The 144,179-nt window shown below is 46.4% G+C and overlaps 3 protein-coding genes across 3 annotated transcripts; all 3 read right to left on the reverse strand.

The window, feature by feature from the left end:
• Positions 1 to 17,225: 17,225 nt before the first annotated feature.
• Positions 17,226 to 45,758, reverse strand: LOC138638571 (eotaxin-like). Its single transcript, XM_069727967.1, has 4 exons — positions 45,631 to 45,758; positions 44,119 to 44,236; positions 24,931 to 25,008; positions 17,226 to 19,112 (listed from the first exon to the last, which is right to left on the reverse strand). The coding sequence occupies exons 1-4, from the start codon at positions 45,698 to 45,700 to the stop codon at positions 19,007 to 19,009; spliced, it is 372 nt and encodes a 123-aa protein (XP_069584068.1). The 5' UTR covers positions 45,701 to 45,758; the 3' UTR covers positions 17,226 to 19,006.
• Positions 45,759 to 53,021: 7,263 nt separating this feature from the next.
• Positions 53,022 to 78,082, reverse strand: LOC138680915 (C-C motif chemokine 24-like). The gene is made up of 4 exons (XM_069768125.1): positions 77,956 to 78,082; positions 77,367 to 77,472; positions 75,622 to 75,699; positions 53,022 to 53,187 (listed from the first exon to the last, which is right to left on the reverse strand). Exons 1-4 carry the CDS (start codon positions 78,023 to 78,025, stop codon positions 53,160 to 53,162), a joined length of 282 nt encoding a protein of 93 aa, XP_069624226.1. The 5' UTR covers positions 78,026 to 78,082; the 3' UTR covers positions 53,022 to 53,159.
• Positions 78,083 to 122,374: 44,292 nt separating this feature from the next.
• LOC138680916 (C-C motif chemokine 24-like) lies at positions 122,375 to 126,777 on the reverse strand. Its single transcript, XM_069768126.1, has 4 exons — positions 126,647 to 126,777; positions 126,124 to 126,229; positions 124,040 to 124,117; positions 122,375 to 122,752 (listed from the first exon to the last, which is right to left on the reverse strand). Exons 1-4 carry the CDS (start codon positions 126,714 to 126,716, stop codon positions 122,722 to 122,724), a joined length of 285 nt encoding a protein of 94 aa, XP_069624227.1. The 5' UTR covers positions 126,717 to 126,777; the 3' UTR covers positions 122,375 to 122,721.
• Between the last annotated feature and the right edge of the window lie 17,402 nt (positions 126,778 to 144,179).

Genomic DNA, 144,179 nt, shown 5'->3' on the forward strand with positions numbered 1-144,179 from the left:
ACACTATCAAAGGTCTGGGATAGTTTTCTCAGAGTCTCCCAGTGCCCAGGCCCTGATGCGCGAGGTACTCTTACAAGAAAGCAAAAGTTTGAAGCTGTTGAAGCCGTACTTTGCTGACAGTACCAGCATCCTCTGTAATTCCTCTGTGCCTTACAACTATTGGGTGTCCGCGATAGTTTATGCCACGTTTCTATCTCTCTACACCTTGGAGGTCCTGGGCTGCCCAGCCGCTAGCATTTTGTCAAAGCAGGTTTTAAGTGCCGCCGGGGATATTATAAATGTTTGTTTTCTGGTCTATTGCCATGCACCCCTTCCCACCCAAACATGGGTTTACGCTTCAGTATTTAGTCTTTTTTGTGTCGATCTCCTCATCCACCACCATATTAACAAGGTGATCATGCTACCCTCGCTATAAAGGGTGTTTATAATGACCACATTCACAATTTTTAGAGGCCTACATTGAACATTGTTTTAAATATATATGTATACCCCCCCCAGGGGTAAATGTTTTTCAGCCCATGCGCTTAGGCTAGGTTCACATTTGCATATGTGTCCGCAGCGTATCATCTGCAAACACATGCAAAAATGGGTGCAAACGCATGCGTACGCAGCATTTTTTATCCGCATCAGCTTACGCATGATGGCAACAAAAAAGCTGCGTGTGCGTGCGCTTTTTTACCTGTGTTTGGTTTTTTTTATGCGCATGCATTCGATATTTCCAGGAGGGCATGTCTCAATCAGTTCCTGTACAATATAAAGTGACTAGCACACTCTGTATTACATACAGTAAATCACAAACGTTTCGGTCGATACTGGACCTTCATCAGTGTGCTAGGTATTGTATATATTGTATATAATTGTGTACTTGTATGGCCCCAAAAACAATAGAATACTCGGATTTGCATCAATCAGACATGCTGGAAAAAAAGGCAACAAGCCGGGAAGAAACAGAACCAGGCTGGTCAACTGACGGTGAGTCAGAATAATAGGTGGCGCTGAGGCTTAAAAGAGCTGTCAGTACGCTGGGACACTAGGGATAAATGCACACTGATGAAGGTCCAGTATCGACCGAAACGTTTGTGATTTACTGTATGTAATAAATCCCCACTTTTTTACATCACAACACCCTGGAGTGTGCTAGTCTCTTTATATTGTATACGTTCAGGTTTGGGCACCTATGACTGTGCACCTCCCCTATTTAGGCTGTGCTTAGCATCTTCTATATCACTCAATCAGTTCCTGGACATACAGTCTGAAGTACGCAAGAGCATCAAACGCATGTGCATATTTGACAGATTTTTGACTCTTCTAAAAATGCAACATGTTGCATTCGCCGGACCCCGCTGCACACTGATAAATGATGCATGCAGACGCATGCGAACTGATGCAAGCGCATGTCCCTGCTTATGCCATGTTAAAGATAGGTACACATGTGGATCTGTGCGGATGATACGCTGTGCACAGAGATGCAAATGTGAATCCAGCCTTAGTGCATGGGCATTACCAATCTAGGATACCCACTCCTAATTATAAGAAAAAAATGATTTCTGTGGTTCTCCATTACTTCTCTTCAAAGGGGTATTGGTTCACCTCCTTTTAATTTTTGGCATTCCTTACACTTAGGGCATATGCTTTACCAGTGAAGGAGACCCACTCCTTAGTAATGGGGAGAAAAAAAGCTTTTCTGTCGATCCATCTTATAGTTGACGGACTTTTTTAACCCCTTTCTGACATCGGACGTGCTATCCCGTCACAGACCGCCCCCGGCACATTAACCCCCGGCACACCGCGATCAAAGATGATTGCGATGTGCCGGCGGTACAGGGAAGCTTCCCGCAGGGAGGGGGCTCCCTGCGGGCTTCCCTGAGCCCCCCGCAGCAACGCGATGTGATCGCGTTGCTGCGAGGGTCTCACCTCCCTCCCTGCTCCCTCCAGCCCCGGATCCAAGATGGCCGCGGATCCGGGTCCTGCAGGGAGGGAGGTGGCTTCACAGAGCCTGCTTAGAGCAGGCACTGTGAAGGCTGCAGAGCTGCATGTCAGATCAGTGATCTGACAGAGTGCTGTGCAAACTGTCAGATCACTGATCTGTGATGTCCCCCCCTGGGACAAAGTAAAAAAGTAAAAAAAAAAAATTTCAAATGTGTAAAAAAAAATAAAAAAAAATATTCCAAAATAATGAAAAAAAAAAAAAAATATTATTCCCATAAATACATTTCTTTATCTAAATAAAAAAAAAAAAAAAAACAATAAAAGTACACATATTTAGTATCGCCGCGTCCGTAACGGCCCGACCTATAAAACTGGCCCACTAGTTAACCCCTTCAGTAAACACCGTAAGAAAAAAAAAAACAAAACGAGGCAAAAAACAACGCTTTATTATCATACCGCCGAACAAAAAGTGGAATAACACGCGATCAAAAAGACAGATATAAATAACCGTGGTACCGCTGAAAACGTCATCTTGTCCCGCAAAAAACGAGCTGCCATACAGCATAATCAGCAAAAAAATAAAAAAGTTATAGTCCTGAGAATAAAGCGATGCCAAAATAATTATTTTTTCTATAAAATAGTTTTTATCGTATAAAAGCGCCAAAACATAAAAAAATGATATAAATGAGGTGTCGCTGTAATCGTACTGACCCGAAGAATAAAACTGCTTTATCAATTTTACCAAACGCGGAACGGTATAAACGCCTCCCCCAAAAGAAAATCATGAATAGCTGGTCTTTGGTCATTCTGCCTCACAAAAACCGGAATAAAAAGCGATCAAAAAATGTCACGTGCCCGAAAATGATACCAATAAAAACGTCAACTCGTCCCACAAAAAACAAGACCTCACATGACTCTGTGGACCAAAATATAGAAAAATTATAGCTCTCAAAATGTGGTAACGCAAAAAATATTTTTTGCAATAAAAAGCGTCTTTCAGTGTGTGACGGCTGCCAATCATAAAAATCCGCTAAAAAACCCGCTATAAAAGTAAATCAAACCCCCCTTCATCACGCCCTTAGTTAGGGAAAAATTAAAAAAATGTATTTATTTCCATTTTCCCATTAGGGATAGGGTTAGAGTTAGGGCTAGGGTTAGGGCTAGGGCTAGGGCTAGGGTTAGGGCTAGGGTTAGGGCTAGGGTTAGGGCTAGGGTTAGGGTTAGGGCTAGGGCTAGGGTTAGGGCTGGGGCTAGGGTTAGGGCTGGGGCTAGGGTTAGGGCTAGGGTTAGGGCTAGGGTTAGGATTAGGGTTAAGGTTAGGGCTAGGGCTACAGTTTGGGTTGGGGCTAAAGTTACAGTTAGGGTTTAGATTACATTTACGGTTGGGAATAGGGTTGGGATTAGGGTTAGGGGTGTGTCAGGGTTAGAGGTGTGGCTAGGGTTACCGTTGGAATTAGGGTTAGGGATGTGTTTGGATTAGGGTTTCAGTTATAATTGTGGGGTTTCCACTATTTAGGCACATCAGGGGCACTCCAAATGCGACATGGCGTCCGATCTCAATTCCAGCCAATTCTGCGTTGAAAAAGTAAAACAGTACTTCTTCCCTTCCGAGCTCTCCCGTGTGCCCAAACAGGGGTTTACTCCAACATATGGGGTATCAGCGTACTCAGGACAAATAGGACAACAACTTTTGGGGTCCAATTTCTCCTGTTACCCTTGGGAAAATACAAAACTCGGGGCTAAAACATATTTTGTGTGGGAAAAAAAAAGATTTTTTATTTTCACGGCTCTGCGTTATAAACTGTAGTGAAAGACTTGGGGGTTCAAAGTTCTCAAAACACACCTAAATTAGTTCCCTGGGGGGTCTAGTTTCCAATATGGGGTCACTTGTGGGGGGTTTCTACTGTTTAGGTACATTAGGGGTTCTGCAAACGCAATGTGACGTCTGCAGACCATTCCATCTAAGTCTGCATTCCAAATGGCGCTCCTTCCCTTCCGAGCTCTCCCGTGTGCCCAAACAGGGGTTTACTCCAACATATGGGGTATCAGCGTACTCAGGACAAATAGGACAACAACTTTTGGGGTCCAATTTCTCCTGTTACCCTTGGGAAAATACAAAACTGGGGGCTAAAAAATAATTTTGGGTGGGAAAAAAAAAGATTTTTTATTTTCACGGCTCTGCGTTATAAACTGTAGTGAAACACTTGGGGGTTCAAAGTTCTCAAAACACACCTAAATTAGTTCCTTAGGGGGTCTAGTTTCCAAAATGGTGTCACTTGTGGGAGGTTTCTACTGTTTAGGTTCATTAGGGGCTCTGCAAATGCAATGTGACACCTGCAGACCATTCCATCTAAGTCCTCATTCCAAATGGAGCTCCTTCCCTTCTGAGCCCTCCCATGTGCCCAAACAGTGGTTCCCCCCACATATGGTGTATCATCGCACTCAGGACAAATTGGGCAACAAATTTTGGGGTCCAATTTCTTCTCTTACCCTTGGGAAAATAAAAAATTGGGGGCAAAAAGATAATTTTTGTGAAAAAATATGATTTTTTATTTTTACGGTTCTACATTATAAACTTCTGTGAAGCACTTGGTGGGTCAAAGTGCTCACCACACCTCTAGATAAGTTCCTTAGGGGGTCTACTTTCCAAAATGGTGTCACTTGTGGGGGGTTTCAATGTTTAGGCACATCAGTGGCTCTTCAAACGCAACATGACATCCCATCTCAATTACTGTCAATTTTGCATTGAAAAGTCAAACGGCGCTCCTTCCCTTCCGAGCTCTCCCATCCGCCCAAACAGTGGTTTACCCCCACATATGGGCTATCAGCGTACTCAGGACAAATTGTACAACAACTTTTGGGGTCCAATCTCTTCTCTTACCCTTGGGAAAATAAAAAATTGGGGGTGAAAAGATAATTTTTGTGAAAAAATATGATTTTTTATTTTTACGGTTCTACATTATAAACTTCTGTGAAGCACTTGGTGGGTCAAAGTGCTCATCACACCTTTAGATAAGTTCCTTAGGGGGTCTACTTTCCAAAATGGTGTCACTTGTGGGGGGTTTCAATGTTTAGCCACATCAGGGGCTCTCCAAACGAAACATGGCGTCCCATCTCAATTCCAGTCAATTTTGCATTGAAAAGTCAAATGGCACTCCTTCGCTTCCGAGCTCTGCCATGCGCCCAAACAGTGGTTTACCCCCACATGTGGGGTATTGGCATACTCAGGACAAATTGTACAACAATGTTTGGGGTCCATTATCTCCTGTTACCCTTGGTAAAATAAAACAAATTGGAGCTGAATTAAATTTTTTGTGAAAAAAAGTTAAATGTTCATTTTTATGTAAACATTCAAAAAATTCCTGTGAAGCACCAGAAGGGTTAATAAACTTCTTGAATATGGTTTTGAGCACCTTGAGGGGTGTAGTTTTTAGAATGGTGTCACACTTGGGTATTTTCTATCATATAGACCCCTCAAAATGACTTCAAATGAGATGTGGTCCCTAAAATAAAATGGTGTTGTAGAAATGAGAAATTGCTGGTCAACTTTTAACCCTTATAACTCCCTAACAAAAAAAAATTTTGGTTCCAAAATTGTGGTGATGTAAAGTAGACATGTGGGAAATGTTACTTATTAAGTATTTTGTGTGACATATCTCTGTGATTTAATTGCATAAAAATTCAAAGTTGGAAAATTGCGAAATTTTCATAATTTTCGCCAAATTTCCGTTTTTTTCACAAATAAACGCAGGTACTATCAAAGAATTTTTACAATTGTCATAAAGTACAATATGTCACGAGAAAACAATGTCAGAATCACCAGGATCCATTGATGCGTTCCAGAGTTATAACCTCATAAAGGGACAGTGGTCAGAATTGTAAAAATTGGCCCGGTCATTAACGTGCAAACCACCCTTGGGGGTAAAGGGGTTAAACTAAAAGAGCCGATGGTATCCTCATATGAGACTGAATAAAGGCGAAATGCTCCACTATATTCCCCAGCAGGGCTGATGAAATGGCAGTCTTTGATGCTGCTACATTAAACTAATTGCCTTTTTTCTAAATTCTAAACTTTGCTATTGCATTTTTCCATGCACTCATTGACTTATTCATGTTTTATATGGTAATCTGTACTCTGACATTCATCAAAGCTGCCAATGTTACTTGCAGTTCTCCAGACTTTGCTGCTGCCAATAAAAAATCTTTTTAGAGCTGGCGCAAATCCATCCTATATTCTACCATAATACTGCTCTTATCTGCAATTCATCTATGGTGAACTGTGGCATTAGGAATAGCATATGACAGGCATCTAAGCCTTGCTGTTGCTTTTTTACATGCACTTATTGACCGATTCATGTTTTTTACAGCAATCTGTACTCTGAAATTCATCAAAGCTGGCAGTGTTACTTGCATTCCTCCATACTTGGTTGCTGCCACATACAATAAAAAAATCTTTTCAGGGCCTGTTCAAATTCCTTCTTCAGTTTACAGTAATACTGCTCTTATCTCAATTTTGTCTATGGTGCAGTGTGGCAGTAGGAATAGCGTACGACAGGCATCTAGTCAGGGTATTATTGCCTTATAAATTCCAAGTCTTGCTGCTGTTTTTTTCCATGCATTCATTGACCAATTAATGATTTTTACGGTGATCTGTACTCAGAAATTTATCAATGCCGACATTACCTGTGTTACTGCAGACTTTGTTGCTGCCATGAGGGAAAAAATGTCCATTCACAGTTTCTCTGTAGTATCTGTATGTAAGAGGTAATGATGGGAGAGTTTACGCTACTGGAACTGGAATCACCACTTCTGAACTCTCCAGTGCTTTATTTCCATTTATTTCTGGGTGGTTGTTTAAGTATGTTTGGGGTCATTGTCTTACAGGACCTACTACAATGCAAACCCAGCTTTCTGACCCCTTGCAGTACATTGTGACCCAAAATCCTTTGGGGATCTTCACACTTCAAGGCACCCAGAGCCAGAGTCAGCAAAATACCTACAAAATATCTTTGAACCTCCACCATATTTGACTGTAATTGCTGTGTACTTTTATTTGTAGGCCTCATTCAATTTACATTAAACAATAGAATTATGTGCTTTACCAAAAAACTCAATCTTGGTCTCCTCTGTCCACCTGCTGGCCCTCTGACAATAGAAAGGCCACCTGATGGCCTCTACAAATAGTGATGGTAAGCTGATGGCCCTGCAAAAAAAAGTGACTTTCAATGTGTCTGATCATGTCTCACACATCACATGGTCAGATAAGTTATTAAAATGATAAAATAACATTTCCTGTTGAAAGTTTTTTTTTCACACTTGAAAGCAATGCAAACATGGGAAAACATTGCAAAAACACTGCGTGTGAACATATCCCAAGGTGTGAAAGTGCCTTTGTTTCTCTTATTTATTTTGTTTTAAGAATCTTTATCCTGGAAATAATTTTTTGTAAAATTTTTCACAGTAAAATCCATTTTATTTTTGGTTTTGTCAGTCTGTAAAAGTAGCGTAATACTCTGACAACATTGTTCTAAGCACTGGGATTCAGAGATGCTTCCAAGGGTTTTCCCAATGCTGTTCCCATGCCATTACAGTGTTGTTTACATCATTTTCAGCAATTTTTAGAGCCCATCCAGACCCTTGGGGAGGACCGCTGGAAAAATGACTTCCATTATACTCATTGCTGGGGTCGAGCACCAGAGCATTACGATTTGCTCAACTCGAGTAACGACTACCCGAGCGGTTTAGTGTTCACTGATCACTAAAAATGATCTCTAAAACACCTACAATTAAATAACACATTTCCTTTGTATTTTAGGCACAAAATACATATATATTTTCATCTTCTATATTTTAAAAATTACTAAAGGTAAAATGGGCCAATGCAAATGTGGCACCCTCCATGGTCAGTACCTAGTAGCACCCTCTTTTGAAAAGTATCACAGCTTGTAAAGACTTTTTCTATCCAGACAAGGGTCTCTCAACTCTTGTTTGAGAGACTTTCATCCATTTTCCTTGGAAAATTCTTCCAGGTCTGTGAGATTCCTGGGTCATCTTGCATGCACTGCTATATTTACATCTAGCCACAGATTTTCAATGATGTTCAGATCAGGGGACAGTCAGTGCCATTGTTAAACCTTCAGCTTGCACCTTTTGAGGTAGTTATTTGTGAATTTCGACGTGTGTTTAGGATCTTTATCTATTTGTAGATCCCATCCTCTATTCAACTTCAGCTCTTTTACAGATAGTGTTATGTTTGCATTAAGAACTTGTTGAAATTTCATTGAATCACAGGAATATGGCTGATCGCAATGTAAGTCAATGAGTATGTGAAAAAATTGTACCGCACCCGGATGCTATTCGGTTGTGGTCCAATTTTCACAGAGTGTAGAAGGCAGAGAAACTATTCTTTTCTCTATTTACGAGAAAAATGTATGACACTCGGACCACAATGTAATCAAACTCTGAAAAAACTCTGATCAAATTCTAGTCAAAATATTTGGTCTGTTTTTAATGTATGTTAGTAAAACAGATGTCTGAATTAGGACTTTAAATCAATGCACCTTAGTTACCCATGGTTACTTTTTTTACAGCCACAGCTCGTTTTTGCAGACTTCCTCCTTATCCGGGTATCTGCAGCACATCTCATCAGTGTCCTTAAAAATAACATTGCCACTTCAGATTGCCTCATCCTCTCCATACTCTTCCCCTTCTTCACACTATCTCCTCAAATTATCTGCCCCATGCTAACTTTGTTCCATAATGTGCCCTCAGGATTGCATTCCTTCACACTGTCTTTCCTTCAGTATACTGCCCCCTTCCGTACTGTACCCTCACACTGACTCTCATTCTGTATAATGAACGCACCCCCTGGTCCACAGTAAAAGTCCCTTGTATCTGAAGATCCACTGTGGAGCGCATACAAACTCCTGCGTATTCACTTTTTCTTTGGTGATACAGCAACGTCAGCAATGTGATCACACCACTGCACATCAGACTTGGGAACTGATTAGTGCTCCCCTGCCCCAGCAGTGCCAGCATGCTCGCATCTACATTTCTATTTGTGTCTAAAGACTTGAATGCAAGTGAATGCATCGAACCTCAATCTTTAACTAGAAGCAAATACCCACTTCATCTAAACTACTCACCCTCCTCAAAGAAACAAGTATTGCCTTATGGTCTGGCCCAGGAACAGGAGAGGATAAAAAAAATGTTCTTTTAATGCTGGCACTGGTCCCCAGCTACCTGCCGCCTTAAGGTACCGTCACACTCAGCGACGCTGCAGCGATATAGACAACGAGCCGATCGCTGGAGCGTCGCTGTTTAGGTCGCTAGGAGACGTCAAACACGGCAACTCCAGAACGATGCAGGAGCGATCCAGTGACGTAACGGCGACTCACTTATCGTTCTCGCTGGTTGTTGGCTCCATGTAAAACATTGCAGGCATCGTTGCTTTTGATGTCAAACATGACGATACACGCCGACCTGACGACGAAATAAAGTTCTGGACTTCTAGCTCCGACCAGCGATATCACAGCGGGATCCAGATCGCTGCTGCGTGTCAAACACAACGAGATCGCTATCCAGGACGCTGCAACGTCACAGATCGTTGTCGTTCTTGTTGCAAAGTTGCTGAGTGTGACGGTACCTTTAGGCACTGGACTTCCAGTGCATATTGCCAAAAGCGACCCTCTGTATGTAAAAACTTTGGAAAAGCAAGAGAGGTTATGGCAAACATAATCCACTGAGGTATTAATCGGTGATGGAGGAAGGAAATAAGCGTATAGAGATTATATGACTTTTGACAAAGTCACTGTGAAGTGCTGGAGGGAAGATACATTTCAGTGAGGCTATTTTTGCTGCTACCTCCCTGAGTACTTCAGGTGTTTTTTGTTTTTGCTTTCTAAATCCATCATGCTGTTCTTAAGATAAGGGCTGTTTTACTTAAGGCTAGTTTTATGGTCTTTACAAGGAGGCGTGGCTCACAGGTTACTAATGCACAGCAGCCTAAAAACACTCCCCCAGAGCCTCTGTGAGCCATGCCCTTTTGGTGAAGACCACAAAAATTAGTGCTGAATAGAAGAACCATCTCTCTAAAGGCCGTATGGTGTAATAAAGGCACTAAATTAAGAAAAACAATACTCAGGGGAGCAGGTGGAATAAAATAAGAACAAAATGGTCCTCTTCATGGGTCATAGCACAGGCTTGGACTGGCCCACAGGAGAACAGGAGAATCCTCCGGTGGGCCCCTGCGCAAGACTGGGCCACCACATTCTTATATTAGCAGTACTTGGCACAATATACTTGAATCACTATTTACAGACAATGGCGGCATCTTATTCATTTATCAATCTACTCAGTTCAATGTTATATAAATTTGTTATTGATGATAATGTCACATTTGCTTGTAGTTGAAAAGTGGATCCCAAGTATTGGTTGCTTGAAGGCTCTTCTGTCTAGTCCAACACTGGTCATAGGGGAGTGTAATTTCTTAATTTAACCACAACGACCACACCGATCTTGTTTAATTAATTTATGCATTTGCCAGGAACCTTTTCTGACAGTGACAAAGCAGGGTTTTTCCTCACTCAGGTCAAATGTTAATCTCAGTTCCTCTTCACATATAAAGAATAACTTTACATTCTTACTTTTTCTGCAGTATAACACCAGCTATTCAGAAATGACCAAATAGTAGTGGCAAGAACAGTACATGGGCCTGTGCAGTCCTATAGTTTACCATAATACACCCACTTATGTGTCTTTGACATTGATGCTTGCAACTTTGGCATGGAAATGGCCCCCCTACCTCCTCGGCCCCTGTGTGGTTGTACAGGTTGCAATGATGGTATGTCTGTTCCTGCCGTAGTGCATTTCCCATGCCATATGTAAGTGATTGAAAATAGTCAATTCAATAAAGGACACACGTTCAAAACATCAGCAGTCATATTTATCAATATCAGGTCACCATTCTAATGCACTGCTGAATGCAGAAGGTTCCAGTTCTACAAGGTAGAAGGATGAACTGGTGGAAAAGGCTGATAACCACCAATAGCATACCTATCATCCATTGTGAGGGGGGATTTCCATAGTATTATAGATGCACACATATAAGGCTTGTATAATGTGACAGTAACACAGATACAGTTTAATGTAGAAGTGTGGGCACCCCTGGTAAATATTACTGTTTTTGGGAACAGTTCAGCAAGTTGAAGATGGATTGATCTATAAAAGGCCTAAAATTAAAGATAACACACCTCCTTTGTATTTTAAGCAAACTATGTATGTATGTATACATGTCATTTTTTTACATTTTAAAAATTACAAAAAGGAAAATTGGTTGGTTCAAAGGTTTGGGCACCCTTAGAGATTTGGGTGCTCAGATAACTTTGACCAAGGTTTCAGACCTTAATTAAAGGGACACTGTCACCTGAATTTGGAGGGAACAATCTTCAGCCATGGAGGTGGGGTTTTTGGGTGTTTGATTCACCCTTTCCTTACCCGCTGGCTGCATGCTGGCTGCAATATTGGATTGAAGTTCATTCTCTGTCCTCCATAGTACACGCCTGCGCAAGACAAGATTACCTTGTGCAGGCATGTACTACGGAGGACAGAGAATGAACTTCAATCCAATATTGCAGCCAGCATGCAGCCAGCGGGTAAGGAAAGGGTGAATCAAACACCCAAAAACCCCGCCTCCATGGCTGAAGATTGTTCCCTCCAAATTCAGGTGACAGTGTCCCTTTAACCTGTTAGTCATGGCTTGCTCACTAGCATCATTACGAAAGGCCTGGGTGATGCAAATTTCCCAGCTTTATAAAAACCCAGACTTCTCCTAACCTTGTGCCAAAAAACAGCAGCCATGGGTCCTTCTAAGCATCTGAAAATAAGGTCTGGAAGACTACACAAAATTTCAGTGAAAGCTGCCCGTAGGATTGCTAGAGAGGCAAATCAGAACACCCACTTTACTGCAAAAGACCTACAGAAAGATTTAGTAGACTCTGGAATTGTGGTACATTGTTCTACTGCTCAGAGAGAGCGACCCAAATATGGCGTCCATGGAGGAGTTATTAGAAGAAAACCTGCATCCTCAGCCCCGGCACCCACACACTGCAGTACTGTGCTCTTCCCTCAACAGGGCAAAACAGGGAAGTACGCCTGTGCAAGAGCGCGATGCCGAGGAGACTGTGTGGATGACAGGGACACGTCATCCACACGAAGCAAGCAGGAGGACAGCACCGCAAGAAGATGGGATTCGCCGGTCCAAGACCAGCGACACCCATCAGACCGGACCGCCCTACAGGTGAGTGTAAGAAAAGTTATTTTTCTTCTCTTGCAGATTGGGTTGGGGGCAGACATTCAGCGGACATTCAGCGTCTCCCACTCACACACCACCTTCTCACCTCGCCCCCTATCTGTCGGAGTCCCACAAGGTTTAGTCCTCGGACCCCTGCTCTTCTCCATTTACACCTTTGGCCTGGGACAGCTCATAGAATCTCATGGCTTTCAATATCACCTCTATGCTGATGTCACACAGATCTACATCTCTGGACCAGATATCACCTCCCTACTAACCAGAATCCCTCAATGTCTGTCCACTATTTCATCCTTCTTCTCCACAAGATTTCTCAAACTCAACATGGACAAAACAGAATTCATCATCTTTCCCCCATCTCACGTGACCCCCCCAACGAACCTATCCACTACAGTAAATGGCTGCCCACTCTCCCCAGTCCCACAAGCTCGCTGCCTCGGGGTAATCCTTGATGCTGATCTCTCCTTCAAACCACATATCCAAGCCCTTTCCACTTCCTGCCGACTTCAACTCAAAAATATTTCACGAATCCGTTAATTCCTCACCAAGAATCTGCAAAAACCCTAGTCCATGCCCTCATCTCTCGCCTTGACTACTGCAACCTCCTGCTCTGTGGCCTCCCCTCTAACACTCTCGCACCCCTCCAATCTATTCTAAACTCTGATGCCCGACTAATCCACCTGTCCCCCCGCTATTCCCCAGCTTCTCCCCTCTGTCAATCCCTTCACTGGCTCCCCATTGCCCAGAGACTCCAGTACAAAACCCTAACCATGACGTACAAAGTCATCCACAACCTGTCTCCTCCATACATCTGTGACCTCGTCTCCCGGTACTTACCTACACGCAACCTCCGATCCTCACAAGATCTCCTTCTCTACTCCCCTCTTATCTCCTCTTCCCACAATCATATACAAGATTTCTCTCGCTCATCACCCCTACTCTGGAACCCTCTACCACAACACATCAGACTCTCCCCTACCATCAAAACCTTCAAAAAGAACCTGAAGACCCACCTCTTCCGACAAGCCTACAACCTGCAGTAACCACCGATCGACCAAACCACTGCATGACCAGCTCTATCCTCACCTACTGTATTCTCACCCATTCCTTGTAGATTGTGAGCCTTCGCGGGCAGGGTCCTCTCTCCTCCTGTACCAGTTATGACTTGTATTGTTCAAGATTATTGTACTTGTTTTTATTATGTATACCCCTCCTCACATGTAAAGCACCATGGAATAAATGGCGCTATAACAATAAATAATAATAATAATAATATTATAGAACACTGTATATCAGCCCCGAAAGGTGATGGCTGTAACTTATATCGGCCAAAAATTTTTCAATGATACCACTCATAGTCAATGGTGGAATTTTTAGGTGGGAAGAAATTTCATGAACTGACTTGTTACAATGGTGGCTCCTATTACAGGACAAAGCTGAATTTCATAGAGTTCATTAGCGAGTCTGCACAAAAAAAAATCTGTAAGTGTAGACTGCATGGCTAGGGGCTGTATTTTATACACCTTTGGCATTGAGAGTGAATGAAAGACCTAAATTCAATGAGTGAAAGGTGCGCCGACAAAACTGTTCTCTCTGTAGAGTATCAAGGAGATATAGGAGTTGGCCAATCGTATGGGCAAGCCATTCATACACTGCTCAAAAAATTAAAGGGAACACTTAAACAGAATATAACTCCAAGTAAATCAAACTTGTGTGAAATCAAACTGTTCATTTAGGAAGCAACACTGTTTGACAATCAATTTCACATGCTGTTGTGCAAATGGAATAAACAACAGATGGAAATTATTGGCAATTATCAAGACACACTCAATAAAGGAGTGGTTCTGCAGGTGGGGACCACAGACCACATCTCAGTACCAATGCTTTCTGGCTAATGTTTTGGTCACTTTGAATGTTGGTTGTGCTTTCACACTCGTGGTAGCATGAGACAGACTCTACAACCCACACAAGTGGTTCAGGTAGTGCAGCTCATCCAGCATGGCACATCAATGCGAGCTGTAGCAAGAAGGTTTGCTGTGTCTATCAGCATAGTGTCCAGAGGCTGGAGGCACTACCAGTAAACAGGCCAGTACACCAGGAGATGTGGAAGGGGCCGTAGGAGGGCAACAACCCAGCAGCAGGACCGCTACATCAGCATTTGTGCAAGGAGGAACAGGAGGAGCACTGCCAGAGCCCTGCAAAATTACCTCCAGCAGGCCACAAATGTGCATTAGTCTGCACAAACGGTTAGAAACCAACTCCATGAGGATGGTCTGAGTGCCTGATGTCCACAGATGGGGGTTGTGCTCACAGCCCAACAGCGTGCAGGATGCTTGGCATTTGCCACAGATCACCAGGATTGGCAAATTCGCCACTGGCACCCTGTGCTCTTCACAGATGAAAGCAAGTTCACACTGAGCACATGTGACAGAATCTGGAGATGCCGTGGAGAGCGATCTGCTGCCTGCAACATCCTTCAGCATGACCGGTTTGGCAGTGGATCAGTAATGGTGTGGGGTGGCATTTCTTTGGAGGGCCGCACAGCCCTCCATGTGCTCGCCAGAGGTAGCCTGACTGCCATTAGGTACCGAGATGAGATCCTCAGAACCCTTATGAGACCATATGCTGGTGCTGTTGGCCCTGGGTCCTGCAGGACAATGCCAGACCTCATGTGGCTGGTGTGTGTCAGCAGTTTCTGCAAGATGAAGGCATTGAAGCTATGGACTGGCCCGCTCGTTCCTAAGACCTGAATCTCGTTGAGCACATCTGGGACATCATGTCTCACACCATCCACTAATGTCACGTTGCACCACAGACTGTCCAGGAGTTGGCGGATGCTTTAGTCCAGGTCTGGGAGGAGATCCCTCAGGAGACCATCTGCCACAACATCAGGAGCATGCCCAGGCGTTGTAGGGAGGTCATACAGGCACGTGGAGGCCACACTCACACTACTGAACATTATTTCCTTGTTTTGAGACATTTCCACTGAAGTTGGATCAGCCTGTAATTTGATTTTCCACTTCGATTTTGAGTATCGTTCCAAATCCAGACCTCCATTAGTTAATAAATATGATTTCCATTGATTTTTGTGTGATTTTGTTGTCAGCACAATCAACTTTGTACAGAACAAAGTATTCAATGAGACTATTTCATTCATTCAGATCTAGGATGTGTTATTTGAGTGTTCCCTTTATTTTTTTGAGCAGTGTATAATGGGGTTTAGAGTAATTCAGATACCACAATATTGTGGAAAACAATCTTTCTCTTAAATTATGTTAATAATAACATTGGATGTTGTCATGGGACTTTCACTGTCTAACAAAAAAAGTGAATTATCGTGAAATCTTCAGTTTTGAGAAGGATGTCGAGTTGAGACTCTGGAGCAGAAACATATGTTTGTTGTAGCTTATCTCACTGACCACAAAGCCACATCCGGAACATGATCACCTACCACTTCCCACACGGCTTCTGAGAGAAATGTAGGAAATAACTTTTTTCAGTAGTGCTCTGCAGAGGAGATCTAAGATTGTACTGAGATTTAAAAAACTTATATATGAATAAGTGGGTTACTTGCAACCTATTACTTACCCCATCAGTAATAGTACAGAAGAAGGGGGATAAGTGGTACAAAGCAATCAAGAGTTGTGTAGAAGTATATGTATGGTCCTATGCTGAGATTCTGTCATTCACTGTTAGGAAATACACCTCCTTGACTTAAACTGGGAAAATACAGTACAAAACATGTTGTAGCATTAGTGACTTAAAGCACCACGCTAGATTTTTTTTTTATTCCAGTTCTGAAGTGGTGATACAAATGTAAGTTCCCTGCACTTAATCTTATTCTCACCGGCCACTGTCTTCATCTTTTAACAGTGCTGGTATGGTTCTTTCCAACAGTTTGTGACCTACCGGATCACTCCAGTGTTTGCTGGGTGATCTAGAAGTCATGACTCAATGTAAGTCAATGAGAGCCAGAATTAGACCAGGATGAGGCTCTCATTGGTTTCCTGCAGACATCTGTATTTTTGATCTCTGCGATCTGACAAAATATTGGATCCTGCTCGGACCAATGTTACTCTGTGGGGCAAACCACGTGTCCAATTTTTTTCCTCAGACAGCTAAAAATATCAGCATGCACGATTTGCGTCCAATATTCGGATTGCACTTGGCAATGAAAGTCAATGAGTCCTTGAAAAAAATTGCACTGCACTCTAATGACATCCGAATGCAGTTTTTTTTCCACACACTGACAGAACTGTGAAGATGGATATTTTTTCCCATGTTCTCACTATCTATAGGGTGACAAAGAAACAAAGATAGCTGATCGTTGCCCATGGCTATCTCCCATTGACTTTAAAAGGTGGAGCCATTTGCACCAAAGGATCAGCTTATCACTGTGGATGGCTGATGAGTAGAGATGAGCGAGTGTACTCGTTGCTCAGGTTTTCCCGAGCATGCTGAATACATGTGAGGAATGCCTGTTTGTTAGCGAATTCTCACATGTATTCAGCATATTTGGAAGCCATAAATCATGCAACTGAGGCGATGAAAACTACCGTATATCTCCGAGCAATAACAAATACTCGGAGGTCACCCGAAAACCTGAGCAACTAGTACACTCGCTCATCACTACTGATGAGTGGTCACATTTAGGTAAGTGTATTATCACTGGAGTGGTCACATTTAGGTAAGTGTATTATCACTGGAGGTCCATTGAGACCCCTGCTGATTATGAGAATCAGGTTCCCAATTCCCCATTTTGAAGGAAACTGCAGTCAAACATTAGCAAAATCGCTTCACTCTCTAAGGGGCTGATGAAGGTAATACAGTACGGTACTTGGCTATCTTTGAAAGAGAGGGTTCAAGGTTTCGTTTGGTAGAGTGTAATTTGGAAACCTTTAACAACAGTGAAACACGTGATGTGGTGACAATATTCAAAAGGGAGAAGAAAGACGCTGCTACAAAAATTGCACACCACCCGGTATATGAACATGCAAAAAACACTTTATTGGCATAGACAATAAAAACAATTAAAAACATAGAACCACTGTAAACCACCCGGACATAAATACATGTGTATATACATAACAATAATTATACAGCCTATCAATATGTCCATAGGGAATATACACCCTATATGGACATGTATGCTGGTAAACACCTACCTAATGGCTCATGAGGACTCTGAATACAAGCCTATTATAAAAGGGATATATATCCCGCAGAACCCACAGGCAAGTGTGCCAAATAATGACCACCCACCTGCCCATATGCAGGAAAAAAAAAAAGAGCCTAAGCAGTGAGGGCAAGATATCCCCAACCCAAACCTGTACCAACCTATGTCCGATAAGCTGAGGTGTCCAGGGGGAGAGACAGTGGACCCTAACCCCACGCGTATCGCCTCCTTAATGAGGCTTCGTCAGGGGATACTTAGATTTCATTCTTCCACTCTCTTACAGCGGCAGCTTGAATTGTTGACGCAGGAGGCTCAAGACCTCCGTCCTTGTTCTTCTTTTTGGATACTTGATGAATTAGGAGCTTGATATAACACATTTAATGGGAATCCATCAGCACAGAATGACTTTTCAAACCAAGGACCGTTGCTCAGTGCATCACGGCGGGGCAATCATGCAGGTAAAACTTCCCACCCGCTTGGCTTCCATCTATCTCTGCTCTATGAAACCAGAGTTGCCAATCAAAGAAGAGGAGGGCTTTAGATAGATGGAAACCAAGCAGGTGGGAAGGAGTATTTCAATGTTTGGTCACCCCATGATGCACCAAGGGGCAGTACTTGGCATGAACACATATTCTATGCTCATAGAGTCCCTTTAATGACCAACCTGGACTCCCCTGAATTTTATTTTACAATTGCAATAAATAAAAAATAAATAAATATTATTATTAAATTGCATTTGAAAGCTATTTCTGAGCTAGTGATCTGCAACACACACAGTGCATTCCCAAGACGCGGAGGGCTGATAGGTCAATCATGGCTCATTTCTCAGATTGTTCACAAGTTCTTGACAAGTTTGTGTGGTTCCAGTTCAATAAGTTAAAACATGTTATCCATATTAAGAAATCAGCGAATACTGACACATTTTAAACCAAAAAGAAAAAAGTAGTATTTAAATAACCTAATCAAAATCAATATTGTACCAAATCACTCAAGTAGACACGATAAACTAATACATACAAAAACTACTTGAGCACTAAAATCAAGAAAAGACTATAATAAAAAGAATCCCTATAAAAAAAACAACATAATATTAGGGACACCAATCAAAATAACAAAATAATATAATTAAAACAGAGACTAGACATGATAAAAAGGGTGTAACAAACATTACATTTAAACACTGACACATTTAATGATAAATTAAGGCTAAGGCTTCTTTCACACTTCGTCGGTACGGGGCCGTCGCAAAGCGTTGGCGCAATGTTCCGGCCACGCATGCGCGGTAGGAAATATAGGATCCGACGTACAAAAAAACGTTCCCTTGAATGTTTTTTCGACGCGACGGTCCGGCAAAACACAATGCATCCAGGGCACGACGGACGCGACGTATGGCCATACGTCGCGATCTGTCGGCAATACAAGTCTATGGGCAAAAAACGCATCTTGCGGGCAACTTTGCAGGATGCGTTTTTTGCACAGAACGACGCATTGCGATGGAGGCCAAACGACGCAAGTGTGTAAGAGGCCTAAGATTGTTGTAAATAATATAATAATAAACATGTGATAAAAATTTATCATAAAGAACCCGTAACTTATATTTCTCTAAATGACGTTATTATTAGTTCTGTACATGAGAGGTATGAGGTAATGAGGTTCCATCCTGTGCTACTCAGTCTTCTTGCTTCTTCATCCTTTTTCCTTAAAAGAAATAAATACAAACTATTAGAACATAAAATATATGTTAAAGGAAAAGTCCAATTTAGTTATGGATGTACCGTATATACTCGAGTATAAGCCGAGATTTTCAGCCCATTTTTTTGGGCTGAAAGTCCCCCTCTCGGCTTATATTCGAGTCATATACCGGGAGGTCGGCAGGTGAGAGGGAGCGGGGGCTGTGTAGTTATACTTACCTGCTCCTGGCACGGTCCCTGCAGTCCCTGGCTTCCCTGACGCTGCAGATTCTTCCTGTACTGAGTGGTCACATGGCACCGCTCATTACAGAAATGAATAGGCGGCTCCACCCCCATAGGGGAGGAGCCGCATATTCATTGCTGTAAATGATCGGTAACTGTGACCGCTCAATTACAGGAAGAAGCCAGGGACTGCAGGGACCGCGCCAGGAGCAGGTAAGTATACGGGGAGCGCAGCGCTGCACGATATTTACCTGCTCCTCGCTCCGGTGCGGCTCCGTCTCCAGCATCCTCTAGCAGTGACGCTCAGGTTAGAGGGCGCAGTGACGTAGTCAGTGCGCGCCCTCTGCTGAGTGTCAGTGCTGGAGACGGAGCCGCACGAGGAGCAGGTAAATATTGAAAGCGCCGGCGTCCTGGGAGAAGAGAGGTGAGTATGTGATTTTTTTTTTTTTTATTGCAGCACCAGCAGCATTCTATATGGCACAGCATTATATATGGAGCACCTATGGGGCCATAATCAACGGTGCAGAGCATTATATATGATGCACAGCTTTATAAGGAGCATCTATGGGGCCATAATCAACAGTGCAGAGCAATAAATACATGGGGCACAGCTTTATAAGGAGCATCTATGGGGCCATAATGAACGGTGCAGAGCATTCTATATGGGGCACAGTTGTATATGGAGCATCTATGGGGCCATAATCAACGGTGCAGAGCAATAAATACATGGGGCACAGCTTTATAAGGAGCATCTATGGGGCCATAATCAACGGTGCAGAGCAATAAATACATGGGGCACAGCTTTATAAGGAGCATCTATGGGGCCATAATGAACGGTGCAGAGCATTCTATATGGGGCACAGTTGTATATGGAGCATCTATGGGGCAATAATGAACGGTACGGAGCATCTATTTTTATTTTTGAAATTTACCAGTAGCTGCTGCATTTCCTACCCTAGGCTTATACTCGAGTCAATAAGTTTTCCCAGTTTTTTGTGGCAAAATTAGGGGGGTCGGCTTATACTCGGGTCAGCTTATACTCAAGTATATACGGTAATAGAGTGAAATAGAATAATTTCTACTCTGGAGTAAGTTTAAAAGGAAGGGTCATTTTAAAAGTGCATAGATACTGAGGGACCTTGGAATAAATTACTACTACTGTACATTATCCCAATTCTTGTTTGTTAATTGCGCAGTGAATATGAAGACAGCATGTATGTTATAAGGCCATGAAGCCCCTATGTTGTAATGGAGTTCTCTGTGAAATAACACCACATCTCTTGCATTATAAGCTAATGCCCAGGATAATGAAAATATTTTATGTATGCTTAAAAAAAACCCAGTGTGTTGGAGGAAAACACTGTGTAAAATGTGTGCATTTTTTCTTGCGTTTTTCCCATTTATTTCAATGCGTGAAAAACGTTGCAAGAATGGTGAAATAATTGACATACTGGAGACTGGAGAAAAAAAAAGCTTTTGCGGCACTGTAAAAAACAAATAGAATAAAAATGTGACAAAAACAGAGAGCGTGAACACGCCCTAAACATCAGAAGCGATCCTGAAATATAATAATGTTAGGAAATGAAATGTAGAGGAGGGATGGCCACCAGACAAGGGGTACAGCAACAATCAGCAGACACGCACAAAGATTAGGTAGTATAATATAAATATTTACTAACCAGGTTATAAAACATAGCTAAGGATTGTAGGTAAACAGTGTATACGCACCAAATACAATGACAGCAGTTACTCTCAATAACACCAACTAAGAGTATACGCAGGTACACATAAATAGAATTGACAGTTATATGCAAACAAAATACAACATGAGTAACTCTTTCTATGCAAAAGTCAATTAACAGTGTTGTGCCAGGACTTTAGTAATTGCCTACTCTGAGAAGTTTTCGAAGTGTCTCTGACAGAGGCCTTTTCTACTAACTAACTGGACCTCTATAAGGCTATTTATATAAGCACATATACTTGTATATTCATATGTATGATGGTACCTATACACCCTAAAACTGAAGTAGAAGGGTCCTTGCTGGGATGAGTCCTGAATAATCAGAAACACGGTCTTGAACCTCTTAGGGAATGCCGATCTCTCCATCACAGAGCATCCCTAAGTCCTTAGCAATAGAGACGCCATCTTAAAGTTCTCAGAGAATGCTGATCTCTCAAACACAGTGCTTTCCTAAGCCATTAGAGATAAGGCCTCACTTGACCTAAGATGCTGTGTACTTGGTTGTCTTCACCAAGTTGGCTCATGCCAAGCTAAACAACGCATCCCAGAGTCACCATCAACTGATCCAAAGTCGCACCACCCTATGCAGACTTCTCCAAGGATCCACAGCTTCACTTCCACCCAGACTCTCCTTCAACTTCTCCCAACTGCCCACCAGCCACCATTTCATATGCACATATATACATACAGTATATACATCATAAATCTCCAACAACAAAGTAAACTGTGACTAACCCTTAAGGTACCTTCACACTGGCCAACTTAAAGGGAACCTGTCACCCCGAAAATCGCGGGTGAGGTAAGCCCACCGGCATCAGGGGCTTATCTACAGCATTCTGTAATGCTGTAGATAAGCCCCCGATGTTACCTGAAAAAGGAGAAAAAGACATTAGATTATACTCACCCAGGGGCGGTCCCGCTGCTGGTCAGGTTGGATGAGCGTCTCTGGTCCGCTGCGGCGCCTCCTATCTTCTTTCCATGACGTCCTCTTCTGATCTTCAGCCACGGCTCCGGCGCAGGCGTACTTTGCTCTGCCCTGTTGAGGGCAGACAAAGTACTGCAGTGCGCAGGCACCGGGTCTCTGACCTTTCCGGCGCCTGCGCACTGCAGTACTATCCTCTGCCCTCAAGAGGGCAGAGCAAAGTACGCGTGCGCCGGAGCCATGGCTGAAGATCAGAAGAGGACGTCATGGAAAGAAGATAGGAGGCGCCGCAGCGGACCGGAGACGCCCATCCGACCTGACCAGCAGCGGGACCGCCCCTGGGTGAGTATAATCTAATGTCTTTTTCTCCTTTTTTAGGTAACATCGGGGGCTTATCTACAGCATTACAGAATGCTGTAGATAAGCCGCTGATGCCGGTGGGATTACCTCACCCGCAATTTTCGGGGTGACAGGTTCCCTTTAACAACGATATCGCTAGCGATCCGTGACGTTGCAGCGTCCTGGCTAGCGATATCGTTGTATTTGACACGCAGCAGCGATCTGGATCCTGCTGTGACATTGTTGGTCGGAGCAGAAAGGCCAGAATTTTATTTAGTCGCTGGATCTCCCGCAGACATCGCTGAATCGGCGTGTGTGACGCCAATTCAGTGATGTCTTCACTGGTAACCAGGGTAAACATCGGGTTACTAAGTGCAGGGCCACGCTTAGTAACCCGATGTTTACCCTGGTTACCAGCGTAAACGTAAAAAAAACCAAACACTACATACTTACATTCCGGTGTCTGTCCTCCGGTGCTCTGCTTCTCTGCACTGTGTAAGCACCGGCCGGCCGTAAAGCAGAGCACAGCGGTGACATCACCGCTATGCTTTCCGGCCGGCGCTTACACAGTACAGAGAAGCAGAGCACCGGAGGACAGACACCGGAATGTAAGTATGTAGTGTTTGTTTTTTTACGTTTACGCTGGTAACCAGGGTAAGCATTGGGTTACTAAGCGCAACCCTGCGCTTAGTAACCCGATGTTTACCCTGGTTACCAGGGGACTTCGCATAGTTGGTCGCTGGAGAGCTGTCTGCGTGACAGCTCTCCAGCGACCAAACAGCGACGCTGCAGCGATCGGGATCGTTGTCTAGATCGCTGCAGCGTCGCTAAATGTGACGGCACCTTTACAGAGAGACATAGATTACAATGGTATCATTTTTATATCTAAACTCACTTTCCCTACCATGCAACAAATGGTATGGGCTCTGCATTTGAATGCATTTCATGAACAGTACAGTGGACATCTAGATGCCTCATTAGTATACAGAGCCCAGGTTATCAGCTAATTTAGTGCAGGGGAGTAAAAGGGGAGTCACACATAACGATATCATTGCAACGTCACGCTTTTGGTGATGTAGCAACGATCCCGCTAACGATCTTGTTGTGTGTGACAGCGACCAACGATCAGGCCCCTGCTGGGAGATCGTTGGTCATTGGGGAATGATCAGGACCATTTTTTGGTCGCTGATCACCCGCTGTCATCGCTGGATCGGCATGTGTGACGCCGATCCAGTGATGTGTTCACTTGTAATCAGGGTAAATATCGGGTTACTAAGCGCAGGGCCGCACTTAGTAACCCGATATTTACCCTGGTTACCATTGTAAAAGTAAAAAAAAACCAGTACATACTCACATTCTGATGTCTGTCACGTCCCCCGGCGTCCACAGGGTTAAAACTGCTTACGGCAGGATCGCTGCTAATGTGACAGCGCCGGCTGTAAAGCAGAGCACAGCGTTGACGTCACCGCTGTTACTGCCGGCACTGACACAATCAGTGAAGTGAAGCTCTCGGCAGCAGTGCGTGCATTAGCATAGCAGCGCTCTTGCCGAAAGCAGATTTAACCCTGAGGACGCCGGCGGGGGATGTGACAAACATCAGAATGTGAGTATTTAGTGTTTTATTTTTTACTTTTACAATGGTAACCAGGGTAAATATGAGGTTACTAAGCGCGGCCCTGCACTTAGTAACCCGATGTTTACCCTGGTTACCCGGGTGCTGCAGGGGGACTTCGGCATCGTTGAAGACCGTTTCAACGATGCCGAAGTCGTTCCCCGGATCGTTGGTCGCTGGAGAGAGCTGTCTGTGTGACAGCTCCCCAGCGACCACACAACAACTTACCAACGATCAAGGCCAGGTCGTATCGCTGGTTGTGATCGTTGGTAAGTCGTTTAGTGTGACTAAAGCTTAAAAGTGAGTTCACTGATAAGAAAAAAGACCCTAAGATTCAGTGTTTCTTCTAACATCTACATTACTGTAGTAATTCAGGTTGTTATTCATAGTGACGGTTTTCTGTGACGCTAGTCACAACCCACGGACAGGCCGTGAGTCAGCAAAGGCAGACGTTTCGAGGGGGTCAATATCAAAAGAGCATGCAGTAAACCAATGTAAAATATGAAGTTGTAAGTCAGGTCACATTACAGGGTCAGAATTCCAGAGAAATAGCGGATAAGCAAAGGTGCAATAACAAATGCTAGAACACCATTCAAAGGTCAGCAGAAGAAGATCAGAATCAAAGGGGCAATATCAAACAAGTAGTCAGAACACGGTCCAAAGGTTAGCTGCAGAAGACCAGAACTTACAGAACAGGTATCAGGCGAACACACATCAGAGAGCAAAAGCTTAGAACAAGTTTTTGACTGGCAATGATCTGGGCCAGACAGGTTACCTAAATAGCTGGGCAATTACCATGACCAGGGAGAACCTGTGGAAATCTCTGTACCTTCTAATCTCAGACAGGTCAATCGAGCTGTCAATCAAAGCACTGACAGCTCAGCGCGTCCCAGCACAGGATAGAATGACAGAGCTGTCCACCTCTGAGTCCCAGTCACTCTGAGCAGAGGAAACATCACGGTTCCCTTTGAAAATATAATTCATCTTACCTAAGTTCCTCTTGCTTCTTCTTAACCCAGGGCGTGTTAGGTTTGGAGCAAATGATCCTGTTAGCATTGGTTATAAACCTGTGTGGAGAACATATTGTGAGAAAATAAGGGTTGATTATAACTAATTAACTAAACATTTTGATTCAAAGTCTACACCCTTCAAGACTAATTATCCATGTATACCTTTAAGATTTTTACTATATAATCCGAGGACAGCATATAGTAGGAGCTGATACACTGATTTCTACGAAGTGTCAGTTATTAGGCTCTGTGCTGTTTTCTAATACAATTAATGCTTTATCAGCAGGAGATTATCATTGATAAGCTACCACTCCTTTGCACCGTGACCAACTCTGCCCCCCAGCACTGATTAGCAGCTTACTGTCAATAGACAATGTACACAAAGTAGATAATCAGGGGTGTGGGCCAGGTTAACTTTGAGCTCTGCTACATGCTTTCGTGATCTGAAACATTTAAGCTTGACAAATATGCAAAAGAATAGGAAATCACGAAAACCACCACTGAGCAATAAGAACATAAATGTGCATCTCAGTTTTGCCAGAAAACATTTTGAAGATACCCAAGACTTTTGAGAGGATACTATGTGGACAGACAAGATAAAAGTTGAACGTTTTGGAAGGTGTATGTCCCATTACATCTTGAAGTAACACAGCGTTTCAGAAAAGGAACACCATACCAACAGTAAAATGTGGTGGTGGTAGTGTGGTGGACTGGGGCTGTTTTACTACTTCATACCTGGAATACTTACCATGCTGTCTATTTAAAAATCCTGAAGGAGATGTCCGGCCATCTGTCGAGACCTCAAGTTGAAACATACTTTTGTTATGCAATAGGACAATGATGCAAAATACATAAGTGAAGCGCCCACTAGGACCGTGGGATACTCTTTTCCGGCCAGACATGATTCTTTAAGGGGAAGGTCACGGCAGCAACGACCCAGTCCGTGGCCCTGGGTGTCCAATTAAAGGGGTGATGAAATGAAAATAATAAATGATGGGAAATGGGAATAAAGTTTGCAAGGGGGATAAAGGGGAAAATGTTCGTGACGCCCCATGTGGTACTCAGCAATAAAGGTGTTGGCTGACGCTGCTGTACAATCCTCTTGGGCAGATGATACTGCAGCTGAGTTGTTATAGCTTTCCACAGGTAAAGCTCGGTTCACAGGGCAGTTAGTGGTGTGGGTGGCTCTGTTGCTAGTGACAGGTAGAGGGTCAGAGTAGGTGATGCCGGAAAGAAATGAAATGACACAGCATATTGCAGTTCTCACTCTTTTACTCACAGTTCAGGCTCCCCAGCCGGGGTGCTGTGTCCTCCAGGTGTGAAGTCCAGGAAACTCTCCAGCAAGTTGGGCACCTGTCTAGAACTCCTCTTTTATATGCCTCTCCTGGTCGTCTTTCTGCGCTGGCTACCTCCTCTCTTGACCTGCGCTTGCCACCCAGTGTCCCAAGCCCGTGAACACGGGTCTTGTCAGACAATGTACTCTCTTGTCCCCTGGACCCTCTATGTTCACCTTTTCGGCGAGTAGGTGCAAACGTTGCTGCTGCACCTATAGTCACAGCAGCTTCCGGGTTGCTAGCTGGAGCCTGAAGTTTTCCCACTAGTTCAGGGGACGGGTCCCTTACTGCGGCTTGGTTCCGCCACTTCTGGAAATGGGTCCTACAGGTGGCTTCTGCACTTCCCGTGTCCCTGGAACTCCTTCCTGGGAGCTTCTTTTCTTTCACTCACAGGAGCTGCAGACTTCTACGTCTGCTCAGCTCTGGCACTCCTTACAGATTCCATTACTCCTCCCTCCTGTCTCCCCTGACAACTCCTCACTCTCCACCCACTCCCACTACCTAATCCCTCCCTGGCCTGGGGAGGTCTAGTGTTGGGTGCAAGTGTTAGGGTTCTGTGCAGTGTCCCCTCTTAATCAGAGAGTTGGGGCACCACACATCTGGTTGAGATGCAGCAACTTTGTGGCAACTGAACCTTCAGGGGCGCCACATAAGCAAGTCCACCTAGGAATGACTTTAAAAAAACAAAACAAAGACTTTGGAGTGGCCTAGTCAAAGTCCTGACCTTAATTTGATTAATTTGATTGATATGCTTTGGCATGACCTTAAAAAGGCAGTTCATGCTCAGAAAACCTCCAATGTGGCTCATTTAAAACAATTCTGCAGAGATGAGTGGGACAAATTCCTTCAGAGCTTTATAAAAGACTCACTGTCAGTTATCACAAACACTTGATTGCAGTTGTTGCTGCTAAGAGTGGCCCAACCAGTAATCAGGTTTAGGGGGCAATCACTTTTTCACACAGAGACCTGTGGGTTTGGATTTCTTTTCCCCTTAATAATAAAGATCTTCATTTAAGAACTACATTTTGTATTTACTTGTGTTATCTTGATCTAATATTTAAATTTGTTTGGTAATCAGAAACATTTAAGTGTAACAAACATGGAAAATAATAGGAAATCAGGAAGGGGTAAACACCTTTTAACAAAATTGTACATCCCAGCTTGCATTCCTCATATATTACACTTTGGGATGTCCATCTCACCATCTACTCCATTTGGGAGCCTGCCCCTTTATATCCTCTCCTTTTTTCTCTCTTTGACTGCTGGGAATGCCTTTTCCTTTTTTGTCATACTTTATTTTTCTATTGATTTCCCTTTTTATGTTTATAACATATTGGGTATTTTTTCATATTTCAGAACTTCCATCTTTCCTAGATCACATACAGTGGGGCAAAAAAGTATTTAGTCAGTCAGCAATAGTGCAAGTTCCACCACTTAAAAAGATGAGAGGCGTCTGTAATTTACATCATAGGTAGACCTCAACTATGGGAGACAAACTGAGAAAAAAAAAATCCAGAAAATCACATTGTCTGTTTTTTAACATTTTATTTGCATATTATGGTGGAAAATAAGTAATTGGTCAGAAACAAAATTTCATCTCATTACTTTGTAATATATCTTTTGTTGGCAATGAGGTCAAATGTTTTCTGTAAGTCTTCACAAGGTTGCCACACACAGTTGTTGGTATGTTGGCCCATTCCTCCATGCAGATCTCCTCTAGAGCAGTGATGTTTTTGGCTTTTCGCTTGGCAACACAGACTTTCAACTCCCTCCAAAGGTTTTCTATAGGGTTGAGATCTGGAGACTGGCTAGGCCACTCCAGGACCTTGAAATGCTTCTTACGAAGCCACTCCTTCGTTGCCCTGGCGGTGTGCTTTGGATCATTGTCATGTTGAAAGACCCAGCCACGTTTCATCTTCAATGCCCTTGCTGATAGAAGGAGGTTTGCACTCAAAATCTCACGATACATGGCCCCATTCATTCTTTCATGTACCCGGATCAGTCGTCCTGGCCCCTTTGCAGAGAATCAGCCCCAAAGCATGATGTTTCCACCACCATGCTTTACAGTAGGTATGGTGTTTGATGGATGCAACTCAGTATTCTTTTTCCTCCAAACACGACAAGTTGTGTTTCTACCAAACAGTTCCAGTTTGGTTTCATCAGACCATAGGACATTCTCCCAAAACTCCTCTGGATCATCCAAATGCTCTCTAGCAAACTTCAGATGGGCCCGGACATGTACTAGCTTAAGCAGTGGGACACGTCTGGCACGGCAGGATCTGAGTCTATGGTGGCGTAGTGTGTTACCAATGGTGGGCCTTGTTACATTGGTCCCAGCTCTCTGTAGTTCATTCACTAGGTCCCGCTGCGTGGTTCTGGGATTTTTGCTCACCGTTCTTGTGATCATTCTGACCCCACGGGGTGGGATTTTGCGTGGAGCCCCAGATCAAGGGAGATTATCAGTGGTCTTGTATGTCTTCCATTTTCTAATTATTGCTCCCACTGTTGATTTCTTCACTCCAAGCTGGTTGGCTATTGCAGATTCAGTCTTCCCAGCCTGGTGCAGGGCTACAATTTTGTTTCTGGTGTCCTTTGACAGCTCTTTGGTCTTCACCATAGTGGAGTTTGGAGTCAGACTGTTTGAGGGTGTGCACAGGTGTCTTTTTATACTGATAACAAGTTTAAACAGGTGCCATTACTACAGGTAATGAGTAGAGGAAAGAGGAGACTCTTAAAGAAGAAGTTACAGGTCTGTGAGAGCCAGAAATCTTGATTGTTTGTTTCTGACCAAATACTTATTTTCCACCATAATATGCAAATAAAATGTTAAAAAAACAGACAATGTGATTTTCTGGATTATTTTTTTCTCAGTTTGTCTCCCATAGTTGAGGTCTACCTATGATGTAAATTACAGACGCCTCTCATCTTTTTAAGTGGTGGAACTTGCACTATTGCTGACTGACTAAATACTTTTTTGCCCCACTGTACATACACATTCTGTATATACTGGTGACTCTCACAAATTTAGAATATAATCAATAAGTTAATTTCAGTTATTCAATACAAAAAGTGAAGCTCATATATTATATAGTCATTACAAACAGAGTGATCTATTTCAAGTGTTTATTTCTGTTAATGTTGATGACTATGGCTTACAGCAAATGAAAACCCAAAAGTCATTATCTCAGTAAAATAGAATAATTAACAAAAAACACCTGCAAAGTCATCCTAAACATTTAAAAAGGTCCCTTAGTCTGTTTCAGTAGGCTCCACAATCATGGGGAAGACTGCTGACTTGACAGATGTCCAGAAGGCAGTCATTGACACACTCCGCAAGGATGGTAAGCCACAAAAGGTCATTGTTAAAGAAGCTGGCTGTTCACACAGCACTGTATCCAAGCATATTAATGGGAAGTTGAGTGGAAGGAAAAAGTGTGGTGGAAAAAGGTGCACAAGCAACCGGAGTAACCGCAGCCTTGAAAGGATTGTTAAGAAAAGTCCATTCAAAAATTTGGGGGAGATTTACAAGGAGTGGACTGCAGCTGGAGTCATTGCTTCAAGAGCCACCACACACAGATGTATCCAGGACATGGGCTACAAGTGTCACATTCCTTGTGTCAAGCTACTCATGACCAATAGACAATGCCAGAAGCATCTTACCTGGGCCAAGGAGAAAAAGAACTGGACAGTGGTCCAAAGTGTTGTTTTCAGATGAAAGTAAATTTTGCTTTTCATTTGGAAATCAATGTCCCAGAGTCTGGAGGAAGAGTGGAGGGGCCACAATCCAAGCTGCTTGAGGTCTAGTGTGAAGTTTCCACAATCAGTGATGATTTGGGGAGCCATATCATCTGCTGGTGTAGGTCCACTGTGTTTTATCAAGACCAAAGTCAGCGCAGCCATCTACCAGGAAATTTTAGAGCACGTCATGCTTCCCTCTGCAAAGAAGCTTTTTGGAGATGGAAATTTAATTCTCCAGCAGGACACGGCACCCTGTCCACACTGCCAAAAGTACCAATACCTGGCTTAAAAACAACAGTATCACTGTGCTTGATTGGCCAGCAAACTTGCCTGACCTTACCCCATAGAGAATCTATGGGATATTGTCAAGAGGAAGATGAGAGACACCAGACCCAACAATGCAGACGAGCATTATGATATAAAAAAAATACAAAATATCATCTTTGGATGTGAGTCCTGGGAAGTGCTACCATTCATGGGCTGGATGTGCTTTTCTTGATTTAATCAAAGCAACCTGGGCATCCATAACACCTCAGCAGTGCCACAGGTTGATCGCCCCAATGCCACACTGCATTGATGCAGTAATTGATGCAAATGGATCCTCGACCAAGTATTGAGTTTATTTACTGAACACGCACATTTCAGTAGGCCAACATTTCATATTTTAATATAATTTTTCAAGTTGGTGTTATAAAGTATTCTAATTTACTGAGATAATGACTTTTGGTTTCATTGGCTGTAAGCCATAATCATCAACATTAACAAAAAGAAACACTTGAAATAGATCACTCTGTCTGTAATGACTCTATATAATATGAGTTTCACTTTTTGTATTGAAAAACTGAAATTAACTTGTATCTATCCAGTACTGTTTTTGTGCTATGCTGCACCTATGTGCCCACATTGCAGAAATGCTGCGGAAATGTCCACAGCATTTCCTCAACTCCCTGCCGAGGGTAAAACACATGCGGAATTCGCATGCGTTTTCCCGTAAAACACAAGCATTTTGCAAGTGTTTTTAGCTTGCAGAATGCTTGCGCTTTTATCAAGCGATTTGAAGCTTTGCTTGGAAAAGTGATTGGTTGGTCACACTTGTCAAGCATAGTAAAAGATAGAATGTTAAAAATAATAAAAAATATGGTTATACTCCCCTATGCAGCATCATTAGTAAAAGATAGAATATTAACCCCTTAATCCCATATGACGTACTATCCCGTCGAGGTGACCTGGGACTTAATTCCCAGTGACGGGATAGTACGTCATAGTGTTTAATGCGACATCGCGACTTAAGTCGCGGTAATCGCATTAAATTTCCGGCGCCATCTTACCTGGAGGAAGATGGCGCCGACATCCCCGGGCATGGCTTCGCCCCCCAGGCCTCTGGATCGCTGTGATTGGCTGTTCAATTCTGGACAGCCAATCACAGCGTTCCTCATTGTTTCAGCCAATCGGAGAGGCTGAAACAATGAGGTCGCAGGCTAGGATCGAGTACCGATGTACTCGATCCTAGGGCCGGTGCCTGGCAACGCCAGGCACCGGCAAAACCCCCCCAGATTGGGGGCGCCGCTGTGCCCTGCTGTACTGGCCTGGATCGGTGCTGCAATAGCACCGATCATAGGCCAGAGCCTAGTGCAGGCCCAGCAGGGCCTGCAGAGGCTGATTGGCGCGATCGATGCGAACGACGATCGCGCCAATCACCGGGTACAGCAGCAGTATTACCGCGCTGTGCCCGGCTGTTCCCTGCCCCGTGCCCGGCTTTTCCCTGCCCCGTGCCCGGCTGTCCCCTGCTCCCATACCCCCTGCCCCCTGCTGTAGCGGCCTGGATCGGTGCTGCAATGCACCGATCACAGGCCAGTGACTAGTGCAGGCCCAGCAGGGCCTGCAGGAGCTGATTGGCGCGATCGACGATCGCGCCAATCACAGGGCACAGCGGTTGGTCACTTATCAGAGCTTGTGCCTGTCGTTTTCCTTTTTTTTTTTCCACCACACCTGTGCGCACACCCAGCAGCCGCGCGAACTTTGATAAGTGACACGGTTCACTTATCAAAGCTCTCGTGCCTGCCGTTTTTTTTTTAACACATCCCCGTGCGCTCACCCAGCCTCCGCATCTGATTCTTGCCTTCCTTTTCTTTTTTCCCCACATCTCCGTGCGCTCACCCCGCGCGCATCTAACCCGTGCTTTCCTTTTTTTTCCCCACATCTCCGTGCGCTCACCCCGCCGCGTCTAACCCGTGCTTTCCTTTTTTTTACCCCACATCTCCGTGTGCTCACCCCGCCGCGTCTAACCCGTGCTTTCCTTTTTTTTTCCCCCACATCTCCGTGCGCTCACCCCGCCGCGTCTAACCCGTGCTTTCCTTTTTTTTTTTTTTCCCACATCTCCGTGCGCTCACCCCGCGCGCATCTAACCCGTGCTTTCCTTTTTTTCCCTCACATCTCCGTGCGCTCACCCCGCCGCGTCTAACCCGTGCTTTCCTCTTTTTTTTTTCCCCCACATCTCCGTGCGCTCACCCCGCGCGCATCTAACCCGTGCTTTCCTTTTTTTTTATTCCCCACATCTCCGTGCGCTCACCCCGCCGCGTCTAACCCGTGCTTTCCTTTTTTTTCCCCCACATCTCCGTGTGCTCACCCCGCCGCGTCTAACCCGTGCTTTCCTTTTTTTTTCCCCCACATCTCCGTGTGCTCACCCCGCCGCGTCTAACCCGTGCTTTCCTTTTTTTTTTTCCCCACATCTCCGTGCGCTCACCCCGCGCGCATCTAACCCGTGCTTTCCTTTTTTTTTATTCCCCACATCTCCGTGCGCTCAGCCCGCCGCGTCTAACCCGTGCTTTCCTTTTTTTTCCCCACATCTCCGTGTGCTCACCCCGCCGCGTCTAACCCGCGCTTTCCTTTTTTTTTCCCCCACATCTCCGTGTGCTCACCCCGCCGCGTCTAACCCGTGCTTTCCTTTTTTTTTTTTTTCCCACATCTCCGTGCGCTCACCCCGCGCGCATCTAACCCGTGCTTTCCTTTTTTTTTCTCCCCCACATCTCCGTGCGCTCACCCCACTGCATCTAACCCGTGCTTTCCTTTTTTTTTTCTCACATCCCTGTGCACGCACCCAGCAGCCGCTGAACTTTGGTAAGTGACGCGGTTCATTTATCAGAGCTCTCGTGCCTGCGGTTTTTTTTTTCACATCCCCGTTCACACACCTAGCAGCCACTGAACTTTGATAGGTGACGCGGTTCATATATCAGAGCTCTCATGCCTGCGGGGTTTTTTTCACATCCCCGTTCACACACCCAGCAGCCACTGAACTTTGATAAGTGACGCGGTTCATTTATCAGAGCTCTCGTGCCTGCGGGTTTTTTTCACATCCCCGTTCACACACCCAGCAGCCACTGAATTTTGATAAGTGACGCGGTTCATTTATCAGAGCTCTCGTGCCTGCGGGTTTTTTTTCACATCCCCGTTCACACACCCAGCAGCCACTGAACTTTGATAAGTGACGCGGTTCATTTATCAGAGCTCTCGTGCCTGCGGGTTTTTTTTTCACATCCCCGTTCACACACCCAGCAGCCGCCAAACTTTGGTAAGTGACGCGGTTCACTTATCAGAGATAGGGCCTGCTGTTTTACACTTTTCTTTCACAGATATTTTTTTTTCCTTTAGCTTTTTCTTTTCAGAGTAGTTTGCACCAAGCACTATCCCCCCACACTTACACATAGTTACCAATAAAGTACACTCAAGCACCACACTTACAAAAAAAATGTCCCGCTCGTCCCGTTCGTCCCAACAGCGCTATTCAGTGGAGGAGGCATATGCTTTCCTTGCCTCCGACACTGATAGAGAGGGAGAGGATCCCACTTTTCTTTATTTGTCTGATTCTTCCTCATCCTCTTCCCACTCCTCATCTTCCTCCTCCGGCCCTGCGGAACCGCCACGCAGACGCCGCAGGACAGAAGATGAGGCTAGGCCCATCTTTGATGAAGATGAAGCGCCCACCATTGCTGAAGACGAACCAGCACACCCCACTGCGGATCCCATATGGACCACGCCCCCCGAAAATTACGAGCCACTGATTCCTGATTTTGTGGCAGAATCAGGAATCAAGTTTGACACCACCGGCCTCACAGAACTAGATTTTTTCAAAGTCTTTTTCTCTGAGGCTTTCGTCAACCTCATGGTGGAGCAAACTAATCTGTATGCTCGGCAATTTTTGGACCAAAACACGGGTTCATCATATTCTAACTGGTCTCCTGTAGACGCAATTGAAATGATGCAGTTTTGGGGCCTGGTCCTCCATATGGGGATTCTGAAAAAGCCTGAACTTCGGCAATATTGGAGTGTGGATATTTTATTTAACACTCCAGTATTCAGAATGGTCATGACCCGGACGCGTTTTGAGGCCATCCATAAGTTCCTGCATTATCGATAATGCACGGTGTCCCGCACGAGATGACCCCAACTTTGACCGTCTGTTCAAAGTTCGGCCGGTCATCGAACACTTCAACAAAAAGTTTGCAGAAGTGTACGTGCCTCAAAGGGACATCTGCGTGGATGAGTCCTTAATTCATTTTAAGGGGCGGCTCGGATTCCGTCAAAACCTGCCCAGCAAGAGGGCCAGGTACGGAATCAAACTCTACAAGCTGTGTGAGAGTACCTCAGGGTACACCCACAGCTTTAGAGTCTACGAAGGGAAGGACAGCAGGATTGAACCGCCTGAGTGTCCTTCTATCCTGGGAGTGAGTGGGAAAATTGTGTGGGATTTGGTGCACCCACTGCAGGATAAAGGTTATCACCTCTATACCGATAACTTTTATTCCAGCATCCCACTCTACAAATCTCTCTTTGCACGAGGTACCGCAGCCTGCGGTACTGTCCGCAAAAATCAGAGAGGCCTCCCAAAGATGCTACTTAGGCAGATTCTCAGAAAAGGTGAGAGCAAAGCCCAATGTAGCGACCACCTGCTGGTTGTCAAGTACAAGGACAAAAGGGATGTTCTTCTGTTGACCACCATACACGGTGATGGCAGCGCCTGCAGCACTGTTTGGGGTACCTCTGCACAGGTCTTCAAACCGGACTGTGTACTTGGGTACAACAAAAATGGGGGGCGTTGATCTCTCCGATCAACTCCTCCAACCGTACAGTGCTTTGAGAAAGGCCAGGGTGTGGTACAAAAAACTGTCCGTGCACATCGTACAAATGGCAATGCTCAACGCTTTCCTGCTGTCACGATGTGCACGCAACACCAATACGTCGTACCTTCATTTCCAGGAGGTAGTGGTTAAAGCCCTGATGTTTGGCACGAGGGAAGGAGCGGGCCCCAGTACTTCTGGAACTGAAGGTGCACGTATCGTACCAGGCCAGCATTTTCCTGGGGTGATCCCACCAACTGATAGAAAAGGTAAGCCGCAAAAAAGGTGTCGAGTGTGCTACAAAAGAGGAATTCGAAGGGACACCATCTATCAATGCGACACCTGCCCCGACAAACCTGGCCTGTGTATGAAGGATTGCTTTAAATTGTACCACACCTCCATGCACTACTAATTTACTTTCCAGGAAATAGAATAATTCCAAAGCTGGCACATCTACGTCAGTTCTCTGGGGGTCTATTTTCCAAAATGTTGTCACTTGTGGGTTTTTTTCCTGTTTAGGCACATCAGGGGCTCTGCAAACGGAACATGATGCCCGCAGACGATTCCATCAAAGTCTGCATTCAAAAACGTCAGTACTTCCCTTTCGAGCCCCAACGTGTGCCCAAACAGTTTTTTCCCACATGTGGGGTACCAGCGTACTCAGGGCAAATTGGACAACAACTTTTGTGGTCCAATTTCTCCTGTTACCCTTGGGAAATTAAAAAATTGGGGACTAAAAGATCATTTTTGTGGGCAAAAAATAGGATTTTTTATTTTCACGCCCAGGCGTTATAAACTTTAGTGAAACACTTGGGGGTTCAAAGTTGTCACCACACATCTAGACAAGTTCCTTAGGGGGTCTAGTTTCCAAATTGGGGTCACTTGTGGGGGGTTTCCACTGTTTAGGCACATCAGGGGCTCGTCAAACGGAACGTGACAGCCGCAGACGATTCCATCAAAGCCTGCATTCCAAAACGTCACTACGTCCCTTCCGAGCCCTGATGTGTGCCCAAACAGTAGTTTTCTCCCACATATGGGGTACCAGCCTACTCAGGACAAATTGGACAACAACTTTTGTGGTCCAATTTCTCCTGTTACCCTTGGGAAATTAAAAAAATGGGGACTAAAAGATCATTTTTGTGTGCAAAAAATAGGATTTTTTAGTTTCACGCCCGGGCGGTATAAACTTCTGCAAAGCACTTGGGGGATAAAAGTGCTCACCACACATCTAGATAAGTTGCTTAGGGGGTCTAGTTTCCAAAATGGGGTCACTTGTGGGGGGTTTCCACTGTTTAGGCACATCAGGGGCTCACCAAACACGACATGGCGTCCGATCTCAATTCCAGCTAATTTTAGCTTGAAAAAGTCTTATGGCGCTCCTTCCCTTCTGAGCCCTGCCATTTGCCCAAACAGTGGTTCCCCCCCACATATGGGGTATTGTCTTACTCAGGACAAATTGGACTACAACTTTTATGGTCCAATTTCTTCAGTTACCCTTGTGAAAATAAAAAATTGGGGACTAAACGATCATGTTTGTGGAAAAAATGTTTTTTTATTTTTACGCACGGGCGGTATAAACTTCTGTGAAGCACTTGGGGGATAAAAGTACTCACCACACATCTAGATAAGTTCCTTAGGGGGTCTAGTTTCCAAAGTGGGGTCACTTGTGGGGGGTTTCCACTGTTTAGGCACATTAGGGGCTCACCAAACACGACATGGCGTCCGATCTCAATTCCAGCTAATTTTAGCTTGAAAAAGTCTTATGGCGCTCCTTCCCTTCTGAGCCTTGCCATGCGCCCAAACAGTGGTTCCCCCCACATATGGGGTATTGTCTTACTCAGGACAAATTGGACTACAACTTTTATGGTCCAATTTCTTCGGTTACCCTTGTGAAAATAAAAAATTGGGGACTAAACGATCATGTTTGTGGAAAAAATACGTTTTTTTATTTTTACGCACGGGCGGTATAAACTTCTGTGAAGCACTTGGGGGATAAAAGTGCTCACCACACATCTAGACAAGTTCCTTAGGGGGTCTAGTTTCCAAAATGGGGTCACTTGTGGGGGGTTTCCACTGTTTAGGCACATCAGGGGCTCACAAAACACGACATGGCGTCCGATCTCAATTCCAGCTAATTTTAGCTTGAAAAAGTCTTATGGCGCTCCTTCCCTTCTGAGACCTGCCATGCGCCCAAACAGTGGTTCCCCCCCCACATATGGGGTATTGTCTTACTCAGGAAAAAATTGGACTACAACTTTTATGGTCCAATTTCTTCAGTTACCCTTGTGAAAATAAAAAGTTGGGGACTAAACGATCATGTTTATGGAAAAAATACGTTTTTTTATTTTTACGCACGGGCGGTATAAACTTCTGTGAAGCACTTGGGGGATAAAAGTGCTCACCACACATCTAGATAAGTTCCTTAGGGGGTCTAGTTTCCAAAATAGGGTCACTTGTGGGGGGTTTCCACTGTTTAGGCACATCAGGGGCTCACCAAACACGACATGGTGTCCGATCTCAATTCCAGCTAATTTTAGCTTGAAAAAGTCTTATGGCGCTCTTTCCCTTCTGAGCCCTGCCATGCGCCCAAACAGTGGTTCCCCCCCCACATATGGGGTATTGTCTTACTCAGGACAAATTGGACTACAACTTTTATGGTCCAATTTCTTCAGTTACCCTTGTGAATATAAAAATTGGGGACTAAACCATCATGTTTGTGGAAAAAATATGTTTTTTTAATTTTACGCACAGGCGGTATAAATTTCTGTGAAGCACTTGGGGGATAAAAGTGCTCACCACACATCTAGATAAGTTGCTTAGGGGGTCTAGTTTCCAAAATGGGGTCACTTGTGGGGGGTTTCCACTGTTTAGGCACATCAGGGGCTCACCAAACACGTCGTGGCGTCCGATCTCAATTCCAGCTTATTTTAGCTTGAAAAAGTCTTATGGCGCTCCATCCCTTCTGAGCCCTGCCATGCGCCCAAACAGTGGTTCCCCCCCACATATGGGGTATTGTCTTACTCAGGACAAATTGGGCTACAACTTTTATGGTCCAATTTCTTCAGTTACCCTTGTGAAAATAAAAAATTGGGGACTAAACGATCATGTTTGTGGAAAAAATACGTTTTTTCATTTTTACGCACGGGCGGTATAAACTTCTGTGAAGCACTTGGGCGATAAAAGTGCTCACCACACATCTAGATAAGTTCCTTAGGGGGTCTAGTTTCCAAAATGGGGTCACTTGTGGGGGGTTTCCACTGTTTAGGCACATCAGGGGCTCACCAAACACGACATGGCGTCCGATCTCAATTCCAGCTAATTTTAGCTTGAAAAAGTCTTATGGCGCTCCTTCCCTTCTGAGCCCTGTCATGCGCCCAAACAGTGGTTCCCCCCCCCCCACATATGGGGTATTGTCTTACTCAGGAAAAAATTGGACTACAACTTTTATGGTCCAATTTCTTCAGTTACCCTTGTGAAAATAAAAAATTGGGGACTAAACGATCATGTTTGTGGAAAAAATACGTTTTTTTATTTTTACGCACGGGCGGTATAAACCTCTGTGAAGCACTTGGGGGATAAAAGTGCTCACCACACATCTAGATAAGTTCCTTAGGGGGTCTAGTTTCCAAAATGAGGTCACTTGTGGGGGGTTTCCACTGTTTAGGCACATCAGGGGCTCACCAAATACGACATGGTGTCCGATCTCAATTCCAGCTAATTTTAGCTTGAAAAAGTCTTATGGCGCTCCTTCCCTTCTGAGCCCTGCCATGCGCCCAAACAGTGGTTCCCCCCCACATATGGGGTATTGTCTTACTCAGGACAAATTGGACTACAACTTTTATGGTCCAATTTCTTCAGTTACCCTTGTGAAAATAAAAAATTGGGGACTAAACGATCATGTTTGTGGAAAAAATATGTTTTTTTATTTTTACGCACGGGCGGTATAAACTTCTGTGAAGCACTTGGGGGATAAAAGTGCTCACCACACAACTAGATAAGTTCCTTAGGGCGTCTAGTTTCCAAAATGGGGTCACTTGTGGGGGGTTTCCACTGTTTAGGCACATTAGGGGCTCACCAAACACGACATGGCGTCCGATCTCAATTCCAGCTAATTTTAGCTTGAAAAAGTCTTATGGCGCTCCTTCCCTTCTGAGCCCTGCCATGCGCCCAAACAGTGGTTCCCCCTCCACATATGGGGTATTGTCTTACTCAGGAAAAAATTGGACTACAACTTTTATGGTCCAATTTCTTCAGTTACCCTTGTGAAAATAAAAAATTGGGGACTAAACGATCATGTTTGTGGAAAAAATACGTTTTTTTATTTTTACGCACGGGCGGTATAAACCTCTGTGAAGCACTTGGGGGATAAAAGTGCTCACCACACATCTAGATAAGTTCCTTAGGGGGTCTAGTTTCCAAAATGGGGTCACTTGTGGGGGGTTTCCACTGTTTAGGCACATCAGGGGCTCACCAAACACGACATGGTGTCCGATCTCAATTCCAGCTAATTTTAGCTTGAAAAAGTCTTATGGCGCTCCTTCCCTTCTGAGCCCTGCCATGCGCCCAAACAGTGGTTCCCCCCCACATATGGGGTATTGTCTTACTCAGGACAAATTGGACTACAACTTTTATGGTCCAATTTCTTCAGTTACCCTTGTGAAAATAAAAAATTGGGGACTAAACGATCATGTTTGTGGAAAAAATATGTTTTTTTATTTTTACGCACGGGTGGTATAAACTTCTGTGAAGCACTTGGGGGATAAAAGTGCTCACCACACATCTAGAAAAGTTCCTTAGGGGGTCTAGTTTCCAAAATGGGGTCACTTGTGGGGGTTTCCACTGTTTAGGCAAATTAGGGGCTCACCAAACACGACATGGCGTCCGATCTCAATTCCAGCTAATTTTAGCTTGAAAAAGTCTTATGGCGCTCCTTCCCTTCTGAGACCTGCCATGCGCCCAAACAGTGGTTCCCCCCCACATATGGGGTATTGTCTTACTCAGGACAAATTGGACTGCAACTTTTATGGTCCAATTTCTTCAGTTACCCTTGTGAAAATAAAAAATTGGGGACTAAACAATCATGTGTGTGGAAAAAATACGTTTTTTCATTTTTACGCACGGGCGGTATAAACTTCTGTGAAGCACTTGGGGGATAAAAGTGCTCACCACACATCTAGATAAGTTCCTTAGGGGGTCTAGTTTCCAAAATGGGGTCACTTGTGGGGGGTTTCCACTGTTTAGGCACATCAGGGGCTCACCAAACACGACATGGTGTCCGATCTCAATTCCAGCTAATTTTAGCTTGAAAAAGTCTTATGGCGCTCCTTTCCTTCTGAGCCCTGCCATGCGCCCAAACAGTGGTTCCCCCCCACATATGGAGTATTGGCATACTCAGGACAAATTGGACTACAACTTTTGTGGTCCAATTTCTTCAGTTACCCTTGTGAAAATAAAAAAAATTTTGCTAAAAGATCGTTTTCATGACTAAAAAGTTAAATTTTCATTTTTTCTTTCAACATTGCTTTAGCTCTCATGAAGCACCAGAAGGGTTAATAAACTTCTTGAATGTGGTTTTGATCAGCTTGAGGGGTGCAGTTTTTAGAATGGTGTCACTCTTGGGTATTTTTTGCTATATAGACCCCTCAATGTGACTTCAAATGTGAGGTGGTCCCTAAAAAAAATGGTTTTGTAAATTTTGTTGTAGAAATGAGAAATTGCTGGTCAATTTTAACCCTTATAACTCCCTAACAAAAAAAAAATTGTTTCCAAAATTGTGCTGATGTAAAGTAGACATGTGGGAAATGTTAATTATTAAGTTTTTTGTGTGACATATCTCTGTGATTTAAGGGCATAAAAATTCAAAGTTGGAAAATTGCAAAATTTTCTAAATTTTCGCCAAATTTCCATTTTTTTCACAAATAAATGCAGGTAATATCAAAGAAATTTTAGGACTATCATGAAGTACAATATGTCACGAGAAAACAATGTCAGAATCACCAAGATCCTTTGAAGCGTTCCAGAGTTATAACCTCATAAAGGGACAGTGGTCAGAATTGTAAAAATTGGCCCGGTCATTAACGTGCAAACCACCCCCGGGGCTTAAGGGGTTAAAAATAATAAAAAATATGGTTATACTCCCCTTCCGATGGCCCCCCATCTCCTCAGTGGTGCTCCCGGTACGTTCAGTTTCCAGGGAAGCTTTGCGCGACAGACCTTTGTGACGTCACGGTCGTGTGACCGCGACGTCATCCCAAATGATTCGCGCAATGCATCCCTGGGAACGGAAGCCGCTGCTTGCACTGCTGAGAGGCAGGAGGACTCCGGAGGCCATCAGAAGGTAAGTCTATCACTATTTTTTTAATTTTAATTCTTTTTTTTACAGAAATATGGTTCCCAAGTGCCTGGAGGAGAGTCTCCTCCTTACCCGGGTATCATCCGCACATGAAGCGCTCACTTTACGCATGGTGGGCATAGCCACATGCGTATTGGTGGGCATAGCCACATGCATATAGAGAGCATTTAAATGCAATCCTATGGCTGCGGTATTGCTGCGATTCCACAAAAATAATGAACATGCTGTGGATTTTATCACTATGCGATTCCGCAGCGGGAAAATCCGCAGCATGGGCACAGCAACTGCAGAATCCCAAAGGATTGCATGGGAATGCACTTTTTAAGCGTTTTCATGTGATTCCACTGCGGCAAAAAATGCAACAGAAATGCATAAAAAACGCAATGTCTTTTAGTTATTCAGTTAAAGGGGTTGTTAAAGGGGTTGTCCTGGACGAACATATTGATGACCTATTTAAGATAGCAACACACATTCACTTTGACAAATGATAAGCAGCAGTACTCCGGAGCAGTCACAAATCATTGTACAGACCTTACCTTTCCTGATTTCCTACAAAGTTTACATCCGGCCATTGGCAGAGCAGCTAACAGCTGATCACTCAGAAAGCGTGCAGTGTGATGGAGCCCAACGATTGCATACTGATGACTTATCTAGTAAAATGGTTATCAATAGAGTTGAGCAAATTTGTTCGGATTCGGTTCCAAATACGATCGGCATCGAATATTGTTTTTGCAATATTCGTCGAACACAGCCGAGCATCATTAGAGATAATGGGAGTAAAAATTACCGAATATGTTTTGAACCGATCATCAAACATACAGTACATGCCGCATGAATAGTGTTCGAATATAACACGAATATGTCAAAATCTGATTCGGGAACAAAATGCAAACAAATTCACTCATCTCCAGTTATCAATAATTTAGTCCAGAACAAAACCTTTAAAAAAACATGAAATTGACCCCACCTAATGCTTTACAAGCAGGTTACCACTGCTGGTACTCAGTAGTACTCAGTGTAGGCCGGGTCTGGATGGCATACACCCACGAGTACTAAGAGAACTAAGTAATGTAATAGATAAACCATTATTTCTTATTTTTAGGGACTCGATAGCGACGGGGTCTGTTCCGCAGGACTGGCGCACAGCAAATGTGGTGCCAATATTTAAAAAGGGCTCTAAAAGTGAACCTGGAAATTATGGGCCAGTAAGTCTAACCTCTATTGTTGGTAAAATATTTGAAGGGTTTCATTGGACGTAGTATATCTCGATTTTTCCAAAGCGTTTGATACCGTGCCGCACAAGAGGTTGGTACACAAAATGAGAATGCTTGGTCTGGGGGAAAATGTGTGTAAATGGGTTAGTAACTGGCTTAGTGATAGAAAGCAGAGGGTGGTGATAAATGGTATAGTCTCTAACTGGGTCGCTGTGACCAGTGGGGTACCGCAGGGGTCGGTATTGGGACCTGTTCTCTTCAACATATTCATTAATGATCTGGTAGAAGGTTTACACAGTAAAATATTGATATTTGCAGATGATACAAAACTATGTAAAGCAGTTAATACAAGAGAAGATAGTATTCTGCTACAGATGGATCTGGATAAGTTGGAAACTTGGGCTGAAAGGTGGCAGATGAGGTTTAACAATGATAAATATAAGGTTATACACATGGGAAGAAGGAATCAATATCACCATTACACACTGAACGGGAAACCACTGGGTAAATCTGACAGGGAGAAGGACTTGGGGATCCTAGTTAATGATAAACTTACCTGGAGCAGCCAGTGCCAGGCAGCAGCTGCCAAGGCAAACAGGATCATGGGGTGCATTAAAAGAGGTCTGGATACACATGATGAGAGCATTATACTGCCTCTGTACAAATCCCTAGTTAGACCGCACATGGAGTACTGTGTCCAGTTTTGGGCACCGATGCTCAGGAAGGATATAATGGAACTAGAAAGAGTACAAAGGAGGGCAACAAAATTAATAAAGGGGATGGGAGAACTACAATACCCAGATAGATTAGCAAAATTAGGATTATTTAGTCTAGAAAAAAGACAACTGAGGGGCGATCTAATAACCATGTATAAGTATATAAGGGGACAATACAAATATCTCGCTGAGGATCTGTTTATACCAAGGAAGGTGACGGGCACAAGGGGGCATTCTTTGTGTCTGGAGGAGAGAAAGTTTTTCCACCAACATAGAAGAGGATTCTTTACTGTTAGGGCAGTGAGAATCTGGAATTGCTTGCCTGAGGAGTTGGTGATGGCGAACTCAGTCGAGCGGTTCAAGAGAGGCCTGGATGTCTTCCTGGAGCAGAACAATATTGTATCATACAATTATTAGGTTCTGTAGAAGGACGTAGATCTGGGGATTTATTATGATGGAACATAGGCTGAACTGGATGGACAAATGTCTTTTTTCGGCCTTACTAACTATGTTACTATGTTACTATGTATTCTCTTCCTGACCAATGAATGTGCCAGTTCCTGGGATAGTGCAGGCTAAATGCTCCTGACTTCAGCAATTATCTCGATGCCAAAAGCTTTAAAATAGTCCTTCCTATCATTTTACACAATTGTACTTTGTGAATATGATTATTCTCAGGGCATTTACAGCAATACTCACATTACTGCTTCAACACATGGAGGACTTGCTTTCTGGACGTAGAAATGGTCAATTTGAATTGCAGGACTTGGTTTGGCTCTGGACACCTTGGTACAGCAGATGCTAGGCTTGCCAATATCTGGAGACATGACAAATTAAGAAAAACATAAAAATATATATTTCTTTATGGTTTGTCATAAGTTGCACCATAGTTTATTTTATCCCCTTAATCCCTGGGACACTTTCCGTCTTTGCGTTTTCATTTTTTGCTCCATTTCTTCCCACAGCCATAACTTTTTAAATTTTTGGTCGTGTGAGAGCTCGTTTTTTGTAGGACGAGTTGTACTTTCTAAAGACACCATTAGTTATAACATATCTTCTACTGGAAAATGGACAAAAAATTTCAAGCGCGGTGAAATTGCAAAAAAAGTGCATTTCCATAGTTGTTTTTTGTTCTTTACCATGTTCACAATGCCAATACTGTACTGCCAATATGATTCTCCAGGTCATTACGAGTTCATAGACACCAAACCTGTCTAGGTTCATTTTTATTTAAGTGGTGAAAAAAAAAATCCAAACTTAGGTTAAAAAAAAGGGTGCCATTTTCCGAGCCCTGTATCATCTCTATTTTTTGTGATTTGGGGCTGGGTAAGGTCTTATTTTTTGTGTGCCGAACTGACATTTTGATTGATATCATTTTGATGCAGATACGAATTTTTGATCACCCTTTATTGCAATGTAGAGGCAATCAAAAAAACGTAATTCTGGTGTTTTTACTTTTTTCTTGTTACTCCGTTTAGCGATCAGGTTAATTCTTTTATCATATTGATAGATTGGGCGATTCTGATTGTGATGATACCAAATATGTGTATGTTTGATTTATTTTAATATTTCATTGTGAATGGGGCGAAAGGGGGGTGATTTGAACTTTTATATTTTTTAAAACATTTTTTTTTAACTTTTTTTGCATGCTTCAATAGTCTCCATTGAATAAGCGCTCCTGTGTATAGGAGAGACAGTCGATATGGCTGTCTGCCGAATGATCAAGCAAAGCATTGGTTTGACTGATAGCTTTCTAATGCTTGTGTCCGGCTTTACACCTACAGCAGCTTAGTCCTCGCATGCATAAGAATCTGCATGTGATGCTCTTTTTCAGCCACGGTATTATTTTATGATTTGTGCAACTGACTTCTCCAAGTTTTGCTACCTCGAGGCATACATGAAAGTGACTATCGACCCTTTGAACACTTTTTCCTTAACATGACAAATATTATGCGCTAAATAATTACACAACAAGTATACACCGCAGACACTACTCCATTTTCCAACTCCAGAAAGCCAAATCCCCTGCACAGACTGAAATTATGGTTGAAGCCACTTCTAGAGAACATTTGGCGGGTATGGCATGCTCTGTTTGCATATAATTAAATATTAAATAGCATACTGTAAACAATATAGCTTCCCATAGTGGTCAAGAGAGGTGTGTTATTGAAATCTGAACCTCTATGTAAGAAAAGGCAAAACTCTACTTACCGGCAGAGACAATACAGATGGCAGATGCAGCAAACAGAGCTAAACTCAGCATTACTTTTGTGGAGCACATATTTCTTGGTCCCCTTTGTTCTTTTAGGGCTGTGTTCGTCTTTTCAGCTCTAGCTGCTTTCTGTGCTTGTGAAATGGAGGAACCTTGTCTTATAAAAAGGGAACTTTGCTAGACATTGGAAATTATGTTATTTTCCATGAAGCAACTTCATCATCATAAGCACAGGTCATGACAGTGAATCTGCCCAAAGATAAATAATTTTACTAAGAATTCTCAGTAAAAAAACTTTGTATTGCCAAAAGTTTAATTAAACAATCAGTAATACATATCCCATCACTTCATCTACATTTTTTGGCAGGAGTTATAAGAGTAAACAGAAGAGATGAGCAAACTTGGTCGGAAAATGTTTGACAATCACAAATTCAGCACGAATGTAGCACATTCGGATTCGTGTTCAGACAACACCACTATTTCTAATCCTAACAATACTGCCAAAATCATGTTGCAGATAGTGCAGCAAGCGTTTCCATGAGGTCCAAGCTCATGCTATGTTGGTGGGGAGGTAACACTCAAACTTTCTTCCTCAGTCCAACTACGGACAACAGAGAGGAGATCATTATCCTCTTCATCTCCTAACTGTTGCATATCCATCACCTTATCCTCCTCCATTTGTTCCTCGGCTCCTGCACCTTCACTAACAGTTTGTCTGGTACTATGAGCCCCCCTCGATCATTGTAATCCACCCTCCCATTGCACCCTCCTGTGCAACAACTGTCCAGAAATCTGACATATTGTTATCACTTCCGAATCCTCTTCTCGTGATGTTTATGATGGTAACATCAGCACTAGCCATTTTAATAGCCATTTGGAAACTGTGCAGAAGGGTGTAGAGATCCTTCATATGTGCCCCCTCCGCAAGTGTGACTTACTACACGCTGGTACTGCATAGGGCCAGAGTATGCAAAATGTCATCCCTTACCAGGGGTCGTCACTGCTGCCATAGTCGCAGCAACATGTGCACAGTGGAATTCCACTGTGTCAGCACAGCGCATGTCAATCTGTTAAACAGAGGCCGAAAGACCTTTATAGCGATGCAAGTCCATGACACGAGTGGAGTGGTGATGACTAGAAATGAGCGAACATGTTCAGAAAACGTTCGCCAATCTTAAATTCCGTAAGAACATAGCACATTTGGATTCGTGTTCACTTTCACGAGCATTTTTACTGAAAGTCTCCAAAAATTGGTCACAGTTCGTTAAATCATTGCGTTTCCACTAATGCTTTTGCTATTACTTTGGCTTTTTTTTCACTTAACTTTATGTGTGTTGATTACGGCAACCAATCAGTGCACAGAAACCATTCACAATGTCATAGCTTAAGGTCTTCTGTGATTGGGGTGATAGGGACCCACTAAGAGGTTTTCCGTGACGTGGCAGTGGGCTTCATTCAGTCTGATCAGAATGTTAAACTAAAAACCTCATGTTCAGTTATATAAATTTTTGCCTAGTAGCATTAGATCAATGTATGATTTTTGGAGGTACTGACCATTCTCTTTTTCAGCATACCTTCTGTGATTGGTTGCCAAAGTCACATGTCTATGGCCATATATAAAGTGGACATCTAGTTTTGCTGGTGCCATTTGCTTAGTGTCACAGTGTAGAGAGGTTGCTCCTGCGCTAGTGCTTGTGCTGCTGAAAGTGAACTTGTCCTTTGTGAAATCTATCTTCCAGCATCGAAGTAGATTGTGCAAAAACTGTGTGGCCGTCTATGAAAGCCCCATTTGCTACTCCAAATTGTTTGTGCTAAAACTGTGTTTCAGTGCAAAATCAGAAGATCAGATTTCCACGAAAAAATCGTTAGGCCTAATACTGTGTTGCAGCCACAAGTCCCAATTAGCTTTTCCAAATCGTTTGTGCTAAAACTTTGTTTCAGTGATAAATCAGAAGGCCAGATTTCCACATAAAATTTGTTAGGCCTAATATAGTGTTGAAGCCCAATTAGCTACACCAAGTCGTTTGAGCTAAAACTGTGTTTCAGTGTCAAATCAGATGGCCAGGTTCCACACTAAAAATCGGTAGGCATAATATTGTGGTGCTGCCACAAGTCTCAATTAACTACTTCATATCATTTGTGCTAAAACTGTGTTTCAGTGGTAAATCAGAAGGCCAGATTTCCACGAAAAAATTGTTAGGCCTAAAATTGTGTTGCAGCCATGAGTCCTAATTAACTTCACCAAATCGTTTGTGCTAAAACTGTGTTTCAGTTAGAGATGAGCAAATATTTCAATGTTAGGTTCAGCTAATGATTGCTGAATTTACAATATTCGCTGATTAATTTGTCGAATATTCACCGAACATAACCGAGCGCCATTCATGTTAATGGGAGGCAAAAACAAACACATGCACATACAGGCCTCAAATGCTGCCAAAACACATCAAATGAGGGACAGACACCAGGAAAGTGGCCTCAATTCACCCACAGTACAAATTGTAGTATGGAACTGCAGCAATCAGCCAGGCATGAGGTATCGGGGTCTGGGACAGCATTTACAGCTTTTAATTGGACGTCACAGAAAGATGAGGTGGGTGAGGGATCAGTATAGGCCTCCTGTACTGGGAGCCCTGATACCACATGCAACAGCTCAACCTGCTTTCATGCCCAGCCACACTCGGGTGGCACAAATATCATACAAATGTCGTAGACTACTATTGTCAGAAAAATCTAAGATAGCAACACAGCTAGTTGACTCCAAGGAAGTGGAGGCCAGATGATCTTGGAGGCCTATTGCTACAGGCAACATGCATGAAGGAGACGCAACCAGGACTCTACACATTTCCAAAAATTATTGGCAGAAAACACCAAAGTGGCATCAATTTCACCACATTAGAAATAGTATAATAGGGACCGACAGGTCTTCCACTACACCCAATCCAGCATATGCACACCCAACCGGAAGTGTTCATGCAACACCCACTAGGGCCATGAGGTACTCAGAACTGGGTTGGACAGTCCTTAAAGGGGTGGTCATGGCAGCAGTGACCCTGTCCGTGGCCCTGGGCATGGAACTAAAAGAGATGGATGATGGAAAGGAATAAAGTTTATATAGGAAAAGGGGATTATTCGTGATGTCACTTGTGGTACTCGGCCAAGGATGACCAATGCTGCTTAAAGGGACCGCTGGGGACGATGGTGATGCAGCGGGACATGGTTCTGCTCCCCAGAGGTGGAGCGGGGCCCCAGGGCTACCAGAACAGTTTATGAGGGATGGTGGATGTTGGAGTGCAGGAATAAAAAGAGGACTCAAGGGTTGCAGTTTCCTTTAACTTTAATCCCAGGTTGCAGGTGCAGTCTGAGGCACAAGTCACAGCTGGTGATGGAGATCTGGGCAGCTTGGAAGCAATTTCAGAGTCCACCTAGCCAGATGGAGTTGGAGGCCTCCCTGCTGTCCTGTACACTGGGTGCTTGGTACTTTTAGTTCTCCTCCAGTCCCTCTCTCAGTCTGTCCACTAAGTGAAACACTACCCGCATTGCAGGCATCTTGAGCCTGTTCCTGGTGTCACTCCCTCATGGTGACTCTGGGCTCTCGTATGCTGCTTTGCCTCCTGGTGTCCAAAGGGGCCTGGAGACCTGCAATCTCCTGTCCTCCGGATTTGGTTGCAGGACCTGCAGTTCCCACACAACCATGGACTCCGGTATCCAATCTTCGGCACTCAGTCCTGGGGTGAGCTCAGTCACAGCTCCAATCCCTGAGGTTTTCCTCAATTCTTGCCTTTTCCTCCTTCTCTGTCTGCTCACACACACTAACTAACCCCCCCTCCAGCCAGAACTTATAGGGAAGTTCCCCTGAAAACTGGGTTAGAGTTCCACCTTCTGGCCTGGAGTCAGGAAAAGTATTGGATGCGGACTGTGTTACCTGTTAAGGGGATCCCTCCTTGCTTAAAGGCATGGCATCACCCACCCTGAGGAAGGCAATGACACTGTGGCAACCGGACTCCTGGGGTGCAAGATTCACATTTCCAAAATTTATTGACAGACAACACCAAAGTGGCATCAATTTCACCACAACAAAAATAGTATAATAGGGACCAACAGATCTTCCACTTCACCCAATCCAGCAGATGGACACCCAAGCCGGACTGTTCATATTTACATACATTTTTTCCAGACAATACCAAAATGGCATCAATTTCACCACAATAGAAATAGTATAAAAGAGACCGACAGGTCTTCCACTACACCCAATCTAGCAGATGGACACCCAACCAGGAGTGTTCACATTTAAACAAATGAGGGCATTACACCACAGAAGTAGCATAAATTTCACGAGAGTAGAAATAGTGTAACAGGGACCGACATGTCTTCCACTACTCCCAATCCAGCAGATGGACACCCAACCAGAATTGTTTACATTTCCAAAAATTATTGACAGACAATACCAAAGTGGCATCAATTTCACCACTGTAGATATAGTGTAATAGGGACCGACAGATCTTCCACTACACCCAATCCAGCAGATGGACACCCAAGCAGGAATGTTCACATTTCCAAAAATTATTGACAGACAATACCAAAGTGGCATCAATTTTACCATAGCAGAAATTGGATAATGGAGACCGACAGTTCTTCCACTACACCCAAGTTGGTGTTATAAAGTATTCTAATTTACTGAGATAATGACTTTTGGGTTTTCATTGGCTGCAAGCCATAATCATCAACATTCATAGAAATAAATCCTTGAAATAGATTACTTAGTTTGTAATGACTAATATGAGTGTCACTTTTTGTATTGAAGAGCTGAAATAAATTAACTTTTTGATGATATTCTAATTTTGTGAGAAGCACCTGTTTCTAGGTTTGCACAAGATTGATCTTTCTACAGATCGACCATCATCAAGTCGCCATAGAAAGTGATAAGACGGATTTGTCCTTCGGGTCACTAACTCACTGCGATTACAGCGCTACCAGATTTATATCATGTTTTATGCTTGACTACATTCACACACTAAATTATGCTATTTTTGCAAAAAAAAGTTTTTGTATCCCTATATTTTGAGAGCTATAATTTTTATGTATTTCTGCAGATGGAGTCATGTGAGAGCTTGTTCTTTGCATCTATGTTTTTATTGGTATCATTTTCGGGTATATAACAATTTTTGATCACTTTCTATTCCGATTTTTGGGATGCAGAATGAACAAGAAACAGCAATTCAGGATTTTTATTATTGCCGTATTGTATAAATATGGTAAAAGTGATAAGGCAGCTTTATTCTTTGGGTCAGTACGGTTACTATGATACCATGTTTTATCTTTTTTTATGTTTTGGCACTTTTACACAATAAAAACTATTTTATAGAAAAACAAATTGTTTTTGCATCACTTTATTCTGAGGGCTATCACTTTTTTAATTTTCTGCTGATGGAGCATTATGGCAGGTTGTTTTTTGCGGGACAAAATGTCATTTTAAGTGATACTATTTAATTTACATTCGACTTTCTGATTACGTTTTATTTCACTTTTTTTGGCGGTATGATGAAAAAGCATAGTTTTTTTTACCTTGTTTATTTAAAAAAATTTTTACTGCGTTCACTGAAGAGGTTAAAGTGTGACAGTTTTATAGGTCGGACGTTCCGGATGCGGCAATAGCTAAAATGTGTATGCTTTTTGTTTATTTTGTTATTTTAAAAAAATATTTTTGTTTGCAATTTTTTACCATTTTACTTTGACCCTCTATGGGACTTTAATTTTTATTAGTCTGATCGCTGATATAATGCATTTCAATGCTCCAGCATTGCAACGCATCATATCTGTCAGTGCTGCACTTACAGAATCCTCTTAGATCATGGTCTAACAGCCTTGCTGTAGCTGACTGACCTGGAAGTCATCATGATGACCTCGGGTTGCCATGGCAATGATCAGGCTCACAAAATCATGTTGCTGGAGTGTCACCTCCCACTTTCAGCCTTCTAAATGCTGTGATCGCTATTGGTTGCGCCATTTTGGGGGTTGAATGGTCCAGGGCATGCAGGCACCGCTCTTGGCCGTAACATCTGGAGCTCCAGGTTTAACCTACACTGACACATCAGCAGTGATTGTGCTGGCACATCTCCTGTGCCCAAATGATCACCATAATGTAAATATACATAATTTTGGGTGAACTTCCTCCCCACCAGAGGTTAAACACAAAAGTTGTGTTTTTAATGGCAAAATGTTCCTTATTTTTGTGCATTTTTTGTGTACTGCAGTGCATGAGACTTGTCAGTTCTGCACTGACAAAGCTTATTAGACCCTCTTTATAGCTGAAACTAACGGGCCACGATACTTTGAGGTCATCAGATGGCCTTGGGTGGGATTGCAACTATTGGCACCTGCTATGACGATTGCGAGTGTTGTGGGGGGGTGATCATGTTAACGATCCCTCTTTCAACCACTTAGATGCAGCTGTCGCAATTGACAGCAGCATTTAAGGGTTAATCGGCCCAAAATCATTGGGGGCTGGTGCCACAGAATATCAGCTGTCAAATACAACTGACATTCATGTAATTTTTGCACCCTAGGTGGTGCTACACTCTTTTTCATCACCACTACGATAAAGCAACACTGAGGATTAAGGCCATTTAATGGGCACATTGAAAACACATATTGACAGTCATTAAAGTGTTACACTCCACTCCAGGTTTGCAGTTGCAGTATTTATCGATTTAGAAAAAAAAATAAAAATGCTATTATTTAGGTATTGTGCTGTTACTGCAGTATATCACAGATCAATGGATTCAAAGTCACACTGACTATGCAGGTTCAGCACCTCACCAATCTCATTTCAATCTATGGATTATTATTCACAGACTGCTTACCACTCTCAACTTCAATTTGCTTCACTAGTGCAATAGTCTTATTCTCTCACTATGTGGAATGAGCTGTGCACTCTGACTTCCTATACATACACTGTAAATCGTAAAATGGCGCTGCTTGACTGGCCCTGATCTTTTACACCGGCTGTGATAGTCATCCTTGATTGGCTGTGCTTTGATATAATAGATGCAGGGCATTATGAGGAGACATGAATGGTCATGGCTGATGTATTTAGCGCCCTATGTCACTCTTCAGCAGTGTGTGAAATGGCATTGAGCTTTCTTTTTAATGGAACTGTAGGAACCGAAGTTGATTCTCCTCAGTTCGATCTGATCATCACTACTTACCGGATATGCAGAATGATGACAAACTATTGAAAATCCCGTATAACTATTTCTCTACAAATTTGTATTTCTCTACAAATACAAGAGTGCTGTTTTTAAATATAAGGAATGATTTTATAATAATGCACATTTATTAACACAAAAACAACATCCATTTAGAAATGAAATAAATACTATATTTTTGGCACAATATTAGGAATACATTATCAAAAGAGCAAACTGCCCTAAAATTAAATATCTATAAATTATTAGTATTCACTCTTTCTCTACAGTGTCCTTGTAATTAACTTTCCTCCGTTGAGTGCACCTCTCTTATTCTTCCTTTTTCACTCGTTACTTTCTTGTTTCTTTTTCCTTAAAGTAAAAAAGTTTCCCTTTAGTATAAGACATTATTATTATTATTATTATTATTATTATTAATAAAATACTAGTAAAACACCACAACCCTGATTGGAACATGCAATTATACAGGAGACTGTACTGTATATATTATTCAAACCGCAGAGAAACAGTGAAACAATGCCTCAAGTAAAAACATTCTTTTTATTGTAATGACAAGAAAAACTTAAAAGGGGGCACAGAAAATGGCTATAAATAATATAGTTCAATATAAATAAAGGTAAAAAGCTAGGCATAGTCGTGGCAGCAAATAATGGTCATAAATATATGAATAATAAAGCGGTGCTCAATGCCTATACTTTGAATACCTACTTAGGCCGGTTTCACATTAGAGTTTACCTGATCTGCAGCGGGCTGCGGACTTCCTCTGTGAAGCCCCGCCCTCGGCTGCACCTCCGCCGCTAGCTCCGCCTACTTCTTCATGCGGCCTGCGTACCTATCTTTAACATTAGGTATGCAGGTCGTGCAGCTGTATGCGGATGCTGCCGCATGCGTTGTTTTGACGATGCGGCGACCAGCGTAGGACGCAGCCTGTAGCATTTTTTTTCCGCATCGTCAAAACGACGCATGCAGCAGCATCCGCATACAGCCGCACGACCTGCATACCTAATGTTAAAGATAGGTACGCAGGCCGCATGTGGGTCGCATGCAGAAGTAGGCGGAGCTAGCGGCGGAGGTGCAGCCGAGGGCAGGGCTTCACGGAGGAAGTTTGCAGCCCGCCGCAGATCAGGTAAATGCTAGTGTGAAACTAGCCTAAAGTGACAATGTTGGCGTGCCTAAGTGTTTCGCAGATCTTCGTCAGGAGACATGGTAAAATACTTTGTTTAGCAAGAAGGTGTGGTCCTGTGTGTTACTTTTGAGGTAGTGGGTGACTAGTTGTCCCAAACAGAGCTCCATAAATTTAATTAATATCGCGAACTTAGACCTCACTCAGATGTCCGTGAATTACATCTATGCCCTATCCATGACTTTCATGGACAAAACGCATACCCATTAAATTCTGTGTTGCAATTCACATGACCTTGTTTTTTTGCAGACCATGTGTCTTCAAAAAAAATCACATTGTCAATTTTTGATTGGAGTCGCGGATCAAAATTACACATTATTATTATATTATTATTATTATTTATTGTTATAGCGCCATTTGTTCCATGGCGCTTTACATGTGAGGAGGGGTATACATAATGAAAACAAGTACAATAATCGTAAACAATACAAGTCATAACTGGTACAGGAGGAATGAGGACCCTGCCCGCGAAGGCTCACAATCTACAAGGGATGGGTGAGAATACAGTAGGTGAGGGTAGAGATGGTCATGCAGCGGTTTGGTCGATCGGTGGTAACTGCAGGTTGTAGGCTTGTCTGAAGAGGTGGGTTTTCAGGTTCTTTTTGAAGGTTTCGATGGTAGGCGAGAGTCTGATGTGTTGTGGTAGAGGGTTCCAGAGTAGGGGTGATACGCGAGAGAAATCTTGTATACGATTGTGGGAAGAGGAGATAAGAGGGGAGTAGAGTAGGAGATCTTGTGAGGATCGGAGGTTGCGGGTAGGTAAGTACCGGGAGACGAGGTCACAGATGTATGGAGGAGACAGGTTGTGGATGGCTTTGTACGTCATGGTTAGGGTTTTGTAGTGGAGTCTCTGGGCAATGGGGAGCCAGTGAAGGGATTGACAGAGGGGAGAGGCCGGGGAATAGCGGGGGGACAGGTGGATTAGTCGGGCAGCAGAGTTTAGAATAGATTGGAGGGGTGCGAGAGTGTTAGAGGGGAGGCCACAGAGCAGGAGGTTGCAGTAGTCAAGGCGAGAGATGATGAGGGCATGGACTAGGGTTTTTGCAGATTCATGGTTGAGGAATAAACGGATTCGTGAAATATTTTTGAGTTGAAGTCGGCAGGAAGTGGAAAGGGCTTGGATATGTGGTTTGAAGGAGAGATCAGCGAAAAACGTTGTCTATGGGTCCGTGAAAAATAAGAACAGCTACAGATATGTGTGCTGTCTATGATTAACATTGCTATGGATAAGAGAAGCTATGCAAACGTTTTTTTTCATCTGTGAATATTATTGATGAAACACTGAAGGTAAAAAGCCAAACACTTATGAAAATGGGACCAGTTTTTTGAGTACGTGAAAGATCACGGATGTCTATCTGAATGAAGGTTGCAACTTTCTGACCACTATTGTGTATACTAAGAGAAAATAAGAAGAGAAGCACATCATAGAGCAACCATTTAAATCAATAATAAAAAAATATATAAGCAATAATAAAATATACAAAGCAATTATAGTTTGAAGAAATATGTATAGATATGTGGAGATTTAAAGTGGAATTCAGAAGTCGGCAAATTGTGTGATAACTAGTGTTGAGCATTCCGATACCGCAAGTATCGGGTATCGGCCGATATTTGCGGTATCGGAATTCCGATACCGAATTCCGATACTTCCCGCGTATCGGATACCGGAATCGGAAGTTCCCAGAATTCAAATTGAACGCAGCAGCCAATGAGGAATGAATGAAAGTGTGGGCACATCCTGTTTAGCATGGTGGGCATGTAAGTACTGGCAAGGCTGGGATTGGCTGCTGAAATGATGTCACTCTGCACTATAAAAAAGCGCTGCCGCCATTTTGCGCTCACTCTGCTGTGATTTCAGTTAGGGACAGGACGCTGTGTTCTAACTGAGGGCCAGTTGAGCTTGCTAATTGCTTTATTTTCTTTTCCAAAGGCTAATTTAGCAAAACGCTGTGTGTTCTTCACTGTTCACCTTGCTCTTGCCTTGCAGCGCTATTTTAACAGCGTTCTGCAAGGTCTGTGTGTGTGTGTGTGTGTGTGTGTGTGCAGCTCACTCTGTAGTCTGTGTGCAGCCATATACCCGGTTGTATTCAGCTCAGGGGGGGTTCACACTGCCTCACACAGTTGTTCTTTTTTGCTCTTAGTGCAGCCTGCTGCACATTTTTTCTCAAATTTCCTATTAGTGTTTTTCCACCAGTCTCCAGCTCTATTGTGGAAAAACACTACATAGGATAACCTAGAGGGGGTTTTTAGGGCCTTGCAGCGCCGTTTACGGCTGTCTGCACGGTCTCCGTGTGAGCCCAGCTCGCCCTGCAGTCTGTGTGCAGCCATAGCCGGTTGGATTCAGCTCAGGGTTCGTTACTGGCTCATACCTTGAGAAAAATTTTCCTTTTTTTCAAATAGTGCAGCCTGTTTAAAATTTGAAAAAAAAAAATTCCTATTAGTGTCTTTCCACTCGTATCCAGCTAAATAGTGGAAAAACACTATATAGGATAACCTAGAGGAGGGTTTTTTGGCCTTGCAGCGCCGTTTACGGCTGTCTGCACGGTCTCCGTGTGAGCCCAGCTCGCCCTGTAGTCTGTGTGCAGCCATAGCCGGTTGGATTCAGCTCAGGGTTCGTTACTGGCTCATACCTTGCGAAAAATTTTCCTTTTTTTTCAAATAGTGCAGCCTGTTTAAAATTTGAAAAAAAAAAAATCCTATAAGTGTCTTTCCACTCGTATCCAGCTAAATAGTGGAAAAACACTATATAGGATAACCTAGAGGAGGGTTTTTTGGCCTTGCAGCGCCGTTTACGGCTGTCTGCACGGTCTCCGTGTGAGCCCAACTTGCCCTGTAGTCTGTGTGCAGCCATAGCCGGTTGGATTCAGCTCAGGGTTCGTTACTGGCTCATACCTTGAGAAAAATTTTCCTTTTTTTGAAATAGTGCAGCCTGTTTAAAATTTGAAAAAAAAAAAATTCCTATTAGTGTCTTTCCACCAGTCTCCAGCTCAATTGTGGAAAAACACTACATAGGATAACCTAGAGGGTTTTTTTTGGGCCTTGCAGCGCCGTTTACGGCTGTCTGCACGGTCTCTGTGTGAGCGCAGCTCGCCCTGTAGTCTGTGTGCAGCCATAGCCGGTTGGATTCAGCTCAGGGTGCGTTACTGCCTCATACCTTGAAAAACAATTTCCTTTTTTTCAAATAGTGCAGCCAGTTTAAAATTTGAAAAAAAAAATTCCTATTAGTGTCTTTCCACTTGTATCCAGCTAAATAGTGGAAAAACACTATATAGGATAACCTAGAGGAGGGTTTTTTGGCCTTGCAGCGCCGTTTACGGCTGTCTGCACGGTCTCCGTGTGATTTAAACTAGCTCTGTAGCCCGATCTGCACCAAAAAAAAAGTTAAGTTCACCAAACACAACTTAACACTTGTGTAGGCCACATTTGAAAAATAATAAAGTTTAGTCCACAATTTACAACATTAGTGTTTCTTACACCTGTTAGGAGGAGCATTACAGGAATAAGCACACTAAGGCCTTAGTACTTTTCTGCTTATCTTTATCTGTCAACCAAGATGAAGAGGGCAGGGAGTAAGGCACGTGGGCGTGGGCGCGGAGCAGGGAGAGGAGCAGGGAGAGGACGTGGTGATTCTGTGCCTGCTGCGGGCGCCGGTGACTCGTCGTCACTCAGTTTCAGCAGGGAACAGTCCTTCATGCGCAGCTTTGTCGGAGAGCGCCGTGCACCGCTGCTGCGTGAAGACCAAATTAAAGCCGTTGTCGGGTGGATGGCAGCTAACGCCTCGGCATCGACTTCAGTTAGTGCCACATCCTCTCAGGCACAGAGCACTGGAGAGCAGCCATCTGTCTCTTCACCACCTGCCAAATTGGCCAGGCAGTCAGAGAGCCCAGGACAGGAGCCGTCTCTACTTCTGTTCTCTGAATCTCTTGGCTTGGAAACAGGGGGCCAGCCAAGCAGCATTGGAGAAATGGAAGAAGAGGCAGTGTGCAGTGATGCCCAACACCTTTTTCTCTCTGACTCTGAAGAGGCAGGTGGGCCAGTGCCTCCGGTGACCACAGCGCAATACGCATCTGATGATGAAACTCAGGTGCCGCTTTCTCGTGCGTACTGTGCTGCTGAGACTACCCAGGAGGAGCAGTTGGTGGCAGAGGGTAGTGGAGATGATGAGGTCCTTGACCCATCGGGGCGTGAGGAACAGGAAGGTGGTGGGAGCAGCTCAGAGGAAGAGCTTCCTCTTACGGGCCAAAGAGGGAGAGGGAGGGGGAAGACTGCGGAGCCTGTAGCCTCCACTTTGGCACCCGTTAGGAGCCTGTCTCTTTCCAAAGCCAAAAAGGGCGCTCCCAAGACTTGCAGTGCCTGGTCCTTTTTTGACACAGTTGCAGATGACATTTGTTTTGTCAAATGCAAGCTGTGTCATCATAAAGTAAAAAGAGGGAAAAATGTCAGCAACCTCAATACCACAAATATGTGGAAACATGTGCGGACCAGGCACGCGGTGGAGTTACAGAAACACACTGAAGATGTAGGCCAACCAACAGCGGCAGCTACCACCTCTTCAGCTCGTGTTGCCTCTTCCTCCAGCTCACGCACAGCTGGTTTGGCTTCCTCCCAGAGACCTTGTGTAATTCCACCCACAGCACCACCTTCCCAGTCATCCTCACACTCCCAGTCTACTCTACAGCCATCGGTAGTACAGGCATGGGAGAAAAGGCGGGCATTCTCGGCCAACCACCCCCGAGCACAGGCTCTGAATGCAGGCATTGCCAAACTGTTGTCCCTGGAAATGCTCTCGTTCAGGCTGGTGGAGACTGACAGCTTCCGTGACTTGATGGCATTGGCAGTCCCACAGTACAAGGTGCCCAGCCGCTTTTACTTCAGCAGGCAGGCTGTCCCTGCCCTGCACAGGCATGTTGAGGCAAACATAAAACATGCGCTACTGAACGCCGTCAGTAGCAAGGTCCACCTCACCACCGATGCGTGGACCAGTCAGCATGGACAGGGGCGATATGTTTCCCTCACTGCCCATTGGGTTAATGTTGTTGAGCCAGGTACAGATCGTGCGAGTGGCACAGGACGTGTCCTGCCCACTCCAAGGATTGCAGGAATCCAGTCTGTACGCATCGACTCCTCCTCTTACACCAGTTCCTCTGATTCCTCTCTGCAGGATCCGTCACAGTCCACCCCCACATGGACCCGTGAACGTTTACCTATGACCGACATGAGCACAGCCGTGGCCAAACGTCAGCAGGCCGTCTTGAAACTAGTTTCATTGGGGCATCGAAGCCACACAGCGCAGGAGCTCTGGAATGCCATCAAGCAGGAGAGCGATGTGTGGTTACTGCCAGCGAATCTCCAGCCAGGCATGGTAGTGTGTGACAATGGCCGAAATCTGGTGGCAGCTTTGGCCCTTGGCAACCTCACTCACATCCCATGTCTGGCACATGTGCTCAATTTGGTTGTGCAGAGTTTTCTGAGGGACTATCCGGATCTTGATGCCCTGCTGCACAAGGTCCGCCTAGAGTGTGCTCACTTGCGGCGTTCCAGCTTGGCCAGATCCCGCATTGCTGCTCTGCAGCGCAGATTCCGCCTTCCGGAACACCGCATCATATGTGACCTACCTACCCGGTGGAATTCCACGTTACATATGTTGGAGCGGTTGTGTGAGCAGCAGCAAGCAGTTATGGAGTACCAGCTGCATCAGGCGCAAAGAAGTCGCAGTCAGCGCCGATCAGACTTCACAACCACAAAGTGGGCCACTATGAAGGACGTCTGCCAGGTTTTGCGTCCTTTTGATTATTCCACGCGGATGGCAAGTGCAGATGATGCACTAGTCAGCATGACTGTCCCCCTTATCTGCCTGCTTCAGCAAACTTTGCAAGGGTTAAGGGATGATGTGGTGGAAGAGGTGGAGGATGAGGAGTCACCTTTTCCATCAGCTTCTGGAGAGTCAGCGCCACGTGGTTCCTCACAAAGGGGTACGCAGGGGCCAATTTGTGAGGAGGATGAGGAGGAGTCAATGGACGAGGAAGAGCTCCGTCCAGAGGAGGGAGCGACACAATTGTCCAGTGGTCAGTGTGTACAGCGAGGGTGGGGTGATGACGAGCGGGCAGAGATCATGTCTCAAGCAGGGGACAGCGTTTCTGGGCCGGTTGGCACTCTGCAGCACATGGTGGATTTTATGCTGCAGTGCCTGAGAAATGACCGCCGCATCGACCACATTCTCAACATGCCTGATTATTGGGTGTTCACCCTCCTCGATCCTCGCTACCGGGACAACGTCCAAAACCTCATCCCTTCGTTGACCCGGGAGCGTAAATTGCGGGAGTACCACGACACACTGGTGAATTCCATCATCTTCTCCTGTCCAACTGAGAGAAGTGCTGCTAGTGCTTTACAAAGCAGCTCAGTGCGTCGAGGCAGTGGGGGAGGCTCTGCCCAAAGAGGGAGCAGAAGCAGTGCCTCTGCCCAAGGCAAGCCGAGTATGGCACAACTCTGGCACACTTTTGTGTGCCCGCCCCAAATGTCTACACCATCACCGGCGGCTCCAGTCAGCAGGAGGCAACGGTTCCGTCAGATGGTGACAGACTACATGGCTTGCCCTCTTACTGTACTCCCCGACGGCTCTTCCCCGTTCAAGTTTTGGGTCTCTAAGCTGGATACATGGCCAGAGCTAAGTCCGTATGCATTGGAGGTGCTGGCTTGCCCTGCGGCTAGTGTCTTATCGGAACGTGTCTTTAGTGCCGCAGGTGGTGTACTAACAGACCGTCGCATGCGACTATCCTCCGATAACGTTGACCGGCTTACTTTCCTGAAAATGAACCAGGCATGGATCTCGCAGGAATTTGCCACTCCTCTGCCTGATTAATTAATTGGGTGTCATCCATGTCTTCTGCTGTGTTCATCTTTCTACCACCTGAAATGCTATTCCTGGGCTCCAACACCGCCAGTTGCGGCTCAGAAGTGCAGGCTGCACAGTCAAAACATACGACCCAGTGTTATTGGGTTTCAGTAACGTCAGCTGATCCCCAGCTGTGTAGCCGGCAATGTGTCCTGCGACCGCTACGCTGGCACAACAACCTGAATGTAAGGGAACCTGCCCGCCCCCCCCCCCCCCGTCGTTTGTTACTGAAAGAGCCATCTTGTGCAGCAGTAATGCTGCACAAGGAAAAGGTAGCTATTTTTTTTGGGCTCCTTGCACACGCAGAACTTAACACTTATAAAATGTGTTCACTGATACCGTTATACCGTCCCAGAGCTGGGACTTTCCTTCGTAATGTGACGCAGCACAGCTGTCATTCCTACCCCCTTGGTGCCATGCGCTGCCTCCTCAGCGTTGTTTTAAGCTGTCACGGAGCCTGCGCTGTTCTGTTATCCCTTGGCCATGCCCTATTTGCGCTGCCTGTCTTCTGACATATTTTGGTGTCAGGCTGGCTGCGCCTGTGCGGCCGCGCTGCCATAGATCCCGCCTCGCAGTGTCTTCTGATTGAGTCACACTGCGGGCCTGGGATCCATGGGCATGCGCAGTGCATATCTTCCCCTCGGGCTCTCGCTCATTTCCCTCCGCCTTCTTTAGACTGTGCGCCGTCAGCTGATCCCTAATAGCATGCCACGGCCGTGACAACGCACAGTCTGAAGAAGAGGGAAGGAGGGGAGTGAGAGTCGAGGATATGCACTGTGCATGCCCATGGATCCAAGGCCCGCAGTGGGATTACGTTAGACGAGACTGCGAGGTGGGATCTGGAGCAGCGTGGACGCACAGGCACTGACAGCCTGACACCAAATTATGTCAGAAGACAGGCAGCGCTAATTGGGCATGGCCAAGGGATAACAGAACAGCGCAGGCTCCGTGACAGTTTAAAACAACGCTGAGGAGGCAGCACATGGCACCAAGGGGATAGGAATGACAGCTGTGCTGTGTCCCATTACGAAGGAAATTCGCACCTCCGTGACGGTTTAACGGTATAAGGGGACACATTTTTAGTGTTTACTTCTGTGTTTGCAAGGAGCATAATTAAAAGAGCAACCTTTTCCTTTTGCATCCTTAGCGCTGCACAAGATGGCTCTTTCAGCTACAAACGTCTTGGGGGGGGGGTTAAAGGTTCCCTTTCAACTTGCTCCAATCAGGCTTCGGCCTACACTCTGTTCCTCTGCTCCTCCTGCTGTCCCTGGGCTCTAACACCGCCAGTTGGTGCCTGGAAGTGCTGTGTGCACAGTCAACAGTCGCTCCTCTGTTATTGGGGTTCAGTAACGTCAGCTGATCCCCAGCTGTGTGTGCGGTAATACCTCCAATCTGCTCCTCCTGCTGTCCCTGGGCTCTAACACCGCCAGTTGGTGCCTGGAAGTGCTGTGTGCACAGTCAACAGTCGCTCCTCTGTTATTGGGGTTCAGTAACGTCAGCTGATCCCCAGCTGTGTGTGTGGTAATACCTCCAATCTGCTCCTCCTGCTGTCCCTGGGCTCTAACACCGCCAGTTGGTGCCTGGAAGTGCTGTGTGCACAGTCAACAGTCGCTCCTCTGTTATTGGGGTTCAGTAACGTCAGCTGATCCCCAGCTGTGTATCCGGCAACGTGTCATGCGACCGCCACGCTGGCACAACTAAAATGTAAGGGGACCTGTCCCCCCCCCCTAGGCGTTTGTTACTGAAAGAGCCACCATGTGCAGCACTAATCCTGCACAAGGGAAAGGTCGCTCTTGAAATTATGCTCCTTGGAAACGCTGAACTACACACTCATGTAATGTGTCCCCTCACACCGTCCAACCGTCCCAGAGGTGGGACTTTCCTTTGTAATGTGACGCAGCACAACCGTCATTGCTACCCCCTTGGCACCGTGCGCTGCCTCCTTAGCGTTGTTTGATTCCGTCATGGACCCTGCACTGTTATGTTATCCCTTGGCCATGCACAGTTTGCGCTGCCCGTCCTCTGACATCATTTGTTGTCGTCCTGGCTGCGCCTGTGCGTCCACGCTGCCCGAAATCCCACCTCGCAGTGTCGTCTAATGTGATCCCACAGTGGGCCTGGTATCCATGGCCATGCGCAGTGCATATACTAGCCTCTCATTCCCCTTCTTCATGCTTCTTCAGACTAGGCGGCGTCAGCTGATCCCTAATAGCATGCCACGGCCGTGACGCCACACAGTCTGAAGAAGCATGAAGGAGGTGAGTGAGAGGCGATGATATGCACTGCGCATGCCCATGGATCCCTGGCCCGCAGTGGGATTACATTTGATGACACTGCAAGGTTGGATCTCGGGCAGCTTTGACGCACAGGCACTGCCAGCCTGACACCTAAATGATGTCAGAAGACGGGCACCGCTAACTGTGCATGGCCAAGGGATAACATTACAGCGCGGGCTCCGTGACAGAACCAAACAACGTTGAGGAGGTGGCGCACAGCACCAAGGGGGTTGGAATGACGGCTGTGCTGTGTCACATTACAAAGGAAAGTCCCACTTCCGGGATGGTTTGACGGTGTGAGGGGACACATTATATGAGTGTGTACTTCAGCGTTTGCAAGGAGCATAATTTTCGGAGCCACCATTTTCCATGTGCAGTATTACTGCTGTACAAGATGGCTCTTTCAGCAACAAATGCCTGGGGGGGGGGGGGGGGGTTAAGGTTCCCTTTCAACTTGCTCCACTGCAGGCTTCGGCCTACACTCTGCTCCTCTTTGATTCCCTGGGTTTCAACACTATCAGTTGACACCTGGAAGTGTTGTCTACACAGAAAAAACACTAGGTGATGTGTCAGTGGGGTTCAGCACCGCCAGCTGTTCCCCTGCTGTGTAGTCGGCATCGTGTCCAGCACAAGCCACGCTGGCACAACCGACCAAAAGCTTCCACCAGTGCAGGCTTCGGCCTACACTTTGCTCCTCTCCTCCTCCTGCTGACCCTGGGCTCAAACACCGCTAGTTTTTGCCCGGAAATGCTAGCTGCACAGAGAAAAACACCAGCCAATGTGTTAGTGGGGTTCAGCAACGCCAGCTGTTCCCCTGCTGTGTAGCTGGCAACGTGTCCTGCAAACGCCACGCAGGCACATGAACTGAAATTGAAGGGAGCCTGGCCCCCTCTCCCCCAGGTGTTTCTATGTATAACAGCCACCTTGTACAGTAGTACTGCTGCATTTGTACAAGGTGGCTGACTTTTTATCCTTGCCCACGTGGAACTCAACACGTACAAAATGTGTCTCTTTGAGACCATTCCACTGTCCCTGAGGTGTGACTTTCCTTTCTAATGATACGCAGCACCCCCCTTGGTAGCGCTTCCCATGTTCTGACATCATCGGTTGGCTAGTTGCGCCTGTGCGTCCGCCCTGCCTGAATAAAATGCTCCTCGTTGTCTTAATTATTTTGACTGCGAGGATGTGATTGATGGGCACGAGCAGTGCATATCTTCGCCTGTCTTAACTCATCTCCTTCTTCAGACTGTGCAGCCTCATGGCCGCGGCATGCGAGAAGGGATCAGATGAGGCCGCCCAGTCTGAAGCAGGTGTAAGGACATGTGTGAGCGGCTAACATATTTAGTGCACCAGGGCACAAATCCCAGCACCGCAGTGTGATTTTTTAAAAACACACTGTTGGTCTGGGATTCATGTCCACCGCTAACCGCAACGGCCAACATGAAATGAGGTCATAAGACAGGAAGCGCTCACAGCGCATGGCCAAAGGATCACAAGAGCGCAGACTCCAGTTTTTGCCCGGAAATGCTAGCTGCACAGAGAAAAACGCCAGCCAATGTGTTAGTGGGGTTCAGCAACGCCAGCTGTTTCCCTGATGTGTAGCTTGCATCGTGTCCAGCACAAGCCACGCTGGCACAACCGACCAAAAGCTGCCACCAGTGCAGGCTTCGGCCTACACTTTGCTCCTCTCCTCCTCCTCCTGCTGACCCTGGGCTCTAACACCGCTAGTTTTTGCCCGGAACTGCTAGCTGCACAGAGAAAAACACCAGCCAATGTGTTAGTGGGGTTCAGCAACGCCAGCTGTTTCCCTGCTGTGTAGCTTGCATCGTGTCCAGCACAAGCCACGCTGGCACAACCGACCAAAAGCTGCCACCAGTGCAGGCTTCGGCCTACACTTTGCTCCTCTCCTCCTCCTCCTGCTGACCCTGGGCTCTAACACCGCTAGTTTTTGCCCGGACATGCAATCTGCACAGAGAAAAACACCAGTCAATGTGTCAGTGGGGTTCAGCAACGCCAGCTGTTCCCCTGCTGTGTAGCTTGCAACGTGACCTGCAAACGCCACGCAGGCACATGAACTGAAATTGAAGGGAGCCTGCCCCCCACCCCCAGGTGTTTCTATGTATAACAGCCACCTTGTACAGCAGTACTGCTGCATTTGTACAAGGTGGCTGATGTTTTCTCCTTGCCCACGTGGAACTCAACACGTACAAAATGTGTCTCATTAGAGACCAATGCTAATGTCCCTGAGGTGTGACTTTCCTTTTTAATGACGCGCAGCACCCCCATTGTTAGCGCTGCCCGTCTTCTGACATCATTGGTTGGCTGCCTGTGCCTGTGCGTCCGCCCTGCCCGACACAACGCCCCTCGTTGTCTCATATTTTGGATGCGAGGGTGTTATTGATGGGCATGTGCAGTGCATATGTTCGCCTGTTTTAAGTCACCTCCTTCCGCCTTCTTCAGACTGGGTGTCCTCTTGGCCGTGGCATGCGATAAGGGATCAGATGAGGCCGCCCAGTCTGAAGCAGGTGTAAGGACATGTGTGAGCGGCAAACATATTTAGTGCACCAGGGCACAAATCCCAGCACCGCAGTGTGATTTTTTAAAAACACACTGTGGGTCTGGGATTCATGTCCATCGCTAACCGCAACGGCCAACATGAAATGAGGTCATAAGACAGGAAGCGCTCACAGCGCATGGCCAAAGGATCACAAGAGCGCAGACTCCTGTACAGCAACTAACAACGCTCAGGAAGCTGCGCCCATGCAAAAAGGTGTTGTTTTCGACACCTGTGCTGCTTTTCTTTAAAAAGACAAGTCACGCCTCCACTACTGTTTAACAGTATAATGGGCTAAATAGTGTACGTGTTGCATTCAGCTTGTGCAAGTAGACAAATTAATAGAGCAACCTTTTACTTGTGCAGCATTAATGCTGCAGAAGGAGTGGCTCTTGTACTTTGTAACACCTGAGGGGGGGTTAAAGGTAACCTTTGAAATTGGTTCAACTAGGCTTCGGCCTACACTCTGCTCCTCTCCTCCTCCTGCTGACCCTGGGCTCTAACAACGCTAGTTTTTGCCCGGAAATGCTAGCTGCACAAAGAAAAACACCAGCCAATGTGTTAGTGGGGTTCAGCACCGCCAGCTGTTCCCCCGCTGTGTAGCCGGCATCGTGTCCAGCAAAAGCCACGCTGGCACAACCGACCAAAAGCTGCCACCAGTGCAGGCTTCGGCCTACACTTTGCTCCTCTCCTCCTCCTGCTGACCCTGGGCTCAAACACCACTAGTTTTTGCCCGGAAATGCTAGCTGCACAGAGAAAAACACCAGCCAATGTGTTAGTGGGGTTCAGCACCGCCAGCTGTTCCCCCGCTGTGTAGCCGGCATCGTGTCCAGCACAAGCCACGCTGGCACAACCGACTAAAAGCTGCCACCAGTGCAGGCTTCGGCCTACACTTTGCTCCTCTCCTCCTCCTCCTGCTGACCCTGGGCTCAAACACCGCTAGTTTTTGCCCGGAAATGCTAGCTGCACAGAGAAAAACACCAGCCAATGTGTTAGTGGGGTTCAGCACCGCCAGCTGTTCCCCCGCTGTGTAGCCGGCATCGTGTCCAGCACAAGCCACGCTGGCACAACCGACCAAAAGCTGCTACCAGTGCAGGCTTCGGCCTACACTTTGCTCCTCTCCTCCTCCTCCTGCTGACCCTGGGCTCTAACACCGCTAGTTTTTGCCCGGACATGCAATCTGCACAGAGAAAAACACCAGTCAATGTGTCAGTGGGGTTCAGCAACGCCAGCTGTTCCCCTGCTGTGTAGCTTGCAACGTGACCTGCAAACGCCACGCAGGCACATGAACTGAAATTGAAGGGAGCCTGCCCCCCACCCCCAGGTGTTTCTATGTATAACAGCCACCTTGTACAGCAGTACTGCTGCATTTGTACAAGGTGGCTGACTTTTTCTCCTTGCCCACGTGGAACTCAACACGTACAAAATGTGTCTCATTAGAGACCATTACAATGTCCCTGAGGTGTGACTTTCCTTTGTAATGACACGCAGCACCACCCTTGTTAGCGCTGCCCGTCTTTTGACATCATTGGTTAGCTGGCTGCGCCTGTGCATCTCCCCTGCTCGAAACAACGCCCCTCGGTGTCTTATTTTTTTGGACAGCGAGGGTGTGATTGATGGGCATGTGCAGTGCATATGTTTGCCTGTGTTCACTCATCTCCTTCCGCCTTCTTCAGACTGGGTGTCCTCATGGCCGCGGCAGGCGATAAGGGATCAGATGAGGCCGCCCAGTCTGAAGCAGGTGTAAGGACATGTGTGAGCGTCAAACATATTTACTGCACAAGGCCACGAATCCCAGCCACGCAGTGTGATTTTTTGAAAACACACTGTGGGTCTGGGATTCATGTCCACCGCTAACCGCAACGGCCAACATGAAATGAGGTCATAAGACAGGAAGCGCTCACAGCGCATGGCCAAAGGATCACAAGAGCGCAGACTCCTGTACAGCAACTAACAACGCTCAGGAAGCTGCGCCCATGCAAAAAGGTGTTGTTTTCGACACCTGTGCTGCTTTTCTTTAAAAAGACAAGTCACGCCTCCACTACTGTTTAACAGTATAATGGGCTAAATAGTGTACGTGTTGCATTCAGCTTGTGCAAGTAGACAAATTAATAGAGCAACCTTTTACTTGTGCAGCATTAATGCTGCAGAAGGAGTGGCTCTTGTACTTTGTAACACCTGAGGGGGGGTTAAAGGTAACCTTTGAAATTGGTTCAACTAGGCTTCGGCCTACACTCTGCTCCTCTCCTCCTCCTGCTGACCCTGGGCTCTAACACCGCTAGTTTTTGCCCGGAAATGCTAGCTGCACAGAGAAAAACACCAGCCAATGTGTTAGTGGGGTTCAGCACCGCCAGCTGTTCCCCCGCTGTGTAGCCGGCATCGTGTCCAGCACAAGCCACGCTGGCACAACCGACCAAAAGCTGCCACCAGTGCAGGCTTCGGCCTACACTTTGCTCCTCTCCTCCTCCTGCTGACCCTGGGCTCAAACACCGCTAGTTTTTGCCCGGAAATGCTAGCTGCACAGAGAAAAACACCAGCCAATGTGTTAGTGGGGTTCAGCACCGCCAGCTGTTCCCCCGCTGTGTAGCCGACATCGTGTCCAGCACAAGCCACGCTGGCACAACCGACCAAAAGCTGCCACCAGTGCAGGCTTCGGCCTACACTTTGCTCCTCTCCTCCTCCTCCTGCTGACCCTGGGCTCAAACACCGCTAGTTTTTGCCCGGAAATGCTAGCTGCACAGAGAAAAACACCAGCCAATGTGTTAGTGGGGTTCAGCAACGCCAGCTGTTCCCCTGCTGTGCAGCTGGCAACGTGACCTGCAAACGCCACGCAGGCACATGAACTGAAATTGAAGGGAGCCTGGCCCCCACCCCCAGGTGTTTCTATGTATAACAGCCACCTTGTACAGCAGTACTGCTGCATTTGTACAAGGTGGCTGATGTTTTCTCCTTGCCCACGTGGAACTCAACACGTACAAAATGTGTCTCTTTGAGACCATTCCACTGTCCCTGAGGTGTGACTTTCCTTTCTAATGATACGCAGCACCCCCCTTGGTAGCGCTTCCCATCTTCTGACATCATTGGTTGGCTACTTGCGCCTGTTCGTCCGCCCTGCCTGAATAAAATGCTCCTCGTTGTCTTAATTATTTTGACTGCGAGGGTGTGATTGATGGGCACGAGCAGTGCATATCTTCGCCTGTCTTAACTCATCTCCTTCCGCCTTCTTCAGACTGTGCAGCCTCATGGCCGCGGCATGCGAGAAGGGATCAGCAGAGGCCGCCCAGTCTGAAGCAGGTGTAAGGACGTGTGTGAGCGGCCAAAATATTTACTGCTCAAGGCCACGAATCCCAGCACCGCAGTGTGGCTTTATGAAAAGACACTGTGGGTCTGGGATTTATGGCCATCGTTAACCGCACCGGCCAACATGAAATGATGTCATAAGATGGGCAGCGCTAACAGGGCATTGCCAAGGGATAACACAAGAGCGCAGACTCCTGTACAGCAAATAACAACGCTCAGGAAGCTGCGCCAAGCACCAAGGCGTTATTTTGGACACCTGTGCTGCGTCTCATCAAAAAACCAAGTCACGCATCCACTACAGTTTGACTGTAGAATGGGGTAAATTGTGTATGTCTTTCATTCAGCGTGTGCAAGTAGACAAATTAATAGAGCAACCTTTCACTTGTGCAGCATTAATACTGCACAAGGTGTGTCTCTTGTACTTTGTAACACCTGAGGGGGGGGTTAAAGGTTTCCTTTGAAATTGGTTCAACTAGGCTTCGGCCTACACTCTGCTCCTCTCCTCCTCCTCCTGCTTCAACACGGGCTCTAACATCGCTAGTTTTTGCCCGCAAGTGCTAGCTGCACAGAGAAAAACACACGCCATTGTGTTAGTGGGGTTCAGCAACGCCAGCTGTTCCCCCAGTGTGTAGCCGGCAAAGTGTCCTGCAAACGCAACGCAGACACAAAGCTGCCTCCAGTGCAGGCTTCGGCCTACACTCATCTCCCCCTGCTTACCCTTTGCTCCAACACCGCTAGTTGGGGCTCTAGGAAGACAATCTTTAATAGGCAAGGCAACGCATCTGGGTTCCAGCACCGCCAGCTGGTTCTCGGCAGTGTTCTTGTCACAGGTACTCCCTCGTGCCAAGCCTGGTTTCAGCACCGTCAGCTGTTTCCGGGTTGTGTCAACTTCACTGAGACGCCTATGCTTGCCCCGTCGTGGTGCGGTCGAGTTAGCCAACTCCAGGGTGCCTCCAGTTTAGGAGCTTCCTATGTGGGCTGCGTGAACTGGTAGTCAAGGCTGGTTCTGTAGTGCCAGTAGGCCCAGCTCCCCCTGTAGGACTGTTGGGGTTCGGTAACTGCGGCTGCCTCGCGGCCTAGCTGTTCTCTCCTCTCCTGTGGACCTTCGGGTCCACCACCTGGTTCCAGCACCGTCAGCTGGTTCCGGGCCGAGCCTTTGGCTTAGGTGCCTCCTCCTGGGTATCCGAGTTCCGCCAACGCCAGGCGGTCCTTGGTAGTGCTTTTAAGCGCGGGCACCTACAGCTTAGTAACCGGGTTCCAGCACCGTCAGCTGGTCCTCGGTCGTGCCATTGGCTCTTGCACACTGGGGCAACGCATCTGGGTTCCAGCACCGCCAGCTGGTTCTCGGCAGTGTTCTTGTCACAGGTACTCCCTCGTGCCAAGCCTGGTTTCAGCACCGTCAGCTGTTTCCGGGTTGTGTCAACTTCACTGAGACGCCTATGCTTGCCCCGTCGTGGTGCGGTCGAGTTAGCCAACTCCAGGGTGCCTCCAGTTTAGGAGCTTCCTATGTGGGCTGCGTGAACTGGTAGTCAAGGCTGGTTCTGTAGTGCCAGTAGGCCCAGCTCCCCCTGTAGGACTGTTGGGGTTCGGTAACTGCGGCTGCCTCGCGTCCTAGCTGTTCTCTCCTCTCCTGTGGACCTTCGGGTCCACCACCTGGTTCCAGCACCGTCAGCTGGTTCCGGGCCGAGCCTTTGGCTTAGGTGCCTCCTCCTGGGTATCCGAGTTCCGCCAACGCCAGGCGGTCCTTGGTAGTGCTTTTAAGCGCGGGCACCTACAGCTTAGTAACCGGGTTCCAGCACCGTCAGCTGGTCCTCGGTCGTGCCATTGGCTCTTGCACACTGGGGCAACGCATCCGGGTTCCAGCACCGCCAGCTGGTTCTCGGCAGTGTTCTTGTCACAGGTACTCCCTCGTGCCAAGCCTGGTTTCAGCACCGTCAGCTGTTTCCGGGTTGTGTCAACTTCACTGAGACGCCTATGCTTGCCCCGTCGTGGTGCGGTCGAGTTAGCCAACTCCAGGGTGCCTCCAGTTTAGGAGCTTCCTATGTGGGCTGCGTGAACTGGTAGTCAAGGCTGGTTCTGTAGTGCCAGTAGGCCCAGCTCCCCCTGTAGGACTGTTGGGGTTCGGTAACTGCGACTGCCTCGCGGCCTAGCTGTTCTCTCCTCTCCTGTGGACCTTCGGGTCCACCACCTGGTTCCAGCACTGTCAGCTGGTTCCGGGCCGAGCCTTTGGCTTAGGGGCCTCCTCCTGGGTATCCGAGTTCCGCCAACGCCAGGCGGTCCTTGGTAGTGCTTTTAAGCGCGGGCACCTACAGCTTAGTAACCGGGTTCCAGCACCGTCAGCTGGTCCTCGGTCGTGCCATTGGCTCTTGCACACTGGGGCAACGCATCCGGGTTCCAGCACCGCCAGCTGGTTCTCGGCAGTGTTCTTGTCACAGGTACTCCCTCGTGCCAAGCCTGGTTTCAGCACCGTCAGCTGTTTCCGGGTTGTGTCAACTTCACTGAGACGCCTATGCTTGCCCCGTCGTGGTGCGGTCGAGTTAGCCAACTCCAGGGTGCCTCCAGTTTAGGAGCTTCCTATGTGGGCTGCGTGAACTGGTAGTCAAGGCTGGTTCTGTAGTGCCAGTAGGCCCAGCTCCCCCTGTAGGACTGTTGGAGTTCGGTAACTGCGGCTGCCTCGCGGCCTAGCTGTTCTCTCCTCTCCTGTGGACCTTCGGGTCCACCACCTGGTTCCAGCACCGTCAGCTGGTTCCGGGCCGAGCCTTTGGCTTAGGTGCCTCCTCCTGGGTATCCGAGTTCCGCCAACGCCAGGCGGTCCTTGGTAGTGCTTTTAAGCGCGGGCACCTACAGCTTAGTAACCGGGTTCCAGCACCGTCAGCTGGTCCTCGGTCGTGCCATTGGCTCTTGCACACTGGGGCAACGCATCTGGGTTCCAGCACCGCCAGCTGGTTCTCGGCAGTGTTCTTGTCACAGGTACTCCCTCGTGCCAAGCCTGGTTTCAGCACCGTCAGCTGTTTCCGGGTTGTGTCAACTTCACTGAGACGCCTATGCTTGCCCCGTCGTGGTGCGGTCGAGTTAGCCAACTCCAGGGTGCCTCCAGTTTAGGAGCTTCCTATGTGGGCTGCGTGAACTGGTAGTCAAGGCTGGTTCTGTAGTGCCAGTAGGCCCAGCTCCCCCTGTAGGACTGTTGGGGTTCGGTAACTGCGGCTGCCTCACGGCCTAGCTGTTCTCTCCTGTGGACCTTCGGGTCCACCACCTGGTTCCAGCACCGTCAGCTGGTTCCGGGCCGAGCCTTTGGCTTAGGTGCCTCCTCCTGGGTATCCGAGTTCCGCCAACGCCAGGCGGTCCTTGGTAGTGCTTTTAAGCGCGGGCACCTACAGCTTAGTAACCGGGTTCCAGCACCGTCAGCTGGTCCTCGGTCGTGCCATTGGCTCTTGCACACTGGGGCAACGCATCCGGGTTCCAGCACCGCCAGCTGGTTCTCGGCAGTGTTCTTGTCACAGGTACTCCCTCGTGCCAAGCCTGGTTTCAGCACCGTCAGCTGTTTCCGGGTTGTGTCAACTTCACTGAGACGCCTATGCTTGCCCCGTCGTGGTGCGGTCGAGTTAGCCAACTCCAGGGTGCCTCCAGTTTAGGAGCTTCCTATGTGGGCTGCGTGAACTGGTAGTCAAGGCTGGTTCTGTAGTGCCAGTAGGCCCAGCTCCCCCTGTAGGACTGTTGGGGTTCGGTAACTGCGGCTGCCTCGCGGCCTAGCTGTTCTCTCCTCTCCTGTGGACCTTCGGGTCCACCACCTGGTTCCAGCACCGTCAGCTGGTTCCGGGCCGAGCCTTTGGCTTAGGTGCCTCCTCCTGGGTATCCGAGTTCCGCCAACGCCAGGCGGTCCTTGGTAGTGCTTTTAAGCGCGGGCACCTACAGCTTAGTAACCGGGTTCCAGCACCGTCAGCTGGTCCTCGGTCGTGCCATTGGCTCTTGCACACTGGGGCAACGCATCTGGGTTCCAGCACCGCCAGCTGGTTCTCGGCAGTGTTCTTGTCACAGGTACTCCCTCGTGCCAAGCCTGGTTTCAGCACCGTCAGCTGTTTCCGGGTTGTGTCAACTTCACTGAGACGCCTATGCTTGCCCCGTCGTGGTGCGGTCGAGTTAGCCAACTCCAGGGTGCCTCCAGTTTAGGAGCTTCCTATGTGGGCTGCGTGAACTGGTAGTCAAGGCTGGTTCTGTAGTGCCAGTAGGCCCAGCTCCCCCTGTAGGACTGTTGGGGTTCGGTAACTGCGGCTGCCTCGCGGCCTAGCTGTTCTCTCCTGTGGACCTTCGGGTCCACCACCTGGTTCCAGCACCGTCAGCTGGTTCCGGGCCGAGCCTTTGGCTTAGGTGCCTCCTCCTGGGTATCCGAGTTCCGCCAACGCCAGGCGGTCCTTGGTAGTGCTTTTATGCGCGGGCACCTACAGCTTAGTAACCGGGTTCCAGCACCGTCAGCTGGTCCTCGGTCGTGCCATTGGCTCTTGCACACTGGGGCAACGCATCCGGGTTCCAGCACCGCCAGCTGGTTCTCGGCAGTGTTCTTGTCACAGGTACTCCCTCGTGCCAAGCCTGGTTTCAGCACCGTCAGCTGTTTCCGGGTTGTGTCAACTTCACTGAGACGCCTATGCTTGCCCCGTCGTGGTGCGGTCGAGTTAGCCAACTCCAGGGTGCCTCCAGTTTAGGAGCTTCCTATGTGGGCTGCGTGAACTGGTAGTCAAGGCTGGTTCTGTAGTGCCAGTAGGCCCAGCTCCCCCTGTAGGACTGTTGGGGTTCGGTAACTGCGGCTGCCTCGCGGCCTAGCTGTTCTCTCCTCTCCTGTGGGCCTTCGGGTCCACCACCTGGTTCCAGCACCGTCAGCTGGTTCTAGGCAGTGTCTTTTGCTCTTGTACCTTCTGCTCCCCATCCTGATTCCAGTAACGTCAGCTGGTTCCGGGCAGAGCCTTTGGCTTAGGTGCCTCCTTCTGGGTATCCAAGTTCCACCAACGTCAGGTGGTCCTTGGTAGTGCTTTCAGGCACGGGTACCTCCTGCTTAGTAACCGGGTTCCAGTAACGTCAGCTGGTCCTCGGTAGTTCCATTGGCTCTTGGACCTTCGGCTACCCATCCGGGTTCCAGTACCGTCAGCTGGTTCTCGGCAGTGTCTTTTGCTCTTGTACCTTCTGCTCCCCATCCTGGTTCCAGTAACGTCAGCTGGTTCCGGGCAGAGCCTTTGGCTTAGGTGCCTCCTTCTGGGTATCCGAGTTCCGCCAACGTCAGGCGGTCCTTGGTAGTGCTTTTTAGCACGGGTACCTCCTGCTTAGTAACCGGGTTCCAGTAACATCAGCTGGTCCTCGGTAGTTCCATAGGCTCTTCAACCTTCGGGTAGCCATCCGAGTTCCAATTCCATCAGCTGGTTCTTGGCATTTTCTCAGCCTTCTTGTACCTTCTGCTACATTTCCAAGTTGAAGACCCTAAAGTCGACGACCCGGAAGACCACCCCGATGACGACGACGACGACGACCCGGAAGACCACCCCGATGACGACGACGACGACGGCGGAGACGACGACGGAGACGACGACGGCGGAGACGACGACGGCGGAGATGACGACACTGAAGACGACGACCCTGGAGACGACGACATGGAAGACCGAGAAGCAGAAGAACAAGAGGCTGCAGAACAAAGAGCAGAAGAACATTAAGCATAACACTTAATATCAGAGCAAAAGATATTATCTAAATTATATGCAGAAGAAGACTAAGCAGTGTATGGGGGTGAGTCCGTTCCTCCTCGTGGTGCCCCTGGATAAAGCCTGATGCTGCAGGCCAAACTGAACGCGGACAAATGTAACTTTTGTGACTGGCAGAACGGAAGGTGTAATCTTCCAACTTTTATAGATAACAACTACGGGAATGCCTGTCACAAATGAGAATATGATGAAGAAGTAGAATAGGAAGAATAATAACAGTGGAATAAAAAGAATATGTAGAATAGGAAGAATAATAATAGTTGAAGAAAATGAATATGAAGAATGTAATAAAAAAAAAAATAGGTAGAAGATGAAGAAGAAGATGAATAAGGTGAAGAAGTTGATGTCAAAGATGCTGATGATGATGAAGATGAAAGTGTGGGAAAAGGAAAAAAAAGAAGGGGAAGGTCGTGGAATAGTGAAACATCAATATCTGACAAAATAAAAAAAAATTTACATAGTCAATATCTTTTTCAATCCGAACGTCTTTAAAAAAAAAAAAAATCATGCTATTCTATTTGATTGGACTAATCCTCATTGCCTTTAATGTCTCCGCCACCTCCCCCATACATCCTACATTATTCTTAGTTGTTTTCCTTCATGTAGAATGAACCTACAAGGAAAGAAAGGGTTTATTTTAATTCCGATATTTTGGTCCCATTGACTTGCATTGGGATCGGGTATCGGTATCGGCGATATCCGATATTTTTTGAATATCGGCCGATCCAAACCGATACCGATACTTTCCGATATCGGAAGGTATCGCTCAACACTAGTGATAACCTGCTAACAAGAGCCGAGATTTTTAAATTAAAACTAAATGACTCACAACCTACCTGATTTCCTTTATTTTTGAGTTCACCCAGGGAACACCAGGAGTGGAGCAGATAATTTTTCCTTTATTGGTGATGAATCTAAATGAAGCAGATATTGTTACACATTTATTATCTGATCTATTTCTCTATGTAACCTAAGATTATCTATCTATCTATCTATCTATCTATCTATCTATCTATCTATCTATCTATCTATCTATCTATCTATCTATCTATCTATCTATCTATCCATCCATCTGTCCTATATATCCAATATTTCTATTAATTAGTTGTATATCTAGGCAGGGTACCGTATTTTGAATTCTGCTTGAAAAGGCAGAGCTCTAAAGATTAATTACAGTGACACCGAGGTCTAAAACAGCATCAGATTTAAAGGTGGAAATTGTATTTAAGCCTAATAAAGTGAAAGAGATAATCCACAAGACATCACCCATTGCCCTCTCCCTTTACTGGATTGGATAGCTTGTACATTCCATTTTCCCAATAATGTGTAAAGCCAAGGCAGTGGTAATGTCTAGTGTACCGGATGGGTCCTGAATACCTTAAAGGGACTCTGTCACCTGAATTTGGAGGGAACAATCTTTAGCCATGGAGGCGGAGTTTTCGGGTGTTTGATTCACCCTTTCCTTACCCAGCTGGCTGCATGCTGGCTACAATATTGGATTGAAGTTCATTCTCTGTCCTCCGTAGTACATGCCTGCACAAGGCAAGATTGCACAGCGCAGGCGTGTACTATGGAGGACAGAGAATGAACTTCAATCCAATATTGCAGCCAGCATGCAGCCAGCGGGTAAGGAAAGGGTGAATCAAACACCTGAAAACTCCGCCCATATGACCCAAAACCAGTCCCGCCAAATTCAGGTGACAGAGTCCCTTTAACACTAGTGAACTGGTTTAAACCTTTAAAGGGAATTGGTCAGCAAGATTTCATCCCCCCAAACTATTTGTGTGCATGTAGCTCTTTCAAAGAGAAGTTCAGCAATACCTTTACATGGTCGGTCTGTTCCTCCGTTACAGAGAAATCAGAGTTTGAATTAATATGCAAATAAGGCTGAAGGTAGGTCTGAAGCTGCTGTCACTCCAGCTCTATTCCTATTCTCTATTGACTGATGGCTCATTTTCCTGACATCACATACTATGGGCCGGGAATAGAGCTGGAGTGAAATATGCTTCGGATCTACCATAGATCCCTTCAGCCTCATTTGCACATTAATTAAAAAAAATGATTTCTCAGTAATGAAGGAACAGACTGGCCATGTAAAGATATTGCTGGACTTTTCTTTGAAAGAGCTACATGTGCATTTAAATAGTATAAATCCTGCTGACAAATTCCCTTTCTACAAAGCGTACTTTATTCACTTTAAAGTACATTTTCACGTCAGATTTTTTCAGAAATATGAGATTGAAAATGTTTTCATTCATCTGAATTGATATGCTTTGCCATTAATTCCTGCAAGTTCCTTCAGATGTATGGAACGGTTTGCAGAAATGTACACCATGTATCAAGACACCCTTATTTTAACAGCTTCGTATGAGGAGAACCCTGTTTATTTAGCTCCCCCCAGCCAGTACTATTGAGGAGGTATCATAGATGCTACTATGTCATGACAAATGTACAAATGTACTTTATAGTAAATGGTGATATGACATACAGTATGTTACTATGAAGAATTACGGTATGTGATATTTGGTTAGCTTTACGTCATTTCAATTTCTCAAAGATTGTTCAATTTTCCAATACTCACATCACTGCATCAACACATGGAAGATCTTCTTTTTGGATGATGAAACTTTCAATCACATCCCTAGGTTTGCCTTTTGAGACCTTGGTACAGCAGGAACTAAATGTGCCTGTATATTAAAATTGGAACAGAGTGAGAATTCTTACCAGATATTCATGACAATAATTCATATAAAAAGCCAATGGTTTCCAACCAATATAGCTGTTGGATATGGTGGTCAACTTACTGGCTTGTAGAGATTGTACTGTGAACCCTAAACTGATCCTACATCTAGATATTAGGTTATACTTATACAACCAAGCTAGGTAATAAAGAAGAACATTCATTATTTGTGGAAAGCAGAAGACCAAATGGGATCAACTGTAACGTGTTCGGGATTCAGTAATGTTTCTAAGCACATATTATCATTGATTGGAAAATCAAATCTTTCTCTACAGCATATGATAAATATAATATACTGTATGTATATATATATACATATATATATATATATATATACATATATATATATACAAATAATCTAACATCTCCTATGGAGTCTCATCATAAAGTCTTGTAAAACCTTTACAGTGTTCAGAATAATCCTACTTACCAAGGGAAGTTTCGCACATTGCGTATGTGGCCAGTAGGGCTAAGCACAGCAATACTCTCATTGTGCACATCTTTCTAGGTTTTTGTTCTTCTGTATGTAGTGTCCTCAGTCGTCCACACTAAGCAGCTGTGCGGTGTGATTTTCACTTGGCGGCACCTTCTTTTTAAGACATGTAAAAGGGAACTTCGTGAGTCAAAAAGGAAATGATTTCATTTTTTGCATGTATCAGTGACATCAGCAAATTCAGGTGAAATGAGTTCAACGACGATTCATTTTTTTTTTACAAAATTAATGTACAAAACTAATAATATAAGCATTTAGTTTCCTACTCAATTTGGAGCTATTTTTTATAAACTCTGATAAGGACGATTAGTTAAATGAGATGCTCATAGAAAGAAAAAACTAATACCGTAAAAAATGATCTTTATTAGATTATATTAAAATAATATAATTTTAATATAATCTAATAAAGATCATTTTATTTTCCTATTCTGAAAACTAGTAAACAATTACAAATGTTTTTATGCAAGCCTTCCAAAAATTATCCCTCTTTTTTCAGGTATACAAGATTTCTCCTGCGCATTCCCCCTACTCTGGAACTCTCTACCACAACATATCAGACTGTCGCCTACCATGGAAACTTTCAAAATTAACCTGAAGACCTACGTCTTCCAACAAGCCTACAACCTGCAGTAACCACTGATCCACCAAACCACTGCACAACCAGCTCTACCCTCAACTACTGTATTCTCACCCATCCCTTGTAGACTGTGAACCCTCGCAGACAGGGTCCAATCTCCTTCTGTACCAGTCGTAACTTGTTTTGTTTAACCCCTTCAAGTCGCGGCCCTTTTTCGTTTTTGCGTTTTCATTTTTCACTTCCCTCCTTCCCAGAGCCATAACTTTTTTATTTTTCCGTCAATATGGTCATGTGAATGCTTATTTTTTGTGGGACGAGTTGTCCTTTTGAACGACACCATTGGTTTTACCATATCTTTTACTAGAAAACGGGAAAATAATTCCAAGTGCGGTGAAATTGCAAAAAAAGTTCAATCCCACACTTGTTTTTTGTTTGGCTTTTTTGCTAGGTTCGTTCATTAAATGGTAAAACTAACCTGTTATTATGATTCTCCAGGTCATTACGAGTTCATAGACATCTAACATATCTAGGTTATTTTTTATCCAAGTGGTGAAAAAAAATTCAAAACTTTGCTTAAAAAAAAAAAGTGCCATATTCCGATACCCAAAGCGTCTCCATTTTTCGTGATCTGGGGTCGGGTGAGGGCTTATTTTTGCGTGCCGAGCTGACGTTTTTAATAATACCATTTCGGTGCAGATACATTCTTTTGATCGCCCGTTATTGCATTTTAATGCAATGTCACGGCGACCAAAAAAACGTAATTCTGGCGTTTCGGATTTTTTTTTCGCTACGCTGTTTAGCGATCAGGTTAATGCTTTTTTTTATTGATAGATCGGGCGATTCTTAACACGGCGATACCAAATATGTGTAGTTTTTTTTTTCTAAATTGTTTTATTTAGGATGGGGCGAAAGGGGGGTGATTTAAACTTTTATATTTTTTATATTTTTTTCATATTTTTAAAAACTTTTTTTTTTTACTTGTGCCATGCTTCAATAGCCTCCATGGGAGGCTAGAAGCTGGCATAGCCTGATCGGCTCTGCTACATAGCAGCGATCATCAGATCGCTGCTATGTAGCTGAAATGCAGGTGTGCTGTGAGCGCCGACCACAGGGGGGCGCTCACAGCAGGCCTGCATCAGTAACCATAGAGGTCTCAAGGACCTCTATGGTTACCTTCCTGATGCATCGCCGACCCCCGATCATGTGACGGGGGTCGGCGATGACATCATTTCCGGCTGCCCGGCCGGAAGCGCCGGTTAAATGCCGCTGTCTGCGTTTGACAGTGGCATTTAACAGGTTAATAGCGGCGGGTGAATAGCGATTTCACCTGCCGCTATTGCGCACACATGTCAGCTGCACAAAACAGCTGACATGTCACGACTTTGATGTGGACTCACCGCCGGAGCCCACATCAAAGGGGGAGACACGACATGCGCCGTACTAGTACGGGGCATGTCGTGAAGGGGTTAAGATTACTGTACTTGTTTTTTATTATGTACAGCCCTCCTCACATGTAAAGCACTATGGAATAAATAGCGCTATAATAATAAATTATATATACACCTAAATAAAATGGGAATGGTTAGTGATTTCAACTTCCCGTTTGTGGCACATTAGTGTATGGGAGGGGGAAAACTTTTTAAGATGGGTGTTGACCATGGCGGCCATTTTAAAGTTGGCCATTTTGGATCCAACTTTATTTATTCCAATTTCTGTTGAAATGACAGAAAACCTCTCGGGAGGTCTGTGCGGCCTGCTGGGGGTCTGTGCGGCCTGCCTGGGGTCTGTACTGGCCTCTTGGGAGGTCTGTGCGGCCTGCTGGGGGTCTGTGCGGCCTGCCTGGGGTCTGTACTGGCCTCTTGGGAGGTCTGTGTGGCCTGCTCGGGGTCTTTATGGGCCTCTCTGGGGTCTGTGCGGCCTGCTGGGGGTCTGTGCGGGCCTGCCGGGGGTCTGTGTGGCCTGCCGAGGGTCTGTACAGGCCTCTCGGGGGGTCTGTGTGGCCTGTCAGGGGTGTCTGTACGGGCCTCTCTGGGGTCTGTGCGGCCTGCCAGGGGTCTGTGCGGGTGTGCAGGCATCGTCCGATGGGACTATAAGTCCCATCGGGCTATGCCTGCTACAATGGCAGTGATTGACACATTAGCCAATGATGGAACAGTAGTAGTCTCATGATCTGGCTAATGTGTTGAATGTAAAAAAATAAATACTACATACAATATACGTACAACATACTACATTAATACATACTACATACATACTACATACATACTACATACATACAATATACATACTACATACATACTACATACATACTACATACTACATACATACTACATACATACTAGAGAGGGGCCATGGATATTGGCCCCCCGGCTACAAATACCAGTCCACAGCCACCCCAGAAATGGCGCATCTTACAGAATTTTGTCACTTAGCCCCTCTCTTCCCACTCCTGTGTAGCAGTGAGATATGGGGTAATAAGGGGTTAATGTCACCTTGCTATTGTAAGGTGACATTAAGCCGGGTTAATAACGGAGAGGCGTCAATAAGACTCCTATCCATTATTAATCCAATACTAGTAAAGGGTTAATAAAACACATACACATTAGGAAAAAAGTATTTTAATATTCTTCATTTAACCATACTTACCATACTTCAGCGCCTGCAAAAAACGAAAAATAATAAACCGTATACTACCTGTCCACCGTAGTCCAATTAATAACGAGTGTCCCACGACGATCTCCCCTATAGGACCCTCACTGACACACTGACAGGAGACAATGGCTCCTGCAGTGCATCACTGAGAGGTTACTAGAGTTCAAAGTCTCACTTTATGGCAATTGCTGCGTGGGAAAATTTCTCACACAGCAATGCCAAAAGTGAAACTAGGGACTATTTTTTAACAGCGGCGGAGGAATACAGTGCGGAAGAATACCTTCCTCCTGTCATTGTGTTCCTGGTGCCCCTAGGGAGCGGTCGCATCAGCTGATACTGCTGTTCTCCACGGGAGATCGTCGTGGGACACTAGTGGATTTCTGCGGATCAGGGAGTATATTGGTTGTTTGTTTTAATATTTTTTACAGATGACACTGGCTTCGGGGATCAAAATGGCAAGTGATGGTGATTATGTACTCTATGTTATATGTACTGTATGCCTGTATGTAATGTATGAATGTATTGTATATAGTATGTATGTAGTATGTTGTATGCATGTATGTAGTATGTATGTTTTAGGTATGTAGTATGTATGTAGTATGTATGTATGTAGTATGTATGTAGAATGTAGTATGTATGCAGCAGACCCCCCGATAGGCCCATACAGATCCCCCGGCAGGCCGAGCAGATCCCCAAGAGGCCCGTACAGACCCCCGGCAGGCCACATAGACCCCCGGCCAGCCGCGCAGAACAGACCCCCAAGATGCCTGTACAGACCCCTGCCAGGCACGCACAGACCCCCCACGGTCCCATACAGTCACACAGTCTCCACCCACGCACTGTCCACACTCTTCCCCCATCTGGAACAGGATGTACAGGGACAGAAAGGGCTTATTTTAATTCCGATATTTGTGTCCCATTGACTTGCATTGGTATCGGGTATCGGTATCGGCTATATTCGATATTTTTTGGGATATTGGCCGATCCAATCCGATACCGATATTTCCGAATATCGGAAGGTATCGCTCAACACTACTCATCAGCCAATGCCTGTGACAGGTGGCAACTAGTGTTGAGCGATACCTTCCGATATCGGAAAGTATCGGTATCGGATAGGATCGGCCGATATTCAAAAAATATCGGATATCGCCGATACCGATACCCGATCCCAATGCAAGTCAATGGGACCAAAATATCGGAATTAAAATAAACCCTTTCTTTCCTTGTAGGTTCATTCTACTTGAAGGAAAACAACTAAGAATAATGCAGGATGTATTTGGGGAGGTGGCGGAGACATTAAAGTCATAGAGGTTTAGCCCAATCAAATAGAATAGCATGTTTTTTGTTTTTTTTTAAAGACGTTCGGAGTGACAAAGATATTGACTATGTAAATTTTTTTTTTATTTTGTCAGATATTGATGTTTCACTATTCCACGCCCTTCCCCTTCTTTTTTTTTTACTTTTCCCACACTTTCATCTTCATCATCATCAGCATCTTTGACATCAACTTCTTCTTCACCTTATTCATCTTCTTCTTCATCCTTTACCTTTTTTTTTTTTATTACATTCTTCATATTCATTTTATTCAACTATTATTATTCTTCCTATTCTACATATTCATTTTATTCAACTGTTATTATTCTTCCTATTCTACTTCTTTATCATATTCTCATTTGTGACAGGCATTCCCGTAGTTGTTATCTATAAAAGTTGGAAGATTACACCTTCCGTTCTGCCAGTCACAAAAGTTACATTTGTCCGCGTTCAGTTTGGCCTGCAGCATCAGGCTTTATCCAGGGGCACCACGAGGAGGAACAGACTCACCCCCATACACTGCTTAGTCTTCTTCTGCATATAATTTAGATAATATCTTTTGCTCTGATATTAAGTGTTATGCTTAATGTTCTTCTACTCTTTGTTCTGCAGCCTCTTGTTCTTCTGCTTCTCGGTCTTCCATCTCGTCGTCTCCAGGGTCGTCGTCTCCAGTGTCGTCGTCTCCGCCGTCGTCGTCTCCGCCGTCGTCGTCATCGTCATCGGGGTGGTCTTTCTGGTCGTCGACGTTAGGGTCTTCAACTTGGAAATGTAGCAGAAGGTACAAGAAGGCTGAGAAAATGCCAAGAACCAGCTGATGGAACTCGGATGGCTACCCGAAGGTTCAAGAGCCTATGGAACTACCGAGGACCAGCTGACGTTACTGGAACCCGGTTACTAAGCAGGAGGTACCCGTGCTAAAAAGCACTACCAAGGACCGCCTGACGTTGGCGGAACTCAGATACCCAGAAGGAGGCACCTAAGCCAAAGGCTCTGCCCGGAACCAGCTGACGGTACTGGAACCAGGATGGGGAGCAGAAGGTACAAGAGCAAAAGACACTGCCGAGAACCAGCTGACGGTACTGGAACCCGGATGGGTAGCCGAAGGTCCAAGAGCCAATGGAACTACCGAGGACCAGCTGACGTTACTGGAACCCGGTTACTAAGCAGGAGGTACCCGTGCCTGAAAGCACTACCAAGAACCACCTGACGTTGGTGGAACTTGGATACCCAGAATGAGGCACCTAAGCCAAAGGCTCTGCCCGGAACCAGCTGACGGTACTGGAACCAGGATGGGGAGCAGAAGGTACAAGAGCAAAAGACACTGCCGAGAACCAGCTGACGGTGCTGGAACCAGGTGGTGGACCCGAAGGCCCACAGGAGAGGAGAGAACAGCTAGGCCGCGAGGCAGCCGCAGTTACCGAACCCCAACAGTCCTACAGGGGGAGCTGGGCCTACTGGCACTACAGAACCAGCCTTGACTACCAATTCATGCAGCCCACATAGGAAGCTCCTAAACTGGAGGCACCCTGGAGTTGGCTAACCCGACCGCAACACGACGGGGCAAGCATAGGTGTCTCAGTGAGTTTGACACAACCCGGAAACAGCTGACGGTGCTGAAACCAGGTTTGGCACGAGGGAGTACCTGTGACAAAAACACTGCCGAGAACCAGCTGGCGGTGCTGGAACCCGGATGCGTTGCCCCAGTGTGCAAGAGCCAATGGCACGACCGAGGACCAGCTGATGGTGCTGGAACCCGGTTACTAAGCTGTAGGTGCCCGCGCTTAAAAGCACTACCGAGGACCGCCAGGCGTTGGCGGAACTCGGATACCCAGGAGGAGGCACCTAAGCCAAAGGCTCGACCCGGAACCAGCTGACGGTGCTGGAACCAGGTGGTGGACCCGAAGGCCCACAGGAGAGGAGAGAACAGCTAGGCCGCGAGGCAGCCGCAGTTACCGAACCCCAACAGTCCTACAGGGGGAGCTGGGCCTACTGGCACTACAGAACCAGCCTTGACTACCAATTCATGCAGCCCACATAGGAAGCTCCTAAACTGGAGGCACCCTGGAGTTGGCTAACCCGACCGCAACACGACGGGGCAAGCATAGGCGTCTCAGCGAGTTTGACACAACCCGGAAACAGCTGACGGTGCTGAAACCAGGCTGGGCACGAGGGAGTACCCGTGACAAAAACACTGCCGAGAACCAGCTGGCGGTGCTGGAACCCAGATGCGTTGCCTATTAAAGATTGTCTTCCTAGAGCCCCAACTAGCGGTGCTGGAGCAAAGGGTAAGCAGGGGGAGCAGAGTGTAGGCCGAAGCCTGCACTGGAGGCAGCTTTGTGTCTACGTTGCGTTTGCAGGACACTTTGCCTGCTACACAGTGGGGGAACAGCTGGCGTTGCTGAACCCCACTAACACAATGGCGGGTGTTTTTCTCTGTGCAGCTAGAACTTGCGGGCAAAAACTAGCGATGTTAGAGCCCGTGGTGAAGCAGGAGGAGGAGGAGAGGAGCAGAGTGTAGGCCGAAGCCTAGTTGAACCAATTTCAAAGGAAACCTTTAACCCCCCCTCAGGTGTTACAAAGTATAAGAGACACACCTTGTGCAGTATTAATGCTGCACAAGTGAAAGGTTGCTCTATTAATTTGTCTACTTGCACACGCTGAATGAAAGACGTACACAATTTAGCCCATTCTACAGTCAAACTGTAGTGGATGCGTGACTTGGCTTTTTAAGGAGACGCAGCACAGGTGTCCCAAATAACGCCTTGGTGCTTGGCGCAGCTTCCTGAGCGTTGTTATTTGCTGTACAGGAGTCTGCGCTCTTGTGTTATCCCTTGGCAATGCCCTGTTAGCGCTGCCCGTCTTATGACCTCATTTCATGTTGGCCGATGCGGTTAACGATGGCCATAAATCCCAGACCCACAGTGCCTTTTCATAAAGTCACACTGCGGTGCTGGGATTCGTGGCCTTGAGCAGTAAATATTTTGGCCGCTCACACACGTCCTTAAACCTGCTTCAGACTGGGCGGCCTCTGCTGATCCCTTCTCGCATGCCGCGGCCATGAGGCTGCACAGTCTGAAGAAGGCGGAAGGAGATGAGTGACGACAGGCGAACATATGCACTGCTCGTGCCCATAAACCACACCGTCGCTGACAAAATAAATAAGAAACCGAGGGGCGTTGTTTGGAGCAGGGCGGACGCACAGGCGCAGCCAGCTAACCAATGATGTCAAAAGACGGGAAGCGCTACCAAGGGTGGTGCTGCGTATCATTAGAAAGGAAAGTCACACCTCAGGGACAGTGGAATGGTCTCAATGAGACACATTTTGTACGTGTTTATTTAAACGTGGGCAAGGAGAAAAAGTCAGCCACCTTGTACAAATGCAGCAGTACTGCTGTACAAGGTGGCTGTTATACATAGAAACACCTGGGGGGTGGGGGCTGGTTCCCTTTAATTTCAGTTCAGGTGCCTGCATGGCGTTTGCAGGACACGTTGCCAGCTACACAGCAGGGGAACAGCTGGCTGTGCTGAACCCCACTGACACATTGACTGGTGTTTTTCTCTGTGCAGCTAGCATGTCCGGGCAAAAACTGGCGGTGTTAGAGCCCAGGGTCAGCAGGAGGAGGAGAGGAGCAGAGTGTAGGCCGAAGCCTGCACTGGTGGCAGCTTTTGGTCGGTTGTGCCAGCGTGGCTTGTGCTGGACACGATGCCGGCTACACAGCAGGGGAACAGCTGGCGGTGCTGAACCCCACTAACACATTGGCGGGTGTTTTTCTCTGTGCAGCTAGCACTTCCAGGCTACAACTGGCGGTGTTATAGCCCAGGGTCAGCAGGAGGAGGAGAGGAGCAGAGTGTAGGCCGAAGCCTGCACTGGTGGCAGCTTTTGGTCTGTTGTGCCAGCATGGCTTGTGTTGGACACGATGCCGGCTACACAGCAGGGGAACAGCTGGCAGTGCTGAACCCCACTGACACAATGGTGGGTGTTTTTCTCTGTGCAGCCAGCACTTCCGGGCCCCAACTGGCGTAGTTAGAGCCCAGGATCTGCAGGAGGAGCAGAGTGTAGGCCGAAGCCTAATTGAACCAATTTCAAAGGTAACCTTTAACCCACCCTCAGGTGTTACAATGTTGAAGAGCCACACCTTGTGCAGCAGTAAAACTACACAAGTTAAAGGTTGCTCTTTAAGTTTTGCTCATTGCACACGCAGAATGAAAGACGTACACAATTTAGCCCATTGAACAGTAGAACTGTATTGGAGGCGTGACTTGTCTTTTTCAGGAGACGCAGCACAGGTAAATAACGCCTTGGTGCTGGGCGCAGCCTCCTGAGCGTTGTTATTTGCTGTACAGGAGTCTGCGCTATTGTGATCCCTTGGCCATGCGCTGTGAGCGCTGCCTGTCTTCTCACCTCATTTCATGTTGGCCGGTGCGGTTAGCAATGGCCATGAATCCCAGACCCGCAGTGTGTTTTCAAAAAACCACACTGCGTGGCTGGGATTCGTGCCCTTGTGCAGTAAATATGTTTGCCACTCACACATGTCCTTACACCTGCTTCAGACTGGGTGGCCTCAGCTGATCCCTTATCGCCTACCACGGCCATGAGGCCGCACAGTCTGAAAAAGGCGGAAGGAGATGAGTTAAGACAGGCGAACATATGCACTGCACATGCCCATCAATCACACCCTCGCAGCCAAAATATATGAGACAACGAGGGGGGTTGTGTCGGGCAGGGCGGACGCACAGGCACAGGCAGCCAACCAATGATGTCAGAAGACGGGCAGCGCTACCAAGGGTGGTGCTGCGTACCATTAGAAAGGAAAGTCACACCTCACGGACAGTGGAATGGTCTCAATGAGACACATTTTGTACGTGTTAAGTTCCACGTTGGCAATGAGAAAAAGTCAGCCACCTTGTACAAATACAGCATTACTGCTGTACAAGGTAGCTGTTATACATAGAAACACCTTGGGGTGGGTGGCAGGGTCCCTTTAATTTCAGTTCATGTGCCTGCGTGGCGTTTGCAGGTCACGTTGCCGGCTACACAGCAGGGGAACAGCTGGCGGTGCTGAACCCCACTAACACATTGGCTGGTGTTTTTCTCTGTGCAGCTAGCACTTCCGGGCAAAAACTAGCGGTGTTTGAGCCCAGGGGCAGCAGGAGGAGGAGAGGAGCAGAGTGTAGGCCGAAGCCTGCACTGGTGGCAGCTTTTGTTCTGTTGTGTCAGCGTGGCTTGTGCTGGACACGTTGCCGACTACACAGCAGGGGAACAGGTGGCGGTGCTGAACCCCACTGACACATCAGCTAGTGTTTTTTCTGTGTAGACAACACTTCCAGGTGGCAACTGACAGTGTTGAAACCCAGGGAATCAAAGAGGAGCAGAGTGTAGGCCGAAGCCTGCAGTGGAGCAAGTTGAAAGGGAACCTTTAACCCCCCCCCCCCCCAGGCATTTGTTGCTGAAAGAGCCATCTTGTACAGCAGTAATACTGCACATGGAAAACGGTGGCTCCGAAAATTATGCTCCTTGCAAACGCTGAAGTACACACTCATATAATGTGTCCCCTCACACCGTCAAATCGTCCCGGAAGTGGGACTTTCCTTTGTAATGTGACACAGCACAGCCGTCATTCCAACCCCCTTGGTGCCGTGCGCCACCTCCTCAACGTTGTTTGGTTCTGTCACGGAGCCCGCGCTGTAATGTTATCCCTTGGCCATGCACAGTTAGCGGTGCCCGTCTTCTGACATCATTTAGGTGTCAGGCTGGCAGTGCCTGTGCGTCCAAGCTGCCCGAGATCCAACCTCGCAGTGCCATCTAATGTAATCCCACTGCGGGCCAGGGATCCATGGGCATGCGCAGTGCATATCATCGCCTCTCACTCACCTACTTCCTGCTTCTTCAGACTGTGCGGCGTCATGGCCGTGGCATGCTATTAGGGATCAGCTGACGCCGCCTAGTCTGAAGAAGCGTGAAGAAGGGGAGTGAGAGGCTAGTATATGCACTGCGCATGGCCATGGATACCAGGCCCACTGTGGGATCACATTTGACGACACTGCGAGGTGGGATTTCGGGCAGCGTGGACGCACAGGCGCAGCCAGGACGACAACAAATGATGTCAGAGGACGGGCAGCGCAAACTGTGCATGGCCAAGGGATAACATAACAGCGCAGGGTCCAGGACGGAATCAAACAACGCTAAGGAGGCAGCGCACGGTGCCAAGGGGGTAGCAATGACGGCTGTGCTGCGTCACATTACAAAGGAAAGTCCCACCTCAGGGACAGTTTGACAATGTGAGGGGACACATTACATGAGTGTGTAGTTCAGCGTTTGCAAGGAGCATAATTTCAAGAGCAACCTTTTCCTTGTGCAGTATTAGTGCTGCACAAGGTGGCTCTTTCAGTAACAAACGCATAGGGGGGGGGACAGGTCCCCTTACATTTTAGTTGTGCCAGCGTGGCGGTCGCATGACACATTGCCGGATACACAGCTGGGGATCAGCTGACGTTACCGAACCCCAATAACAGAGGAGCGACTGTTGACTGTGCAGACAGCACTTCCAGGCACCAACTGGCGGTGTTAGAGCCCAGGGACAGCAGGAGGAGCAGATTGGAGGTATTGCCGCACACACAGCTGGGGATCAGCTGACGTTACTGAACCCCAATAACAGAGGAGCGACTGTTGACTGTGCAGACAGCACTTCCAGGCACCAACTGGCGGTGTTAGAGCCCAGGGACAGCAGGAGGAGCAGATTGGAGGTATTGCCGCACACACAGCTGGGGATCAGCTGACGTTACTGAACCCCAATAACAGAGGAGCGACTGTTGACTGTGCAGACAGCACTTCCAGGCACCAACTGGCGGTGTTAGAGCCCAGGGACAGCAGGAGGAGCAGAGGAACAGAGTGTAGGCCGAAGCCTGATTGGAGCAAGTTGAAAGGGAACCTTTAACCCCCCCCCCAAGACGTTTGTAGCTGAAAGAGCCATCTTGTGCAGCACTAAGGATGCAAAAGGAAAAGGTTGCTCTTTTAATTATGCTCCTTGCAAACACAGAAGTAAACACTAAAAATGTGTCCCCTTATACCGTAAAACCGTCACGGAGGTGCGAATTTCCTTCGTAATGGGACACAGCACAGCTGTCATTCCTATCCCCTTAGTGCCGTGCGCTGCCTCCTCAGCGTTGTTTTAAGCTGTCACGGAGCCTGCGCTGTTCTGTTATCCCTTGGCCATGCCCAATTAGCGCTGCCTGTCTTCTGACATAATTTGGTGTCAGGCTGTCAGTGCCTGTGCGTCCACGCTGCTCCAGATCCCACCTCGCAGTGTCATCTAACGTAATCCCACTGCGGGCCTTGGATCCATGGGCATGCACAGTGCATATCCTCGACTCTCACTCCCCTCCTTCCCTCTTCTTCAGACTGTGCGGTGTCACGGCCGTGGCATGCTATTAGGGATCAGCTGACGGCGCACAGTCTAAAGAAGGCGGAGGGAGATGAGCGAGAGACCGAGGGGAAGATATGCACTGCGCATGCCCATTGATCCAAGGCCCGCAGTGTGATTCAATCAGAAGACACTGCGAGGCGGGATCTCGGGCAGCGCGGCCGCACAGGGGCAGCCAGCCTGACACCAAATTATGTCAGAAGACAGGCAGCGCAAATAGGGCATGGCCAAGGGATAACAGAACAGCGCAGGCTCCGTGACAGCTTAAAACAACGTTGAGGAGGCAGCGCATGGCACCAAGGGGGTAGGAATGACGGCTGTGCTGCGTCACATTACGAAGGAAAGTCCCAGCTCCGGGACGGTATAACGGTATCAGTGAACACATTTTATAAGTGTTAAGTTCTGCGTGTGCAAGGAGCTAAAATAAAAGAGCTACCTTTTCCTTGTGCAGCATTACTGCTGCACAAGATGGCTCTTTCAGTAACAAACGCCGGGGGGGGGGACAGGTTCCCTTACATTTAGGTTGTTGTGCCAGCGTGGCGGTCGCAGGACACATTGCCGGCTACACAGCTGGGGATCAGCAGACGTTACTGAAACCCAATAACACTGGGTCGTATGTTTTTACTGTGCAGCCTGCACTTCTGAGCCGCAACTGGCGGTGTTGGAGCCCAGGAATAGCAGTTCAGGTGGTAGAAAGATGAACACATCAGGAGACCTTGGTGACACCCAATTACTTAATCAGGCAGAGGATTGGCAAATTCCTGCGAGATCCAGGCCTGGTTCATTTTCAGGAAAGTAAGCCGGTCAACGTTATCGGAGGATAGTGGCATGCGACGGTCTGTTAGTACACCACCTGCGGCACTAAAGACACGTTCCGATAAGACACTAGCCGCAGGGCAAGCCAGCACCTCCAATGCATACTGGCTTAGCTCTGGCCATGTATCCAGCTTAGAGACCCAAAACTTGAACGGGGAAGAGCCGTCTGGGAGTACAGTAAGAGGGCAAGCCATGTAGTCTGTCACCATCTGACGGAGCCGTTGCCTCCTGCTGACTGGAGCCGCCGGTGATGGTGTAGACATTTGGGGCGGGCACACAAAAGTGTGCCAGAGTTGTGCCATACTGGGCTTGCCTTGGGCAGAGGCACTGCTTCTGCTCCCTCTTTGGGCAGAGCCTCCCCCACTGCCTCGACGCACTGAGCTGCTTTGTAAAGCACTAGCAGCACTCCTCTCAGTTGGACTGGAGAAGATGATGGAATTCACCAGTGTGTCGTGGTACTCCCGCAATTTACGCTCCCGGGTCAACGCTGGGATGAGGTTTTGGACGTTGTCCCGGTAGCGAGGATCGAGGAGGGTGAACACCCAATAATCAGGCATGTTGAGAATGTGGTCGATGCGGCGGTCGTTTCTCAGGCACTGCAGCATGAAATCCACCATGTGCTGCAGACTGCCAACTGGCCCAGAAACGCTGTCCCCTGCTTGAGACATGATCTCTGCCCGCTCGTCATCACCCCACCCTCGCTGTACACACTGACCACTGGACAATTGTGTCGCTCCCTCCTCTGGACGGAGCTCTTCCTCCTCCATTGACTCCTCCTCATCCTCCTCACAAAGTGGCCCCTGCGTACCCCTTTGTGAGGAACCACGTGGCGCTGACTCTCCAGAAGCTGATGGAAAAGGTGACTCCTCATCCTCCACCTCTTCCACAAGATCATCCCTTAACCCTTGCAAAGTTTGCTGAAGCAGGCAGATAAGGGGGACAGTCATGCTGACTACTGCATCATCTGCACTTGCCATCCGCGTGGAATAATCAAAAGGACGCAAAACCTGGCAGACGTCCTTCATAGTGGCCCACTCTGTGGTTGTGAAGTCTGATCGGCGCTGACTGCGACTTCTTTGCGCCTGATGCAGCTGGTACTCCATAACTGATTGCTGCTGCTCACACAACCGCTCCAACATATGTAACGTGGAATTCCACCGGGTAGGTAGGTCACATATGATGCGGTGTTCCGGAAGGTGGAATCGGCGCTGCAGAGCAGCAATGCGGGATCTTGCCAAGCTAGAACGCCGCAAGTGAGCACACTCTAGGCGGACCTTGTGCAGCAGGGCATCAAGATCCGGATAGTCCCTCAGAAAACTCTGCACAACCAAATTGAGTACATGTGCCAGACATGGGATGTGAGTGAGGTTGCCAAGGGCCAAAGCTGCCACCAGATTTCAGCCATTGTCACACACTACCATGCCTGGCTGGAGATTCGCTGGCAGTAACCACACATCACTCTCCTGCTTGATGGCATTCCAGAGCTCCTGCGCTGTGTGGCTTCGATTCCCCAATGAAACTAGTTTCAAGACGGCCTGCTGACGTTTGGCCACGGCTGTGCTCATGTCGGTCATAGGTAAACGTTCACGGGTCCATGTGGAGGTGGACTGTGACGGCTCCTGCAGAGATGATTCTGAGGAACTTGTGTAAGAGGAGGAGTCAATGCGTACAGACTGGATTCCTGCAATCCTTGGAGTGGGCAGGACACGTACTGCGCCACTCGCACGATCTGTACCTGGCTCAACAACATTAACCCAATGGGCAGTGAGGGAAACGTATCGCCCCTGTCCATGCTGACTGGTCCACGCATCGGTGGTGAGGTGGACCTTGCTACTGACGGCGTTCAGTAGCGCATGTTTTATGTTTCCCTCAACATGCCTGTGCAGGGCAGGGACAGCTTGCCTGCTGAAGTAAAAGCGGCTGGGCACCTTGTACTGTGGGACTGCCAATGCCATCAAGTCACGGAAGCTGTCAGTCTCCACCAGCCTGAATGAGAGCATTTCCAGGGACAACAGTTTGGCAATGCCTGCATTCAGAGCCTGTGCTCGGGGGTGGTTGGCCGAGAATGCCCGCCTTTTCTCCCATGCCTGTACTACCGATGGCTGTAGAGTAGACTGGGAGTGTGAGGATGACTGGGAAGGTGGTGCTGTGGGTGGAATTACACAAGGTCTCTGGACAACAGTGCCAGAGGTTCTTCCATGGCGATCCTGGGAGGAAGCCAAACCAGCTGTGCGTGAGCTGGAGGAAGAGGCAACACGAGCTGAAGAGGTGGTAGCTGCCGCTGTTGGTTGGCCTACATCTTCAGTGTGTTTCTGTAACTCCACCGCGTGCCTGGTCCGCACATGTTTCCACATATTTGTGGTATTGAGGTTGCTGACATTTTTCCCTCTTTTTACTTTCTGATGACACAGCTTGCATTTGACAAAACAAATGTCATCTGCAACTGTGTCAAAAAAGGACCAGGCACTGCAAGTCTTGGGAGCGCCCTTTTTGGCTTTGGAAAGAGACAGGCTCCTAACGGGTGCCAAAGTGGAGGCTACAGGCTCCGCAGTCTTCCCCCTCCCTCTCCCTCTTTGGCCCGTAAGGGGAATCTCTTCCTCAGAGCTGCTCCCACCACCTTCCTGTTCCTCACGCCACGATGGGTCAACGACCTCATCATCTCCACTACCCTCTGCCACCAACTGCTCCTCCTGGGTAGTCTCGGCAGCACAGTACGCACCAGAAAGCGGCACCTGAGTTTCATCATCAGATGCGTACTGCGCTGTGGTCACCGGAGGCACTGGCCCACCCGCCTCTTCAGAGTCAGAGAGACAAAGCTGTTGGGCATCACTGCACACTGCCTCTTCTTCCATTTCTCCAATGCTGCTTGGCTGGCCCCCTGTTTCCAAGCCAAGAGATTCAGAGAACAGAAGTAGAGACGGCTCCTGTCCTGGGCTCTCTGACTGCCTGGCCAATTTGGCAGGTGGTGAAGAGACAGATGGCTGCTCTCCAGTGCTCTGTGCCTGAGAGGATGTGGCACTAACTGAAGTCGATGCCGAGGCGTTAGCTGCCATCCACCCGACAACGGCTTCAATTTGGTCTTCACGCAGCAGCGGTGCACGGCGCTCTCCGACAAAGCTGCGCATGAAGGACTGTTCCCTGCTGAAACTGAGTGACGACGAGTCACCGGTGCCCGCAGCAGGCACAGAATCACCACGTCCTCTCCCTGCTCCTCTCCCTGCTCCGCGCCCACGCCCACGTGCCTTACTCCCTGCCCTCTTCATCTTGGTTGACAGATAAAGATAAGCAGAAAAGTACTAAGGCCTTAGTGTGCTTATTCCTGAAATGCTCCTCCTAACAGGTGTAAGAAACACTAATGTTGTAAAGTGTGGACTGTAGCGTGGCTAAAGGATGTCTAATCGATGGGAGATATGTGTCTTATAGATGGCTTGCTGCTGTGATGTAACCATATGTCTGGTCATGTGATGGGTTCTGGGTGTGGTTAGACATATAAAAGAAAGCCTAATGCTTAACACAGGTAGATATGTGAGGGGGTGAAACCCTCCTGTGTGTGTCAAGGCTCCAGGACTGAGCCGGAAGGACTGGACATTTGTTTTCTTTTCCTGAGCCAAAGGCTATTTGTTTTCTGTTATTTCGGCACGTGGTTTATGATGCAATAAACCCTATGAACTTTTCAAGAAACGTGCCTCCTGAGTCTCAGACGTCGCACCCGAGTGAGTGAAATCCCTACAATTGGCGGTAGACGTGCGGGCAGCGTTCCCAGCGGAGACGAAGAGTCTGTTATTGGATGTCCTGGGTCAAGTCTGTGGTAAGCCAGCAAGCTTTGCCGGGGAAAATGGAGGACCTGCTGAAACACTTGCTCCAGTCGCAGCAAGAGAGCAACAGGCTGTTGACGCAGCAGATACAACAGAGCCAGCAGGAGCAACGGCAGCAGATGCAGCTTCTGGCAACCGCCATCCAGGGCAAGACGAGTGCCCCAACACCAGGTTTGGCTGATGACACCCACGTCCGGAAGACGGTAAGACGCGCATTGCAGAAAATGACCCCCGGGGATGATGTTGAGGCCTTCCTGACAGTGTTTGAGAGGGTCGCTGAGAGGGAAAAACTTCCGCCAGAGCAGTGGGCAGAGGTATTGGCGCCATACCTGACGGGAGAACCCCAGAAGGCGTACTATGACTTGACCTTGCAGGATGCCAAGGAGTATCACAAGTTGAAAGCCGAGATTCTCGCACGTTTGGGGGTGACACTGACTGTCAGGGCACAGCGAATTCAATGCTGGGCCTATCACCGGGACAAACCACCTCGTTCCCAAATGTTTGATCTGTTGCACCTGGTCCAGAAATGGCTGCAGCCAGAGTCATCTACACCTGCACAGATGGTAGAACGGGTGATGATGGATCGGTTTGTCCATTCCCTCCCAAGGCCTATACAGTCTTGGGTTGCCCAGGGTGATCCCCAGAATGCCGACGAGCTGATCGGACTGGTTGAGAGATACCAAGGGTTGGAAGGCTCCTTCGGGAGGCAGCCCATGTCGTACTGGGGGTCCCAGAAGGGAGCTGAGTCCCAAAAAGGGCTGGTGCGTCCAAGGTCACAAAGGGCGGGGGAGGTGGTGCCCAAGGTCCCTACGGGTGATATTATTTGTTGGAGGTGCCACGGGCCGGGACATATAGCTGCCCGTTGTTCCCAGACCACTGAGCAGATGGACTGCAGCATGGGACGCCGTTGTTCATACTATGCGTATCCAGCCTGTAGTGTGAACTCTCCATCCAACGAGGGACCTCAAACGTGTCCCGTAAAGGTGAACGGTCAAGCAGTAACGGCACTGTTAGACTCGGGGAGCCTAGTGACCCTGGTGAGGGCCACTTTTCCTCTCCACCTGCTCCCAGGAAAGAAGGTCGGTGTGCGGTGCATACATGGTGATGCAAAGGACTACCCTATGGCCAGGGTGGACATTGAAACGGCATGTGGCACTGAGTCCCACATAGTCGGCGTCGTTCAGGACTTGTTGCACCCTATAATTATTGGCCGGGATTTCTGTTTGTTTTGGGATTTGTGGGGGAAAGGTTCTGGGCTGCCTAGCAAGAGTAGGGAACCAATGAACCCTGGAAAGGTGTCGCCACACCCAGAGTCAGACAGGTTTCCTTTTTGTGTCCTGGTTGGAGATGAGGAGGAAGTGTCCCCTGCATCTGACATTCTGGAGTTAGAGGTGTCCGGTGAAAATTATGGGACTGCCCAACATAGGGACCCCACTCTGAGGGAAGCCTTTAATAATGTCACAGTTATTGACGGGGTGGTACAGGAGCCGGGGGCAGACACAAGATTTCCCCATTTTCTAATGAGCAGGGAGTTGTTGTACCGGGTCACGAAAATAAGGGAGGAGTTGGTAGAGCAGTTGGTAGTGCCGGGTCCATATAGACGGAAGGTGTTGGACATGGCCCATTCACACATCTTGGGTGGACACCTAGGGGTGGAAAAAACGCAGGAACGGGTTCTGCAGAGGTTCTATTGGCCTGGGTGCCACCGGTAAATAATGAACTATTGCAGTTCCTGCCCTACATGTCAGCTAACTGCTCCCACTCCTCATTTCCGGAACCCCCTTGTGTCACTGCCCATTATTGAGGTGCCATTCGAGAGAATTGCCATGGACTTGGTCGGTCCCTTAGTTAAATCAGCCCGGGGCCATCAGTATATATTAGTCATCCTGGACTATGCCACACGCTATCCTGAGGCAATTCCCTTGAGAAATTCTTCTTCAAAGAGTATAGCTCGCGAGTTGGTCCATGTCTTTTCCCGGACAGGTCTGCCGAAGGAGATCCTGACTGACCAGGGGACACCTTTCATGAGCAAGGTGATGAGGGAGTTATGCAAGGCCCTGAAAATCTCCCAGTTGAGGACCTCGGTGTACCATCCCCAGTCAGATGGCCTTGTTGAGAGATTTAACAAGACACTGAAGAGCATGCTGAGAAAAGCTATAGAGAAAGACGGTAGAGACTGGGATTGTCTCTTACCCTATTTGATGTTTTCCATTCGTGAAGTTCCACAGGCCTCCACAGGTTTCTCACCGTTTGAGCTTCTGTATGGCCGACATCCACGAGGACTCCTGGATATAGCCAAGGAAACCTGGGAAGCCGAAGTCACGCCCTACAGAAGCGTCATTGAGCATGTGGCCCTGATGCAGCAGAGGATTGCAAAGGTGATGCCTATCGTGAAAGAACACCTTCTCCAAGCACAAGAAGCTCAGGCCAGGGTCTACAACCGGTCTGCTAGAGTGAGGCAATTCAATCTGGGAGACCGAGTTCTTGTGTTAGTTCCGACAGTGGAAAGCAAGTTCTTGGCCAAATGGCAAGGGCCATATGAGGTTGTCGAGAAACTTGGTGAAGTAAACTATAAAATTCACCAGCCAGGAAGACTGAAACCATTCCAAGTATACCATGTCAACCTTATCAAGCCGTGGCAAGATAGAGAGCCGACAGTAACTCCATCGTTGTTAAGCAACCCAGAAGATGAGGTTGGAGCGGTAACTATAGCGGAGACGCTATCGGAGTCCCAGAAACAGCAATGCCGGGAGTTACTCCAGAAAAACAGGGACCTGTTTTCCGAGTTGCCTGGGTACACGAAGGTCATAGAGCATGAGGTCCTGACAGAGCCCCATGTGCGCGTGAACGTGAAGCCCTATAGAATTCCTGAGGCCCGTCGAGAAATAGTCTCCAAGGAAGTGGAGCGTATGTTGAAGCTTGGAGTCATTGAGGAGTCCAAGAGCGGTTGGTCGAGCCCAATTGTCCTGGTCCCAAAACCTGATGGGGAGTGGAGATTTTGCAACGACTATAGGAAGTTGAATGAGGTCTCCAAGTTCGACGCATATCCCATGCCCCGCGTTGATGAGCTCATCGAAAGGCTTGGGCCCGCCAGGTACATAACCACCTTGGATTTGACGAAGGGGTATTGGCAGATCCCCATGGCACAGGAAGCCAAGGAGAAGACGGCGTTTTCTACACCAGATGGATGCTTCCAGTATGTCCGGATGCCATTTGGCCTACAGGGAGCTCCGGCCACCTTCCAAAGGGCTATGGATAGAGTCCTTGCACCCCACAAGGCATACGCTGATGCGTACCTAGATGATATCGTCATCTTTAGCCCGGACTGGGAGAGTCATCTGGAGAAAGTCCAAGCGGTGTTTGATGCTATAAGAGAGGCCGGATTTACAATAAACCCGAAGAAGTGTGCATTGGGTAAAGAAGAAGCTAAGTACCTTGGATATATAGTGGGTCATGGAGAAATAAAACCCCAAATCAGTAAAGTGGAGGCAATTCAAACATGGCCAAAACCAGTTTCCAAGAAGCAAGTTAAAGCCTTCCTGGGAATCGTGGGATATTACAGGAGGTTCATCCCAAACTTCGCCTCAATGGCGGCGCCTCTGACTGACCTGCTAAAAGGGACAAAATCAGTAATGGTTAAGTGCCTCCTGAGTCTCAGACGTCGCACCCTACAGGACTAAACTTTATTATTTTTCAAATGTGGCCTACACAAGTGTTAAGTTGTGTTTGGTGAACTTTCCTTTTTTTTTTTTCTGCAGATCGGACTACAGAGCAAGTTTAACTCACACGGGGACCGTGCAGACAGCCGTAAACGGCGCTGCAAGGCCCAAAAACCCTCCTCTAGGTTATCCTATGTAGTGTTTTTCCACTATTTAGCTGGAGACGGGTGGAAAGACACTAATAGGAATTTTTTTAAAAAAATTTTAAACAGGCTGCACTATTTTAAAAAAAGGAAATTTTTTTTCAAGGTATGAGGCAGTAACGCACCCTGAGCTGAATCCAACCGGCTATGGCTGCACACAGACTACAGGGCGAGCTGCGCTCACACAGAGACCGTGCAGACAGCCGTAAACGGCGCTGCAAGGCCCAAAAAACCCCCTCTAGGTTATCCTATGTAGTGTTTTTCCACAATTTAGCTGTAGATGGGTGGAAAAACACTAATAGGAATTTTTTTTTTTAATTTTAAACAGGCTGCACTATTTGAAAAAAAGGGAAATTTTTTTCAAGGTATGAGGCAGTAACGCACCCTGAGCTGAATCCAACCGGCTATGGCTGCACACAGACTACAGGGCGAGCTGCGCTCACACAGAGACCGTGCAGACAGCCGTAAACGGCGCTGCAAGGCCCAAAAAACCCCCTCTAGGTTATCCTATGTAGTGTTTTTCCACAATTTAGCTGTAGATGGGTGGAAAAACACTAATAGGAATTTTTTTTTTTAATTTTAAACAGGCTGCACTATTTGAAAAAAAGGGAAATTTTTTTCAAGGTATGAGGCAGTAACGAACCCTGAGCTGAATCCAACCGGCTATGGCTGCACACAGACTACAGGGCGAGCTGGGCTCACATGGAGACCGTGCAGACAGCCGTAAACGGCGCTGCAAGGCCCAAAAACCCCCCTCTAGGTTATCCTATGTAGTGTTTTTCCACAATTTAGCTGGAGACGGGTGGAAAGATACTAATAGGAAATTTGAGAAAAAATGTGCAGCAGGCTGCACTATGAGCAAAAAAGGACAACTGTGTGAGGCAGTGTGAACCTCCCCTGAGCTGAATACAACTGGGTATATGGCTGCACACAGACTACAGCGTGAGCTGCACACACACACACACAGAGACCTTGCAGAACGCTGTTAAAACAGCGCTGCAAGGCAAGAGCAAGGTGAACAGTGAAGAACACACAGCGTTTTGCTAAATTAGCCTTGGGAAAGGAAAATAAAGCAATTAGCTATCTCAACTGGCCCTCAGTTAGAACACAGCGTCCTGTCCCTAACTGAAATCACAGCAGAGTGAGCGCAAAATGGCGGCAGCGTTTTTTATAGTGCAGAGTGACATCATTTCAGCAGCCAATCACAGCCTTGCCAGTACTTACATGCCCACCATGCTAAACAGGATGTGCCCACACTTCCATTCATTCCTCATTGGCTGCTGCGTTCAGTTTGAATTCTGGGAACTTCCGATTCCGGTATCCGATACGCGGGAAGTATCGGAATTCGGTATCGGAATTCCGATACCGCAAATATCGGCCGATACCCGATACTTGCGGTATCGGAATGCTCAACACTAGTGGCAACCTTTTTACTGCCAGTCACATCTGCTGGCTCACACACTGTCATCTGACAGCATGGGAACCGCAGCTCTCTGACGGGTGAAGCGATGTTACCACCAATCAGAGCCACCAGTGTTTCTCCGCCTGGTTCCCGTTGTTTCCCCGCTGGGTCCGATGTTTTCCAGACATGTTCCATGCCATCTCTTTGCCATTTGTGGATGAAAAAAATAATTCTACTCAGCAACGTTTTTTTACAAGTAGTGTATTTAAAACATAATTTTACTCTGCAGATTTTTTTTAAAAGTAGTATGCCTAAAAAATAATTCTACTCTGCAGCGTTTGTTTTGCGAGTAGTGTATCTAATAAATAATTCTGCTTTGCATCGGTGTTTTTGCAAGCAGTGTGTCTAAAAAATAATTGTACTCTGCAGTGGTTTTGTTTTGCAAGTAATGTGTCATAAAATAATTCTACATGAATGGTAAGGATAGAACATGTTGAGGCGATGTTACATTGGATAGCTAACAGTGACTCCAGTTTCTTGGCATGATCTTCCTCCCAGTCCACAGCAGAAAGTGCAGAGTTGGCACCTGCGGACCATGGTCATCTGACTTGCATATCACCCCCTTGAAAATCAACCAAGCAGTATGAGCCCCAAGTTATGCAGCAAACACTCCTGCTTTTTGATGAGACTGATGGCTGTGGTTCCGTATGCCATCCACCTGTCCCTGCTCCACAAGTGTAAGGTATTGAGTGCACTGATGCCCAACCAATTCTTCAGTTGGAGGATCAGTACTTGTGAGGGTTAGTACAAATGGTCAGCAGACAACTGCAGCACATCTCTGATATCGAAACACAGGTGCCAACTATTGTGTTTTTCTGCAGTATGCAGACTGGCAAGCAGGGTTGACTGGGTGGAAGATATTGTGGGGGATGATGAGTTCCTCAACATCACATTGAACGAAGGACATCCTAGTGACATGCACAATTTTGAGGAAGAGGAAGTGGCCAATCTGCCCCAGCAGCACAGCAAAAGAGGAAGCAGGGAGGGTGCAATGGCTGTTATGAAAGGCAATTCAGTACTACAATGGACATAGCGGTCAGAGCACATACAGTGATCTGACAATAACCCGAAATCATAGAACGAGCTCTGAGACGTGGGAACTCTGCAGACCGCAATCCCTAATCCTCTCCAAACAACACTAGAGGCAGCAGTGGATTGCGCCTAACTCTGCCTATGCAACTCGGCACAGCCTGAGAAACTAACTAGCCTGAAGATAGAAAATAAGCCTACCTTGCCTCAGAGAAATACCCCAAAGGAAAAGGCAGCCCCCCACATATAATGACTGTGAGTTAAGATGAAAAGACAAACGTAGAGATGAAATAGATTCAGCAAAGTGAGGCCCGACTTTCTTAACAGATCGAGGATAGAAAAGGTAACTTTGCGGTCTACACAAAACCCTAAAGAAAACCACGCAAAGGGGGCAAAAAGACCCTCCGTACCGAACTAACGGCACGGAGGTACACCCTTTGCGTCCTAGAGCATCCAGCAACAAATTAGACAAGCTGGACAGAAAAAATAGCAAACAAATAGCAAAGAAGAACTTAGCTATGCAGAGCAGCAGGCCACAGGAATGATCCAGGGAAAAGCAAGTCCCACACTGGAACATTGACAGGAAGCCAGGATCAAAGCATTAGGTGGAGTTAAGTAGAGAAGCACCTAACGACCTCACCAGATCACCTGAGGGAGGAAACTCAGAAGCCGCAGTACCACTTCCTTCCACCAACAGAAGCTCACAGAGAGAATCAGCCGAAGTACCACTTGTGACCACAGGAGGGAGCTCTGCCACAGAATTCACAACAAATGGCACACTGAGTGACCTCGAGCCAGTATGTTGACTGCTACTGTCCACCACGCTGCTGAAATGAGAACACCAAAGCCAGCTCAAAAGAGTTCCCTGGCATTGCATTTCTTCAGGAAATGTGCTGTTAACAAACAAATGGTGGTTTGCACGCTGCGCCATCAGAGCCTGAAGTGAGGCATAAATCTTCCCAACCTGAACACCACCTGCATGACAAGGTACAGAGGAGTACATACCTTAAAGGGAACCTGTTATCCCCAAAATCGAAGGTGAGCTAAGCTCACCGGCATTAGGGGCTTATCTACAGCATTCTGTAATGCTGTAGATAAGCCCCCGATGTATCCTGAAAGATGAGAAAAAGAGGTTAGATTATACTCACCCAGGGGCGGTCCAGGTACAATGGGCATCTCGGTCCAGTCCGGGGCCTCCCATCTTCTTACGATGACGTCCTCTTCTTGTCTTCACGTTGCGGCTCTGGCGCAGGCTTACTGTCATGGTCAGGACATGGTTAATGTCCTGTCAGGGTTAATTTTTGCTAGCCTCTTTTCTATATTGGGAGGGGTATTTATACTCGCTCCTAGCCTGGTTTCTCTGTCAGCTATAGATTCTGTTTCTGTCTGTATGCGTGACTCCTGGATTGTGTGCCTGGTTTGCATAGCGTTGTCTTGCTTTCTGTGCTTTACCCTTTTTGTGTTCCTGGCTACTGAACTCTGGCTTTGCTTCTGACGATCCTCTGTCTCTCTGTTTTGGTACCTCGTAATCTCCTGGCTACGACTTCTGCTTGTTTGATAATTCTTTAGTGCTTGTCCCTTCTCTGTTTCCCTGGTATCTGGCTCCGCCCCCTTTCCTCCTCCCACTCTGTCACATGGTCTAGGTCCTGTTCGTTACCTGTACACTCTGTTTCATGTCAAAGGTCCTGTGGGTTCAGGTTAGTAACTTGGCATTTTGCTCAGCTGCTGTGTGCAGCTTCCCCTGCAGCATAGATATCCAGGCACCGTGACATTATAGCTGACCTTACAGTCTTTTTCCCTGGTGGGGGGTTCTTGGTATGCCATGGATCCTGTACAGGTTCTCACGGGGTGTTAGGACTGGCGGAACGCACCAAGACAGATGGTATAGATGCGTTCGCAGTCCGGGGTCCACCGTGCAGGTGAAAACCTGCTGCTAGCAATTAGCAGACTATATGGCGGTACACTAAAGTATACACGTGTGGGTTAACCTCACCCAGCGTGAAAGAAGCAATCCTGTTAAGGCACAGGACCGCGGTACCGCACCTAAAGCGCGAGCAAGTAGTCACCAAACTCAACCCCAACCAGGATTAAAGTCCGATTAGACCCTTGCTGGCACAACACCGCAACTGGGTGTGTAAGGAAACTGAAGAGCAATATTAAGGCACAAGAGTGCATGCAGTGCCGCACTGACGAACGCCACTAACCACCCAGGCTTGGGTAAGGGAAGCACAGAGGAAGTGCACGGCGCCATACTGGCGGTCACAGCAACTGGACGCTATAATGTGTGACTAGTGCTGTAGGATAAGTCGGGCGCTAGGTAGCAGCCATACACCTTCCGCGAACAGTCATTCAATAGGGTAGGGGTATCCAAGGACGACTTGCACTCACAACATACACACATTAGCAATTGAAAGACAATACTAGCGCATGGCCGTGCGGTCATGCGCAGTTTATATAGCAGCAGCACAGGAAGTGGCCACAGCACCTTTGCCCTTCCAAGACCTGCCAAGAGGACCAATGGAATGTGCTGCAGAGCCTGAGCACATGACCCTCGATCTCCAACGGGAGATCTTACCCTGGGCATGCTCAGTACGTGCAGACAAGGACTTAGTCCCAGAGAAGTCCGCTCGCTGCTGACCAGCACTGACTTTAATGGCAGAGACTGGAGAAGCAGCAGTAACTCTCAGAACAGAGTGAGAATGAGCAAGACGCTGGGACCGACGTCTTTGCTGAGCAGACTCTACTGCGGCTGGACAAGAATGGGAGACCGCAGCGGAGGTGGCTCGAGATTCCCCCTGTGCAGAAGCGGGAACTCGACCCCTAACATTACCCCCCCTCCTAGGGCCCCCCCTCCTTGGGCCTCGCTACGTTCGAAGGCAGCAATGAGCTGCGGAGCCCGAATGTGCTCAGCAGGCTCCCAGGACCTATCCTCAGGGCCATAACCCTTCCAGTCCACCCAAAAAAATTTTTTGCCACGTACCACCTTGCACCCCAAGATAGCGTTCACCTCGAAATCGTCCGTAGACGAACCCGATGTCCCGGCAGATGACTCAGAAAACCGGGACATGTATACGGGCTTAAGGAGGGACACATGAAAGTTGTCGGTGATACCAAGGCGTGGAGGAAGGGCCAGATGGTAGACCACAGGATTAACCTGTTCGAGGACCTTGAAGGGACCCAAGTAGCGAGGAGCAAATTTAGTGGACTCAACTCACAGCCTGATGTTACGGGCGGAGAGCCACACCAAGTCGCCAGGAGCAAAGGTCGGAGCGGGGCGCCGATGAGCATCGGCGGAGGACCTCATTCTCTCCTTAGAGGCCCGAATGGCATCCTGAGTGCGGTCCCAAATATCCCGTGCCTCCACAGCCCTGTCTGCCACCCTAGAGTCTGCGGAAGACACGGGCATAGGCACAGGTACCCGTGGATGCTGACCATAGTTGAGGAGGAATGGGGTTTGTCCAGTGGAGTCGGCTACAGCGTTGTTCAGCGCAAACTCTGCCCATGATAGCAAGGATGCCCAGTCATCCTGCCTGGCTGAAACAAAATGTCGCAGGTATGTGACCAAGGTCTGGTTGGCCCTCTCTACCAACCCATTCGTCTCGGGATGATAAGCGGAAGAGAGATTCAACTCAATACTGAGAAGACGACATAGCTCTCTCCAGAACCGAGACGCAAACTGGGGACCCCGGTCACTGACAATTTTTTCAGGCATACCATGTAGGCGGAAGATGTGCTAAATGAACAACGCAGCCAAGGCCCGTGCAGAAGGAAACCGTGGTAGCGGCACCAAATGCACCATTTTCGAGAAATGATCGGTGATGACCCAAATGATGGTACAGCCGCGAGACTTGGGCAAACCCACGACAAAGTCCATCCCGACCATCTCCCAGGGCCTATCTGCCACCGGCAAGGGATAGAGCAACCCAGCTGGCCTTTGACGCAGAGATTTATTTTTGGCGCAGGAGACACACGCCAGAATATAATCTCTGACATCCCGGACCATATGCGGCCACCAGTACGTCCTCTCCAGTAGCTCAGATGTCCTCTTTGTCCCAAAGTGTCCACCCACTCTGGACGAATGAGCCCAAGAGAGAACCTCCGGTCGCAAATTAATGGGCACAAAAGTCTTGCCCGGAGGCACAGACTCAAGCAAAACCGGCGCTACGGTTCTCAGGCTCTCAGAAGGAACAATAAGCCGAGGCTCCTCTTCCTCCTCTTCAGTTGACATAAGGGAGCGAGAGAGAGCATCAGCACGAATATTCTTCTCCCCGGCGAGAAAATGAAGAGAAAAGTGGAACCGGGAAAAGAACAAGGACCATCTGGCTTGGCGAGAATTTAGCCGCTGGGCTGTTTGTAAGTAGACCAAATTTTTGTGGTCAGTGTAAACCTGGAAGGGAAACCGCGCACCTTCCAGAAGATGTCTCCACTCTGAAAAGGCCAACTTCATTGCTAGCAGCTCCCTATCCCCGATGGAGTAGTTTCTCTCCGCTGGCGAGAAGGTCTTAGAGAAGAAGAAGCATGGATGCTTCCGACCTTGAGCATCCTTCTGATAGAGGACTGCTCCAGCACCAACGGATGAGGCATCCACCTCCATTAGGAATGGCTTATCCACATCGGATCGATGTAAGATGGGAGCGCTAGCAAAGTGGGACTTAATAGAAGTGAAGGCCTTGGAGACCTCTTCCGACCACAATTTAGGATTCGCTCCCTTCTTGGTGAGGGCTACCAAGGGAGCTACCAGAGTTGAGAAGTGGGGAATGAACTGGCGGTAATAGTTAATGAACCCCATAAAGCGCTGCACCGCTTTAAGAGAATGGGGCTCTTGCCAGTCCATCACAGCCTGTAGTTTGGCAGGATCCATAGCCAATCCCTGGGCGGAGATGATATAGCCCAGGAACGGCAAAGACTCCTGCTCAAACATACACTTCTCCAACTTAGCGTAAAGAGAGTTTGCCCGTAGGAGGTCGAAGACTCTGCCAACATCTCTCCGGTGAGATTCAATATCTGGAGAAAAGATGAGAATATCATCCAGATAGACTACAACTGAGGTGGAAAGCATATCCCGGAAGATGTCGTTGACAAAGTCTTGAAAAACGGCTGGGGCATTACAGAGCCCGAAGGGCATCACCAGATACTCATAGTGCCCATCTCTGCTGTTAAACGCCGTTTTCCATTCGTCCCCCTCACGGATGCGAATCAGGTTGTAAGCACCCCGCAGATCTAATTTAGTAAGCACTCTAGCTCCCCGAAGCCTATCGAAGAGCTCGGATATCAAGGGCAAAGGTTACTTGTTCTTAACGGTGATAGCGTTAAGACCCCTGTAGTCTATGCATGGACGTAGTTCCCCATTCTTCTTCTGCACGAAGAAGAACCCTGCCCCAGCAGGTGACACTGACTTCCTGATAAACCCTCTTGCCAGATTCTCTTGAATGTACTGAGACATGGCCTCCGTCTCCGGGAGAGATAATGGATAAACTCAACCCCGGGGAGGCTCCGCACCAGGCAAGAGATCGATAGGACAGTCATAGGGGCGATGGGGCGGAAGGGTCTCCGCCGCCTTTTTGGAGAACACGTCTGTGTAAGACCAATATTGCTTGGGGAGAGAGGATAGATCTGCAGGTACCTCAGTAGTAGCAACCTGAACGCACTCTCGGTGACACCTACCCCCACATGATTCACCCCATCCCAGAATTCTGCCTGAGGACCACTCGATGTGAGGAGAGTGGTACCGTAGCCAAGGTATCCCCAACAGGACCTCATCAATACCCTCAGGAATGATGAGCAGAGAAATAATCTCCTGATGGGATGGCGACATGGACAGAGTAACAGGGATGGTCTGATGTGTTATCTGTGCGGGAAGTGTCGACCCATTCACCACTCGTACCGTTACTGGTTGAGATAGCATAACCAGGGGTATTGCGTGACGTTGGGCGAAGGCAGAAGACATAAAATTGCCCTCCGCCCCAGAATCCATGCAGAGGTCTTCCGAGTGGGAGGATGAGCCAAAGGTAATTGTCCCCTTAAAGGACAATTTTGAGGCAAACGTCGCAGTGTCTAGTGCACCTCCACCTACTACCACTAGACGCTGACGTTTCCTCGACCGCTGATGACCTCTGGTGGCAAGATGTCCTGACTGTTGGCATACATGGCAACCCTGGAGTGCATGAGCGGTCTGGGACTTAGATCCCGCTCGTGACACCACCTTAGGTTCCTGGAACTCAGGAGCCTGGACTGGAGATTCCAAAGGTTTGGCGAAGGTGGGAGCCAGCCGAAACCTCTGCCTACACTGGGCTCGCTCTAACCTCCGCTCGTGAAAACGGAGGTCGATGCGAGTAGATACTGTTATTAACTCTTCCAGTGTGGCGGGAATTCTCCCTAGTGGCCAGAGCATCCTTAACGTGGTCAGCCAGCCCCCTCCAAAATATAGGGATAAGGGCTTTATCCGACCACTCCAGCTCAGATGCTAGAGTGCGGAAATGGACGGCAAAAAGGCTGACCAAGGACGAGCCCTGAGTCAGTGCCAACAGTTGGAGCGCCGTGTCATGGGTGACACGAGTTCCTAGAAAGACCTGTTTCAGAGTGCTCAGGAATAACGGAGCACTCTGCACCACATGATCGCCACGCTCCCACAGCGGCTTAGCCCACTGCAACGCCCTGTCCGACAATAAGGAAATTATAAAGCCCACCTTAGCCCGCTCTGTAGGGAAACGAGAGGCCAGAAGCTTGAGATGTATTGAGCACTGACTCACGAAACCCCTACAGGACTTACTGTCACCAGAAAATTTCTCTGGTAGCGGGAGGCGCGATAGCGTCGGTACAGGGGCGGCAGTGGACAAGGTAGCTGCAGCCACACTTGCAGCCTGAACAGCGACAGCAGTAACATCCACAGCTGAGGTTGAACGCTCAAGAGCCGCCAACCTTCCCTCCAGCTGCTGGATGTACCGCTGTAAACGCTGGTCGTCCGCCATTTTACTAGCCAGACCCTGGCGCTAGTATTCTGTTAGGACTGGCGGAACGCACCAAGACAGATGGTATAGATGCGTTCGCAGTCCGGGGTCCACCGTGCAGGTGAAAACCTGCAGCTAGCAATTAGCAGACTATATCGCGGTACACTAAAGTATACACGCGTGCGTTAACCTCACCCAGCGTGAAAGAAGCAATCCTGTTAAGGCACAGGACCGCGGTACCGCACCTAAAGCGCGAGCAAGTAGTCAGCAAACTCAACCCCAACCAGGATTAAAGTCCGATTAGACCCTTGCTGGCACAACACCGCAACTGGGTGTGTAAGGAAACTGAAGAGCAATATTAAGGCACAAGAGTGCATGCAGTGCCACACTGACGAACGCCACTAACCACCCAGGCTTGGGTAAGGGAAGCACAGAGGAAGTGCACGGCGCCGTACTGGCGGTCACAGCAACTGGACGCTATAATGTGTGACTAGTGCTGTAGGATAAGTCGGGCGCTAGGTAGCAGCCATACACCTTCCGCGAATAGTCATTCAATAGGGTAGGGGTATCCAAGGACGACTTGCACTCACAACATACACACATTAGCAATTGAAAGACAATACTAGCGCATGGCCGTGCGGTCATGCGCAGTTTATATAGCAGCAGCACAGGAAGTGGCCACAGCACCTTTGCCCTTCCAAGACCTGCCAAGAGGACCAATGGAATGTGCTGCAGAGCCTGAGCACATGACCCTCGATCTCCAACGGGAGATCTTACCCTGGGCATGCTCAGTACGTGCAGACAAGGACTTAGTCCCAGAGAAGTCCGCTCGCTGCTGACCAGCACTGACTTTAATGGCAGAGACTGGAGAAGCAGCAGTAACTCTCAGAACAGAGTGAGAATGAGCAAGACGCTGGGACCGACATCTTTGCTGAGCAGACTCCACTGCGGCTGGACAAGAATGGGAGACCGCAGCGGAGGTGACTCGAGATTCCCCCTGTGCAGAAGCGGGAACTCGACCCCTAACACGGGGCAGATTAATGAGCTCTCCCAGTTGTTGCAGAAGCTGTCTGTGGAACAGCAAGCCCTGGTCCACTTGCACCAGCAGGTGCAGAGAGATGTGGCAGGTGCTTTACAGATGTCTGCTTCCTTGCGGTCCCGGGAGGGGGGCACCACTGATGTATCCCTGGTGGACCCCGAACCACCTGTAAAGTTACCCGATTCTTTTTCTGGGGATAAAAAGTTATTCAGGGTCTTTAGGGAGGGATGCAGGTTGTTTTTTGAGTTGCGTCCCCGGGCCTCGGGAAATGAAAGACAGAGGGTGGGGGTAGTTATGTCTTTATTAAGGGGGTCCCCTCAAGCATGGGCCTTCTCCCTCTCTCCCTCTGCTCCTGAACGCATGTCTGTGAACCTGTTTTTTGAGTCCCTGGGGCTCATTTATGATGAACCAGATAGAGTACATCTGGCGGAGGAAATGGTGATGAGTTTGACACAAGGGAAGCACTCTGCTGAATGGTTCTGCTCAGAGTTTAGGCGCTGGGCAGCTGAAATTTCTTGGAATGATGCAGCCCTGAGGGGGTTGTTCCGCATGGGTCTGTCTGACTGTCTGAAGGACACTCTGGCACTTCATCCTCCTCCTAATACCCTGGAGGATGCCATGACACAGGCAGTTCGAATGGACCAGAGACTCCGTGCTCGAGGAGTGATGCAGCAAGAGACTTCCTTGTTTTCCAAATTGCGTGACGCTGCTCCTGTATCTGAACCCATGGAGATTGGGTCAGTTTCGGTTATGGAGAAAGAAAGGAGGCGCCGGAGAGACAATCAATTGTGCTTTTACTGTGGAGCCTCTGGACATTGGAAAAGCAACTGTCCACTCTGCCCTTCTTCTGTGAAACCGTCTGAGAAACGACTGAGTCTGGGCAACAATCGAGGAGGTTGTCCAGACTCCCAGGTACATGTTTTTTCACTTGCCAAAATATTGCTTCAAGTGGAATTGGAACTTGCTGGCGGTCCTGTGGTGACCACCGCCTTTGTTGACTGTGGCTCTTCTATTAATTTGATTGATGCCCAAGTTGTGACTCGTCATAAGATAGGGACAGTCAGGCTGAAAAACCCTGTTAAAGTTGTGGCTGTTGATTCATCCCCTCTTACCCGGGATGAAATTTGTTTCGGGACTGATGTTTTTTCTCTGAAGGTGGGTTCCACTCATGTGGAAAAATTAAGTTGCTTTGTAATGAATAATCTACCTGCAGGACTGGTACTGGGTATGCCTTGGCTGCAACGCCACAATCCTGTCATTGATTGGGTGGCAGGGGAAATCACTCAATGGAGATGTAAGGGTAATGGTCCGTGTTGTAACCTGGGACCTCTTGTTAACCCTATTAAGTCTGTATCTGTGTCGTCTGTCGGTCTGGAGGGTATTCCGGAGTACCTGAAGGACTTCGAAGACGTGTTTTCCGAAAGTGAGGCTGAGGCGCTTCCACCACATCGACCCGGTGATTGTGCAATTGATTTGATCCCGGGAGCCAAATTACCCAAGGCTCGTCTGTACAATTTGTCTGGGCCTGAGCGCCAATCTATGAAAGAGTACATCACAGAGAGTCTCCGCAAGGGGCATATTCGGCCCTCTGTCTCACCCGTTGCTGCGGGGTTTTTCTTTGTCAAGAAAAAAGATGGTGGTTTGCGACCGTGCCTCGACTTTCGAGAACTAAATAAGATTACTGTTAAAAACACTTATCCTCTTCCTCTGATTCCTGATTTATGTAATCAACTCACTGGGGCCAAGTGGTTTTCCAAGCTTGACTTACGAGGGGCTTATAATCTGATAAGGATCCGAGAGGGGGATGAATGGAAAACAGCATTTCTGACGACCGAGGGCTTGTTTGAAAATTTGGTCATGCCCTTCGGTCTCACCAACGCTCCTGCTGTTTTCCAGAGTTTTATTAATGTTGTGTTTTCTGACCTGATTGGGCGTTATGTTGTCATTTACCTGGATGACATCTTGATATACTCAGAGGACAGTCAGTCACACTTACACCATCTTCACTCGGTTCTTGTAAGACTCAGGGAGAACCATTTATATGCTAAGCTGGAGAAGTGCTCGTTCTTTTTGCAAGAACTGTCTTTTCTGGGGTTAATTGTATCTGGGGAGGGATTCCGCATGGATCCTGGGAAGGTTCAGGCCATTTCTGATTGGGTGCAACCTCAGGACCTGAAGGGGTTGCAACGATTTCTGGGCTTCGCTAATTATTATAGGAAGTTCATTAAAGGGTTTTCACAGGTAGTGAAACCCTTGACGGACCTCACACTCAAAGGGGCGGATGTAAAAAATTGGTCCATGGCCGCAAAAAATTCCTTTCTGACACTGAAGAAATGTTTCACTTCAGCACCCGTGTTGATACAACCCGATCCATCGAAACCTTTTATCGTGGAGGTTGACGCCTCGGAGGTGGTGGTGGGGGCAGTGTTGTCTCAGGGTCCGTCCACCCTTACTAACCTTAAACCCTGTGCCTTTTTCTCTAAAAAATTCTCTTCGGCCGAGAGAAATTATGATGTCGGCAACAGAGAATTGTTGGCAATTAAATTGGCCTTCGAAGAATGGGGGCATTTTCTGGAGGGGGCTGTTTTTCCCGTTACGGTCATCACTGATCATAAAAATTTGGCCTATATCGAGTCCGCTAAGAGATTAACCCCCAGACAGGCTCGGTGGGCACTTTTTTTTTCTCGGTTTCATTTTACCATTACATTTCGACCAGGGTCTAAAAATGTGAAGGCGGATGCCTTATCCCGTAGTTTTGATTCTGTCTCCCCTCCAGAACCTCCTTCCTCCATTCTTCAACCTGGAGTGGTTGTGGCTGAAGTCTCATCTGAGTTACAGAGGGAGATTTTGAATGCACAAGCACAAGCTCCCAGGAATAAACCCCAAGGTAAACTGTTTGTACCCGATCACTTCCGTTTCACACTTCTGCAAGAATTTCATGATTCTGTGTTGAGTGCACACCCTGGGATTGCAGCTACTCGGGGGGCAGTAGCTAGGAACTTTTGGTGGCCTTCTATGGGTTCGGATATCAAAAAGTTTGTGAATTCTTGTGGGGTGTGTGCTCGTTCTAAGAGCTCTCTGGTCCGGCCGGCCGGGGAATTGGTACCTTTGCCAATTCCGGATAAACCCTGGACACACCTCTCCATGGATTTTATCACTAATCTTCCGTCTTCCAAGGGCAACTCTGTAGTTTGGGTTGTGGTTGATAGGTTTTCAAAGCAAGCCCATTTTGTGCCGCTACCTGCGTTGCCTTCTGCTGAAACCTTGGCTCGCTTGTTTATTCAGCATATAGTTCGGTTGCATGGGGTCCCTGTGAATGTGGTGTCTGACAGGGGTGTGCAGTTTGTGGCCAGGTTTTGGAGAGCTTTTTGTAAGAAGTTGGGGGTTACGTTGTCATTTTCCTCTGCTTATCACCCGGAATCCAACGGACAGACTGAACGCACCAACCAGTCGTTGGAACAGATTTTGAGATGCCTGGCCTCTTCCAGACAGGAGGACTGGTGTGAGGTTTTACCCATGGCTGAGTTTGCGTTCAATTGTCGTATTAATCAGTCTACTGGCAAATCTCCCTTTGAAGTCAATTGTGGATTTGTTCCACAGTTTGGAGAATTTTCCCGCATGGATTCTGGTTGCCCTGGTGCTGAGGGTCTGGTGCAACAGTTAAGAACCCTTTGGAGGGAGGTTCAGGCGAACATCTCCAAAGCCCAAAAGAGGTAGAAACATTTTGCAGACAGGAGGAGGGGGTCAGCTCCTACACTGACGGTGGGGGAGAAGGTATGGTTGTCTACTCGTAACATCAAACTTAAGATTCCCTCCATGAAGTTGGGCCCCAGGTTTATAGGTCCATACAAGATTATTGAGGTGATCAACCAGGTGGCCTATAGGTTACAGTTGCCCACCTCTTTCAAAATTTCTACTGTCTTCCACAGGTCCCTATTAAAACCTGTGGGGACGGTTAGAGAAGATTCTTCATTTGTTCCGCCAGTATTGGTAGAGGGTCAGCTGGAGTACGAGGTAGGGCGCATAATTGATTCACGGTGGGTGCGTCGTAGGCTTCAGTACCTTGTACATTGGAAGGGGTTTTCTATTGAGGATAGGTCATGGGTTCCGGCCAGTTCTGTGCATGCTGATCGACTGGTGCGGGCTTTTCATGTAAGATAACCTGAGAAGCCTGGGGGTCCAATGGCCCCCCGTTAAGGGGGGGTACTGTCATGGTCAGGACATGGTTAATGTCCTGTCAGGGTTAATTTTTGCTAGCCTCTTTTCTATATTGGGAGGGGTATTTATACTCGCTCCTAGCCTGGTTTCTCTGTCAGCTATAGATTCTGTTTCTGTCTGTATGCGTGACTCCTGGATTGTGTGCCTGGTTTGCATAGCGTTGTCTTGCTTTCTGTGCTTTACCCTATTTGTGTTCCTGGCTACTGAACTCTGGCTTTGCTTCTGACGATCCTCTGTCTCTCTGTTTTGGTACCTCGTAATCTCCTGGCTACGACTTCTGCTTGTTTGATAATTCTTTAGTGCTTGTCCCTTCTCTGTTTTCCTGGCATCTGGCTCCGCCCCCTTTTCCTCCTCCCACTCTGTCACATGGTCTAGGTCCTGTTCGTTACCTGTACACTCTGTTTCATGTCAAAGGTCCTGTGGGTTCAGGTTAGTAACTTGGCATTTTGCTCAGCTGCTGTGTGCAGCTTCCCCTGCAGCATAGATATCCAGGCACCGTGACACTTACTTTGTCTGCCCTGTTGACGGCAGAGCAAAGTAGTGCAGTGCGCAGGCACCGGGAAAGGTCAGAGAGGCCTGGCACCTGCGCACTGCAGTACTTTGCTCTGGAAAAAATACAACAAACAAAGCAAAAAACGGTGTTGCATTATTCCTCCCTTACCTCTTCCACATAGGCTGCCACGCCCACCTCTTCCTACAGTTGGACCTATGACCTCTGGTTTTGTTTTTTTAAACACAAAAAGAGTAAAAATAGCAATGTTAGATTACTCCTCCCTTGCATCTTCCACCTACCTCACCACACCCAACTCCTCCTCAAACTCCTCCTCCACTTGGACCTCCACCTCATGGTTCAAGATTGTTGTTATTTATTTTTTTATTCTGTTATTTTAATTAATTTTCCTATCCAACTTTGTTTGCAGGTTACTTGTCTTACTCTTCTCTCATTTAGCTTGCTTTTGCAGCCCCCTAGCCCTTACTATGACCATTTTACAGCCATTTTAAAACAAAGAAGTTTGGGTCGCCTTTTAGCCCTTTATTACCATTTTGACAGTATGCTTCAGGTCATTGTCCGTTTGGAAGACCCATTTCTGCCCAAGCTTTAACTTCTGCCACATCTTCTTTTCTCATGATGCCATCTATTTTGTGAAGTGCACCAGTCCCTCCTGCAGCAAAACAACCCTTCAACATCATGCTGCCATCCCCATGTTTCACATTTGGGATGGTGTTCTTAGAGGCTTCCAAGTTTTTCCCTTTTTCCTCCAAACGTAAGGATGGTCATTATACCCAAAAAGTTCAATTTTAGTTTCATCAGACCATAGGACATGGCTCCAAAAATTAAGCTATTTGTTCATGTGTGCATTTGCAAACATTAATCTGGCTTTTTTATGTTTCCTTTGGAGTAATGGCTTCTATCTATATACATATTTGTCTAAGGGGTACTTCCGTCTGTCTGTCTGTCCTTCTGTCACGGTTATTCATTCGCTGATTGGTCTCGGCAGCTGCCTGTCATGGCTGCCGCGACCAATCAGCGCCGGCCACAGTCCGATTAGTCCCTCTCCTACTCCCCTGCACTCACTGCCCGGCGCCCGCTCCATAATCCCCTCCACTCACTGCTCACACAGGGTTAATGGCAGCGGTAACGGCCTACGGTGTAACGCACTCCGTTACCGCTATTAACCCTGTGTGTCCCCAACTATTTACTATTGATGCTGCCTATGCAGCATCAATAGTAAAAATATGTCATGTTAAAAATAATTAAAAAAACAAAAAACCTGCTATACTCACCCTCCGCTGCCTTTCTTGCTCCTCGCCACGCTCCCAGAACCGCTCCATTGCAAGCGGCAGCTTCCGGTGAGATCCCGTCCCAGGGCTGGTGTGCAACAAGGACCTGCTGTGACGTCACGGTCATGTGACCGCGACGTCATCATAGGTCCTGCTCACACCAGCCCTGGCACCGGAAGCTGCCGCTTGCAATGGAGCGATCCTGGGAGCGTGGCGAGGAGCGGGAAAGGCGGCGGATGGTAAGTATAGCAGGACTTCAACGGGCCTTCGGAAGGTGAGTATATGTTTATTTTTTTTTTTAAGTCTCTATACTACGTGGCTCTGTTCTGGCCAATATACTACGTGACTGGGCAATATACTACGTGGCTCTGCTATATACTATGTGGCTGGGCAATATACTACGTGGCTGGGCAATATACTACGTGGCTGGGCAATATACTACGTCGCTGGGCAATATACTACGTGGCTGGGCAATATACTGCGTGACTGGACAATATACTACGTGGCTGGGCAATATACTACATCGCTGGGCAATATACTACGTGGCTGGGCAATATACTGCGTGACTGGACAATATACTACGTGGCTGGGCAATATACTACATCGCTGGGCAATATACTACGTCGCTGGGCAATATACTACGTGGCTGGGCAATATACTGCGTGACTGGACAATATACTACGTGGCTGGGCAATATACTACGTCGCTGGGCAATATACTACGTGGCTGGGCAATATACTGCGTGACTGGACAATATACTACGTGGCTGGGCAATATACTACATCGCTGGGCAATATACTACGTCGCTGGGCAATATACTACATCGCTGGGCAATATACTACGTGGACATGCATATTCGAGAATACCCGATGCGTTAGAATCGGGCCACCATCTAGTAGTATATTTATACATATATTGAGCAGTGTATATGACTGTGACATATATATACATATATTCTCTGCACAAAAATATAAAGGGAACACTTAAACAGCACGATGTAACTCCAAGTCAATCACACTTCTGAGAAATCAACCTGTCCAGTTAGGAAGCAACACCGATTATGAATCAGACGACAGGAAGAAGTATTAAGCAATTAGTAAGACATCACCTATAAAGGAGTGGTTCTGCAGATGGTGACTACAGACCATTTCTCTGTTCTCATCCCTTTTGGCTGTTGTTTTGGTCACTTTTGCATTTTGTCATTGCTTTCACCCCTAGAAGTACTGTACAGTAGCATGAGGCTGTGTTTACAACCCACAGAAATTGCTCATCCAGGATGGCACATCAATGTGAACTGTGGCAAGAAGGGTAGCTGTGTTTGTCAGCACATTGTGCAGATACTACTAAACAGGCCAGTACCTTAGAGGACAAGGAGGTGGCCATAGGAGTGGAACAACCAAGTAGCAGGACCTCCTCCTTTGTGCAAGGAGGAACAAGAGGAGCAGTGCCAGAGCCCTGCAAAATGACCTCCAGCAGGCCACTAGCATCCATGTGTCTGCTCAAACTCTCAGAAATGGACTCCATGATCGTGGTATGAAGGCCCAATGTCCAAAAGTGGGTGTTGCACTTACAGCCAAACACCATGCTGGGCGATTGGCATTTGCCAGAAAACACCAAGATTGGCAGATTCGACATTGGTGCCCTGTGCTCTTCACGGAAGAGAGCAGGTTCACACTGAACACATGTGATGAATGTGACAGAGTTTGGTAACACCATGGAGAATGTGCTGCTGCCTGCAACATCCTCCAGCATAACCAATTTGGCATTTGGTCAGCAATGGTGCGGTGAGGAATTTATTTGGAGGGCCACACATCCCTTCGTGTGCTAGCCAGAAGTACCCTGGCTGCCATTAGGTACCAGGATGAGATCCTCAGATCCATTGTGAGACCATATGCAGCAGCAGTGGGCCCTGGGATCCTTCTGATGCATGACAATGCTAGACCTCATGTGGCTGAAGTATGTCAGCAGTTCCTGCATGATGAAGGCGTTGATGCTATCGACTGGCCTGCCTGTTCCCCAGACCTGAATTTAATCAATCACATCATCTGAGACTAGGCTCGAGCGAAACGGATCGTACAAATTCAAAAGTCGCCGTCTTTTGGCAAAGTCGGGTTTCATGAAACCCGACCCGATCCTAGTGTGGGATCGGCCATGCGGTCGGCGATCTTCGCGCCAAAGTCGCGTTTCGTATGACGCATTTGGCACCATTTTTTCAGCCAATGAAGGAGCGTGGGCAGAGTGATGACATAGGTCTTAGGGGCGTGGACGCCTATCGCCATCTTGTTGCTTGTGCGCTGTAGCGATTTGCAATGTGTAACACCAGCTTTTCTGTTCAGGGACAGAGGAGAGAGAGAGAGAGAGAGAGAGAGAGAGAGAGAGACAAAAAAGATTTCCCATTGACTTTGCATTGGGTTTCGTATTTCGGTCGATCCCCGACTTTTCGCCATAATCGGCCGATTTCACGCGACTCGACTTTTGAGATAGTCGGGTTTCGCGAAACCCGACTCTACCCTAAAAACTAAAAGTCGCTCAACCCTATCTGCGACATCATGTCTCGTTCCATGCATATGTGGCACATTGCACCACAGACTGTCCATGAGTTGACTGATGCTTTAATCGAGGTCTGGGAGTAGATTATTCAGGAGAACTTCTGCCACCTCATTAGGAGAATGCTCAGGCATTGTAGGGGGGTCATATAGGCACGTGGAGGCCACACACACTACTGAGCATCATTTCTTTATCTTCAGGAATTTCCACTGAAGTTGGATCAGACTGTAATTTGATTTTCCACTTTGATTTTCAGTATCATTCAAAATCCAGACCTCCATGGGATATTAATTTTGATTTACATTGATCATGTTTATGTTTTATTGTTCTCAACGCATTTCGCTATGTAAAATATAAAGATTTATAACTGAAATACATAATTCAGTGATATCTAGGATGTGGTATTTTAGTGGTATTTTTTTCAGCAGTGTGCTTTATATATATCCGTACATACACTATACATACATGACTTCTCTGTCTGTGACACACAAGCCTAGATTTCAAAACTTATTTTTACTACTAGTAGTGTATTAAGCTCTCTTGGTTTGCAATTGAAGTGTGTGTGAAATAAAAAAAAGTTGTAATTTAGGTTCTGCTTTGGTGTTATTGTAGTATATCACAGCTCAATTAAATCACTTTCACGCTGAGTGACTATGCAGGTGTGAAAGAAATGGTTAATTTGAAATAAATAAAATATATTTCTATGCAAAGGGTCAAGTATTATCATCTAAGTCTCCTTGAGTCCAGTTTCCCGTACATTCCATCTAGTGAAAGGTCAGTTATTCTGGGAGAAACATTAATATGTTGGGAGTTGATATCCTCTCAAGGATGTACATCTGATTTGCCCTTTTTCCAAGGTAACCTACATAGTTTGGCCAAATCCCTTGTTGACAAGAAATATGTAAAAAGCATTCCCGCATTCTATCTTGGGAATGGGTGACAAGCCATCAAGTAATAAGTGTGTTGTTGCCAAATGTTGTGTAACCTATACTCCTTGTAACCTTGTGACTTTTGGGTTATAAAAGAAGGCTGGGGTGGAATTAAAATAGACTATATTGGAAAGACAACTGCTGTCTGTCTCTCTGATTTATTTCTCCATACTATAGGTACCTATCAACAACGATACCTGAGGTTGGTTTCCATTAGAGAGAAAATCTCGTCTCTAACAACTTGGAGGCTTCCCAGCGAGATTTCCACTCCATTCCCCTTCGACTACCATTCCAGACTGAACAAGGCTGCCTACCGCCTGGTCCGAGAGAGGGGGGAAAATTAGAACCCGGGTAAGTGAGCTATTGCTCGCACTTCTTTTCCTGTCTCTCCAGACGGGGAGGCCGGTAGAGGGTCAGTCTGCAGGGTTTTTCCAACGGGAATCCCTTCAGGTAGAAAACATCTGTGTTCTGTGTTATTTGTGGTAATATCTGTATTTTTGTATTTTTGTGTTGTCATATTCTCTTATAATGATAGTCTTCATAATCCGTTATCCGTCACTGTTGATTTTGCTTGTGTGTTTAAATTGTGGTACAGTAATCAAATTCACCTGCAAGCCCATCTGTCCCGTTAAACGTTGCCGCTAACTGTTGTAAATTGTCAAAACAGTGTGTCCTGTCTGCATTGTGTACTGTGGTCCAGATTGTGCATTCACAAAATACCTTACATCCGAACTGGTTCCGGATTTTGCTGTTACATCTTGTTGTTTAATCTTATTGTGCGCTACTGCAAAAATTAGTTTCAGAGATTGGTAGTATAAATCATATTATGCCTTGTTATATGTGCTCCCTTTATCTCACTGTCTGTGCTATTTTTGCTTTGTATTTGATGATTGATCACATTATTATGGTTTACTACTGTAATGTTGTTTGTTTGGATAACCAAGTGTATTAAGTTTGTTTAAACATTTTGTAACATCCAGAGTAGTTCAGGAAAAGTACTTAGTGACTATCTGGTTGTGACGTCCACAAGTTGCAGGAAACTAGGAAGTTTTTTTCTTCTCTTCTCATGCTGTATGCCTTGTACACACTGTCTGTGTTCTGTCACCATAGTTAAAAAGCGAGTAGGTGGTGAGGAAGATTGGTTTTTGAAAAGAGTGCATTTGTCACCTGTATTTCCGCATCAGTATAGCCGAAGAAATAAGTTATATAGAGTGTTTTCTTGTCACGTAGTCCCACACCCTCAGGCGTTGAGTAAAAGTTGGACATACATCATAAATACTAGATGGTATATGCCTCAGTGGCAGGACATGGTCACTCAGTCATGAGTATTATTTTAATACTTCATAAAGTAAGATTCTTAAATTGTTTTGACATACTCATATTTCAGTGGGATCTCAGATGTTGAATGAAGAATATATAGCACTGGATTTTGGAATTGCAATATTCATGTGGGTATGCATTTATTTGTTTGAAAGAATTTACTCCGGCATCAGGAAAGAACAGAGAGCTGCAGTACAGCTAATTGCCATAGACACAGGAATCACTGACTATTCTAATAGGGCAGTGGATTCTGGTGAGAACATAGCAGGACTGAAGACAGGGGTCGCTCCCTTTGACGGCTGTTATGGGTGCTAGATTCACTAGGTCAGGACAAAATATGGATCCAAGATATAAAATGAAGGACCTGGTGTGTCTAGAGCATGGTAAAAAGGCTGTCAGGAATGCAGCAAGGATTTTAGAAAAGGCAGGAATGCCGAGAAATGGATGTTTGGATGCTGAGAGATGGAAGCGGTTCAGCAGAGAGCATGCTGCGTGGATTGGCAAGCATGGGTATGAGGAGCAAGTGGCTGCATGGATCAGAACTTCTGAACGTCATGATCCGTATTATAATACTGAAAAGAATGATGAGGATGAGAGTGATGAAGCCCACATGAGAGGCAGAATGTATGTAAACAGATCCTCAATTCCCCCGCAGGCACTAGGGCCCCCTCCCTTACAGGGCTCATCGGAGCTGGGAAAGGCAGCCCCTCCTTCACATGGCCAGCTGGAGCAAATAACTCCCTCTGCCCCCCTAGCCAGGAGGGATCAGATTCCTCCCGATTCCAGTACTCAAGTAAAAAGAGTAACTGTGTGTCAGAAAGAGATGCTTTCTGGCTCTTCTGGATCCCCAGACAATACTTCAGGGGCTAGTACAATACCTCCCTATCTCACTTAAATCCTTGAATTATTATTAACAGACTAACTACCACTCACATTTTTTAATGTCATTCACTAATAAAGAAGTATAACACAATGCAATTTTGTTTTTTTTCTCTACCTGTGGAATGAGCTGTACGCTCTGATCTCCTATACCTACACCGTAAAAGCATAAAATGGCACTGTTTGGCCAGCCACCATTCTTTAAACTAGCTTTTAGCCTCCCTTGATTGGCTGCACTAGACCATGTTATATGGTAGATACAGCGCATTATTAGGACGCCAGCCTGGTCATGTCTAACATCATTAGCCCACTTTGTGACTCTGCAACAGTATGAGAAATGGTACCAGGCATATTTTTTATGGAGTTGCAACTGTTGGAATTCGCGGTAACCTACAAATTTCAGGAAATTCATGGAGAGAACTGTAATTTATATTGTAGGTACAGTTCAACTGTGAGAGATAGAATCTTAAAAAAATCTAGAAATCACATTGTATGATTTTTACATAAGTAATTTGTATTGTATTGCAAGAAATAACTATTTGATACGATAGAAAAACAGAACTTAATATTTGGTACAGAAACTTTTGTTTGCAATTACAGAGGTCAGATGCTCCCTGTAGATCTTGACCAAGTTTGCGCACACTGCAACAGGGATTTTGTCCCACTCCTTCATTCATATCTTCTCCAGATCTTACAGGTTTAGGGGCTGTCACTGGGAATTATTGAGTTTCAGCTTCCTCCAAAGAATTTCTAGTGAGTTCAGGTCTACGCCACTCCAGGATCTTGAAATGCTTCTTACAGAACCACTTCTTAGTTGCCCTAGCTGTGTGTTTCAGGTCATTGTCATGCTGGAAGACCCAGCCACAACCCATCTTCAATGCTCTTGCTGAGGGAAGGAGGTTGTTGGCCAAAATCTTGCGATACATTACCCCATCCATCCTCCCTTCCATATGGTGCAGTTGTCCTGTCCCCTTTGCAGAAAAGCACCCCCAAAGTATGATGTTTTCCCCACCATGCTTCACCATTGGTCATTGGAAAACTTTAAATCTGACTGGACATGTGCTGATGTGAGTAGAGGGACCATGCGTGCCCTGCAGGATTTTAACCCATGACGTAGTAGTGTGTTACTAACAGTAATGTTTGATCCTGTGATCCTAACTCTCTTCAATCCTCCCGTATAGTTCTGGGCTGGTTTCTGACCTTTTTGAGAATCATCCTTACCCCAAGAAAACAAGACCTTGCATGAAGCCCCAGACTGAGGAAGATTGGCAGTCATGTTGTGCTTTCTCCATTTTCTAATAATTTTGTCAACAGCTATTGACTTCTCGGTAAGCTGCTTGCCTATTGTCCTGTAGACCATACCAGGCTTATGCAGGTCTACAATTTTGACTCTGGTGTCCTTGACAGCTCTTTGGTCTTGGCCATGATGGAGAGGTGGGAATTTGATTGATTGAGTGTGTGGACAGGTGTTTTTTTATACAGGTAATGAGTTCAAATAGGTGCAAGTAATACATATAATGAGTGCAGAGTAGGAGGGCTTCTGAAAGAAAAACTAACAGGTCTGTGAGAGCTAGAATTCTTGCTGGTTGGAAAGTGATCAAATACATATTTCATGCAATAAAATGCAATTTAATTATTTAAAAGTCATACAATGTGATTTTTTGTTTTTTTTAGATTCTGTCTCTAACAGTTGAAGTGTACCTACGATAAAAATTACAAACCTCTCCATTCTTTGTAGGTGGGAAAACTTGCTAAATTGGCAGTGTATCAAATACTTATTTTCCCCAAGGTACATAGAATAAATATAAAGACAATTGGAAACCCCATATAACTATATTTCTACACAAGTATGAGAGCTCTGGCATTAAATATCACGATTAATTTTATTATTTTGCACATTTATTAACACAAAAACAACAATCTTTCAGAATTAAAATAAATACTATATTGTTGGCACAATATTAGGAATACATTAACAAAAGAGCAAACTGCCCTAAAATTAAATATTTATAAATTACTAGTATCCATTCTTTTTGTGCAGTGTCCTTGTATTTCACTTCCACCGGTGAGTGCATCTTTCTTATTCTTCCCTTTTCACTCGTTATTTCCTTGCTCATTTTTTTTCCTTAAAATGAAAAAAGTTTTACTTAGTAAAATAGATTACAGAAAGGAACAAAACACTTTTTAATTGTACTTGATAAAGTATATAAATACATAATGTCCTTGTGTAAAAAAGTGACTCGCGGGTTGCTCGTAAAATACCATGGCCCTAATTCATCATTGCCGTTGCACCAGTTTTTTTTGTCTAGTTTTGTGTGTTTTATGCCTTTTTTGTTTGCACCCAATTCATTATTCTTTTTTTGTCTTTTTTAAAGTCTATTTTATATGTGCTTGCCAGTTTTTTTTATTTTTCCTGCTTTGTGGGTAGATTCTAGCAATTCCAAATGTTTTTGGCTAAGTCACCAAATGAGATTTTTTTAAAAGTTTCTAAATTTTGGTGCACCTCTACACCATTGCCTCCCAAACTTATTTTCTATACTTAAATAAAAAAGTTGTATCTATTCTGTAAAAGTTGTGACTTTTTTAGGTTAAATATTTGCAAAAATGGTAAGTGACAGGTAAAAAGCCAATTTTTTACTTTGCTCCAAATGTATGCACCGTGTGCGTCATTTTGATGAATTTGGTGCAGTAAATGTCATTGAATACGACCAGTCAAAAATAGAGATGTGACTTTAAAAGAATACAAATGATGAATCGGCGTCTATGTAGTGTGACTTGTGTGTTACTTCTGTTGTGGTGGAGTCTAGGAGGTAAAGCGATCTAGAAGAAGCACTGATGACAGAAGCCAAGGGGGCAGAAGTGGAGATGTTAAAATCTTTATTCACGATGCGTTTCGACAGCAGGTAGCCGTCTTTTTCATAACTTCTATTGTGGTAGATGACTAGATGTCCCAGACAGCACTCCATAAACTTCAAAAAATTGCAAACTTAGGCCTCATTCATACGTCTGTGAATCATGTACATGTCCTACCTATGATTTTCACAGACAGAACGCATGCCCGTTACATTCTATGGGATTGTTCACATATCCTTGTTATTTTGCTGACGATGTGTGTGGAAAAAAAATCACAGAGACAAGTCCATTTTTGATCAGTTCATGGATCAAAATTACCCATACAAGTCATGGATCCATGTGCTGTGCATGACTAACATTGCAATGGATAGGAGAAGCTTTGCAAATTTTTCTTTGCTTGGATCAGTCAAAATTACTCATGAAACACGTGATAATAAAAACTGACACATAGATGAAAATAAAACCATTTTTTTGTGTATGTGAAAAATCACAGATGTCTGACTGAGGTCGAAAGTTGCAGCTTTCCGAAAAATAATTAAAATATAAAAAGCAAACCTACCTGATTTCCTTTATTTTTGCATTCACCCAGGGAAGGCCAGGAGTGGAGCAGATAATGTCTCCTTTATTGGTGATGAATCTAAATGAAGAACATATTGTTACTGATTTATTGTCTAATCTAATCTATTTATCTATGCAAACAATACAGCTGTCTAATTGGTTTTGAGATCTAAAATAACACGTTATTTAAAGGTGGAAATTCCATTTATGATTATTTCAATCCTAAATGTATGTCTACAAATTCCCTATTGTTCCCTCCTGATTGATGTCATTTGTGGGGGCTGGTCTCTGCTCGACAAGTTTTCACCTTACAATGTGCACTGACAGTGCACTTTCTTGCTGACTTGTCACTTCTCATCAGAGCAGGAGAGGGAGTGCACTGTCACTGTGCATTAAAAAGAATATTGTACAGTGGCAAGGTTCTACTGAGCATACATAAGAATTGAGAACCGATGCATGCTCAGTAGAGCAATGACGAGCCCATCCATTGAAACTGACATCACTGATGAAGTTTCGATTGAGTATACCAGCATGCACTGGGGGTTCTTAAAGGGAACCTGTCACCCCGAAAATCGCGGGCGAGGTAAGCCCACCGGCATCAGGGGCTTATCTACAGCATTCTGTAATGCTGTAGATAAGCCCCCGATGTTACCTGAAAGAGGAAAAAAAGATGTTATATTATACTCACCCAGGGGCGGTCCCGCTGCTGGTCAGGTCGGATGGGCGTCTCCGGTCCGCTGCGGCGCCTCCCATCTTCTTTCCATGACGTCCTCTTCTGATCTTCAGCCACAGCTCTGGCGCAGGCGTACTTTGTCTGCCCTGTTGAGGGCACAACAAAGTACTGCAGTGCGCAGGCTCCGGAAAGGTCAGAGAGGCCCGGTGCCTGCGCACTGCAGTACTTGGCTCTGCCCTCAACAGGGCAGACAAAGTACGCCTGCGCCGGAGCCGTGGCTGAAGATCCGAAGAGGACGTCATGGAAAGAAGATGGGAGGCGCCGCAGCGGACCAGAGACACCCATCCGACCTGACCAGCAGCGGGACCGCCCCTGGGTGAGTATAATCTAACGTCTTTTTTTCCTCTTTCAGGTAACATCGGGGGCTTATCTACAGCATTACAGAATGCTGTAGATAAGCCCCTGATGACGGTGGGCTTACCTCGCCCGCGATTTTCGGGGTGACAGGTTCCCTTTAAACAAGGCATCATCAATCAGGAAGTAGATAAAAAAAATAAAAATAAAGCTATTGGAGTGTAATGAGAGAACAATAGGGACTTTTTAATTAAAGTATATTAGAAAAGAGATTAGATAATTACATTAAATAGATAGAGATGTAGGATTAAAATACATTTTTTGTTTTACAAAAGTCATTAAAAGATAATCCACAATAGAACCCTTTCCGCTCTCCCTTTACTGGATTTGATAGCTTGTACTGACCAGTACGTTCCGTCATTACCGAGAAATTAGCGGTATAATTGATATGCAACTGAGGCGGCTGATTAACTACTTTTAGATCTAAAGCTACTTTGGATCCGACTCTATTCCCCACTCAACGTCGTCTCCTTTCGCTTGACTGAAATCACACAGCATAGAGATTATAAGCCATGCAGGAGGAGGCAGCGCTGAGCAGGGAATAGAGCTGGAGTGACAGAGGCTTCTGTCTCATTTGCATATCAATTCAAACGCTGATTCTTGAGTAATACAGGAATGGACTGGCCATGTAAAGATCTTCCTGGATTACATATAAATAGTTGGGGGGGAGGGTTGGTAAACTCCAAAGCATATTTGAATTTCTACCAGTTCATTCAGATGAATGGAACAGTTTGCAGGAATGTCCACCATCAGTGAAGTCAACCTTATTTTGACAGCTTTGTAAGAGGAGAACCTGGTTTAGTTAGGTCCATCCAACCACCCTTACTGCTGTGTTATGACAGATGTACTTTCTATATTATCAGCATGTGTGCATGATGATATTACTGTACATATGTTACTATGAAGAATTAAAGTATGAAATAAATAATGATTGGTAATTTAACTTTAGCTTGTATATCATTAACTTTTCTTAAATATGTTTTTTTTACAATACTCACATCACTGCATGAACACATGGAAGATCTTCTTTTTGGATGATGAAATTTTCAATTACATCTCTAGGTTTGCCTCTCGAGACCTTGGTACAGCAGGAACTAAATTTGCCTGTGTATTAAAATATGAACAGAGGGAGAAATTTTGATTAGTTACTGGAGATTATTGGCAATAATTCATATAAAAAGTCAATGGCTTCCAACAAATATGGCGATCAAATATGGTGATCAACTAACTGACATGCAGAGCCTATACCATGATCCACACATTGTTCCTACAAATTAGGTAATACTTACGCTACCAAACTAACTCGTTAGTAAAGAAGAATATCCATTATTTGTGAGAAGCAGAAACCAGAGTGGGATCAACTGTAACGTTCTAGGGATTCAGTAATGTTCATAGGAATATAGTTGCATTGATTGGAAAAACATATCTTCATCCAAGGCTGTGACAATTAATCTATTATCTCCTATATCAAATCATAAAGTCTTGTAAAACCTGGACAGTTTTCATAATAACCCTACTTACCGATGGAAGTTTCGCACATTACGCATGTGGCCAGCAGGGCTAAGCACAGCAGTAATCTCATGGTGCACATCTTCAGGGGTTCTTGCTCTCCCGTATGTAGTGTCCTCAGTCTTCCACGATGAGCAGCTGTGCGGTGTGATGTTCACTTGATAGCACCATCCTTTTAAGACTTGTAAAGAGGAACTTCATGAGACAAAAAGGAAATGATCTAATTTTTTTCTACGTATCAGTGTCATCAGCAAATTCAGGTGACATATGTTTAATGACAAATCATTTTTTTAACAAAATTAAGGTGTAAAAGTAATCATTTCAGCATCTAATTTACAAATCAATATCCATTGTTATAATTAACTATTTCATATGACTATTTCATTGGGTTCCGCAAATGCCTGTTAGGCTCACCTGGTGATTTGGATTAATGAAGCCGCAGATCAGGGTGGACACATGGACCCAAGTAGCTGGAGGGCTCGTGAAGTAGTGAGGACATTAAATCACATAACGAGGAGGGCAGATGACTAGAGAAAAGGCAAGTCCTTGGCAGCACATAGAAGACATCAGAGGAACCACAGACATGTTGCAAGGATGGATACACAATGTGAACTCAGCCCATTAACAGTTCATTAGCTTACATCAAATTATGGGTTAATCCAGAAGGTGTATGAAATTCATAAAACCGTGAATTTAAGGAAATTCAAAGGATTCACTCATCTCTAGTTGGTTCCACCACTTGAGCACTGTTATCAGGGCACAATTCTAAATCAGCACTGCAGCCTATTCATTCTTTAGAGCAATGCGGGGTCCCAGTGTTCAAACTCAACTGATTAATAGTAGTGATAGCATGTCCGAGGAATATGCGCCACTTTATCGGATAAGAATCACCCTTTAAGAATTACATAAATAGAACTATAATTCCCATTTATGTTTATTGGTTTATTCGTAAATCAAAGATAATATGAAACTTGATGCATATTTCACACCTTATTACAACTTCTCATGTAGGAAATTGCAGGGAATCACACATTTTCAACCATTTATTCAATTGTTTTCAGAGCAACATTATATTGCACAATGCTGGGCATATCAGTCAACTGTCAAGGTCTCAACGCTGGTCTACTTCCTCCGCCATTTGCTCTTTCTGCTCTCATAAGTGTTGCGTTACAATGGTAGCCCAGTGTGCACCTCTAATGTAATGTTCCTAGGCCCTTTAAGGTTGACACAGCTACACACTGCTTGAGTAGGCAGATAGTGGTTCACTGCTAAGAAGCTGACACCCTAATTACCTTCCAGACTTATCCAGCCCTCCTACTACTGGTTCTGCTTCAGTTTATATTGTCTGCCAATCTTATTCTGCTGGTTCATGGCACTGTCCATTCTCTCATCCCTGCTTCTTCAAGGTATGTGCACACCTCAGGACTTCTTGCAGAAATTTTCCTGACAAAAACCGGACATTTCTGCCAGAAATCCGCATGCGTTTTTTCATGCGTTTTTTTACGTGTTTTTCATGCCTTTTTGGTGCGTTTTTTGTGCGTTTTTTTCCAAATGCATAGAATAGCGGGAAAAATGCAGAAAATTAATGAACATGCTGCTTTTTTTTACCACGATGTGTTTTTCATGGAAAAAACGCATCATGTGCACAAAACATGCAGAATGCATTCTAAATGATAGGATGCATAATGCATGCATTTTTAATGAGTTTTTATAGCATTTTTATCGCAAAAAAAACATGAAAAAACGCAAAAAAAACTGAACGTGTGCGCATACCCCCAAAGTACTTGTTTGTCTGTCTGGCTGTGCCATTCCAAGGTGATGTCTGCACTTTCAGCTCTATTGTGTCAGAGTGTTTGTCTGTCAGTCCATCTCTCCAGCTCAAAGGTGTTGTCCTTCATATCCAGATCTATTGTTTCATGTGTTCCATCTGCCATCCTTCATATCCAGCTGTTGTTCCAAATGCTTTCCAGAATATCCAGCTCTACGATTCCTCACTCATCTACATGCCATTCAGCCTATTCACAACCTAAATCAATGCCTCCTATCCTTACTTCACTCCATGACCTACAGCTTTACAAAACCACCTCATCAGGCTCATGCTGTTATTCACATCAGTCACTTCAGTGAGTTACAGTTTGGAATGTAAGAGGAAACAGAGGAGGAACCTCATGCTAACACATTAAATTCAGGATGCCAGTGCTGCTCTATTCCAAGGGCATACTCACTACTGAGGCATACCATATGGCTGAATACTGATCCTTTAAAAAAATTCACTAATTAGTTCAAGTTTATGAAACTTGAAACACTTGTCTTAGGTGGTTATGAATGGTTGCACCAGGCTGCTCCTGAAAGTTGTTTTTTTTAATTTTTGCTATAGTACCCCAGGAGAAGCATTAGTCCCCACGCTGCCAGCATACAGTAATGAGAGACTCGAGAGGGAGTTCACTGTATGAAGCTGCAGTATGAAGCAACAGGGTGTGTTTTAACTAATAAGAACTTAAAGCCACATGACTTTCAACATCTTTGGATGAAAATTGCAAACCATTGCCCTTTTTAGAAAGAGCAATGAATTGGGATAAACGGCCCAATGGATGTTCAGGTTCTTCAGGTTTGGCTGAACTGTAGTTCAAAGTTCAGGTCGGCATTCAAACTTAACCATGAACTTGACCCCAAAGCCAAACCCAATGCAAGTCAATGGAGACCCAAACATCGGTACTTTAAAATGGCTGTAAAATAGTCATAGCAAGGGCTAAGGGGCTGCAAAAGGAAGCTAAATGGGGCTAAGAGCAAGACAATACTTGACATGTCTGTGAAAACTCCAGAAGTGCCCACAGCCTAAGAGTTTGTTGATTGGCTACGCTGCATCCTTTCAACAAATTTTATTCAGCATTTGAACTCAAACAGTAAACCAGACTTCCGGTAAAAAGAAGTCCTTGTTCGGGGGTTCGGTACCAGGCAATAGGTGTCCGGTACAAACCCCAAACCTTTCAGTTTCAGTTCGTTCATCCTTAGCCATGAATGGAAAATCAGGAAAAACAATGCCTTTTCTGCTATTTCTAAACTGAAAGTTGTAATTATTAATTTGTTGAATAACTTTATTACCATACATTATTACGGTCGGAAACCTGGATGTTTGGGTCCGCCAGGTTCGGTCAAACAGTTACAAAAAGTAACACATGCACATGCACTTCCTAGTGAAGTCCGTGTTCGGTGTCTGTGCCCGAACAGTAGGTGTTCGGTATGAACTGTTTCCGGTTCGCCCATCTCTATTATGCCATACACAAAAAAAGTCAGCTAAATCTAAGTCATCTAACCAAGTTTTGCAAGATTGCTCAGCAATTATATGTAATACTAGCTGAAGAGCCCGGCGTTGCCTGGGCATAGTAAATATCTGTGGTTAGTTATAGCACCTCACTTCTCTTATTTTCCCATCACGCCTCTCATTTTCCCAATCACATCTTTCATTTCCCCCTCATATCTCTCATTTTCTCCCTTACACCTCTCATTTTCTCCCTCACTCCTCTCATTCCCCCCTAACACTCGTCATTTCGACCTCACATCTGTCATTTTCCGATCACTCCACTATTTTCCCTCACTCCTCTCATTTTGCACTCACACCTTTTCATTTTCACCTCAGTATATACATGTTGGTCATCTCCCTTATATATAGTATACACCTGTATGTCATCTCCTGTATATAGTATATACCTGTATGTCATCTCCCCTGCATATATAATATACCTGCTGTGTGTCATCTCCCCTGTATATAGTATATACCTGTATGTCATCTCCTTCTATATATAGTATATACCTGTATGTCATCTCCTTCTATATATAGTATATACCTGTATGTCATCTCCTCCTGTATATAGTATATACCTGTGTGTCATCTCCCCTGTATATAGTATATATCTGTGTGTCATCTCCTCCTGTATAAAGTATGCGCGTGACGAGTTTTGAGTGGCGACTTTTGTGTTTCGACTTTTATGTGGCGAGGTTGGTGTATTTGTGGTGAAATGTGTGCTGAGGGTAATATGTGTTCAAGCACATGGTAGTGTGTGGCGCATTTTGTGTGTGTTCATATCCCCGTGTGTGGTGAGTATCCCATGTCGGGGCCCCACCTTAGCAACTGTACGGTATATACTCTTTGGCGCCATCGCTCTCATTCTTTAAGTCCCCCTTGTTCACATCTGGCAGCTGTCAATTTGCCTCCTACACTTTTCCTTTCATTTTTTCCCATTATGTAGATAGGGGCAAAATTGTTTAGTGAATTGGAAAGCGTGGGGTTAAAATTTCACCTCACAACGTAGCCTATGACGCTCTCAGGGTCCAGACGTGTGACTGTGCAAAATTTTGTTTCTGTAGCTGCGACGCCTCCAACACTTTTCCTTTCACTTTTTTCCCCATTATGTAGATAGGGGCAAAATTGTTTGGTGAATTGGAAAGCGCGGGGTTAAAATTTCACCTCACAACGTAGCCTATGACGCTCTCAGGGTCCAGACGTGTGACTGTGCAAAATTTTGTTGCTTCCAACACTTTTCCTTTCACTTTTTTCCCCATTATGTAGATAGGGGCAAAATTGTTTGGTGAATTGGAACGCGCAGGGTTAAAATTTCGCCTCACAACATAGCCTATGATGCTCTCGGGGTCCAGACGTGTGACTGTGCAAAATTTTGTGTCTGTAGCTGCGACGGTGCAGATGCCAATCCCGGACATACACACACACACATACATACACACATTCAGCTTTATATAGTAGATGTTTATGGGTCCTTCCCTCTCCTCACACCCAGGTCAAACATATTGAAGTATGTGTTTATTGCGAAGTTGAGAGAAATGGCAATCAGCCAATCACGCACTTAGTCATTTCATATGTATGACCAGGTTTACAAGGATTTGATGCCAACTTGTCATGATAATTGATTACAATCATGGCAACAACTCTATGGGTTTTCCTTTCTTCTCATAGTTTTCAGGGCAGCACAATTTTAAAAGAAAAAAGTAAGATGGGCATGATAGCTTTAGGAAAAAAAAATGTTCCAAAATATAGCAATGTGTTGCGTGTATTTATTCATAGTTACATAGTTATATCGGTAGAAAAAAGACTCAGGTCCATCAAGTTCAACCTTTCTCAGCCAATTATACATTCTGTATCGCCACAATATCATTATTCCACAATGCCCTTTTCAAAAGCTGTTATGGTGTCTGCCATTACTAGCCCTTGTGGTTGGGTATTCCACAGTCTGACTGCTCTAACTGTAAAGATCCCTTTCCTATTTAGCTGCCGGATTCCTTAAAGGATTTTGATGTCATTGTAGATTGAGCCCATATACAATATATGGACTTGTTTACTTTAGTTTCTGTCAACATATTAGGCATTTTTGGTCATATGTTGTTACAAGGATGTACATGTAATAATAGTAATATATATTTTTACATTCAATTTTTTCTTAATTTATACATGTTGGTTTGTCAGATGCATATATGTGATTTTGCCATAATATTGGTTGTTCTGGAAATGGTCAGTATAAGTGTAGGTTTGTAAATTAAGATTGACTAAACCCATTGCGTTCTGAAATAATATGGCATAGAAGAAAGAGGCTACTTAAGACAACTGGTTTCCTCTGTATGATACCTCCTGAAAAAGGTTGTGAAACACACATCAGGGTGCCAATGAGGATGTTGCATGAAATATGATGACTAGAGGCATTTTCAGTTATTAGGATCAGATATTAGAGAATAGGAAGAAAATACATAGAAGGTTTGAAACAGTTGATGTGGTTTTGAGGTGAATAAGCTTAACAAATCCACAATAAAAAAAGAAATGAAAACATACCCATACTGTCAGGTATTAACTCAGGGTAAAGATATTTTTAGGGAGAGCAGCAGAAAAAAATATTTTGGAACCAGACTATTCCTTTACATTAAGTAGAGTTAGCTGGAAGAGGAAAGCCACTTTAAAACAATATATATATACTATGAAATGTCTACTTTAAACGCATCATACAAAGAGAGCAATCACTGGAGAAGGACATCATGGTCGGAAGAATGGAAGAATCAAAGTGAATTGGAAGACCAGCAACCCGATGGCTTGATACTATCAAGATAATGTCTGAGAAGATCCTGGTGGACCTATCTGGGCTTACACAAGATTCTACAGATCGTATATCCATCAAGTTGGCTCAAGATGGAGCCGAAGGTTGAAAAAGAAAAAAATATAAGGTTTAATATAGCAAATTGTCCATTGTCCAGAATAAAATGATGCAATTTTCAGAAATGGACATCTGGCAAAGTTTAATTTCAATGGAAAATCTTCCGTTTTGAAAAATAGGAGATTTTTTGGAATGCAGATGTGAAACTGTCATATGTTCAGTTCAGTTTCTTACCACAGGAGATCCGGCTACAGGATGATGTATCTATTTATAAAAAAATGTAAATGTGACTTCCTAATGACTACTTTTCAGTCCTCAGAGATAATGCATTATATGTGAAACTTGCTGATTTCAGCTCAAACCATTTCATTTATCATAAATACCAAAGATTTGTGAATTAGTTTGAAGAAGTGGCACTTGAAACTTATGAATGAAGTAAATTCTGCAAATTTGTTTCTAAGAAATTAAAGCATTACAAATCTATTACCCAGAAACTTCAACATAGAAATATCTGCAAAGAAACAATACTGCACAGCCAGTTTTATTATAATTGACATACACTTGCGACTAGCCTTGTAAAGTTATACAACTATCCAATAAAACAACTAGTATAGAGGTTATAACATTTAATTACGGTTGGTCTTGTATCCACCTGAAACATCCCATTTCTCACCTTTAATTTTCATAACGGAGCTACATTTTGCTCTTTGTTGGCCAACATGAGTGGCGCACCTATGGGGATGTCCAATGGTTATAGTCTATTATGCAGTTCGGTCCTGGATAGACAGAAATTTTTGTATAATTTCAAAACAAATTGTTAAACTATAAGGTTTAGCACAGGAGAAGTCATCATAAAGGTCTGAAGCCAGTAGAGAAGAGAAGAAATAGATTAATTTCTCTCAAATTAGATGTCACCTCTTAATGATAAGTTATATACCATATATACTTGAGTATAAGCCGAGATTTTCAGCCCATTTTTTTAGGCTGAAAGTGCCCCTTTCGGCTTATACTCGAGTCATTGTCCCAGGGGGTCAGCGGAGAGGGGGAGTGGCAGGAGTGGCGGCTGTCACATCATACTCACCCCTTCCTGATGCGGTCTCTGCACCTCCCTGCTATCCCAGATGGTCTCCAGCGCCGGCAGCTCTTCCTGTGCTCAGCGGTCATTAAAGTAATGAATATGGACGCGACCCCACTTCCATAGGCGTGGAGTGCATATTCATTACTTTAATGAGCGGTACCATGTGACCACTCAGCACTGGAAGGATCTGCAGGCCCTGGGACGAAGCAGGGAAGCGCAGAGACCAAGCTCGGAGGGTGAGTATGACAGGGGAGGGTGAGCAATGTGATATTCACTTGTCCACGTTCCACCGCTGGGCTGTGTCTTCGGTGTCCTCTGGCTGTGACATTCAGGTAGAGGGTGCGATGACATGTTTAGTGCGTGCCCTCTGAAAAGTTACTGCAGGGACCCGGAAGACACAGCGGCATGCGGCAGTGGAACAGGGACAGGTGAATATTGCAAGTGACAGGGGCCTAAGCAAGCGGCGACACTGGCACCTGGCCCCCAGTAACAAGAGGTGAGTATGTCATTTCTTTTAATGGCAACGGCTTATTATTCTTTGGAGCATCTTATGGGGCCATCAACCTTTATGGAGCAGCATATGGGGCATATTATTCTATGGAGCATCTTATGGGGCCATTGCTACCCTTTGTGCAGCATTATATGAGGCATATTATTATATGGAACATCTTAAGGGGCCATCATTAACCTTTTATGCAGCATTATATAGGGCATATTTTAATATGGAGCATCTTATGGGGTCATTATTAACCTTTGGGCAGCATTATATGGGGCGTATCTTTGAATGGAGCATCTTATGGGGCCCATCATGAACTTTATGGGGCAATTATATGGGGCTCCTGGTTCAATATGGATATTCAAAAACATTTAACCTACTGATGTCTCAATTAATTTTACTTTTATTGGTATCTATTTTTATTTTTGAAATTTACCCGTAGCTGCTGCATTTCCCACCCTAGGTTTATACTTGAGTCAGTAAGTTTTCCCAGTTTTTTGTAGAAAAATTAGGGGTCTCGGCTTATACTTAGGTCAGCTTATACGCGAGTATATACGGTAGCTTCTGCATTATTTTATATGCTGCCATGGCATCTCTAAAAAGGTTCATTTGATGCTAGATTAGATCTACACAAAATATTGCCTCACCCCGAGAATGAACACATGACCTTTTGGTGCAGATGGACTAGCATCTTCATAATTTTTAGTAGCTATCAGATTACCTGGTATGGCATGGCCAATCAGGAAGACTATCACAGCCTGTTTAAAAAAAGCAAAATCTACAAATGCAGTAGTCATTTTAGGGTGAATCTGGATAGTGAGAGGATGGACTTAGCCATAAATGTAGTGAGAGAAAGCCATAAAACACTGAAAACTTTACACAATGTGTAACAGCACAGCAATGAAGAAGATTAGTGTGGTAGGAAAAGAAAATACAGATTTGATGGATCGGAAGAGGAATAGAAGAGCAGATTAAGGCTGCCGTCACACGGTCAGTATTTGGTCAGTATTTTACATCAGTATTTGTAAGCCAAAACCAGGAGTGGAACAATTAGAGGAAAAGTATAATAGAAACATATGCACCACTTCTGCATTTATCATTCACTCCTGGTTTTGGCTTACAAATACTGATGTAAAATACTGACCAAATACTGATAGTGTGACCACAGCCTAAGCCTGTGTGGTAAAGCTGCTGCTTCTTGTTTTATGAGGTTATAGTGCTGCTGCAATTTATTCACATTTTATTTTTGTTTTTTTAGAATAAAGCAACCAACATTGATGAAAGAAAAAAAAATTAACATGTGTGTTTTGCAACCAGTGTTTTTTTTCCCCATCATTTATTGTGCCACACACCTATCCCAGGTCCGGGCTCTGCTCCTTTTGCCTCAGCCTGCTACCCTCTGTTCTGCTCCATGTCAAGTTTTGCAGATGGCCCAACGTGTGACACCATCACCCTAGGCCTTTAAAGGCCCACTAGAACACACACCTGTGTCTTTGGATCGTTATCATAGACTTTAGTGTTTTACTCATCTCACCCTTTGCACACTGAGTTAACCTGCTTCTATTCCCCTTTACCCAATGACATGGCTGCAATCATCCTGCTGCTCCCAAGACTCTTGAGAGGGTCTCACCTTCACCCCCACATCTCATCCTGACAGTTGCACTAATGCTCAGAAGCCATTAAAGTTCCCATGAAGCGGTGCCATAAGTGAGTACACTGGGGTTCAGCTATGAACTTTGGTGAAATTTCTCACGGGAGCTCAGCGTTAAACAATAACGCCCATGTCAATGTAAGCCGGGTGACGAGGAGAGCGGTCACTGATGTGACTGCTCTCCAAATCATTCAAAAATCCTGGTAAATTCTGGATAAACTTCCCTTTGGGCTGACTGCAAACTTTTGACCTTGGTCACAGTAGCTGGCTCACGCTGTCATCTGACAGCATGGGAACCGCAACTGTCTGACCAGTGGTAAGCTTACTGCCGATCAGAGGAGTCTGTGTTTCTTGTGCTGTTATGCAGATGACAGAGTGGGAATCAACTGATGTTCGGGGTGCCGAACCCAAACAGTAACAAGGACTTCCTGGAGAAGTCCGCATTTAGGTCCATGCCACACCAGTAGGTCATCCCTAGTTATGTTCCATACTGTCCTGTTTGGCTACTACCATTTCCACTATCCATATACAGCCAGTCATCCATACCTTAACCTGAACAGAGTATATGTAAGAAACTTGTTGCTACTCGCCAAAAAGTGATATTTTTTGGATCACCACTTGTTAAAAAGTTAAACTTCTTCTGTATCGACTTAATGTGTACAAATATGACCACTCCAAGCAACTGCCCCCAAAAGAGATCTTTTCTAGGCTTTTTATTTTTAAGAATATAAAAAGTCTTAAAGTGCAGTGTATTACTTAACAGGCTATTGATTACCCCAACATACCATAGCCAGATATGTTGAGTTCACTTAGACATTGCTATGGCAGTGCTTGCATTAAAGTGTCTCAAAGCTTTTGGATACAGAACTAGGAGACTTGAAAGTGTCATACAATCTTTAATTGGCAATTAGAGGCTTTGGACTCATTTTGTTTTGTGACAAATCATATCACAACAAATCGAATTTCCTTGCCAAATTTTTAGTGAAGCTGGTGAATTTGAGTTTCAAAAGAATCATCTTAGCATTTAACAAATAAAAAGTGGACCTATGTTTGTTTTCTTTTGAATCAGATTTTTGAAGAGGATCCTTACTCCTGCAAATTGTAAAAAATGTATGCGCAAGGTACCATACTTATTGTGTATGTAAAAAGAATGGGCAAAGTGATCCCTGCTATGTTTAATAGTGTTGAGCATTCCGATACCGCAAGTATCGGGTATAGGCCGATACTTGCGGTATCGGAATTCCGATACCGAATTCCGATACTTCCCGCGTATCGGATACCGGAATCGGAAGTTCCCAGAATTCAAACTGCACGCAGCAGCCAATGAGGAATGAATGGAAGTGTGGGCACATCCTGTTTAGCATGGTGGGCATGTAAGTACTGGCAAGGCTGTGATTGGCTGCTGAAATGATGTCACTCTGCACTATAAAAACGCTGCCGCCATTTTGCGCTCACTCTGCTGTGATTTCAGTTAGGGACAGGACGCTGTGTTCTAACTGAGGGCCAGTTGAGATAGCTAATTGCTTTATTTTGCTTTTCCAAGGCTAATTTAGCAAACGCTGTGTTCACTGTTCAGTTCACCTTGCTCTTGCCTTGCAGCGCTGTTTTAACAGCGTTCTGCAAGGTCTCTGTGTGTGTGTGTGTGTGTGTGTGCAGCTCACTCTGTAGTCTGTGTGCAGCCATATACCAGGTTGTATTCAGCTCAGGGGGGGTCCACACTGCCTCACACAGTTCTATCCATTGTCTTTTTTGCTCATAGTGCAGCCTGCTGCACATTTTTTCTAAAATTTCCTATTAGTGTCTTTTCACCCGTCTCCAGCCAGATAGTGGAAAAACACTACATAGGATAACCTAGAGAGGGGTTTTTCGGCCTTGCAGCGCCGTTTACGGCTGTCTGCACGGTCTCCGTGTGAGCGCAGCTCGCCCTGTAGTCTGTGTGCAGCCACAGCCGGTTGTATTCAGCTCAGGGTTTGTCGCTGCCTCATACTGTAAAATAACTTGTCCTTTTTTCAAATAGTGCAGCCTGTTGAAAATTTTTTAAAAAATGTCCTATTAGTGTCTTTCCACCCGTCTCCAGCAAAATAGTGGAAAAACACTAGATAGGATAACCTAGAGGAGGGTTTTTGGGCCTTGCAGCGCCGTTTACGGCTGTCTGCACGGTCTCCGTGTGAGCGCAGCTTGCCCTGTAGTCTGTGTGCAGCCACAGCCGGTTGTATTCAGCTCAGGGTTTGTCACTGCCTCATACCGTTAAATAACTTGTCCTTTTTTTCAACTAGTGCAGCCTGTTTAAAAAATTTTTTAAAAATTCCAATTAGTGTCTTTCCACCCGTCTCCAGCAAAATAGTGGAAAAACACTAGATAGGATAACCTAGAGGAGGGTTTTTGGGCCTTGCAGTGCCGTTTACGGCTGTCTGCACGGTCTCCGTGTGAGCGCAGCTCGCCCTGTAGTCTGTGTGCAGCCACAGCCGGTTGTATTCAGCTCAGGGTTTGTCACTACCTCATACCGTTAAATAACTTGTCCTTTTTTTTCAACTAGTGCAGCCTGTTGAAAATTTTGGAAAAAATGTCCTATTAGTGTCTTTCCACCCGTCTCCAGCAAAATAGTAGAAAAACACTAGATAGGATAACCTAGAGGAGGGTTTTTGGGCCTTGCAGCACCGTTTACGGCTGTCTGGATGGTCTCCGTGTGAGCGCAGCTCGCCCTGTAGTCTGTGTGCAGCCACAGCCGGTTGTATTCAGCTCAGGGTTTGTCACTGCCTCATACCGTTAAATAACTTGTCCTTTTTTTCAACTAGTGCAGCCTGTTTAAAATTTTTTTACAAAATTCCTATTAGTGTCTTTCCACCCGTCTCCAGCTAAATAAGTGGAAAAACACTACATAGGATAACCTAGAGGAGGGTTTTTGGGCCTTGCAGCGCCGTTTACGGCTGTCTGCACGGTCCCCGTGTGAGTTAAACTCGCTCTGTACCCTGATCTGCACAAAAAAAAAAAAGTAAAGTTCACCAAACACCACTTAACACTTGTGTAGCCCACATTTTATCAATAATAAAGTCTAGTCCACACTTTACAACATTAGTGTTTCTTACACCTGTTAGGAGGAGCATTTCAGGAATAAGCACACTAAGGCCTTAGTACTTTTCTGCTTATCTTTATCTGTCAACCAAGATGAAGAGGGCAGGGAGTAAGGGGCATGGGCGTGGGCGCGGAGCAGGGAGAGGAGCAGGGAGAGGACGTGGTGATTCTGTGCCTGCTGCGGGCACCGGTGACTCATCATCACTCAGTTTCAGCAGGGAACAGTCCTTCATGCGCAGCTTTGTCGGAGAGCGCCGTGCACCGCTGCTGCGTGAAGATCAAATTGAAGCCGTTGTCGGATGGATGGCAGCTAACGCATCGACTTCAATTAGTGCCACATCCTCTCAGGCACAGACCACTGGAGAGCAGCCATCTGTCTCTTCACCACCTGCCAAATTGGCCAGGCAGTCAGAGAGCCCAGGACAGGAGCCGTCTCTACTTCTGTTCTCTGAACCTCTTGGCTTGGAAACAGGGGGCCAGCCAAGCAGCATTGGAGAAATGGAAGAAGAGGCAGTGTGCAGTGATGCCCAACACCTTTGTCTCTCTGACTCTGAAGAGGCGGGTGGGCCAGTGCCTCCGGTGACCACAGCACAGTACGCATCTGATGATGAAACTCAGGTGCCGCTTTCTGCTGCGTACTGTGCTGCCGAGACTACCCAGGAGGAGCAGTTGGTGGCAGAGGGTAGTGGAGATGATGAGGTCCTTGACCCATCGTGGCGTGAGGAACAGGAAGGTGGTGGGAGCAGCTCTGAGGAAGAGATTCCCCAAACGGGCCAAAGAGGGAGAGGGAGGGGGAAGACTGCGGAGCCTGTAGCCTCCACTTTGGCACCCGTTAGGAGCCTGTCTCTTCCACAAGCCATAAAGGGCGCTCCCAAGACCTGCAGTGCCTGGTCCTTTTTTGACACAGTTGCAGATGACATTTGTTTAGTCAAATGCAAGCTGTGTCATCAGAAAGTCAAAAGAGGGAAAAGTGTCAGCAACCTCAATACCACAAATATGTGGAAACATGTGCGGACCAGGCACGCGGTGGAGTTACAAAAACACACTGAAGACCTCGGCCAACCAACAGCGGCAGCTACCACCTCTTCAGCTCGTGTTGCCTCTTCCTCCAGCTCACGCACAGCTGGTTCGGCTTCCTCCTTGGATCGCCATGGAAGAACCTCTGGCACTGTTGCCCAGAGACCTAGTGTATTTCCACCCACAGCACCACGTTCCCAGTCATCCTCACACTCCCAGCCTAGTCTACAGCCATCGGTAGTACAGGCATGGGAGAAAAGGCGGGCATTCTCGGCAAACCACCCCCGAGCACAGGCTCTGAATGCAGGTATTGCCAAACTTCTGTCGCTGGAAATGCTCTCATTCAGGCTGGTGGAGACTGACAGCTTCCGTGACTTGATGGCATTGGCAGTCCCACAGTACAAGGTGCCCAGCCGCTTTTACTTCAGCAGGCAAGCCGTCCCTGCCCTGCACAAGCATGAGGAGGGACAAATAAAACACGCGCTACTGAACGCCGTCAGTAGCAAGGTCCACCTCACCACCGATGCGTGGACCAGTCAACATGGACAGGGGCAATACCTTTCCTTCACTGCCCATTGGGTTAATGTTGTTGAGCCGGGTACAGACCGTGCGAGTGGCGCAGGACGTGTCCTGCCCACTCCAAGGATTGCAGGAATCCAGTCTGTATGCATTGACTCCTCCTCTTACACAAGTTCCTCAGATTCATCGCTGCAGGATCCGTCACAGTCCACCTCCACATGGACCCGTGAACGTTTACCTGTTACGACTGACATGAGCACAGCGGTGGCCAAACGTCAGCAGGCCGTCTTGAAATTAGTTTCTTTGGGGAATCGAAGCCACACAGCGCAGGAGCTCTGGAATGCCCTAAAGCAGGAGAGCGATGTGTGGTTTGTGCCAGTGAATCTCCAGCCAGGCATGGTAGTGTGTGACAATGGCCGAAATCTGGTGGCAGCTTTAGCCCTTGGCAACCTCACTCACATCCCATGTCTGGCACATGTGCTCAATTTGGTTGTGCAGAGTTTTCTGAGGGACTATCCGGATCTTGATGCACTTCTGCACAAGGCCCGCCTAGAGTGTGCTCACTTGCGGCGTTCCAGCTTGGCAAGATCCCGCATTGCTGCTCTGCAGCGTCGGTTTCGCCTTCCTGAACATCGCATCATATGTGACCTACCTACCAGGTGGAATTCCACGTTACATATGTTGGAGCGGTTGTGTGAGCAGCAGCAAGCAGTAATGGAGTACCAGCTGCATCAGGCGCAAAGAAGTCGCAGTCAGCGCCGATCAGACTTCACAACCACAGAGTGGGCCACTATGAAGGACGTCTGCCAGGTTTTGCGTCCTTTCGATTATTCCACGCGGATGGCAAGTGCAGATGATGCACTAGTCAGGAAGACTGTCCCCCTTATCTGCCTGCTTCAAGAAACCCTGCAAGGGATAAGGGATGATGTGGAAGAGGTGGAGGATGAGGAGTCACCTTTTCCATCAGCTTCTGGACAGTCAGCGCCTCGTGGTTCCTCACAAAGGGGTCGGCAGGGGACCCTTTGTGAGGAGGATGAGGAGGAGTCAATGGACGAGGAAGAGCTACGTCCAGAGGAGGGAGTTACACCATTGTCCAGTGGTCAGTGTGTACAGCGAGGGTGGGGTGATGAAGAGCGGGCAGAGATCATGTCTCAAGCAGGGGACAGCGTTTCTGGGCCAGTTGGCAGTCTGCAGCACATGGTTGATTTCATGTTGCAGTGCCTGAGAGACGACCGCCGCATCGACCACATTCTCAACGTGCCTGATTATTGGGTGTACGCCCTCCTCGATCCTCGCTACCGTGACAACGTCCAAAACCTCATCCCGGCGTTGACATGGGAGCGTAAAATGCGGGAGTACCACGACACACTGGTGAATTCCATCATCTTCTCCAGTCCAACTGAGAGGAGTGCTGCTAGTGCTTTACAAAGCAGCTCAGTGCGTCGAGGCAGTGGAGGAGGCTCTGCACAAAGAGGGAGCAGAAGCAGTGCCTCTGCCCAAGGCAAGCCCAGTATGGCACAACTGTGGCAAACTTTTGTGTGCCCGCCCCAAATGTCTACACCATCACAGGCGGCAACAGTCAGCAGGAGGCAATGGTTCCGTCAGATGGTGACAGACTACATGGCTTGCCCTCTTACTGTACTCCCAGACGGCTCTTCCCCGTTCAAGTTTTGGGTCTCTAAGCTGGATACATGGCCAGAGCTAAGCCAGTATGCATTGGAGGTGCTGGCTTGCCCTGTGGCTAGTGTCTTATCGGAACGTGTCTTTAGTGCCGCAGGTGGTGTACTAACAGACCGTCGCATGCGACTATCCTCCGATAACGTTGACCGGCTTACTTTCCTGAAAATGAACCAGGCCTGGATCTCGCAGGAATTTGCCACTCCTCTGCCTGATTAAGTAATTGGGTGTCATCCAGGTCTCCTGATGTGTTCATCTTTCTACCACCTGAACTGCTATTCCTGGGCTCCAACACCGCCAGTTGCGGCTCAGAAGTGCAGGCTGCACAGTCAAAACATACGACCCAGTGTTATTGGGTTTCAGTAACGTCAGCTGATCCCCAGCTGTGTAGCCGGCAATGTGTCCTGCGACAGCCACGCTGGCACAACAACCTAAATGTAAGGGAACCTGTCTGCCCCCCCCCTCAGCGTTTGTTACTGAAAGAGCCATCTTGTGCAGCAGTAATGTTGCACAAGGAAAAGGTAGCTCTTTTAGTTTAGCTCCTTGCACACGCAGAACCTAACACTTATAAAATGTGTTCACTGATACCGTTATACCGTCCCGGAGCTGGGACTTTCCTTCATAATGTGACGCAGCACAGCCGTCATTCCTACCCCCTTGGTGCCATGTGCTGCCTCCTCAGCGTTGTTTTAAGCTGTCACGGAGCCTGCGCTGTTCTCTTATCCCTTGGCCATGGCCAGTTTGCGCTGCCTGTCTTCTGACATAATTTGGTGTCAGGATGGCCGCGCCTGTGCGCCCGCGCTGCCCGAGAACCCGCCTCGCAGTGTCTTCTGATTGAATCACACTGCGAGCCTGGGATCCATGGGCATGCGCAGTGCATATCTTCACCTCGGGCTCTCGCCCATCTCCCTCCGCCTTCTTTAGACTGTGCGCCGTCAGCTGATCCCTAATAGCATGCCACGGCCGTGACGCCGCACAGTCTGAAGAAGAGGGAAGGAGGGGAGTGAGAGGCGAGGATATGCACTGTGCATGCCCATGGATCCAAGGCCCGCAGTGGGATTACATTAGATGACACTGCGAGGTGAGATCTGGAGCAGCGTGGACGCAAAGGCACTGACAGCCTGACACCAAATTATGTCAGAAGACAGGCAGCGCAAATTGGGCATGGCCAAGGGATAACAGACCAGCGCAGGCTCCGTGACAGCTTAAAACAACGCTGAGGAGGCAGCGCACGGCACCAAGGGGATAGGAATGACAGCTGTGCTGCGTCCCATTACGAAGGAAATTCCCACGTCCGGGACGGTTTTACGGTATAAGGGGACACATTTTTAGTGTTTACTTCTGTGTTTGCAAGGAGCATAATTAAAAGAGCAACCTTTTCCTTTTGCATCCTTAGTGCTGCACAAGATGGCTCTTTCAGCTACAAACGTCTTGGGGGGGGGTTAAAGGTTCCCTTTCAACTTGCTCCAATCAGGCTTCGGCCTACACTCTGTTCCTCTGCTCCTCCTGCTGTCCCTGGGCTCTAACACCGCCAGTTGGTGCCTGGAAGTGCTGTGTGCACAGTCAACAGTCGCTCCTCTGTTATTGGGGTTCAGTAACGTCAGCTGATCCCCAGCTGTGTGTGCGGCAATACCTCCAATCTGCTCCTCCTGCTGTCCCTGGGCTCTAACACCGCCAGTTGGTGTGGAAAGTGCTGTGTGCACAGTCAACAGTCGCTGCTCTGTTATTGGGGTTCAGTAACGTCAGCTGATCCCCAGCTGTGTGTGCGGCAATACCTCCAATCTGCTCCTCCTGCTGTCCCTGGGCTCTAACACCGCCAGTTGGTGCCTGGAAGTGCTGTGTGCACAGTCAACAGTCGCTCCTCTGTTATTGGGGTTCAGTAA

Source organism: Ranitomeya imitator, chromosome 5, assembly GCF_032444005.1.
Source record: "Ranitomeya imitator isolate aRanImi1 chromosome 5, aRanImi1.pri, whole genome shotgun sequence".
Lineage (NCBI taxonomy): Eukaryota > Metazoa > Chordata > Amphibia > Anura > Dendrobatidae > Ranitomeya > Ranitomeya imitator.

What these genes read in the sequence shown, in the direction of transcription:
- LOC138638571 (XM_069727967.1), bottom strand. Translation starts at nt 45,700, where the DNA reads ATGTGCTCCACAAAAGTAATGCTGAGTTTAGCTCTGTTTGCTGCATCT. An exon ending in CATCTGTATTGTCTCTGCCG is followed by an intron (nt 44,237 to 45,630) that starts GTAAGTAGAGTT and finishes TCATGTCTCCAG; the next exon opens with ATATTGGCAAGCCTAGCATC. An exon ending in AAGAAGCAAGAGGAACTTAG is followed by an intron (nt 19,113 to 24,930) that starts GTAAGATGAATT and finishes ATTTCTTTTAAG; the next exon opens with GAAAAAGGATGAAGAAGCAA.
- LOC138680916 (XM_069768126.1), bottom strand. Translation starts at nt 126,716, where the DNA reads ATGTGCACCATGAGATTACTGCTGTGCTTAGCCCTGCTGGCCACATGC. An exon ending in CCATGTGTTCATGCAGTGAT is followed by an intron (nt 124,118 to 126,123) that starts GTGAGTATTGTA and finishes TTCTTCATTTAG; the next exon opens with ATTCATCACCAATAAAGGAG. An exon ending in GCAAAAATAAAGGAAATCAG is followed by an intron (nt 122,753 to 124,039) that starts GTAGGTTTGCTT and finishes TTTCATTTTAAG; the next exon opens with GAAAAAAAATGAGCAAGGAA.
- LOC138680915 (XM_069768125.1), bottom strand. Translation starts at nt 78,025, where the DNA reads ATGTGCACAATGAGAGTATTGCTGTGCTTAGCCCTACTGGCCACATAC. An exon ending in AATGTGCGAAACTTCCCTTG is followed by an intron (nt 77,473 to 77,955) that starts GTAAGTAGGATT and finishes TTTAATATACAG; the next exon opens with GCACATTTAGTTCCTGCTGT. An exon ending in TCAAAAATAAAGGAAATCAG is followed by an intron (nt 53,188 to 75,621) that starts GTAGGTTGTGAG and finishes TTTTACTTTAAG; the next exon opens with GAAAAAGAAACAAGAAAGTA.